At 53.7% G+C, this 110,421-nt stretch overlaps 9 protein-coding genes and 1 long non-coding RNA gene across 25 annotated transcripts; 5 read left to right on the top strand and 5 right to left on the bottom strand.

The window, feature by feature from the left end:
* Window positions 1–26,347: 26,347 nt before the first annotated feature.
* Window positions 26,348–47,655, bottom strand: PPCDC (phosphopantothenoylcysteine decarboxylase). 4 transcript variants are annotated; one of them, XR_005932467.1, is made up of 8 exons: window positions 47,119–47,655; window positions 45,598–45,660; window positions 45,070–45,236; window positions 39,516–39,611; window positions 35,746–35,874; window positions 33,518–33,686; window positions 31,109–31,185; window positions 27,560–27,643 (listed from the first exon to the last, which is right to left on the bottom strand). XR_005932467.1 is itself a non-coding variant. In XM_041123745.1 (7 exons), the coding sequence occupies exons 1-7, from the start codon at window positions 47,339–47,341 to the stop codon at window positions 27,558–27,560; spliced, it is 933 nt and encodes a 310-aa protein (XP_040979679.1). In that variant the 5' UTR covers window positions 47,342–47,655; the 3' UTR covers window positions 26,348–27,557. The 4 variants fall into 4 exon arrangements, 3 of the variants coding, with proteins under 3 accessions (XP_040979679.1, XP_029871906.1, XP_029871907.1); XM_041123745.1 differs by lacking the exon at window positions 31,109–31,185 and having other exon boundaries at window positions 26,348–27,643; XM_030016046.2 differs by lacking the exons at window positions 31,109–31,185; window positions 45,598–45,660 and having other exon boundaries at window positions 27,004–27,643.
* Window positions 47,656–48,090: 435 nt separating this feature from the next.
* SCAMP5 (secretory carrier membrane protein 5) lies at window positions 48,091–56,498 on the bottom strand. 5 transcript variants are annotated; one of them, XM_030015485.1, is made up of 7 exons: window positions 56,372–56,498; window positions 54,396–54,473; window positions 53,958–54,086; window positions 51,691–51,847; window positions 50,827–50,928; window positions 50,488–50,605; window positions 48,091–50,368 (listed from the first exon to the last, which is right to left on the bottom strand). In XM_030015485.1, the coding sequence occupies exons 2-7, from the start codon at window positions 54,400–54,402 to the stop codon at window positions 50,174–50,176; spliced, it is 708 nt and encodes a 235-aa protein (XP_029871345.1). In that variant the 5' UTR covers window positions 54,403–54,473; window positions 56,372–56,498; the 3' UTR covers window positions 48,091–50,173. The 5 variants fall into 5 exon arrangements, with proteins under 5 accessions (XP_029871345.1, XP_029871346.1, XP_029871347.1 ...); XM_030015486.1 differs by having other exon boundaries at window positions 54,396–54,474; window positions 56,378–56,434; XM_030015487.2 differs by having other exon boundaries at window positions 54,396–54,474; window positions 56,383–56,402.
* A 6,061-nt stretch (window positions 56,499–62,559) lies between these two features.
* Window positions 62,560–64,363, top strand: RPP25 (ribonuclease P and MRP subunit p25). The gene has a single exon (XM_030014559.1). The coding sequence runs from the start codon at window positions 62,944–62,946 to the stop codon at window positions 63,592–63,594; it is 651 nt and encodes a 216-aa protein (XP_029870419.1). The 5' UTR covers window positions 62,560–62,943; the 3' UTR covers window positions 63,595–64,363.
* Window positions 64,364–65,700: 1,337 nt separating this feature from the next.
* Window positions 65,701–66,583, bottom strand: LOC115341477. Its single transcript, XR_003923415.2, has 2 exons — window positions 66,354–66,583; window positions 65,701–65,817 (listed from the first exon to the last, which is right to left on the bottom strand). It is a non-coding gene; the product is annotated as an uncharacterized LOC115341477 (long non-coding RNA).
* Window positions 66,584–66,648: 65 nt separating this feature from the next.
* Window positions 66,649–74,778, top strand: LOC115341476 (cytochrome c oxidase subunit 5A, mitochondrial). The gene is made up of 5 exons (XM_030014568.2): window positions 66,649–66,774; window positions 70,468–70,584; window positions 71,669–71,790; window positions 73,164–73,286; window positions 74,616–74,778. The coding sequence occupies exons 1-4, from the start codon at window positions 66,690–66,692 to the stop codon at window positions 73,275–73,277; spliced, it is 438 nt and encodes a 145-aa protein (XP_029870428.1). The 5' UTR covers window positions 66,649–66,689; the 3' UTR covers window positions 73,278–73,286; window positions 74,616–74,778.
* A 635-nt stretch (window positions 74,779–75,413) lies between these two features.
* On the top strand, window positions 75,414–80,360 carry FAM219B (family with sequence similarity 219 member B). 7 transcript variants are annotated; one of them, XM_030014564.2, is made up of 7 exons: window positions 75,423–75,490; window positions 76,759–76,894; window positions 77,195–77,297; window positions 77,591–77,681; window positions 78,068–78,169; window positions 78,447–78,495; window positions 79,047–80,360. In XM_030014564.2, the coding sequence occupies exons 3-7, from the start codon at window positions 77,231–77,233 to the stop codon at window positions 79,200–79,202; spliced, it is 465 nt and encodes a 154-aa protein (XP_029870424.1). In that variant the 5' UTR covers window positions 75,423–75,490; window positions 76,759–76,894; window positions 77,195–77,230; the 3' UTR covers window positions 79,203–80,360. The 7 variants fall into 7 exon arrangements, with proteins under 7 accessions (XP_040979590.1, XP_029870421.1, XP_029870420.1 ...); XM_041123656.1 differs by lacking the exon at window positions 76,759–76,894 and having other exon boundaries at window positions 75,414–75,490; window positions 78,092–78,169; window positions 79,050–80,360; XM_030014561.2 differs by lacking the exon at window positions 76,759–76,894 and having other exon boundaries at window positions 75,414–75,490; window positions 78,092–78,169.
* On the bottom strand, window positions 80,286–84,321 carry MPI (mannose phosphate isomerase). Its single transcript, XM_030014558.2, has 8 exons — window positions 84,195–84,321; window positions 83,758–83,885; window positions 83,218–83,418; window positions 82,988–83,129; window positions 82,626–82,808; window positions 82,322–82,495; window positions 81,960–82,168; window positions 80,286–81,485 (listed from the first exon to the last, which is right to left on the bottom strand). Exons 1-8 carry the CDS (start codon window positions 84,208–84,210, stop codon window positions 81,267–81,269), a joined length of 1,272 nt encoding a protein of 423 aa, XP_029870418.1. The 5' UTR covers window positions 84,211–84,321; the 3' UTR covers window positions 80,286–81,266.
* A 165-nt stretch (window positions 84,322–84,486) lies between these two features.
* SCAMP2 (secretory carrier membrane protein 2) lies at window positions 84,487–97,365 on the top strand. Its single transcript, XM_030015534.2, has 9 exons — window positions 84,487–84,622; window positions 89,606–89,686; window positions 90,361–90,450; window positions 91,454–91,571; window positions 92,313–92,441; window positions 92,975–93,134; window positions 93,657–93,758; window positions 95,513–95,630; window positions 96,690–97,365. The coding sequence occupies exons 1-9, from the start codon at window positions 84,566–84,568 to the stop codon at window positions 96,834–96,836; spliced, it is 1,002 nt and encodes a 333-aa protein (XP_029871394.1). The 5' UTR covers window positions 84,487–84,565; the 3' UTR covers window positions 96,837–97,365.
* Window positions 97,366–98,337: 972 nt separating this feature from the next.
* Window positions 98,338–102,865, top strand: ULK3 (unc-51 like kinase 3). 2 transcript variants are annotated; one of them, XM_030015401.2, is made up of 16 exons: window positions 98,349–98,517; window positions 98,748–98,888; window positions 99,099–99,219; window positions 99,336–99,440; window positions 99,531–99,674; window positions 99,767–99,849; window positions 99,940–100,095; window positions 100,180–100,285; window positions 100,421–100,461; window positions 100,595–100,697; window positions 100,823–100,887; window positions 101,011–101,089; window positions 101,181–101,221; window positions 101,303–101,350; window positions 101,433–101,487; window positions 101,763–102,865. In XM_030015401.2, the coding sequence occupies exons 1-16, from the start codon at window positions 98,416–98,418 to the stop codon at window positions 101,777–101,779; spliced, it is 1,407 nt and encodes a 468-aa protein (XP_029871261.1). In that variant the 5' UTR covers window positions 98,349–98,415; the 3' UTR covers window positions 101,780–102,865. The 2 variants fall into 2 exon arrangements, with proteins under 2 accessions (XP_029871260.1, XP_029871261.1); XM_030015400.2 differs by having other exon boundaries at window positions 98,338–98,517; window positions 101,181–101,350.
* Window positions 102,866–106,487: 3,622 nt separating this feature from the next.
* On the bottom strand, window positions 106,488–110,349 carry CPLX3 (complexin 3). Of its 2 annotated transcripts, XM_030015403.1 has the most exons (4): window positions 109,963–110,349; window positions 109,559–109,802; window positions 109,113–109,200; window positions 106,488–107,716 (listed from the first exon to the last, which is right to left on the bottom strand). In XM_030015403.1, exons 2-4 carry the CDS (start codon window positions 109,717–109,719, stop codon window positions 107,492–107,494), a joined length of 474 nt encoding a protein of 157 aa, XP_029871263.1. In that variant the 5' UTR covers window positions 109,720–109,802; window positions 109,963–110,349; the 3' UTR covers window positions 106,488–107,491. The 2 variants fall into 2 exon arrangements, with proteins under 2 accessions (XP_029871263.1, XP_029871262.1); XM_030015402.1 differs by having other exon boundaries at window positions 109,559–110,348.
* Window positions 110,350–110,421: the final 72 nt, after the last annotated feature.

Raw genomic sequence — 110,421 nt, 5'->3', positions numbered from 1 at the left:
ATTGATGGGGAGTTGGCTATCTGGATTGTTTCGGGAAGGGATCTACCTCAGCCCCAGCTCACCGAGACGTTTGAAGCCGCTCACGGTCTTTTTGGCCCCAGTTCAGCACAGGGCTTAGGAATGTGCCTAATGATTAATGCAGGTGATTAAGGACCGTATTGAACAAAGACCGAGAAGCCAATGTTTGAATTCTCCTCTCCTTGGCCTCACAACCATTCTTTTTCCCTTATGGCATTATTTAATTTATAGCAGTTTTGTGGCAGCAGCAGTTGATTCCTGCAAAGAAAATAAGTAGCTGGGAGGAGCCAGCTCTGAATTTCCAGTCCCTCAGCTCTGATGTTTACACACGATTGCTTTGTCTGGAGTTCATTGATCATGTGCTGCCGTAATATTTTCTTTGGTCAAACTGTAATGCAATTATCTAATAATTATTATATATTTAATTATTAGATATTCTATACTAGTATGTAATATATAACAGTTACTATATATTAAAATGAGCAAATGGGAGGATAGTAAAGCTTATTATTTGGAGTTATGGTCATAAAAAAAATTATCTGTGTTAATTTTTACCTCGCTGCAATTCACTTGACGTGGCAGATAATCCCTTTAAGCTTGAGCTGGTTAATACATTTGCTTAACTTTTCACCAGAAACACTCTTCCTCATCCGTACTTGGACACATCTCTGCTGCCAGTCATTCAGCTGAACTCTTAAAACTAAATCTCACCAAAATGTTCTCCCTGGTTTTCAGTCTCATGGGGCTTTTTTTTTTTTAATCTGTAATTTCTGTAATATCCTTTTCCTCCTAAAAAGCCTTTTAAACTCTGTGACGTGTGGCACGAGGTTCTCAAGGCAGCCTCCTCTAATTTCTAGAGGATGTTTTGGGTTTATGCTGACTTATTCTAAAACACACATTTTTTCCCATAGAATCTCCCTCTTGAAATAACTCAGTCTTACATTTCTCTAGAGCAGAGAGGGGGGTTTCTACCTGTCCTCTAAGCAAATACCTGCTCTGTTTTCTTCTTTTTGCTGTGAATTTCCTTCTCTCTCGACTTCCTGTGTGATTCATCTCTTCATTAGCAACTGAAATCGGCTGAGCAGCAACAAACCTGCTCCTTGCTGAGGCATCAAACCTGCTGGCACCATGAGCACAGTAGACACCAGCCTCAAAATAAACCACTATTTTTTTTTTTTATTTTAATTTTTAAAATTTTTTTAAGACATAAGCACTCGGGAAAATGGCCTTTGGGGCAAGGTGGGTGGTGATTCCCAGCTCCGATGCACCCAGGGAAACTCTTTGCCCCTCCAGCCACCAGCACCCTCCGTGGTGGGCGAGCACCCGGGGGGGGGGGGGGGACCTGGGGGACCCGACTGATGGGGACCAGCACAGGCAGCCCCGCTGGGGTCGATGTGAGCCCGGGGAGGTGAAGTTTGACTGAATTAGTCACATTTTGGCCGTGTGGTTTTCAATTTTCTTTTTGAGGCTTCTCAGACTCGGCAGCGATGGCATCTATCTTCGGGTTCATCGCTTGGGCGATTCGATCTGTGGTTTGCCGTGCTCAGGCTCCCTCCCGGCGCTCAGGAAAGCGGCTGCCTTCAGATTGCCGCTGCCTCCAGCGCACCCGCTCCCGGGATGGGGCCCCTAAATGCTCTGCCCGCGGTGGGGCACCCGCTCCTGGGGTTCACCCCTTGTCGGCACGGGGATGAGGGGGCTCGGGGCGGGAGCTTGGGCATCTACGCTGAGTTCAAGTCATCGCTGCTCCCCAGCCGTGCCAATTCTCCCGTATCCCAAAAAAGGGTCGGTTCTTGTCCCGGCTTGTGCTCCCCAATTTGTCCTGGTGCTAATTAAGCCCCTCAGGGGGGGTTAACGCCTTTTAGGAGGGCAGTACCCAGAGGGATGCAGGCCAGGGGTCCAAGTGATGGGGAAAGGTGGGGGGGGGGTGGCTTTGGGGTACCCAGCTCTCAGACACGGCAAAGACATGGCCAGGGGACAGATCCCTGCCTGTCTCCTCTTCCCATGGCAGATTGGTCCAGGAGTCTCTTGCTTTTATTCCTTTTCCCTCTTCTCTTTGATTTGCTTCCCCATAAGGTTGTGCTTTAGCTTCTGGAGAGCTGGTAGGCTTTAGCTGATCTCTTGGTGACAAGAAGAGGTGAGACTTAAAGGTCATCCACTGCCCGCAAACACCACAGCTACCGAGTTTTTAAATACAGCACCCTTCCGAAAAGGCTTCGGGTTTGCTCCTAGTACCTAAGCAGGCTTGGGAGCGGGACCGGCTGCTTATGCGGTGATGAAAAAATCCCCCTCGCCTCCTCAAATCATCTAGCAACCCCCAAATTATGCAAATGAAGCCCAAGCAGAGAAGAAGAGATGCCTGCTGGACCCGTGTCCCATGGATGCTTCCACGGGGTACACCGAGAAGCAGCCGGGGGGGCTGCAGAGGAGCTCGCCACCATTTTAGGGTCTCGGCAGCAGTTGTCCCCGGTTTCCTCAAGAACCCGAGGAGGTTTCCTGGCAATTTCTTTGATTTCTACTCGGCGTCAACAGAAGCGAGCATGGGAAGGCGGCGGGCGGTTTGGTCCCTGGCGGGGGTCCCTCCCAGCGGCAGCCCCCCCACGCCTGCCCGAGGGCAGCCTGCCTGCCAGGAGCGGGGCTGCGGCAGCCCGGGGAGGGGGCTGCAGGATGAAGTTTTGGGTTGTGCAGCTGCACGGCCTCCCCCGCCATGGGATGCGACGGCTTTTTTGGCTCGGGTGCCGTTTTGGCGATGGGGTCCTTTTCTGCATCTGCAGCAAGTCCTGTGTGGGATGAAGGCAAATCCCCTGGGGAATTTGGGTCACCGGCACCCATCGCTTTGTCCACGAGGACCAGAGGTGGCTTCAACCCCATCCCACCGCACACAGAGCTCCCGCCGGGGACTTCCCAGCCTTGTTAGCAGCTCTCGCCTTGGAGACATCCTTGGAGGCAGCAACGTCCTTGATGAGGCTCTAATTATTGAGCTAATTGGAGTAAGAGAGCTGTACAGACGGTCTTTAATTTCCACTTTGCCCGTTCCCCATGCTCAGCTCGGCTGGAGGAGAGGGGCTGAGTCTCGCATCACGCTGGCGAGCAAAGGAAAGCAGGGATGAAGAGATGGAGCGGTGGCGGGGGAGCCGGAGGGAGGAGGACGGAGGGTTATAAGGGATGGCTCCTGACAGCTTCCAGGGCGCTTGAGTTTAAAATACACTTACCGAGGAGAGAGAGGTCAGGGTTTCCTCCTCCTGCACATTTTCTTTCGGTGCCAAGATGAGGTTGAAGGCTTGAGAGCTGCCAGCTCCCTCCAAGCCCCCGGCAAGCCCCGGCAGTGCGGGGAGGAGACCCGAGCATCCTCCGAGGCACCTGGTCCCGCATCTCTCTCAGTTCTGGAAGTCAGACCCCACGTTTCGAGGGCTGAGGTTTTTTGGAAATGCCCCGGGGGGATTGTTTGGCCGGCAGGTGACAGCTTTACAGCTTCTCCCACCCGTCTTGGCTCTGGAGTTCCTTCCGCCCAGCGTAAGATGACCTTTTAGAATGACTTAGGAGAAAATAAGGCACAGGCAGGTCTGGTCGCTTGCCCAATATGCTGCCAGCTTCGTCTCCTTCAAAACGTTGATTTACATCACATCAGGGCCTACAGTTATTTGTAAATAAATAAAAACCCAACCTGCACAACTCACTGCCCCAGGAAAGCAATAAAGACAAGACCCAGTAAACCATAAATGCAGGTATCTCATTATATCTAGATAATTATCTGAGGATAATGAGATATCCAAACCCCAGCAACAGCGGAGCAGGTATAAATTCCCAAGGGACATAGAACACCACCTTCCCACCCAGAAGACGGGCAACACCTACGTGATGGCAATGGAAGGGCCATTGCTTCTCTGCCCCAGACAAGGTGGGAGCAAACCCAACCGGCCAAGAGGGTTTTTCTCTGCTAAACCGTATCCTCAGCAAGCTGCTCTCAAAGGGACATTGAAAACAAAACGAATCCTGTTCTCCCAGGGGGAAGAAAACAAAAATAACCCTGCGGATGAATGAGCAGCACAAAGCAAACTGCTGAGGCTCGGGTAGAGTTCGGGAGCTGAATGCTCTCCAGCTCCATGTTCCTGCTTGAATTATTGCTTCTGCATTCACATGCCGTTCCTCCACTTGAGAAAAAAAGCCCTGGTGTTTCTTTTCTTTTTTGTTTCCCAGTAAGGGAGCTCCCGCAGGAGGTTTTGCCCTGCAAAACCCTTGGGGAGGACACGGGGACGGAGAAGCCAAGAAGCCCCCGGGGTGCCCGCTCCTGCCGCTGCCACCTTTCCCGGGGTGATAGAGCTTGCAGCGGGATTATTTTACAGTCCTGCAAAACACAGCCTCTCCCCTTCTTTATTCTTTTCTCTCTCGAGTGCCAAAACAAAGCCACCATTTGGCGGTTGGGGAGGCCATGAATTAGGGCTCTTGACAGCTCCCCGCACCCTCGGTGGAGGGGAGGCTTCCTGGAGCGGGGCTGGCAGGAGCCCGCCTGCATCCGTGATGGGCTGAGGCTGCCAAGCGCCCTGCTTCGAGGCCGTGCCCAAAATCCTCCTGCCGAGATGTTCCCAGGCGAGTCCCGGGAGGCGGCCGGGGCAGCCGAGCCGCCGCTCGGAGCGGCTCACAGGCTGATGAAACCCATCCAAAGCCTCATCAGGAGCCCAGGAATATCACTCTTGCAACATGCCGTGGGTTTGAAAGGCTCCGGTGTTGAAGCCTGGCAGCCGGTCTTGCTCAGCCTCGGCATGTTTGGACACTCCGACCGTGGGAAGTCCCGGGACCGGGGCAGCCTCGGGGATGCTCCAGACACTCTCCCTGCTCCTTCGGTGGGCTGGACGCGGGCATTGGGTGGTTTGCCTGCTCCCTGCCTGTGGGAAGGCAACAACCCTAAACTCAGTGACCCATTTAATATCCAAGGCAGCCCCATGGCACAGCTTCTCCCCAGCACCAGGGCATGCACAGGAGTGGAGGAGCCTCCCGGACTGTGAGAAAAGGGCTTTCACAGGAATCCCATGCTTCAGAGCAGACATCTCTAGGCTGGGGCTCCCCTGTGAGCTTCCCCTCCTTTCACCGCCTCTGCGTCCTGCCATTCCAGCCTGGAGACGCAGCGCCCTGCCCGGATTTGTTCCCTGGGCACGCAGCTCCCATCACCTCTGGGGACAGCCCCAGCATTCCCCAAAGCCTGTTTTGGAGGAAGAGGAGGACAGCAGGCAGGGCAGGGAAACTACCTTGCTCAGTGCTTCGCGGTGAGGAATAGACCTGTGGTCTTGAAAAAGGCTTGGATGTGGCAACAAGCGAGCCCAGGGAAGCTGGCAAGCTGCCCTCTGCTCTGGCTAGCAGCGGCCGCGCAGCTCCCGGCCGCAGGAGCACCGGGACGAGGACGCACACGCAGGAGCCGGGGCCACGTCCGAGCACCCCCTCACCTCCCTGGGCTCTAAAATCAAGCCAGGTCCCTCTGCGGGACCCGCTCCCACCGCTCTTCCATGCACCAGCACGGTGTCCCTCCGGGGACGGTACCGGAGCTTGTCTCCCAAAGCCTCCAGAGAGCAGGAGACCTCTCTCCTCCTCCCATAGCAGGGAGCAGCCTGGCCAGCACAGCCTCCCAAAGCCCTGAGCCCCCCAGCCAGGGAGGATGACCCCCTCCAGAGCTCAGTCCATCACCCTGCAAATCAATGGAGCCACCTCCCCATCCTCCTCCAGTGCTGCCCCCAGTACCTCTCCGGTCTTTAATCCCCCTCCGTTTGGCCTCAAATCCTAATATCACGCAGGTGGCACACGGCAGGGCACTCTATCGGCTGGCACGGCATTTGGCCGCTCCCACGCCCAAGCCAGGCTGATTTGGGGCTGCCTGGGATGGGCAGCCAGGGGCTGGGCAAGGACAACGCGTTCCAAGCTTTCCAGCTTCTTGGGAAGCTGGCCCCGTTGGCGTGGCTGTGATGGCTGTTCGCTTGCAGGACCCCGGTGAGATCGGGGTGCCATCCTGCTGGCCAGGGGGTCCCTACATCCCCACGGACAGTGCTTCCCAGCCCCTTCCCGCTACACGGGGAAGCCGGCGGCAAGCTAAGAAACTGCATCCTTTGAAGGTGCAGGTCTTTCAAGGCTCTTCCAGCAGCCATGCCTTACGCCACAGCACTCTCCATGTCGGTGGTTTAGGGTGACAGCGATGCTTGGGAGCTGCCCCAGTGCCAGGTTCTCCACCAGAGAGAGTGGTGCCAAGACCTGCTGCATCCTCCCACAGCAACACCCATCCCCAGGGACCTGCTGTCCCGGTGGGGAACTGGCTCCGTTACCAGTGTGGACCAGTGGCCAGGCTGGGGAGGGGGCCACAAGGTGCTGTGCATGCCTCCCTGGGGTAAAGGAGCCGGGGCGGGGGGGTGTCTCCATGGGATCCCCAAGGGATCAGCGAGGACCGGGAAGGGGAAGCATGAGGGGGGGCAGGGAAAGAACCCCAGGAGGCTGGAGGGGTCCCGGGAGGGTGCTGCCAGAGCCGGCTGGGCTGGGGCTGTGGGCTCCTGCTGCCGGCGCCTAATGAGCACCATGATGTAACTCTGCATAAGCCTTGCAAGGGATCAGCCTGAGGAAGCTGCAGTTTCTTTGTCGGGTTTGTTTACCTCTTTTTTTTTTTTTTTTCCTTTTTTTTCCGCTCTGGTTGAGGTCACCCGGTTTGAACCTCAGCAACACATGGACCTTCCTCCCCTTCTCCTCCCACCCATGGCCGCAGTGTGCCGGCCCGGCTTGCTCCCGAAGAGAAACCCTCGACCACTCTGACGCTTTCCGCACTCTCAAGAGCAACTGGGGGTTGCATTTCTTGCTAAACTTGTGGTTTGGCTGCCTCAGAAATGCCACCTATAGCCACAAATGAACTTGATGCGATGACTAAGGAGGCAGCTCTGGCTTGAACAGCCCCTGAGCTTTTTTTGCTGTCAAAGCAGCTGCGAGAGGATGGGTGGACCGAGGCACTGGCCTCTCCGTGGAGCCGATGGAGCTGAACATCCTCCCTTTACCTGGACCAGACCCCGAGGCAGTGGCATAGCATGGCACAAAATGTTCTCACCGGGAACGAAGGCTCCTTTGTCCCAGGCAGCACTGCTGCTCGGTGCAAGGAGAAATGGGCTCGCAAGGGTTCAGAGCAAGCAGTTGGTTCCTTCCTCTATGGGCTCTGAGATCGTGGAGGATGGAGGTGGCCTCTGCCAGCCGGGCTGGAGGTTTTTCAGCTCCTCGGCTGCCTTCAGGGCACTCGGGATGGTGATACCTCCTCTGGGAAGGCAGGCAGAGAGGCACGGAGGAGGTGGGAGCATCTCTGGCACTTCCCAACCAGCAGCAGGATCACGGGTACCTTCTGCACCCCAACAGCCCGGCTTACACAGCCGGGGCAAACAGGGGGTGGTACCTCGCGTGGAGCCACTGATCGGGAACCATGGGACACGGGGACAGAGGCAGAAGTTGTTCGGGCAGAATATGGCCCCTGGGGGCTGACCAACAGCCTGGGCATTACGGTCCCCAGCCCAGGAGCTGCTACCCAGTAACAACAGACCATCCCAGACCCATCTGCCCTGTTCCCACCTCCAGCCTGCCTTTGCCCATCTGCTCCTGCCCTTTCCCTTCCACCGGCAGTAACTGGTGAGACTAGGGGGTGAAGATGCCCAGGAACTGATCCGGCTGAAAGATCAGATGGCAAGAGGGAAAAAAAAGGGGCTGATTTCCAATTCCGGCTCAGTTTGCAGCCAGCGCAGCAGGCCCGCGAGGTGGGACTCATTCAATGGGTTGGGTTGGGTTGGGTTGGGTTGGGTTGGGTTTGGTTTGGAAGTATGCCATGGGGGTGGCACGTTTTCTGCTGCGTATACCTAAAGCTCAGGAATGGTTAATTTATTTATTTCTATGTGGTTCCCAGTGTGAGAATGGCTCTGAGGGTCTGCAAATCCAGACTCCGTTCTCCATCAGTTATCTCTGACATCCATGTGTTTCGGTGCTCATTCAGGCCAGCCTGCAGCTATCGACCTGTGAGCTGCCTCCCAACCATCCAGCCCACACAGGTCTCTCATGGACACACCGAGATGCTCCCAAAGTCTTTAAACCTTTTTTGGTTCTCTCCTGGCTGGGGTCAGAGGTGGGTTCACCTCTCCAGGGTGTTTGCATGGCATTGCTGCTGTGTCTCCGACCCTCCTTTACCCGGGGTGGGAGGACAGGCAGCCTCACAGCTTCGTGGTGAGGTTGGTCATTTTATTCTCCCCTTCTGCCTGCAGAAAAAGCTGTCTCAGGAGAGCTGGAAACCCTTCGAAGTCTTCTGCAAGGCTTCCTGGCTCTGGGCTGGCTCCGGTCCCGCTCTGGAGGTTGCTCTCTTCCCTCTAGGACGGTCCAGGGTGGTTTCTCCTCTTCCACTGGGAATCCTCAGCATGTGGCACTGATGGGGAAGACGACATCAAGATGGACAAAGGTTTTCTAGAGAAGAACCAAGCTCGGCTGCTGCCAGCGGCACTGAGCCACAGACCTGGAGGCCTCCCGAGAGCTCCTTTGGGAATCCCAAGGACCAGGGTGGAAGGTGTCGGGGTTGTGGCAGAAAGAGACTTAACTGTAAGGTTCAAGCAAATGACTTCAACCTCACTCGCAGACTTAACTGCAAAGTTCAAGCAAATGATTTATTTGAACTTCACTTACAGACTTAACACACCACTACTGCCGGTTTTACAGATACAATGGAGGAATGCACTATCGCAATTTTAAAAGCAAGAGTAGTACACTATTACAACCACAAGCGATTCACAGACAACCACAAGCACACGCGCGTTTACAAACTTAACGCACAAACACTATTCACTTACTCCTCCAGGTAAGGGCTCTCAATCCCAGGGAAGTTACCTCGACCGGTGTCCCGATCAAGGGGGGAATGGTCTCCTTCACAAGCCAACTGTATAGTTGAAGAAGTCACTCCCCCATTTCCAACCCGAATCTTAGGGGTTTTATCCCCTGACTTGTGGAACAGTGTGTATGACTATGTCTGAGTGGATTATGTATACCTGAGCGGATTATGATATATGCCTGAGTGGGTTATGTATATATGATATATGTCTGAGTGGGTTATGTATATCTGAGTGGATTGTGATATATGCCTGAGTGGATTATGTATATATGATATATGCCTGAGTGGGTTATGTGTATCTGAGTGGAGTTTCCCCTTATCTTTCTTTCTTTTGCTGGTCTTTGATTGTTTGAGTACACAAGGTTGTCGTTTGAAACTGAAGCTGAAACCTTCCAGCTTTTCTTTCCCTTGCTTCCTCAGGCAGCTGAATAGTGGTTGGATTGAGACTCAGGGCATACTATCTGGTAAGGGATTTCAAGGCTCAATTCAGGTTTTGGTTCTTTGAACGGTGCAGCCGGCGCCCTGTTTAGTTTGGGGCTTTTCAGACAACCCAGGGCTAAACTGTCTACACAGCTCCCCGTGAGTCATCTCTGCAGAGGGACGGGGCCTCAAGGCAACCCAAGGCTGGGTTGCTTTTGTAACCCCCCCACAAGTCTCCTGTGTGCACTAGACACGGTGAAACTCGTTTGTGAACTGAGAGCCGGACAATCCATACAAGGGGACAGCATCCGATGGGACTCACGGCTGTGGTGGTGGCCACCAAGTCCCTGGAGCTCGGAGGCTTTTACTGTGCTAGTAGGGAGGTCCCTCTCTCGCGGAGATCATCTCTTCTTCTTCGTCTTGGCTGGTGCTGGGTCTCTCGGCTGGGCTCTTACCAGTTTGCTCCACTCCCCCCATGCCACAGGGCAAGTCACGAGCATCACTGCTGCTGAGTGACCCAAACCGAGTGTGATACAGGCAATAAAAACATCAGAAGTGGTGGGAAAGGGCTGCCTTCCTCCCGGTGGGACATCTTCAAGGAGCTCCACGCAGGAGGGGATGTCACAGGAGACTAATTGGAGCTACACGCTTTTCCTCTCCTGGGTGTTTTGGCTCGAGGTCTCACCGGAGGAGAGAGCAAGACCATCGCCTTTATCTGCCAGGGTGGATTAGGACTCGTCTCCTCCAGCCTGCAGAAATGCAGCTTTAATTGCCAAGGTGGGACCAGGAAGAGAAGACTTCTCTGTTTACTCACATAGTTTCAAGGTGAATAACACACACGTAGCCTGGCTCTGGCTTGACTTTGGTGGGGCTGTCAGAGAGCGAGACCTTCCTCTCCCAGCTCACCCAGCCCTTGGGTTGTCAGGATGGGCAGAAGAAGCTCTGAAGTGGAAGGACATGGGGCTTTCAACCCCCTTCTGCACCACCCCAGCTGGGGGCCGCAAAACCCTCCTCGTGCCGCACAGCAGCTCTTTGTCCTCTTTTCCTCTCCCTCCCCCTTCATTCTGGCACACGAGGAGATGCTTTGATGCCCTCACGAGACAGATTTTCCACCGATAACCGATCCTTGTGGTTGCTCCTGTGACTGGCTCCTCCTGAGTCATTCTCCCGTGGGGCGAAATCCCTCTGGCCACCTTGGGAATGGGGATATCTCCTTTCCCTCGTCTCCACCAGCAGCAAATAACCCTCCCCTGCTCCCAACTCCGCTCAGGGCTGCAAGCCCTGACCCAGGGCTTAGCCCACCCTTGGCCAACACGTCCCCAGGGACTAACTGCTGCTCTGGGGCTTGGACCACGGTATCAGCATGGGTGAGCAGATGTGCCACCCACCTCACCGGTGGGTTTTTTTTGCTCCCCAAGTGTCGGCTGGAGCAGATGACCAAGGGAAAACATAAGACCTCAGCGAACAGAAGTTACTTCTACGACCCTTGTAGCACCCAGCGGAGTGAGCCGGTGATGGTCCTTGTGTCCTGGGTGGCCTTCTCTTCCAGGAATTGCTTTTCTGAAGCCATCCTCAGCCTTCTGCGTCATGCTGTCCTACGGCAAAGGGCTCCACAGCTTAACCGTATGCAGAAGCATCTCCTTTGGGTTGCTTTGAACCTGCCAGCTCCTGGACGCATTCGATGGCCCTAGTTTTTACACAACAAGAAGCAGTGAGTAATCATCCCCTCATTTATCTTCTCTGGACTTGTCATTATATTACAGACCTGGGTCACGCCTGCCTCTGGTGTCTCTTTCCCAGCCTGTTTCATCACCCTTTGCACAGGAGCCCGAGTTTTGGCGGAGGAGGGCAGGGGACAGCAGCTCTGCAAGGGCGTTTGCCACGGGGAGCTGCCAGGGGAAGGATGCTCCTGGGATTTGGGAAGGTTCCCTTTGCCGGGGCCACGCAGGGTGTGGGGAGACTTGTCTGGGAACATCTCGTGCTCTCCAGCTGCTGGCAATGGGAGGTGGGGATGGCTCCCGATGGTTATTGCTGTACCGGTGAGGTAAGCTGGATTAGTGCAGGGAGGCTGGGAAACGGTTTGGACCCTCTTGCCCAGGCTGGGGCCATATTGCAGCAGGAGCATGAGCGGCTCCTCGCAGAGCCCCGGGGCCATGGGCAGGCAATTACCACCCCGGCGCGCCGGAACGTCTTATTGCCCTCATAAAAACCTCGTTTCACTCATCGGGCTAATGCGTTTTTTTGGCTGGGGCAATTACAGTCTCATAAAGGGACCGCTCACCACCTCCCTCCCACCGCCGCATCCCCGCTGCCCCCAAGCCTTTGGCTCGCTCGGCTCTCACCACGGCCTTTGGTGGGGCTTGGCTGCGAGAAGAAGAGCCAAGTTTTTTCTTCTCCTTCCCACAGCAGCCTTCGAGCCCATTTGCTCTGCAGCGAGAATGAAGAAGGAAAAAAAAAACAACCTGAAAACCCACAAAAAGGCCATTTTTTTCCCCCTTTTTCGTCTTGCGCCAAACCCGCGGGCGCAGGGAGCCGTCAGAGCAGGAGCACTCGGGGTTTTGGCACGGCGGCTGTCTGGCAAAATGCAGCTGGCCCGTCCCATATATAGCGCAGGGGGTGCCGCAGGATCCGGCCCTAGGGAGCCCGCAGCCCACGCGGAGCTGAGGCAACCAAGCCTGCCAAGCTGCCGGGGAGCTGGAGATGAACCTGAAGCCGTTCCTTGACCTGGGAACCGGCCAAGCTGTATCGGCCAAGTGTCTTCTTTATTCCCTTCCAGGCTTTTTCCGTGCCTGGGTGTATTTCCACAGCGCGGAGTTGGGTGGAAAATTACTGCTGATGCTCCGGTGCCAGGTCCCTGCCCCGGCAGAGGTGAGCTAAGGCTGTCCGTTCAGCTAGGGAACTCCTCGCCACGGGATGCTGCTGGGGCTGAAACTCCTTGAAGAAGCAGCTAGATAATTTAAGAAAAGAAACAGAAAGCTATTAAAACCAAATATATCCATTTTTGCCTAGAAATGCTTCTCTGGAGAGTTCTGTACATCACAGCCCATGGGAGAGGGGTTTTTGCAGCCCAACAGCTGCCTAGGGTTTGCTCCTCAGAAGCATCATGAGAAACTACAAATACATCCCAAATGGCACAAAGAAGCAGATAAGCTGAAATAGATGATATGCACCAACATCAACAACCCAGAAACCCAACCAAAGGCCATGCAAAGAGCAGCGGCAAAGAAACACTTCAAAGCCGAAGAGCAAACAAGCCGTCAAGTTTCAACCTGCGGTCTCAGGTTTTGCAAGAGGCTTTCCAAGCGAGCACATGGCTGGTGTTGCTGCAGGGAAGGGGGTATATAGGCTGGGAAATAAAAGCAAATACCTCACCCAGAGGGAGGAAGGCAGCATCGGTAGAGAACTTGGGGTGACAGGGACCACCCGGGTTTGGTGCAATGGCTCGGGGATGGATGGATAGATGGATGGATGGATGGTTAGAGGAGCAGGAGCAAGCCCTGAAGATCTCTTTTCTGCTAACCAGGGCATGATTCACAGACCGCAAGGCCAGCCAGGCGAGACGCCGCTCCTCCAAGGACGCAGAGGGGAACATGGCAATCCTCCTGTTATGGGAAACCCCTGATTTCAACATGCAAACCACGGAGCCGAGACCTGGGTGCTGCTCTCAGCTCGGGTGCAGCATCCCCACAACCTGGGAGCATCCGTCCCAGTGTGGTTCCCCACAGGACTTGCACCCACGTCCCTTGATGCCTCCCAACACCTCTCTGTGGGCATTTTCCTCATTAGAGGGTGCAGCAGGGAAGGTGTGAGACCCCCTTGGGCTTTTTGCAAGGGCTGAACGGATGCCTCCGGGCTCAGGGATGCTCGCCCGACCCGATTCCTGTGCCGCAGGGCTCTGGGGCAGCTGAGCCAGGACCAGCAGGAGGGATGAAGGGTGTCCTGCTTATATCCAGGTCACTGGAAAATCCCCTTGGCTGGGACAGAAGCAGCACATGGACATCACGTACCTCAGAGGGCCGAGCCCGGCCTCTCCCCTCCGCTCCCATGGCTCTGCACCTCCAACCTTCCTGGTTTTCTTCTGAAACTACCGATTTTGCTAGTATTTGCAAACAGTTTTGGGGAAGTTCACTCTTCCAGCTGGGAAGGGCAAGCCCAGATGTTTGGTGCCCATAAAAAAACCACATCTGTTTGGCAAACACGGCAAAGCCATTCATCACCTCCAAATCCCCTTCTTCCCACGCAGCAATTTTCAGTGCCTGGAAAGGAAAAAAAAAAATAGTAAAAAGAAATGAGTGAAGCTCTTGGCTCTGCTACAGTGTTTCTGGATGGAGGCCCGAAGCTGGGGCTGCAGGACTTTCTCCAGCCTGGCATGGGAGAGGATGTCCCACCAGCCAACTGCTTGGAAGTTCAAGCTCTCCTTTTCCATTCCTCTTTTACCGGGTTGGGGTTGGGGACTTTAAGGCTCACCTGCTGGTCCCCAGGTTCCCTCAGCAGAGCTTTTAGTGTGAAAGCCCTCAGTGAAGATGGTAGAAATGAGGTGGTGGTGGAATAAACCACGCTCCCCGTGCCAGGATGACTTTACCACCCTGGGTACCGGAGAGGGACGGCTGCTTAGGGCTTAGGGCTGAAATGACCCTCTGCCCTGCATCTCCCCATCCTGGTACCCACGTCCTCATCATCTTACAGGTCAAGGAAACCTGTTACAAGGAGGCTTACCGCTGGGGTAAGGAGCGCTCCCTTGGGGATACCTGCTGCCATCTGATTTCCAGCGGCTGGATCAGCCGATGCCTTCAGGGAACCACAGCTTGGCCCCGGCTCAGCATCTCCCCCCAGGCTGGGGGACTCCCCGACCCCAGCTGGCAGCCCGCCTCGATGCCACCAAATTCCCCAGGGACTTCCCAGGGCTGGCCCGGCTGCGCCCAGCACCACCGGGGTCGGGGCTGAGCAAAAGCAGCCAGCCGGGGCTGGGCAGCCTTTGAAAGGGCTCCCATTGCATCGGCCAGGCTTGGAGAAGCTGCCCTGGTGGCACCCAGGGATCTCCTCCTCCTTCTCTTGCTTCCTTACGAGCTTTTCCTGCTTTGCCTATTCTCCTTTAGCCCCATTCAGCAGCCGAAACCGCGGAGACCATCCCAAAGCCATGTCCTCCGAGGTGCAGCTAAGCTGGCCCTGCAGCAGGGCAAGCAACGTGATTACACCTGTAAAAGCTGGAACCTGCCTGTGATGTTCCCACCACCAAGGTGAGATCCACACGTTAAAAGCACCCAAGAACCCCTGATCTCTAACTACCTCCCCGATTTATTTATTCTCTGTCTTTGCCGTTGCGCATCACCCGCAGTCACACATTTCCTTTGATTTTCGCTGCAATATAAATGCACTTACCAGGTATTTTCTTGGTCAAGTTCTTTGATTGCACAATCCCAATGACTAGTGGTATTGAGAAGCTGCTGGAGAGCTGTACTGGAGAGGGCAAGTTTTGACCAGCCCTGGCTCCGCTCTTCATTTCTGCCATTATATTCCTGACACACGGCTGGCGTGCAAGAAGCTCTGGCAGTGGAGCAGCAGCCGCCTCCGCTCTCACCCACGGCTGATGGACAGCAGCTATCAACACCAGGAGCTTCATCCCTATCACCCGTGGGGACTTGGTCAGCCCGGCTGGTGGTTTGAAAGCTGCTGGGGCACACGGATAATATGGCTACAGAGATGCCTTTGACTTAAGAAATCGGGTGAAAAGCCTTGGAGAGATGTGTACACCCAGCCCCTGGTCTCTGGTTGCTAAAACATAAAGCAGAAGCCCTCTCTGCTACCAGAAGGACCCTCCCTGGGGCCACCCGGGATGGGAACCTCCACGGACCAGATGCTAACAAAACCCAAATGCACAAGCTTTGTCCTCAGGCAGGCAATTAGTGGGCTGGGCTTTGCTTGAAGAAGCACTTGAAGAAGCCCGGTGGCTCTTGCAAGACATGGCAGGTCCTGGGTTTTCCAGACCTGTCATCAGTTGGCCGGTGGCATACGTAAATCCCAGTCCAGGGAAATCCTGGGTGAGCAATCCCTGTTCTCCATGGTCACAAAACCCAGCACTTTCCCATCAAAGCTCAGCACCAGCAGAAGAGCTACGCTCAGTGTGTGGTCCCATCTGCTCTCTAGAAGGTGATTCCCATCTCACAAGCCCACCTTGGCCTCCACGGGACCTTCTAGCCCCAAGAGGACCTTTCAACCCCAAGCAATGATGTTTTTTTTGGAGAAGGCTCCACTGCCCAGTGTGGCGGTGGCTGTCCCACCACCACTTCATGATACATTTTTTCCCCAACACCCCGCAGCAAGAAGGCAAAATTCCCCAGAGCCTTTGGTCCTCCCATCCTACCTCTAGGGCAGCACCACCTCAGAGGCTTCCTGGGTGGCTGGTCTGACCTCCTCGCTGCTCCAAACATCGCCTCCGCACGTGCCGAGCCAAGTGGGTCAGCGGGTGGCCTGGAGCTGGGTCACCGTGCCCTGCTGGCTTTGCCTCTGAGGGACTGGAGACAGGCTGGGGAGGCAGCACGGGATGCCCCGTAGCCAACCTCGTGGCCATACGGACCAAAGCTTGGAGACACCATCACGGCCTCCATGCTAGGCATGGGATGGTCATAAGATGATGCCATCCCTAATATCCCCATCGTCTTCCTCCCCATCCCCGAAAAGCGTGGGCAGCACTTGGGGTGGTCCTCCTCCTTGTCACCCGGAAACACATCTTGGTATCACCTGCGAGAAGCAGTTCAGAAGTCCAGGAGAACAAAGAAATCCTAGAGGATAGATCAATAAACTGCTCCCAAACACGGTTTTAATTATCATTATTAATGCAGACTTTGATGGGAGGAAGGAGAGAAGAAGAGCGGGCCACATGTGGTCGGTGAGGCTGGAGAAGCAGAGGCAGCTCTGATTTACCCAGTTAAGCAACGCGCTTTCGTCTCCAGTTGTTTGCAGGGAGCAAAGATTGAGAAATGGATCGATTGCGCAAAAGAGACGTTAACACATTTGTAACCCAAAAAACATGAAAAAAGAAACCCCAAACCCCCACATTCCTGCAGCGACACCCATCAGCTCCTCCCAAACAGACGTGGCCGCTGTCGACATCGGTTCAATGAGTACAGGCAGGAGCTGGCGGAGGAGTGGGCAAGCCGTCCCGCCGGGAAGACGGCCATCAGCCGCAGAAGCTGGGAGGGTTTTTTCGGAGTGAACCTGCCCGCCTTGGGAACACCTGCCTTGGCCTTCCTAATTTCAAGGGGCTCTTGCCAACGCCGGCTCAGCTTGGGCGTCATCCCCCCCCTTTATCTGCGGCTTCCCCATCACCCCGGAGGCTACTCCTTCCAAGCTTGTCCCACTGATCCGGCTGGGTGGCTGCTCCCTATCAGCAGGGGCCAGGGAGCATCGCTTCCCTTCTCCCCTCCTGGGAGGCATGCCGAGCCAAGATAAGGATCCACTGGCTCCATCGCTGCGGTGGGGAGGGAAAGAGGCCTCTCCAAACCACACGAGGACGAGGTGGAGGAGACCATCTGCCATCAGGCACCCGCTCTGCCAAAGGGCCCGAGGGCGCCTCGCACCGCAGCCACCTGCCTCCGTGGCTGTCGGGCGCCCGTTGCCCGGGCATGCCTGCGAAGGCAGTCCCACAGCTCACGGAAAGGTGAAAATTAACATAAAATGAGATAAAACCGAGACAGGAGGTGTGAGAGAAGCGTTGCGCTTCACCAGCCGTTTCCAAAGCCCTTTTCTCTAGAGCCGCGACGGAAGAACACCGATTTTCCTCCAAAGCTTTGTGCAGATTGAGGCCAGCGGAGAACCGAGACCTTCCCGCACGCTTGGGAAAAAACCAAACCCATGCCCATGGTGTTTTGCGCCTCATCCTCTGCTGGGCCCGGCAGGATGCTCGGGAGAGGGGGACCCCCAAAGCCCAGCTGAGGGGGGTCCCTGTCCACCACCTCCGTGGCCAGGAGGGACCCCGCTCCTGTTTTCCATCAGCCTGCCCCACGAGGGAAGGGAAGGGGAGATGTCAGGCTGGTGGATCCGCACCTGGAGCATCCCGCCCGCATCCCTGCGAGGGCGTGATGGGAGAGATGTCGGCTCCGGGGGGATTTGGCGATGCCTGCGAAGCAGGGCTGGGAAGGGCTCACGGGGAAGCACCGGGGCTCACCGGGCGAAGCCGAGGAGCCGGAGCCGAAAGGCAGTCTTCCCCCGGCACGCCGGCCGAGCTGGGACGCGGCCGGCCGGGATTTTCAGCAGCTGAGTGAGCCAGCAAAGCAAACATTAGCAAAGAGCTCCCGAGTCGTGTAAACAAACAACCAATTAAAAGATGAAATAAATCTCCCAGGCACATAACCTTTCTATTTAAACACCGGCCAGACCTGGAAGAGCTCCAGAGCATCTGACCCAGTGACGCCTGTGATCTATCTGCTGAGCTCCCGCGGGATGAAAGCGGTTGAGTTTCAGGGAGTGGCTTTAACTTTTCTGCCATTCCCCCCGCCCCAGATTATATTATTCTTTCTTTCTTGTGTTGGTTTAATTCAGAGGGAAAGCCCCCAGCCCCTTTGCTTCTGCGTCCCCTTCCCTGCGCGAAGCAGGACCTGGCAAGTCGCTGCCTTCCTCCCTGTCTCAGTTCCTCCGCCTCTGGAATAGGACTGACGGTGCTGACCTGTTAATTGTGGAATTTAAGGCTGGTGTCTAGGAAATGTAGGGGCCAAATTAACCCAGCAGCATTAATGGAGGAGCGGGAAGAGAAAAGGAAGGCTTTAAATGGAGGGAGAGCTCAGCGTGAGGTTTTGTGGGGATGAGGATGCTCCTTCCACAGCAGGACAGGCTGTGGGCGTTTTAAAGTCAGAAATCCTGAAGTAGGCTAAAACCGATGGGTACACGTGGGAGGGATGTTGATTTTTTTTTCCCAAGCCCTGTGTTTTGGGAACTCTTATCTTTGCCTTAAAGATTTGGGTGGTTTGGCCTTCACGCCTTACGCTATCAGGACAGAGCGAGCAAGGAGCCTTTGTGTGAAACAGGAGCCAGGAAAAACACCAAGGAAAACCAACGCATTTTGCAAAACTCACCTTCAGGCAGGGCAAGCTGGGAGCACAGCTCCGTGGCTGTGCCGTCCTGGAGCATCCTCACCAGAGCTGCTCACCCCTCACCATCACCACGTCCCCATCTATAACGAGAGGGCTGGTGCAAGCAGCCTGCAAACAGCTCCCATCGCAGCAGGACCAAATAAGCACCGTTCGTTCGTTTAGTTGGTAGCCAAGGGCGATGCTCAGTAGCCACGCGCTGGGAAGATGAGCGGTAGGGTCCAGGCTCGGGGCTTCTGACCCACTCCAAGGTGCTTGTCCTGGTGCTTCCAAGGGTATTTAATAATAAATATATAATAATTCCCCAGCACCCAGGAGAGAAAACAAACCCGACCATCTGGAGGGCTGCATCACCGAGGTGTCGGTCCAGCCCCCTGTGAACTGGTATCGCCCTCAAGATTTCCCCTAAAGATTTTACTATGGTTTCTGTCCCCTACAGCTCAGCTGATGGATGCAAGGGACAAGCTCACTGCTGGCCATCGAGCCCTGCAGCCAGCTCCCTCCTTTCAGCATCCGACACCGCGCTCCCCACGAGCTGCCAGACCCCTCGTCCGCTCTCAGTCTTCCCCGTGCAGCCGCTCTGCTGATTCAGGACAGTGGGGGACTCGCCCCGGCTGGCTTCAACACAGCCGCTAATACCAGGCTTAACTTTAAGCCCAGGTTTGGGTCCCGCAGAGGACAGCAGGCTTCTCCCGGGCAGAAAACAGTCAAACACCCCAGCCGAGGTCACGGCCGAGTTACACTGACCCTTTCTGGGAACCGTGGTGGTGGGGGAATGCACTGTTTTAATTAGGGTGGCTAAATGGGCTTAAATCCATGCACCTGCAGGCTTTTGTTGCCCAAAACTAGGCGTGGAGGCTGCAGCAGTGAGGACCGCTAAGGGGGAGCATCATTGCTTTTCATGGCTGAACACTTATTTTTCCACATCAGCGTGATGCCAGAGCCTCTTCACGCTGCCAGCGCGTCGGGTCTCGGCCATCCCTCGCCTCTTTTTATTTTTGAAGAAAGAAAACACTTGCTCGACACCAGACTGGAAGCTCTTTCAGCTCTTAGTGACCGTGCTTCATCTTTAACAAAAATGGCTTTTACTGAGGTGCTTGATGTACCCGCTAGCAGGCTGCCAGTCCTGCACAAAATATTGGGCGGCAGGGACTGCTGGGAGATGCAGTCTACTTAAACGATTAAGGGGGTGGTGCAGCTTGGACATGTCTGCATCCCTGGCAGGGAGCAGGTACCCCCCGAAGCCCACCGCGGCAGGGATGCTCGGCGGTACCCCCCAAAGCCCACCGCGGCAGGGATGCTCGGCGGTCCCCGGCTTCGGTCCTCTCCGAGCCCCCGCGGCGGATGGGGCAACCACCTCCGGCGGCACCAACCCCACCCGCCCCAGAGAGGAATTTATGAGCAGAGGCAGGGGAGGGGGAAAAATAGACCGAAGCCAAGAAAACCTGCCCAGACAGGGAAGTGAAAGCCCCAAAGATAGCACTCCCACTCTTTCGCATGGGGGCTTTCAGTAATCACAGCTGCTTTCACTTCTCCTTCGCCCCTCCGCCTGTTCCTCCGCCGGTGGGTTTTGGTTCCTCTCTGCTCCCCCACCACCTTCCCCCTTTTGAGGCCGAGCCTTCAAACCGCTTCAGCTTTTATTTCCAGTTTCTAAAACCGCAGGGGTGCTGCCGGTTCCCATGTCCCGTGCTGGTGTCTGCCCGGCTCCTGAGCCAAAGTCTCCTCCGAGGAGCTGGGGACACGGTGGAGATGGGGGATGATGCTGGAGCCATGCCAGGGTCTCTGCCCCCGTGGTGGTCCGGCTCAGATGGATGCTCTGGGGGAGGATGGATGCTGGGTAAGGGAGGAAGAGAGGCTTGAGCAATTAGAAGAAGAGCAGAAGGTGGAGCTCTCTTTCTCCACGGCTTTTCTCAGCTCTTCGACTTCCAATAAAACCCCAATAAATACAACTTTTTTTTTTTAAAGAATCAGTGAACAAAGCCAGTGTTGGAAGGAAGAGCAGGGCTTTGTTCTGCTTTTGGTAATTTTAGTGCCGACGCATGCAAGCGCTGGCAAAGTGTCAATATTGACTTTCTGCTGAAGCAACCGGCAGGGTTCATTGACTGGAGGCATACGGGTGCTCTAGCTGCGCCAACCTCGCTCCGGGCCGCACCCTGCCTGCTTTTGCCCTCGCTGCGAAAATCCTTCCACTTAAGAGCAATTCCTTATCGATGCAAAATTGCTGCTGTGAATACAGGGCATCTGAGAGCCGAACTCGCCCCGGGGGTGTGCAGGATGCAGGGGTTCTCCGGGGATGCTGCAGGCAGGAGCTCCCTGCCCTCGGGCAAAGCCAAGAGGTTATCCCCGAGCGGAGCAAGGGCCAGAGGTCTGCCTGCGCCTCGGCACCCCCATCCCGGAGCTGAAGGTCTCTCCGATACGCAAATCCACTCTGCAAGCCCACGGCCGTTATCAGCCGCCGTTTCCCCTCGCAGTGGGTGAGCAGCCGAATTTCGCCGCCTTTATAATGGCCGCGTTTGCCAGGTCGAGACACGTTTGCGCAGGGGTTGACGTACGCGAGGGCAGCGGGAACCTGCCCGCAGGCAGCCGCCGGGTCAGGGCTTTCCCCGCCACCCCCATCGTCGAAGGAAGCCTCGGCACAGCGTCGGCTTCCCCGTCCACGCGGCCGGCAGGCACGTGGCACTGCCTGGCGGAGCCAGGGGACAAAGGGACGATGCTTCCCTCTCTTGCCACTCATGCAAGAGCTCGCAAGCACCGGGGGCTGCTTCCCTGCCGGCTGGGATTGCTCCCAGACCCCACGCCGGCTCCCGATCCTCGGGGAAGCGGTGCGGTTGTCTGGAGGACGGCTGCAGCCCCAGGAGGGTCTGCGGGGCACAGTCAGCGCTGTGCAAACACAACAGCTCGGGTCGTAAATTATTTCCAGTTACGAAGCTTGGCTGACCTGTGCCCGTGGAGTTTGCCTGGAGCCGTCTCGTGGCCTCAGAGCTGCAGTGGATTTGGGGGACGAGAGCCCAGGCAAAGCGAGCTGTGCTTCCCTGCAGCGGCTGGGGCGGTTTCCAGCTATTTTTTCAGGCACTTGTTACCGTTTTGTCCCTTTTTACGCCTGATCCCCCCTCCCGGGGCTTCTGCCAGGCACAGGCTGGGCTCTCTACCGGCCGCATTCCTTCAGGTTGACGTGGCTTTTCTTTCTTCCCCCATCCTTATCGCGCTCGAGTTTGTGAATCATATTTCTCCAAAGCTATAAACCACCCAAGCGACCCATGTAAATCAAGCGAGACAGAAAGCAGAGCCAGGCACAGGGGTTCGGGCCGCTCCGGGGGCACAGCTCTCCTGGGGTAAGACTCTTCCAGCCAAGCAAGGAGCCATGCAAAAGTAAATCCTTTTTATAAAGCTTTTCTTGCTGCGCTCGGTCCTCCCAAGGCCACGAATTCTGCTTTCCCTTGTTTTGGCAGTGGGAAGACAGGGAGGCACGCTGCCTGTCCCGGCACGCTCGCCCGCCGTGCCAGCGGCGCCGGAGGGAGGATGTGGGGCGATTTTCTGGCTACCTCTGCTGTCGGCAGGGCTGGTGCCGGGGGGGGGGCTGAGCGGGTCCCTGGGATGCTCATCCATCCACAGCCCCGTGCAGGCAGCCCAGAGCTGGCACCGGCCATCGATAACTTGCCGGAGGCTGCACGCCATCGGTCCGGGGGCTAGGAGCACACCGGGCTCTCCCAGCTTTCAGACTGAGGTGTCTGCAGTCGCACTAGATGGAGCCTGATTTTATGAGTCTCCGGGGCAGAGCCCATCTCTCTGTACTCCCTCCAGAGAGCCCAGGAGCCTGTGGTCGGGATCAGATTGATCTTAACTGTGATGACTACACGCCTAAAAGTCGCCTTTATTCTTCATCCCCCTGGCCAGCATGAAGGCTTTCTGCTGGCTCTGTCCCCTTTATCCTCTGTTTTCTCCCCAGAGAGACAGAAAAGTGAGGTACAACGCCAAAGCCAGGATTCTCAGAGAAGCAAATCCCAGTCTCCATCTGAAGGACAGCATGACATCCCACAAACAAAAACCCAAACAGGGTGAGACCCAGCAGGGAACTGCCCTGATCGGATTATTTCTCTCCCCGCTCCGTGCATCTCTGAGCATCTTCAGCCCCTGCATGACTCCCAACAAGTGCAGAAACCCTGAGCAGCACAGCCTCGGGGAATTCAAGCTTCTAATTAAGCTCAATTACTCCTGGAAACAATTTTTAAACTATCCACCGAGGCTGCCGGCCAGGGCAAGAACACTGCACCTGCAAGTTTTAATTGCAAGGTTGTCACCGCCGAAGCCAAGTTATCGGCGTAGCTGGTGCCAAGGAGTCTGTGCCAAGCAATGCCAGGTCCTTCAGCACCGGCCTTATCGCAGGCCGGGGCAGCTCAGCTGCTTTCTAACGTGTCCTGAGCTGGGAAGGTTGGCGAGGCAGAAAAATTGATGCAGATGGAAAGCAAAACCAAGAGGGCAGAGGCCAGGACCACCGTGATGCTTTCGCATCCCTTCCTCCGGCTCTGCTCGCAGCACAAACACCTGACGTCCAAGGGGAAGCAGAGCAGGAGCCTCGATGAGCCAGCAGAAAGGAGTCGGAATCTGAAAATCTCAAACCATCTCCCCGGCAGAGATACAGCGCTGACCCCTCAGAGAGCCCAGGAGATCCTCGGGGCTGCCGATGGCACCCGCGGGGCTATGGGACCTGCTGAACGTGACCGGAGACTCGCAGGGAGCCGGATTTGCGGCTACCCTGGGTTTAGTCTAGGAAGAGAGATGTCAGGGAGGTGGGGGCATCGTTCCCCTGTTCGACGCAAGGAGCCGTCCGTGCGGTACCATCCCGTCGGCGTGAGACAGCGCTGCCACACGTCTGAAGCGAGGGAGGGTTAACGGGGAAGCAAGACGGCGGCTGATGCCGTGAAAGGCTCTGCAAAGGCCCCGACTCACCGACGGGCAGGTTAAAATCAAATATATATGATTTTATAGTGACCTCTCTCACGGCCGGTGCTCACCCTGCATCTTTCTCAGCCCCGTGGCCCTGCCGCAGGCGTAACGCGTGGCTTTGAACGGACACGCTGTGAGCTCGGGGTGGACGGGATAAAACCCAAAGCCAGTCATCTACAATGCAGTGGGTTACAAATAGGTGGATCAGCAGTTCCTTTGCTAATAGCAGCGGTCCGGAGCCTGAGACCTCGGAACCACCTCCTTTTTCCACTCAAAAAGTACTTGCCCGTCACTCAAAGAGCGGTTGTGAGTCGCTGGGCTGAGGATGGGGAGTAGGGCAGGGCGGGGGGGCTGCAGCACCGGCGAACCCGCAGCTCGCCAAGCTCACCAGGGTCCAGCTTTGCAAGAGTAATCCCACGCTGCCGTAGTCTTGCAATCTCTCCATAATCAATAACTACTCTTGCAATCACCGTGTAAACCTTACAGAAGGAAGATTCGCTTCTGAGGGCTTTATTTGGGTATTTTTCATTCTGCCAGAGCAGGGAAAGCCCATCTGTATGAGCACCCCCACGTTCTCGCTTGCCAGCACCAATTCATCACCCCTCGCTTGGCAGCCATCGCCCTCTCCCAGCACCCGCTGTGGTCGGGGAAGAAAAAAAACGCTTCCTGCCGCCCCGCGCTTTCGAAGATACGAAGCAGGCGGCGTCCCCGCTCGCCGGGCGGCCGGCAGCGCCGCGGAGGTGCGAACCCCGCCGCCCGGCTCGCTGCAGGCAGGTGTCAAATCCGGAGCCCCGGGGTGTGAAGCCGCTGCACGCAGGCTCTCGAAACCAGGCGCGTCGCGGAGACGTGACTGCTCGAAAGTCTAAAAAGTGGGGAGGTTTTATCACTTCTTTTATTTGAGTTCGCATGCCTTTAACCTTGCTGCAGGCTCCCGGGACAAAGGCGTGGGATGGGACAAGCACGTGGGATGACGCACCTCCCATGTCAAGTGACAGCGGAGGGACTCGACATCTGGGGAGCCGACTCCTGACCAAAGCACCGCGCTCGGAGCCAGACCATCTGGATGCGAAGCAGCACCACGGCATCTCCATCCTCCTCCAGTGCTTCACGAAGCCAAGCAGCAAAGGGATCACAAGTTTGGGATGGGGGGAAGCAGCCAGAGAAATGGGTGCTCAGATTCACATCCGAGCCCAGGCGAGGCTGGGTCTAAGCGCAGGAAAGGAGGAGGGCTGCTGCCTTAGCTGAGCTTTTGTCCCAGCTGTTTATCGCTCCCAAGCCAGTGCTGAAACAGTTTCAAGCAGCGTGAATGAAAGTGCAACGCAGCAGGTTTCACGGGGATGCTGCCTCGGTCATCAGGGATTTTCACGGAAACAAAAAATCAGCGTGTGGCTTCGAGAGAAGAGCTGAAGGAAAAGAAAAAGCATGCAGGCAGCATCTCGGGCCTCCCCTGCGAACCTGAAACATACACAAAACTGCACGGGATGGAGATGAGCCTGTCTGCCTCGAGGAATTCATCACTCAACATCCCTTGGCGACCTCAGTGGCTAAGTGGATCCCAGCTGTCGTGGTTCGGCAGCAGCAAGGCTGGCACTGCCTATTTACCGAACCTGCACAAAGCCCTAGTTTTGAATCAGGCCCTTTGCCCATCGCCCCAAGCCTTGTCCTAGCACGACGTTGTCCCGAAGCCCCCTCCTAAAGCCGAACTCATGTGACGGCAGACAGGGCTTCCTCCGGTGTCTCTTTCTGCTGCTTTTCCACAGCAAGCAGCCAGCGAAGCGTTCCTGCCCCCAGGCTGCCTGCACCTACCTCGCCATGGGTGGGGATGCGTGCCTGCGCTAGGGGTGGAAGCTCCTCTTGCTTCAGCCCTCTGCCTCCGAAAAGGAACTTAACTGTTTCTTCTATTTGCCCCGAAGCATGGGTTTACCCCAAACTGTAACGCTATCATGACCTGCCTCCAATTAGAAATCACAGCAATTATGCATAGGATCATTTAGCAGCACAATTAGTATCTGTTTCTGCAGCAGAGATGAGACAGAGCGGGAGCGGTGTCCTCTACAGAGGAGTTTTCTTTGTGGGTTTTTCAGCAGCTGTGAAAAGTTCTCCCCTCATTCCCTCAGGTTCTGCTCAGCTATAGATTTATATTGCTGCCCTACATATTTGCAGGACAAAGAATTAGCTCCCTTTATTCAGGGATCTGTAAGTTCGTTGCAAGCCTTAATTTAAGCCTCTCAACAAGCCTGAGAGGCAACTCTGTAGTCTTCACAGTTTTCTTTCTGCCTGACAGATCAGCCCACTAAGACTGGTGTCAGCTCTGTGTGCGATCAGTCGACCTGGCATAAACTCTCTATCTAAAAACGCCACATTACCCCCTTTCTGCTGAATTATCAGAGCTTGCGCTCTGCAGCGTACACTGTACACCACCTTGCCCACTCTCCAGTGCCAGAAGAAGCTAGGCGATACCTGCCAACGTTTCCAGAGTAGCTTAAGCCAGCAAACCAGACTTGTAACAGATGAACACTCTTATCAAGGACATTGTGTTTTGACCTGGTATGAGGAACCTTACTGTCAGATTTTCTGCATTGCCAAGTCACGGACTAGGAGGAAGGATAAGCAACTCCAACCGCACAAGATATCCACGGCAGAGCCAGAGCAGAGCCCCAAGGTCGAGTTACAGCTGCAACTGCCAGAACACATATTTCTCTGTAAGTAGGAGAAACAAAGTTCACTACAAAACTCATGGAAACCAAGAAGCTTCTCTTCTACTGCCTTCAGTAAGCTTAAAGAAAGATCCTCTGATAAGTGGATAGCTTTCATCATGCTCAGAACATGAGCAAACGATGCAGGTCACACCTCAAAGACTTCACTGGCAAAATGCAAAGTTCACAACTACCAAAAGGGTACCACTACAGCCCATCATGTGAGCCACAAGCTCTGCTCACATGAAGATCCTTCTGACTTGATCCCCAGAAGCTCTGAATCCCCTGATCTCTGTCAGTGGAAGAGCCAAAAATGGGAAAGTTCAGAGGTTTTTATTTGTGTGGAATAGATAAGGAAAGCAAACATAGTCCGATAACCTCTTCCCTCATGCGTAGCCGTCTGAAGGTTGCCCCCATAGGCAGGATGCACGTTCTGTACCGAAGGCCTTAAATTTGACTGGGTCTAGTTAAAAATAAACTCTCTGGGTCAGCAGTGCTCTGCTACAGCAACATGTTCAACAGCCCCAGTTTGCTCCCATTACCCTCAGGAGCAGGATCACGTTTCCAAGGAAAGGCTGGACTGGGGGAGCCCTGGCCAGTCTGGCCCAAGAGGTTACAGGATTTCCCAATTTTTACGTGCCAGTCAGTTAATTTTCAAGCCAAAAAGGATCATCATGGGCGAAGTTTGACTTTTCTCCCTTGGGAAACACCCACCCTGGCTTTCCACAAGGGCCCAGCCTGTTCATTTCCTGACTGGAGCACCCAGATGGGCAGGTGTCATTTTGGTTCACAGTTGACGTCTGCATCCCTATCCAGTCAACAGATACAAAAGGGCAAAGGCTAATTCAAGGACTAGATAGCTTCTTTCAGTAAATTTTTTTCCCCATCTCTGACAAAAAACACAGGCAGACGCAACGATTTAGCAATGAGGTTAGGTGCAAACACCCCCCAGAGCAGCTACAAGAGGCAATTCTTCAGGGGCAGAATTAAAAGCTCTCTTTTATTAATTTTCTGGAGGGCAAATGCTTTTTGGACAGTGACTCCTGCTGGAAAGGTGAAGCCAGCACAGCTATGGACCAGGCGTTGGAGAGCAGGGATGTCCCCACACTGCCATGCTGGAAGGGGCTGGCATTATCCCCATCACCAGGATTTGCACAGCACTTTCCTCTCTGGCAGCTCTTGGGGGAACCACTGGACCTGAAATACATTGGCAAATCCTTCTGCAGCCTCCTCGGAAAGGAGCACATGTGAAATACTGGGGGCCGAGTGGCCTAGGGGAACGTTACTCCCTCTCTGTGAGATACCACAGAGTTTTCCCACACTAAAGCAGCATGTTCTTGGCTTTGGTTTCTGAAAGTCTGCAGTGATGTACCACATTTCAGTTTGGCACCAGCTGGAAGACAACCGTTTTGCTCTTTCGGTTGAAGAGCACACTATAGGTACGCATGCCATCTTGACTCAGCTTCCTGTTGGTTTTATCTTCAAATCGTCATGGAGGCACACAAATACAATTTACATGCCAACCCATCAGCTCTGCATTGACAAGTCCCGTTCTTCAAGGATCCTTTTCACGCTCTCCACAATGGTCCACACTTCTGCCATGGCACCTCGACCTGCAGGGTAAGAGCAAAACCACATGGTGAAATCCAGGTCCCCCAGAGACAGCATGAGGCACGTGCTTCCCCGTCCCACCACCTCTCTTCTCCATACGCCATACTGCTGTAGAAAATGAGATGCACAACAGTGGCACAGCACAGCAAAGCTCACCAAGTATCCCCACGTGTTTCCTCGTGACTCGCCCAACAGAAAGCAACTGTGGAGGCCAGAGGATCTGCTCAGTCCACCTGATTCTGCAGGGATTTTGTGGCACAGTTGAATGCCATCAGGGGAGGAGAGCGAGAAGAGTGTTCATGCTAACTTAGTTTGGCTCCTAACTCTGAAGTCTAAGCAGGAGTACAAGCTCCTCAGACAGTCAATGAAGAGAGGCAGGAAACCTCAAAAGGCAACTCATATGACCTTAATAAGTACCTCATGTTCTGAATCATCTCCAGAAGTGTCTGCATCTAACCCTTGACCGCACAGGGACTTACTATCTTAGATCACACTGCCCTGGAGACAAGTGTGCAAAAGTGCCCCCAAAAAGCATGTGGGTAGCAAAATACCCTATTTCACCTCCTTTCTCCACTGTAAACATTGTGTGTGTTCGGTATCTTTTTGAAACGGCCTTTGCCTATAAAAAAGACTTGCCGAATTCATACCATTCCCATGACTCTGCAGTTAGACCCACATTAGAGAAAGCTGTCCTGGATTCACACCAGCTTGAATCTTGGGAGTAATTCTTGGAGAAGACTGAGTGCTGGACAGAACAAAATGTAAAAGCTTTTCCTTTCAGACTGGTTAGTTGCCAGATGAACATCTAATCTACGCTGCGCTGTTGCTTCCCTCTGAAATACTTTTTAAACTTAGGTTCAGAATTTTAAGGCCAGAGATCATTAAATCATCTTGTCCAACCTTGTGTACTGAACTCAGCACTCAGAACTCAGTCCATTCACTCCTGTAATTTGTTTGCGGCGGAGGAAAGATACTTCTCCCACTAGCATTTGTCTCCACTGGAAGATTGAAAAGATGGAGTCTCTGTTGATCTTTTGTTCTGCTGGCTAATTGCTCTAATAATTTAAAATACGTGCCTTATTGGTCATCAGAAATTAGTCCTGGGAGGTTTTGTTTTCCTCTTTTTTTCTGGTCTGCTTCCACAGCTAGGTTAGCGAGCGCACAGATGAACAGCTAAATCAGCAGCCTCCAAAGAACAGTAACAACTTGAGGGCAAGCAAGAGGCAGAGGGGAAGGGGAAAAGCCATCCTGACCAGCAGGGAGAGGTGTTTTCTTCTGGGCAGATTACAGGCCTGAATCTGCCCGGACCCTCAGTTTTCCAGTACAGATGAGCTACCTGAGCCTTGTCTGGGACAGAAGGTATAAGTGGATATAACTGAGGATTTGTGATGAAGAATGATACTTTTGGAAGGTCGAGAAAATTGGGTTTCCCTTGCAAAGTAAGACTCCTTCTCCACTATGCCTTTTTCAGACCTGTAAATCCCAGGAGGTTTGAAGCATCCCATGGATGAGCTGCAGGCAGATTTGGGCCCTTCTCATCTCCTAACCTCAAGGAGAGGAGCTGCAGCTGACAGGTCCTGCTAAGCAGGAGAAATTCCCTGCCTGCCTCTGCACAGTTTGGCAGAGCTACACCCTTGGAGAACATTTCCAAGGCCTGCCTTTGTCCTCCACCACCCACTTCCTCAACATCTTTGGCAATTCACAGCTGGATTTTTAGGTTTAGCAGAGCAAAATCTTGCTAAGCAGCCTGTCTTACAGCACAGCTCATGCCTACAGGTAGAAATCTTCCAGTGTGCCAGGCTTTAGATATGCAGCCAAGGATGATGAAGGTACGAGCAGTTTGGAAATGTTTTTGCAAAGGCAAATTGCTGCAGGCCCATGTGTGGTACAGCACCTCTCAAAGCTCTCTTTATATCATGGCACGTGGATATCATCAAGGCCAACAGCTGGTAACCTACATTTAACTACCCAATCAAGGAAACATTTTAATTACCAACTCAATTTAATTTATTTTAACTCTCTTTTAGCTGGACTCTATGTCTAAAAACACCCATTTACTAAAGAAGAAAAATTAATCAGGTAAAGCTTGTAATGCAGAAACTCAGTGGCAGTCAGAATCTGGCCCATTTCAGGTGAGACCAGCCACATGAGTTGAGGAAGATAAACCTCTTTTACAGCAAGACAAACCACAGTGTCAACAGACAAAACTGATGCAAACTGAATTTCTTTTCTTCTGTACCAGATGTGTGAGCTTTGCTACCTGCTGCTTGGGTGGAAGCTGGGCAAATGCCTTTGTGGATGAAACCCACAAAACCAAAATTAGTGTGGAAGAAGAAGCCTTGGGGTGAAAGGCCCAAAAACAGAGGAGAAGAGAGGAAGAAGTGGTGGAGACTATCTTGGGTCTTCAGAGACCTGGAGTCCATTACTGCTGTGCTGGTTTTGGCTGGGATAGAGTTAATTTTCTTCATAGTAGCTAATACAGGGCTATGTTTTGGAATTGTGCTGGAAACAGTGTTGATAATGCTGAGATGTTTTCATTATTGCTGAGCAGTGCTTACAGAGTCAAGGCCTTTTCTGCTTCTCACACCACCCACCAGTGAGTAGGCTGGGGGGGCACAAGAAGTTGGGAGGGGACGCAGCTGGGACAGCTGGCCCCAACTGACCAAAGGGACATTCCAGACCATATGACATCATGCTCAGCAATAAAACTAGGGGAAAGGTTGGCCGGGGGGCTGCTGCTCGGGGACTGGCTGGGCATTGGTCAGTTGGTAGTGAGCAATTGTTTTCATTTGCATCACTTGTCTTTCTTGGGTTTTATTTCTCTCTCTTTGTTATTTTCCTTTTCATTACAATTTGTTATTATTATTGTTGTTGTTGTTATTATTATTTTATTTCAATTTTTAAACCATCTTTATCTCAGTTCACGAGTTTTCTCACTTTTACCCTTCTGATTCTCTCCCCCCATCCCGCTGAGGGGGAGTGAGCAAGCGGCTGTGTGGTGCTTAGTTGCTGGCTGGGGTTAAACCACAACAACTGCTTTGCCATAATTAGCCTACATACTGCCAGGAAAATCCTGGCATTTGCCAACAGGAAAATCTTGTTGTGAATTGACTCACAAACACAAGCGGAGTCGAGTCAGATGTGGCTACTACTGCCCCAGCTGTCCGTACCATCCCTCTCCTACAAGCTCCTTCAGGAGTTTGTTCTCACAGTAGAGACAGCTGAACCGAGTATGAAGCAGCTCCCAAATGACTGCTGGTGGAATGAGGTAACTGCTGATCAGTGCTGGTTTACTTTGCCATTCTGAGCTACCAACCACAGCAATTCACATGCTGCTTCTCATGTGGCTCACTCATCCCTGTCGCAAGGGCGGCAACCCCCAGCAAAGGGGCAGGGCGGAGCAGCAGAAGGTGGAAATCATGTTCACCATGCAACTCTAATCCATTTGTGCTGGTGAGTCAACTCACATGGCCCTTTTGCATCTCAGGTCCCCATCTATGAAACAGGGATGACAACAACACAGCTCTGCCTCAGGTGCATGAACCTGCAAGAATAAGCATATGACCCATTAGGAGGCACTCAGCTGCTTACTACAAGAATAGAGATCCTATATATGTACTAAAAAAGATGAAGGGAAAAAATAAAGGACAAAGAAGCTATGCCAGATGGCCCTTCCACTTCTGCCAAAACGTCTGCGCAGAATGACCTCTTTTGGGCGTTTTCCCTTAACATTATTACAAGTACGTAAGAAATTTGATGTAATCAGGTCTAAAATCCCAGCGGGGGCATAATTGTCCAGGATATTTCAACTGATGCCTGAGTTACTTGACTACACTTACCTAACTGTAAATATTTCTTAGTCTTCAGCTCCAAAAAAACACTCTCTAGAAGCCCTGCACCTACCGAAGAATTCAGAAACTAAGCCAGCCCTAGAATTTAACCATGAAGAACATTTTAACATCCTGTCTTCGCTACAGACTGTTTATTGAACTATCTGACAGAGCGGTTAAAATCCTGCTGGAGTTGGGGTTGTTAAACAGAAGTACGAGTACACTACTGTGCAGGTAATAGCACATTTGCTATTATGGCTAGAACTGGGTGACGTTTTACAGACAATTTGTCCAAGAAAATTTTGATTAAAAACTGAATCCATTCATCCAAATTGCTTGTATAAAAGCCCTTCTCAAAAACTCCCCAAAGTCAAAATACCTCCATTTAAAGCAGCTCCTAAAATACAAATGAGACCATTTTAGTAGTATTTCTTAGCACTGTAAGTTAAGTCTTTTGAAACTGAGCATGACAGCTTTCCCTACCCCTCTCTTTCACTTCACAGATAAGTCTGATGTCAAAACCCCAAATCAAAACTCAATTGGGAAGCTGAAAAGTAACCCAGGCAACAAACAACAACAAATGTTAAATGCACATCCAGCTACACCCTCAGCCACATCTGCAAAGCGCTTATTCTCACTGTCTGCTCTCAGGGATATTATCCCTATGTTAGAGATGAGGAACTGAGGTGCGATGAAAACAGCCCACAGTCACAGTATACGGCAAGGTCAGGACACCCAAATCCCAGGCTGATAACACTCACCGCAAAGCCTTCCTTCTCTTTGATCTACTCTCTTCTTGAATGAGTATTTCTTTTAAATATCAGGCCTATCTAAGGGCTCATTTGAAAGCCTGGCTTGGATGGTCTCTAAGACTACTTAAAAATTAATGAACAAGAATAATAGATATCAGCTAGCACAGGGCAAAGCTTCAGTTTGTTTGAATAAACCCTGGCCGTAAGTACCTGCTCCCCACAGTTCAACATCTTGAAGGCCTGTGGTGGTGCAGCGCCCCGGGGCCACTCTGAGATCTCGGGATAAGCCATGCATGCTTTGGGAAAACCTCCCATTGTGCTGTTATCTTGATTACAAGGGTGTCAGGCACTCTTTGACCACACCTGGGCCATCTGCTGCCTGAATGGCACATCAGGACCACCCTGATATTTCAGGATAAGCCATGCATGCCTTGAAAACCTCCCATTGTGCTGTTATCTTGGTTGCAAGTGCAGAGACTTATGGGCGCCAGGCACCCCCTGGCCACACCTGGGCTATCTGCTCCTTGAATGGTACATCAGGATGACTCAGCACGAATTGTGGCCAGAATGTAAAACAATGAGCAAAGCCAATCATCTCGAGACCCTATAAATAGCGATCCAAGGAGAGACCCTTTCAGCTCTCTGGGGACTGTAGCAGGCTGTGTGACCCAGTATCTGCCCCTGAGCTGGGACACCTCTCAGGGTAGATTTTGTGAGGATTGAAGATTGTCCGTCAATGATTTCTCTAGGACTTAAAGGCCAGATTTCGTGAAGTTTACTAGCAGTCTGTTGATGAATGTCGGCACGTAAAAGTGAGTAATTTGTGAAACTCACGAGAGGGAAATTTTAATCGAAGGTTAAGCTCTGTGTGTGTGTATCTGTGTATGTGCATTTGCAGTTTGGTTTGGAACTATTTTGCCTGTCTCTGTGATTTGGTTCAGAACTGTTCTATCTGTCCGTGCGTGTGTGTGATTTGATTTAACCTCCAACCCTGCTGTAAGTTTGGGGTGATCCTTGCCATTTTTGAATATTTAACTAAGTCACAAATCTGACTGTAACAAATTCCATTGAATCACTCTGTTAAATTGGCTCAAAATTAGGTACTGTTAAAGTCATACAACCTAATCTTGCAATCTATCTCAAAAATATTAATAAATCCTAAATTGCTGCTAAACCAAAGCTGTGTAACAAAACCTCTTTCACAACAAGGCCACACGGCAAAAGAATGTACATCCCTTCAGGATAAGAGCAGCACTCGTGCAGGAAGAGTCAGAAGACATGCAAAAGGACTGACCTTCGTCTCCACACACTAGTTTCTTCACCACACAGGGGATCTCTGTGTAGCCAAAGCCTTTCAGCTGCTCCACCTGCTGAGCTGTGATGGGATGTTCCCACATGGCTGTGTTCATAGCTGGGCAGAAGAGCAGAGGTTTGCTCAGGTCCCAAGCACGGATGACACAAGTCTGCAAGAGAAGCCAAGAGGTTCAGCTCTGAGATGGGTTGTCTTTCCTCATTCCTTCTCATCACTTTGCTGCACAGAAGCGATTTCCCAGCCTATGTGTCATTAGGGGCCAAAAGCCTCAATCTGTCAGCTGGACTAGCCCACAGGCAGATCCACTGGGCTGATACTAATTTGTATTACATTCCAGCAAAGCTCATCTCTGACAGGCAAGAAAGATGAGGGAAGCAACAAAAAGGATAGATCCCATCCTACTCTGGCGTGGGGCCAAGCAAGCAGCCCAGTTGCTGGAGCAAACCAAGCTGGAACATGATGCGTGCAGACTGCCAGCCCATGGGGGAGACTGAGAGAAGCTGAGGGGTGGCCACAGATCATATCAGCTATAGAGAAATCCCCAGGCAACACTTCAGATAAGCCAGCCGTAGAGCTAAACACAAAAAGTTGGCAAGTGAGCCTTTTTCAAATGATATGCCAACTGGATCTGTAAGTCCTCACAGGGGAAGCACTGCTGCTTCCAGGACACAAACAGAGGTTAACATGAACACATCTGGGCTGTTGCAGAAGATGCTGGCAGATTACAAACCATCTAGCAGCTCCTGCGTGCTACAGGGAATCATATCTGACTCCTCAGCAACACATAACTTCCAGATAACCCAGTATCACCTCATCTCCTTAAAAAGATAAATGCTGGTTGCTCTTAATGCAATGCCCATCAGTTTCCCTAGGCCTAGCAGCATTTAAATCATGCAAAGGGAACTTCCCAGGTAGCAACAGTCCCCGGTACAGGGTCTGTGCTCAGATCACAGAGTACTTATGAGAACCCTGCCCATCCTTTTTTATGCCCTGTGATTTGAACCCTTCCCGGCACAGGAAAGTCTGCTAGAATCTGTTCTAACCTGCCAACCAGCACCTCCAGCACTTGCTTTGCTTTGCTGGAGCTACGTCTTCCTGCCACAAGGCTATCCGAAAAGAGTGGCAGGAGTTTGTGAAGCCATGCATCCCTAACATCCTTCCTGAGCTCTTCCCCCCGCTACCACCATCACATCTACAATACCAAGGGGACCCAGAAGGACAAGACATTGCTTGTCCCTCCCACAGCTCCTTCTGGCTTCTCTCAGATCTCCAGTGATCTACTCACACAAATGAGGGCTGTTGCTCTGGGTGTACTTTTGTTTGTTCATATGCACTTCCTCTTACCTGAACAGCTAAGTTGGTCATGCAGGGCTCCCTGGCCAGACCTGATGCACTACCCTCCGTTCCTAGTTCTAGCCTCCTTGCATTATTGAGGGGTGATGCACCACAGCAACATTTGCGGATCCGCAGCTTTCTGGCAGATCTTTTGGGTGGCTAATGCTTATGACTTCTCCTAATGAAGACCTAATGACTAGACACAAAGCATTCAGCCTGGCTGAAGGTCCCCATCACCCAACAGAGAAGGACACTCTTTTAATACACTTTCTGATCAGCCTTTGAGCCAGAGCACTTTTAATACCAGAAAAACAAGCCTGAACAAGCAAAATCCCCTGTAGCTGAAAATGGATGGTAAGTAAGTGTGAGCATGTTCGAATTTCTGTGCTATGCAGTTAGGTGAGGGAGGAGGTGAGGTAGCAGGAAGTAAACAATTTTATCTGATCTCACAGGTGTCTTTCCAGATTGCATCTAAAAAATGCAGAGAGGAACTCAAAAGTGAGTGCAAGTGTGTATGCGCATGCCTCTGTGTGTACATGCATGACAGAGAGAGGGTGGAGTTAGAAACAAAGAAATAACCACCCATCAGAAAAAGCAGGAAAGGCATAAAGCAGGGACTGGGAAATAATCGAAGAGCCTGATGGAGCCGAGGAGTGGAAAAAGATGTTGGTCAGGGAAGAAAAGAACAACTGTTTGAGAAGGAATAGGGGAACCATACTGTAGGAAGAGAGAGACAAGCATATGAAGTGGGAGCAGAACATGCAAATCTCACTGTTCTTGATGCTGCAGAAACATAAGACTTTCCATGAAAGAAAGGTCAGACAGTCTAACGCTGGGAGGTGAGAGAACTCTCAGGCAGAGCGTCGGTTACTCACCAGCAGGTTGTCACAGATGCCATTCGCAAGCTTTGCCAGCGTGTTTGCATCAAGAGGTGCCACCACCATAAGGTCAGCCCACCGTCTGAGCTCAATGTGCAGGACTGGGTCCGAACGACCTTTCCACAGCTGTGGATGGGACAAGATGCAGATTACGGAACCCTCACAATGAACGCTGTGAGCAACAGTCACTTTATCAATACCACATTAGTAACCACCATGTAAACTTAAGGGGAAAGAATTACTCTCATATCAAGCAGGATCTGAGAGCGTGGGGAACCAGGGACTGCAGCCACAGTGCTCACTTTTCTGATTTTCCCCCCTCCTCCAGTGAAGGCCGTGTTGCAGCTACATTTAGAAAGCACAGTTAACAGACGGCACCGATGTGCTCGGTGCTTTACAAATGGGTATCCTTTCCCCACAAAGACAATTCACACGTCCAACCATGACAGATCTCAACTCACAGGAAAGACCTTTCACCATATACTTCCCATTCACATAATCCCTCAGCTTCAGAATTGTTCATAAGAGCTCCCTCACCACACAGCATATCTGAGCGGAGAAAAGAGCTCCATCCTATCAGCCAACTGAAGCCAGACAGGACAAAACCAGGGGTCACATTTCCTGAGGAACCCATGTGATTTATAAGCTTCAGATCTCTTTGAAGTGAAGCTGTCCACCAGCTTTTAACGAGGTACAGACCCCTAACTGCACAAGTCACTTTAAATTAGGATGCACACCCCTACGCATACTCACAGCCGCAAAGTAAACCCTCGTAAGTACAATAGGGAACAGTCCTGTTGGCTTTCTCTAGGATAGATGAGGTTTAGCCAGCTGGGCACTATCCTCCTCTCTTGGCTCTTAAGTGAATATTTCTATTTTCACTAAAGCTCTGAGTTGCTCGAAAGAGTCCTGGTCTTTTCTTAAGAGCGCAGTTAACTGGGAAAGTGTCAACAGAAGCAGCAAACAGCATCAGGTGCTTAATCCCCAGAGGACACACACAACCACAGGCCAGCAAGAGGTGCATCAGGGCCACAAACTGTTCCTTCTCTGAGTCACTGGAAACCACAACAAAAAGACAGCATCCGGAAAGCTGGTGCTTCCTGACACCTTTCCCAGCTTCTCCACTCACGTCTATTTTTTTCTAGAGGCACTGAAAATTGTAGTTTTATTTTCAGAGTAAAATATCTCACAAACAGATGTGGAGCAGGCTTATTTCTCACCCTTCTGTCAGAACGGCATGTTATAAGGGCTCCCGCGGTGGTGCATTTCTTCCCCCTCACTGGGCTGATCTACGAACTCAGGAAGTCTCACTAGGCCTTAACATAAGTATAATGAGTCAAGCAGTTAAGTGTCCCTTGACCGTACCAGGAACCCTCACATGGCTAAGACAGGGAGTCATGCGGACTGTCTCAAGGACTCCTGCTACCCAGCGAAAACAAAAAAACGAAAGTAGAGATAATTTGTTCTCTCCGAACAACCTTGAGACATCCCAGTCCTCCCCTGACAACCTTGGAGCATCCCGTATCTGAATCTTAAGTCATTCTCTGACAGCCCCAGAGCATTCCTTATCTGAATCGTAACTCATGTGGAACGGTACCAGCACAGCTGGAATCCCAGTAATTTGCTGATGACTAAAGCCAATCACCTCCTGAACCTACAAGCAGTGGTACTGAGACCCTTTGAGCTCTCCTGGACCGCAGTGGGCTACAACCAGCATCTCCCTCTGAGTGGGACGCCTCTCAGAGCTCGCAAACTTTTCTGTTTGCAAAGATCGGAGGTCTGTCGCCAAAAGCCGACGAGACTTGGGCTGATTCTCTCCGCTCCTTGAGGCTCGACCCTTCATCCATTGAGAAAGATGCCGAAGCATTCAACGTAAATATTTTCTCTGAACTCGAGGGGAATTTTTAACTTGCTTATGTACATCTCTTAGTGCCTTTATGGATGTGTGTGTATACTAATCTGAATATTCTATAGCAAGTATATTACAAATTATTGCTTTTCAAATCTATACTTAAATTACTGTCGTGAACTTCATTCAACTGTGAATGAATCTCAGGCTGTTATTATACTCATAATCCCTTTAGATATAAACTGTTGACCAAGTCTGGGACTAGGAGTTGATCCAGCTGCACCTAGACTCCGACAGGAGTTTAGAAAGCAAGGGGGTCTTCTCTGAACCTCATGACTCAGCAGGAGGGTCTCCCTTACCCTTTTTACATTCCCGATCTCAGTACAAATCATGAGACATCAATTCGAACTCGATTTTTCTTTGTATATTTCTCTTTTACCCTATCATGTCTTCGGTCTCTGTATACCTAATTTTAGTCTGATTCTAACTTAATTTTCCTGTGTACATTTCATCCATGTATTAAGTAATAGAGTGAACCTTGCCATTGAATTCTGTGAAGTCGCGCTTTTATATAAATTCCTATTAAATCATATTTACTAATACCACTGGAAGTGATTCTTTAAGCAGACCAAACCACTCCCCAACAGCTCCGTGCCTGCCTTCCAGTGTGCCAGCAAACCTCAAAGCCTGACCTGCACCTCTTCTATCACCCCACCAAGGGTTCCTCAGAAATAACTGCCTGGAGCTGTAGCACCCTGGGACCCAGCAGATCTCCACCACTCTCCTAGGTGAGCCACAAAGCTTCCTGGCCATTGCCATTAGCATGCCTCTCTCCACACAGAAGTGATCCTCACGTGTGAGTGCACTGGCAAGAGTACTGGTAAAGAGTAGATCACCTTGTACTCAGATCGGTACTGCAAAGTAGAGATAAAACGTATAGGAAAAAAAAAAGATGTTTATAAAATGAACCTCTTCATACTCGGGGACTCTCTCAAAGCATGTCAGCAAAACTGTAGTCAGGAGAAAAAGCCCTTCTACAAGGTCTAGAGATGTTCACAGCCCTGACAACTGAGCTATCCCTTACTGGAATGGCTCTCCTATGTATGCGCAGGAGCACAGATGCAGACACCTCTGAGATAAACACTACTTCCACCAGAAGAACCTCTCTAACTTCCAGCCACCTGTCACACTGGTGCCCGCCATCTCCAGGTACTGGCCTTTCTCTCCACTGCTACATCAGGGTGGCCCTACCAGCACAAGGTTATCCAGTCAGACACCAGCCTGAGTTTTAAAGCAATGTAGGTAGTTTTGTGAATGTCAGCGATGCCTGTAGATTCAGAATACGCAGTGTTAAGGAGAATTAAGCTGTTGCCTTCATGACAAGTATGACTCACGACAAGCACCAAACACCCTCACCGCGACTCTGCAGTGGCTTTCTTGACATTTCCTGGTACTCCTCTCAGAGCTGCGGATAGCAGCTGAGCCCAGCGTGGTAAGAGACCACTTCTACCCTCATTGCCTCCTGCAAGTCTGCTAGGGCGGTACAAAATCCTCCGGTACAGTCAGGGCAGCCTTTCTTTTATTCCTCATTTACAGCATGGTTGGAACCACATTCTTTGAAAGCCATATTCCAAAGCATACATTACTAGAACAAAGAAGTGAGTCTTGGCCTGGGATTAAAAAATAAATAAATGCGGTCTCTTGCAGAGAAACTTAGAGGAACGCTTCTATTTGTTGTTCAGCACTTGAACAACTAAGTGAATCTCCCAGGGAGCCTGCTTTTTTTCTGAAGCATGACCCATTGGCCTTCTGGAAGTAGAAGTCACGAGTGCATGACAAAACTACTTGAATTACAAAACATGTGGCTAGTGGGGACAGGACAGAAGCCCTTCCAGTCTCCAAAGGAAGAACAACTCACCTGCCACTCATCTTCATCACTGTAGAGGGTGACAGGAATCTCCTGGGCATTGTAGAAATGCTTTGCTCTCTCAGTAGTGACCACTTTCACTTCGAGCTAATCAGAAAAGAAAGAGAAAGAAAGACCAATGGTTAGACTTGAGGATAATCCTGTAAAGCTGAGTAGAGCAGGAGGGCTCCAGCCGCAAAGATTTTGAAAGCTAAGTAGATTCTCAGAGGAACTTCCCCTATTCACAGCTGAAAGGCCAGGCCACCACAGGTACTCGTGGGCGCCAAAGACTCATTTCATGCCACCCTAAAACGGGCATGTGCTGAGTCACCACCCGCCAAACACGTTCACATGGCCAGTTCACAGTGGGGACAGCAGAGAGGACAGAACAGGTCAGAATGAGATGCAGTTCTGCACAGAACTTCAAAGCGACAGTAAGAAGCAGCAAACCAAAGCTCTGTGAAAGATGCCCTTTAATCTCAAAACACGCCTGCCAAAGGGAGCAGGAGAGCATCTCGCCTCAGTGGATTCCCTTAACCACAGCACAGAGGACTGCCGAGGGGTGGCATGCCTACACGGCATTTGCAGGATCATTCTTCCCACACTCGGAGCCAAGAGGAAGCTCTGTGCCAAGAGAAAGCACAGTGCTGAGTGATCAAAAGAACTGCTGAGGGACAAGTAGGTTAGCTGGGGCTCAGCAGCACCAGCGCAAAGCCAGCCCACCTCTGCTGCACAAGGCTTCACAGGAAAGAGTGGCTTTGGAAGAGAGAGAACAGTTTCTTGGTTGAATGGACAACGTTGTGCACCTCCCTCTGTCTCTTTCTGCCCCTGCCCCTCTCTCTTGATGATCCCCTGGTGCCAAAGGTGGAGAGGTAGCTACAGACTACTGGATGCTACTTTTTAAAACCGTGTTAATCAGACTTGCTCCAGCCAGGGGCAAAAATACCAGAAGCAAGTCAGAGCTGTGTCTTCCAGCTATCCTTCCTACCAAGGTAAGCTGTTAGAAAGAGGAAAACCTCTGGGTAGATATGTTCATAGCACAGGGTTTCTGTGCAGTCAAAACAGTAAACCAGTGGCTTCCACAAAGGAAAGAGAGACTGGGTGAAAGTGTATGAAGGTTCTCTCCAAAATCTTAAACCTGCCTGCTTCGTTGAAAGCCAGTGCAACCTTCAGTTATATGGTATATACTGGGGAAACGCTATTATGTCCCTTGGATGTTTATTTGACATACACGCTTACGAGGTGCTAAGGTGCCCTATGACACGAGATCCTTTCATTTCCTCCCACAGAAATCTTAACAAGTGGAAAAAGGGTTTTTTTGCATGGTATCTACGTGTCGCATGACCTGCTCAAAGCTGTAGCTCTGACAAATGTCACAAACAGCTGCCTGCTGCATGCAGTGAACCGGAGGTGCTCTGCACACACTGGGATCAGCAGCAAAGCAGAGCCAGTGTCGAAGTGGCTCTGCATGTGCTGATCAGCCGTGCGGGACATGCAACTGTACTTCCATCTGCAATTCCTCCCAAGGATGTGCCTTATAACCAGTCAACAGATGGGCCAACACATGGAGGGAGTGCTCCAAAAAGACTGGTAATGTGGAAGATGCACTTCAGGCCATTGATTACAGCAAAAAATAACCCTTTTCTTTGTTATTGGCCACTTTCAACCACTGTTTGCTCCTTCAAGCAGTTCACAGTGCAACCCACTGCATGGTCCTATTAGCCCAACAGAGAGATGGGGAGAAACCAGCCTCACCAACAACTCCTTCCCACTAGAAAACTGTGGCCTGAGGTACAAAACTGATGAAGCACTTAGTCTGCACACTCTTGCTAAAACAGACTGCTGAAAACCTCCAACCTCCAAGAAGCTATCTTCAACAGCAGTGGTTGAAGTGACAAAACATGTTAACCTATCTCCCCAACACTATCTATTTGACTGGGAATGGAGCACTGTTGATTATCTGCACCCTACATGACTAGAATAACAGCTGGGAGCAGTGGAAAATCCCAGCCTTAGCATATCATGGTCAACTTGGTAATTTTTCCCGTTTCCTGAAGAAAAAGCAATGGGAAAATATAGCTGCACATAACACCAGTATTTGGTACTATATGTTTGGTTCTTTGCCTCTTCTAAATGTCTGCTCTTTTTCAAGTGACCCTAACTTGGAATCACAGCTGCATTTCTAGTGCTTTCAAGTGTGAAGATCATATTCACAGCAATCAACCGTATTGTTTCCATATTAACCTCACCTCACAGGAAGGTGTTTGGAGCCATGCAGTGACACCCACAAAGGTGCTAATGCTGCTCTCTGCCATGCCATGGGCTTCAGTGAGGTGTTAACCTCGCAGTCTGCAAGACACTGTTTATTTGGTGATTTTAAAGAGCAATGTGCAGTTTCAAGGGGCATGTCTGCTCTCTGAAATGGTACCAGTAGGCCAGGTCTGCACTACAAGTTTTCAGCAGTGATGTTTGTTAGTGATATTCTTATTTTACAGTTAGCCATAACGGTATAAGGATTTTTAGGTGATACAACTCGATCTACCACGTGACATATTTTGTCACTTGCTACTTCAATTGCATCATTATTCAAAATTTTCTAATCTAGACCAGAAATACCTCTCTAAAGCTAAAGGACACAGAAAAATCCCCAAAAGACACTCTGGTTGTTTTGTGGTTTTGTTTTTTTTTTTAAAGACGGTTATGAAACTGTCTCCGGTCTTAAAAAAAAACATATTTCTTCAAAGCATAAGCCCAGGAATAGGGAATAGCTGGCTATCGAGTACTGCATCCAACCCGCTACAAGCTAGAGCATACCAGAGGGATGTTCAAGGACTCCGAGTGGTGGTGATTCCACCACTCCCCCAAGAAAGTTGCTCTATTAGTTAAATATTCTCCCTAATTAAGGTTTTCTGCTGGGGTGGGCTCCTGGTTCCCTTGTTCTGAGCAAGTCCTTCAAGTCCCTCCAGCTACGTTGGAAAGAGATCAGTGTTCTCAAGATCACTTTAGCCTACATTGTTTTTTCTTTCTATTTACCTGGCACACCCTCTGTTTGCCTGTGGATATATCCCTGCTTAAACAGTAAAGGCAGTCTAGCCACACTTAGAAACTCCTTTACGGGAGACAGTTTAGACTAGTTAGAGCTCTTTTACTTGGACCACTTAAGCCAATTCTCCAGTGTAAATTTTACTGCCAAACTGCTCTCCTGCGTTCAGGCAATATTGTTGGTCTCTGTTAGTCGATTGTCCTGTCACAGCCATTTCTGCTTGGGGTAAGGGTGTGTGTATGATTTTTTTTTTTCATCACTTTCTCAGTATTGACAGCAAAATCTTTACAAACAGACTGAGCTTCAGTAACAGCTGCTGCAGAAGAGAATGAGTAGCTCCCCTGTTAAATGGCACCTACAAGCTGATGTAGAGGTTACCTGGCAGGAGCACAATGAAATGACATGACGTGATTTAAACCTAAAAGTCCAGATGACATCCTGTACTTTCAAGAGCAATACATTTCGCCCGCAGAAAGGTTTGTCGTTGCCTTTATGACTAAGCAATGTCCTGCCAACAGGATTTTTGTCATCATATTCCTGCCAGGCCATTCAAAAATTCTAGGAATCAGCCTGAGACAACGTGTGTGAGTGTAGCACAACCATGAGAGTTACCCACAGTGTCCTGACGAGACACTATGTGCTGTCTCCCCACAGCACCAGGTGCAAGGGTAATAGCCTGAAAGGTGTAAGCTGATGCTATCTAAATTTCCTAGATCTTCAAAGAGGTTAAACAAAAGGCAGTAAGATGTAGTCACATCCATTATCACCCTCAAGGAGATGTTAAAGTTTAATGAGTGCAAAATCATATTGCCAAGTTGTTCACCAAGGATCATTTTAGCCAAAACATCAATTTAAACTAACAACTCTGGTTCAACGCTCTGACCACATCTCCTTTGGTATCAAAGCCTTCCTCTGCTCCTGCCCTGCTTCCATCAATGGCTTTTTAAAGTTCTGTTCCATCAGCAAAGAAATTGATGCAACAGGCTCGTGCAGGACTTAACAAACCCAATGGAAAAGTTACACTGCCTCAGCAGGCTTTAGGTCAGGCCTTGAAATCACATCACAAATGAGTAAATAAATAATTTTAATTAATAAATTAAGTACCAGAAGATCCTGGACTGGATGCTTCACTTTCACTTTTTAAGCAACTAAAGCCTAAAACCAGAGACCACAAAGCCTACAATGGATGTCGCAGAACCTATGGGCCTTCACAGAGAATTTAGGTCCAGCCGTCTGCAGTTTTGAATTATAAATCAAATGTTCAGAGCAAAGGAACACATTTGACCTAGATTCCTACAGTGGATCGTTCGCATTCTTCCTGTCACCTGCAAAGAAGGATGTTCCAAGCACCAAGAGCAAAGGAAAAGAAGCAACAGCAAAGCCAATCTGAGAGACAGAGATGCATATCCCTGGCTCTGGTCTGGTCACCCCCCTTCCTTGGTATCATTTTTCTTTGGCCCACTTACTTCAGGCTAGGACCTTTGGCCTCACTAATCATTTCAGGTCAAGTAATAAATTAACCGAGGCCCCTCTTTGCAACCCACAATGCCAGCCCAGCTGGCAGAACCGGTGCCCAACAGCTCGCCACATCTTCAGTACCCTGTCCAGCTTGGATATCAACATAAACCAGATACGTCAGAGATTGCACCTCTTCTGACTCTATGTTAATGTATCTACAAGGTAAAGCCTCTGAAATCATGCAAAAGAATATTCATTAAGCAATCTAACCAATATATCTGCATATTTAAGTACACCCTCTTGCTCCTGCCACTCTTTCATTTCACTGCTCCAAAACATTCACTCAGTTTCTTAAAAGCTAAAGGTTTTCTACGTTTTCCTCTAACTTTATTCCACAGCAAAAGTTAGCACATCTCCCTCTCTGATTCTAGTCACTAGTGGCCTCTGCTGGACACCTCTGTTACACCAGCAAATACACTCCAGAAAAAAAAAAAAAAAAAAAGCAGCTTGTATTTTCTATTTCTGTTTTTACAAGAGCTGGTTTCCCTTTGTTGGTCAGACAGCAGTGTCCATTTGTGCAAACTCCACACCTCACCTATGGAAAATTGCAATATCCTAATTAGAGATTTCGAGTTCCAGAAAGCATCACCTGTGTCTATAGCCAGATCTCATAATTTGACTGACAAGGACATATTCCAGAAAGAAAAGAAAAACAAAGCAAGGACCTATTCAATAATTTTTGAGAGAATTAAGCAAGCTGAGCTGAACAATAGTACTTTCATATTCCTGAATCTAAATGTCTGCCTATGGAAATATCCAGGAATAGTTACTGCTCTTTAAGCCTGATGTAAAGCTAACTCTTACGTCTAGAGAAGTATGAAATGATAGGGAAAAGTATTAATCGATTTTTAAAAACAGGAGGAATCCTCCCCCAACAAATTTTCTAACTAAAGGGCTCAAAGCCAGAAGGAACTTTTCTTTTCAACAGAAGCCACGTAATCTCTCCTCAAAAAGAGAAACAGGGTAACACCAACTTTACAATACTCTACCAATAGATTTACTCACCCCAGTGATTTTCAGCAATTCAGCAATGAGGAGAGGCAGCTTCAGGGCAGCCACACTTCCAGTCACACCCACCAGGACATGGTATTTTTTCTGTGGCACAGATGAGCTTTTTTCTGCAGGAAACCCTCGTTCTGGTGGGGAGAAGGGCTCCATGCTCCAATCAAACTCTGCAAGCACAGAAAAACAAAGACACTTGACTAATGGTGCCTCCAAGTGAGGCTAGCACAGCAGGGCTCCAACTGTTCCTGAGGGCACGGATCTAAGCCTGGACTATGCAAGACCCAGAGTAATTCAGTCTGAGGATGAATGCTCAGACCCCGATCCGCAACACTTTCAATCATCAGCAGACCTTTAAGCATAGCAGTAGCCTACTCCTGTTTAATTACAATTTTCTCTCCAATATCAGTAAACAGAATGCTAAAACCTGCGCAGGCAGGCCACAAAAGTGTTCTGGTAAAGCCCACGGCCCCCAGAACGAAGATATGCTCTCACACGTGGAACATAGTCCAGATTTTACCATAAACGTAACTTTCACACTGACTGCTGGGAAGACACACAACCCCCAGCCAAGTTGGTTTCCCTCCGCACTCTCTGGTGAGTAATAAATGCAGGGAGACATTTTAATAATTAAAAATTCTGGGGCCCTGAGGCAAGCATTATCATCTTACTTCCCACTGGATCACTACGTATTTACAGCAGCACTAGAAACTACTCCCTAGCAGACGGGGAAAAAAACCAAAACGGTGAGTAAGAGGTAGAACACAACGGCCCACTGAGTGAAAACACCTTCTCAGGGACGTGAAAGTCAGAACTGCTCACTCCTCCACCAGCGCCGAGCAAAGCGATCTGCAGGCCGATGCGGCTGCTTCGGAAGGCAGGCTGAGCAAGCAGCTTTAATTCAGGTCTCCTGCCTCCTTCCCAGCTTCCCTGCACCGCTGCCACACGGATAAATCACAACTGACTGTTCTGGTGAGGAAAACTGTTCCTCCGCAGAATCAACGCGAGCAATCTCTGCTTAATGAGCAATTAGCAAAGGGTAAATTCACTTATTGAAAAAAATCTGAAAAATTAGTTTCTAGCGAAGACATTACACTGGGATTCGGTAAAGTTAATTGAATTTTAGCGACATCCTTGTTATTTGGAGGAAGTTACTTGGAAGCATTTTGGGTAGAACAAAAAGGAAGAGAGACGTTTATGCTGTCCTTATTTTCGGTACCAACTTGGGTGTTGGAGTGAGGGGGCTGGATTCCTGAGAGACAGAAACTTTACCCCTTCGGTCAGCCCCCAGGATAATTCAGCAGCAGTTTTCATTTAGGATCCTTCACAGGGCGATTCAGATCATGTTCCTGCAGCAGTTAGGTGGAAGTCTGACCTCTGCACCCAGCCACCGAGACGCAGGAGCTCAAACATCCTTTCTAACCATCTCGCACCCATCCGCTGCAACACAACAGCAATAACATGTTCTTTTTCCACGCTCTGCTTGGAATTAATGTGTGTAACTTGGGCCCCTGAGGTTTCTCAGTGTGTTTATAAAAAAAATTGCCAGAGTAAGAGCACGATTTCAGCTTGAGCTTCCAGGCACTGATTAGCAAGAGTAGTTAGAGGGAAGGCTAGGCGATTTCAATGCTACTGCAGCACTTTACATGTTTATCTATATCTAATTAAAATTAAGTTAATGCCGTCACAGCAAGGAAAACATCCACTTCCCTTATGATTACTAAGTGACAATTAATTCGCCAAAGCTTCCACATCTTAAAGCCTGGGGAATAAGACATAATTTTTTAATAGGCAGCTTTCTAAAAGGGCTATTAGCGATAAAACAAAAGCGTGACGTGCTGGGCCGCGCTTTCCCCTTACCCAAATCCAGCTCTGGGGAACCAGCCAAGAAGCCATTAGAAAGCAAGCCGCTTACAGTCCTACTTAGTTATTTTATTAGCTTTTTCATGCCGCAGTTACGCTGAAAACAGCTTCATAAAGGCCGCTGAGGCAGAGAACAGAACCGAGGAACCCCGGGGATTTCCCAAACGTAAACAAACAACGTTTATATACCGGCAGAGAGACACGACGGAGCCCGCTCAAGAGGGGCCGGGCCGCGGCCTACTCCCGCCGAAGCCTCGACCCGCCGTCGCCAAGCAACGGGGGCGCGACCCTCCCCGCGCCCCGGAAGGCAAAGGGCACGCTGGGAAATACCGCCCGCCCCCCCCCCCAGCGCTGATTGGTGCCGACTGCGCATGCGCGGCGCGGTGGCGGGCGGCCCCTGAGGTGCTGACATGGCGGCGGCCGCCTTCCCCGGGCCCGGGCAGCCCCTGCTCGGCCCCCGGGGGGACCTGCCCTTCCCTTCCCTTCCCTCCCCTTCCCTCCACCCCGCCGGGGCCCCGGAGCGCTGGGTTTGGGCGGCTCAGGCTCCGTCTGCCGGCGCCTGAAGCACCGAGAGGGGCTTTTAGGTCTCGCGGGGGGGGGGGGGGGGGGGTGCTTACGCCCCTCGGCACCCTAGCAGCGCCGGGGAACCCTGCAGCAGCAGGCAGGCGGTTTGGCGTTCCTCGGAAAGCTGTTTAAGGATCCTAGCTCACGGCAAGGTTTTAGAGAGGAGGGAGGGCAACGGAAAACTCACTGCTTGGGGGGGGGGGAAGCGGAGGAGAACAGGGCAGAGAAAAGGGGTCCTTTTCGGCTACTCCTGGATCCCCCCCCCCCCCGCCCAGGAAGCAGCTCTGGCTGACAGATGAGCCCAGGGAGGCATGAAACCTTTCCCACAGGATTCAGGGCAGCCGCAGAGAGCTGGCAGGGGGAGAGGCGGGTTAAGAGGACCACTCGTTTATTGTCCAAAGGAGAAGCACGACAGGTCGGGGGGCAGCACATGGCGGGTGGTCCCCAGCCCTTTCCGGACACAGCTTAAGAGCAGCCACTCTCTGGGCGTCCCTCTGATGGTGTCAGCAACAACTAAGGAAGGCTGGAGCCGCAGGGGCGAGTCTCAGTGGTCAGCACTCACGCTCGCACGTTTAGGAGACACACCGGAGAGGAGGGTTAGATGCTGAAGCAATGTCTGTTAGTTACAGCTTGTTACAGTTATTATTTATGCATCTTATTGTAAATGCAAAAGGTGAAGTCACTTAATTCATCATTTCTCAGACATGGATGACAGCACGTGATTTGGCATAGTAAGTTTTAGGCTAGCTATCAATGAATTGCACAATATTTAAACCTGATTAAGTACATAATAGGCTCAGCAAAGGATTACTTTTCTCCTTACATTTTATACATATATATATATACACACACGCACACAGACAGGCATTTTATCATTAGTTTCATTTTAGTCTTGTCAAGAGACAACTGCCTACTGCAGAGTGACTGAAGTGATACCCTTAAAAAGGAAACTATTCTTGGTGTGCTTTGCTGGAAAAGAGAAGTTCCTCTTTGGGGTGATTCTCGTGGGCAGGAGTCACAGACAAGCATCACCAGACAGCTAGAGGGGACGGGGGGGCAAGGGGCTGGGGACTCGCACAGCCCTGGCTAGCTGTGGGCATCAGCGGTGGCACACTGAGCTTGTTGTCTGCAGCGGGCAGGAGATATTTGAGCCAAGGGGCTGGATCGGGTTCCGTTTGGGCTGCTTTTCTAGGACTTGGAGAAAAATTTGGCTTATTTAAAGTGCATTTAGAGTCTGAAAAGCATCTCTGAGAAGGAGCTTTCCCTACTCCTGCCCTGCAGCATCCATCAGCTCCCATTTACAAACTGATCTTTTCCATGGTCTGCCAGTCACCTTCCCCAGCTGCCACAGCCCAAGAGGTGTTAGTCAGAGCTCAGCTGCCTCCCACTAAGGTGCAAGATCATTATTTAAAGCCCGACCTCCCCTAACTGGGCAGGGATTCGGGGCTGACAGGAACAGGGATTTCTGCACTGGGAAAATACACGGCCACATTTCACTGCGCTTTTTAGAAGCACAAGTGAGCAGGAATCCTTCCCACCAGCCTGGAGGTTTCCTGAAGAGCCTTAAATTAGTGCATGCCTCAAAAGCTAACAGGGACAAATCTTGGCTTCACTATTTACATAGTCAGTGAGACTGATTGTATGTGCTTGCATACAGGATGGCAAGATTTGACCCAGAGCCTTACCCAAGAATAGGTCCTCTGAGAAACGCTCTGCCAATTTTCTAGCCGCTTTTCAAAATAGAAGCCTTTAAAAAACAGACTCAGGATGCAGAATCTGGAACAGGACGGTTGTATCCTGCAGGGAAAACCTGTCCTCGCTCCTCAACACATACACATGCGCGCGCACGCACACACACACACACAGAGTGCGCCGGGGCTCCTGCCCAGTCACGCACAAATACTGGTCCTCCACGTCAAAATGTAAACTACTCATTTACAACACCACACACTGAGAGAAGTTGTAGATCCTGAGCCAGGGTGTAGATTAGGAATCTCTTGGCTTCCAGCAGATCAACAGCAGGATTGAGGGTTGGGTTGGGGTTTTTTCCCCTTTTTTTTTTTTTTTTTTTTTTTTTTTTTTATAACGCTATATCACCCAGCCACCTGCTAGTTAAAAAGCAAAAGAAAAGGGAGAATTCCCAGGATTGCTTGCCCTTGCTGAGACAGTGGCAAGTGGCTGGACACTACCAACTGAAAGAGAAAACTCGCACACATCGGATACCTGTGGTTCAGGGCTTATTCCAAGAGGGGAGATGGGTGCTGGTTGCTATTTTTATCTTTCCCTTTTGGGGGTGGAGGGGGACTTTTGGCTGATGTGGTTCTAACGTACACCTATCACCACAGTAATTAAAAAACCACCACCATACACTATTTCACAGCGAAAAAGAAGACACGTGAACGTACACTTACTACCACACACAACAAGAGCCCTGCAGGTCAACTCAACGGCCTCTTCAAAATGAAAAATAAAGGAGAAAAGAAGAGCTCAAGACAATAACAGGGGGAAGGAAAAAGGAAGAAAAAAATCCAAAACGATCTCGTTACAAAGAATGGGAAAAGAACCACCGTTATGGTACACTTCGACTCTCTGAAATAGCTGCAGAAACTCGGCTCAGCTTTCCTCTTCCTCCTCCTCCCTTCCCCCCCAGATCTTTTGCCCGAGGACAGAGTCCTGCTGCTCACATCTCATTGGAGTAGGTGTAGTTCGGGGTGGCCGAGTACTGCGTCTCGTGCTGCATCATGGCCCCCTGCGCTGCCCCCATCGCCGCGTTCTGTGCTGCCTGCTGGACGTGGGGGTTCTTCCACGCCCCCGTGGTCCACTCCTCCTGGGCTTTGCTGAAGCTCCCACCGCTCCCCCGGTAAAACTTATGCACCTGTAGCAGGTTGGAAAGAGAAAATCCAGAGGCGCTGAGCGACTGCGGCTCACGCTGACCTTCCAGGGTAGCAGCAAGGGCTCCCCGAAGCAACGCGGCACCCCCTTCTCTTCCCATACCATAGTGAGAGCGATGAAGGAGAAGACTGCCATCCCCGTGAACAGGACGGTGGGGATCAGCATCACCACAGCCGACCCCACGTTGGTCCCGAAGAAGGAAATCGCTGCAATCCAGCCGCTGCAAGGAGATCAAAACAGCCAGTCCGTTCAACAGCCTGGGGCTTTCCCATCTGGCTCTGCACACCGCAGCCTGCCAGCATCCCTCCCAGCTCCTCAAACCATCTGCCCCAAGAAGAGAAGCGACTGAAGCACTGAGGATGTTAAAAACACCAAGAGGCCACAGCACCAGCCCAGCAGTGACTGTCCTTGCACACAACACAAGACCAGCATCTTCCTTACCAGACACCCCAGCCAGGGATTCCCACTGCCTGGATAACGCTGATCACCAGCTGGGCCATGAAGGTGAAGAAGAAGGCCATGAAGCTGAAGGAACTGTCTGTCCTGCAAGAGAAGGCTCGGTCACTCCCTATACCTCCATCCCTGCTGCACTGCAAGGGAAGGGAGATGCTCCCACATCTCAGATCCTTTCGGGGCAGAAGCAGCTGTGGTTTAGTGAGAGTGTGGTGAGAAGCAGAGCTGCCTGCAGACAGCAGGCACCAGAGCAAAACTAAAGGCAAGGGAGAAACTGCGAGAGGCTGAAGGTGGTGAAGGGGCACCTGGGAAAGCCACGGGGCATCAGACCCTCCCCATGGCTCTGCCAGCTCAGTGCATCAGGCAAGAGGGCATCCGTGTTCAGACACAGCTCTCGGCTCACACCGCCCCACCATCAGACTCGACCTTCCTGTACGGGGAAGAAATACACCCCCAGTTTTCTAGATTTGGGGATACTGCACTGGGGATCGACCTCAGCAGCATGGGTAATCAATACAAGCACCTCAAGGACTCACAGAAAAATATAAAATAAGCCTCAAGGATGGGCAGGAGGGGAGGGAAAGTTGGCAACTGCATCCTCACCACTCCCCCTGACGCTGCCCAGAGGCACACGTAGGGTGTCTTTATATTGCAGGGTTGGGGTTTTGGCCCTCATGAAATCCCAAGCACCCTTGCTTTGAAGGTTAGAAAGTAAAGCTAAAGGGCTGGACAGAAAGAGTAGAAATTCCCCCAAATATTCAGGCTATACCCCAAGCTAAGCGCGAACCATTTAGGAAGGAAAACAACAAAAAAAAAGGCGATGAGAAGCCAGGCTCAGGTGTGACCACTTACTTGAAAGCTTTGTAAATAGGTCTAAACCAGCAGACATAGGAGCAGGGTGTAAAGAGAATGAGCCAGAGAATTGCCAGTCCAAAATTAACAGCTCCACCGCCTCCAATCAGCCATGCGAGGCAGCCAACGAGATTCACCGCCAAGGTGATGCTGTTCACTGCAAACACACACACACACACAGAGGGAGCACAGTAGCACGTACGCAAGGACGTCAGTGTGATACGAGAGACCCCAACCCCAGGAATGCCCACGTGGGGCTGACCTCCAGTGGGTTTGGCCAGCAATGTGTTACCCTAACTGGATTTCCCTTAAATTAAGCTGGCTGAGTCCAGGGAGCATCCCCAGGATGGCTCAGCCAAAGGGGGTCTAACCTCAGCTAAGGAGGAGGAGGAAGGAGAGAAAAAAAAAAAAAAAAAAAAGAAAACATCTCTCAGAGTTGTAATGTCTTAAGCAGGTCGTGGGGCTCCGAGGATGAGAAAGAGCCGTATCCTCCCACTGACGGCAAGCCAGGGCACGTTTCCACCAACAGAAGGAAACTGGAGGAATCGAAGTGAAGCTTTTTCCCATGCCTCCAGCTACAGTTTCACTGAAGGAGCTTGTGCAAGAGTTCCCCAAGTTAACACACCCTGAGCTGAGAGCTGAAGTCCTGAACTCCTGACCCCCGCCCCACCAGTTCAGGGGGGTGGCATGTTTGCTTCTCCCACCCCTGCTCGGGGTTAAGCCATACAAGGGCTATTACTATGAAGCCCAGCTTAGCAGACACAGGACAAAGCAGAGAAGGCTCATCTGCATTCTGACGCCTCCGATTTTTGAGAATGATTCATTATTTCGACGAGAATTAAAACCCTCCCACCGCCACCCGCAAGAGAGCTGCAGCTGGCAAGAAAAGGAGCCCAGTTGGCTGGGCTGACGGGGCACTCGCTGCTCCCTAGAGCCCCCAAGGACACCGAGGGAACCTTTCAGCCTCTCTGCGCTTGTGTCTGGCTGGGTGTTTGCGGGGGAGTTGGGGAGAAAATGATCCAGAGAGGAGCTCCAGAGACAGAAACCAACAGACAGGCGATTGGCTCACAGAGCTGGTGCTTGTGCTGTGGGAGAGGCTGGAGCAAGAACCGAGCTCTATTAAATTAAGCAGAGCAAGAACAGCCAGATTGAGATGGGGAGGGGATTTAACACCCCCAAGACAGCTTTTCCAGGGAAGCACAACTTTTTTTTTTTTTTCCTCCCCCTTCATAGAAAAGCTACGCTAACCCCCCTGACACGATGAGGGAAGTTACCCCAGGGTCACCTTCCCAATGGGACGTGGCTCCCAAAAGCCGGAGCGAGGCACCGCCCTGGGGGTGCCAGCCTGGCACCGTGTCAAAAGCAGAAATGCCCAACCTCTCCGGTGCCAGCTCAGCTCCTCGTAACCTGCCTCCAAAGCGCAAAGCACTCCCTGGGCACTGATATGCTTCCAAAGTTCAGGGAAAATGCCTGATTAAGTAACTTAAGTTCTTCTAAAGGAAAAAAACAACAACAAAAAACCCCCAATGGTGTCAGTTTGCTCTGAGCTGCACACAGCAATCGGCATCATCTTCAGTAACATTTCCACGTATGTTGGGGTGCGATCTGTCCCTCCAGCTCTACTCCCCACCCAGGGATGGTAAGGAAGAGAGAGCTGGGCTAGTTCAAAGAGTTAGAAGATAGTGACGGCTCTGTTAGCACAGCACGGCACACAGAGGCATGCAAGAGGAACAGGCAAGACCCAGCTTTCGGGGAAGCCCTGGGCTCCTGTTTCGGGGAGCAGGCACCCTGGCCCTCCAGTCCAAGCGGCATCTCAGCCTCGGGCCACTGCCGAAGGGCTCACAAGGAGCTTGAGGCGACAGAGAAAGCCCTTCCCGAGCCCGGCTGCCAAAGGAAGCCAGCAGAGACTTGGCTGGCAGCTGAGCGAGACGGAAAGGGGAGTAAATCCTTCGGCAGGAGGACGCACGGGTGCTGAGCCGTCTCCTTCTCGCAGTGGGCTCCATCGGGATGTCAAGGTCACCGATGGCCCTCAGATACTGAGCCACCTCCACACCTCCATCCTGGAGGCTGGAAGGGCCGAAGCCCGTGGGATGCTGCAGCCCCCATCCCATCCCCAACAGGTTTTAACAGGAGACACCATGGCCTGGAGGGCCAGAAGGACTTCCCCTGACCTTGCTCTGCTCTTTCAACTGGTAAATTCCAGAGGAGCAGCCTTCGGTAAAGGCAAACGCAAACCCACCCAAGCCCTTCCCCGCCCAGCGACTCACGCATCCAGAGGTAGTAAAGCCGCTTGGCCATAGTACGGTGCTGCGGCGGGATCTCCGCATCAAAGTCCTGGTAGAAACATGGCTTCAAGGGGATGAACTTCGGCAGGGGAGGGAAGTTGTTCACTTTTTCTGCAATAAAAAGTTTCACCAGCATTGGGCACTGGACAGAGCTGAAGATAAATCAAGAGGCTTCCTAATTAGTCTTGTTCAGCCCCAAGAACTGATGAGTTTCGAGCAGGAATTAAGGATTTGCCCTCATAACCACCAACAACCCACCCAAAAGCATCAAGACAAATTTAGCCCTCGCTGGCCACATGGATCCTGCAAGCATGGACACCTGCAACCCCACTGGGGACTAACAAGCTTACATCATGGCCAGTAAAGCCCCAGATGGGCTTCAGAGGCGAGGGGCAACTCCCCCCAGAGACCCCCCCATACCTGCCATGGTGGCACACACTCAGCTTCTCTGTTGCACAGGAAAAGTAGGGGAAAAAAAACCTCGGCGATTTACCAAAGCTGGAGGAAAACGAGAGAAAAAGTGATGTGAAGTGGTCAGGCACCTCCCCGAAGCGCCTTCACCTTCCCCCCACGCCAAAATAGCTCAAGGACAGCGCTGTAGGAAAGCAGTTTGTTTTATTTACGTGGATGCTCTACACTGTTCACACATCCAGGCTTACCGCTGGCACCTGGCTGGCAGCAAAATAAATCCCTGCTCCTACGGCCCGAGGCTTACGCACCAGTTAAGGCAGAAGATTAAGAGAAGATCCAGCGATGTGGGGCAGGGCGTGGGCTTAACCTCCCACTCCCAACTGACCTACATCCAGCCCTGGAAGAGGGGCCAGGCTGGATGGCAGAGGAAGGGACACAGGCCCACAAATGATGAGGCAGCTGTGGGAGGTTTGAAATCCTCAAGTTCATTACCTGGCCCAAAACCAATTTTTTTTTTTTTTAATTTATCTTTTTGCAAAGAGTTTCAGCACAGGGAACTACCTGGCTGCCTCCTGACAGCATCGCAGCTCCCATCTCTGTAAGCCCGAGCCAGAAACCAGGCCAAAAAGGAGCAGGGAAGTCAGCTGAAAATATCAGCTGGAAAAAAAATAAATCAGCGGTGATTGTCACTAATGAGTCACTTGAGTGCTGGCTCAACGATTACTCATGTCATTTGGCACCTTGTGCGGTATCTTGCAGGTGGGAGAGGGGGGTAGCTCAGCATCCCAGGACGGTCCCAGGCCATGCCATGCTCAGCCCCGTCCCAGCAGCAAAAATTAAGCAAAATTAAGGAAAAAATTAAGAGCTGAGGTTTTAAATATAAGCATGAAGACGGCCACTCCACGTATCCCCACCTGCCTGCAAGGCTCTGCCAGGTGCTGCCTGCAGGTTTTGCCCTCTCCCAGGCTATTTCGGTCAGAGGAATGGCAGCAACGAACACATTTCTCATGACATGGGGTCCCAGGGGTCTGCGTTTCAGGCTCTCCGGAGGATTTGGGGGTGTCTGCCAGGGCAGCTCCCCCTGCAACCATCACCCAGCACCAAAGACACCGGATAGGCAAAGCAAACCCCCGTGGCTCGCCGGCGTGCCGTCTCCCGACACCCAACGGCAGCCCACGGACAACTCCATCCCCCCGGCGCTATAAATACGAGCTGCCTGCCTGCCTGCGTGGCTGACGTCTCCCCAGGCAGCGGCTCGACGACGCGGCCCCCACCCACGTGTGCCGGGAGCGGGGACACGCGGCCAGGCGTGCCCCCCCGACCCGACACCTGCCTGGGCGCTGCGAGAGCTTTGCAAAAACAAGGCATTTTTGCAAAATTCGGGGTTTTTTATTTTTTGCAAAATTGGGGCAGGGTTGCAATTTGAGGGGGACTTTTTCAATACGGGGAAGGCTTACAAAATTGGGGGGGGCGTGCAAAAAGGAGGGAGGGGAGGGCGATTTTGCAGCGCAATACACGGGCGATAACACCAAGGAGAAACCCCAACAATCCCCCCCCCCCCCGAGCCGGGTGCCTGGGGTGCCAGCCCCACGGTGCGCTGCTCGGCGTGGGTTTGGGGGAGGGTAAGCGAGGCTCGGCCTCGGCGCGGATTGCTGCCCGTGGGTTTCCACGGGCGAAGGGCTGCGTGCCCCACGCACCCCCCCCCCCCCCCACACACACGCACAGTCGGACGCGGGCCTCTCACCCGCGGCCTGGCTAGGGGAGAACGGCGGCTTGCCCCACGCTCGGTCCCCGGCGGCAGGGGACTGCACCCACGCGGGTGCGAGCGGCCCCGTGGGCGCCTCCACCCCCCCCCCTCAGTGGGCTGCGGGGAGGGGGGGGGGGGGGGTCGGTGCAGAGGGGCCGCCGCCCCCCTCGGGAGGAGCAGCCGACGGCTCTCCCCCAGGCAGCCCCCCCCCCTCTTTCCCCATGGCCCCGGGACTCACCAGCGTGGCGTGGCGTGGCGTGACCCGTCCCGTCCCGCGGCGGGTGGCGGCGGCCGCCCGGCCGCCTGGCGCTGCTCCTGCCGCAGCAGCCGCGCTCTCGCGAGACTACGGCACCGCCGCCGGCCGGGCTTATGGGGCCGCTCCGAGATCTCGCGAGAGCCGCCGCCGCCGCCGCTGTCCAGGGTCCTGCTGCCGCCGGCGGGGAGGGGTGGGGCCGCGGGGCGGGGCCGGCGGAGGGGGCGGGGCCCGATAGGGTTTTGGGGAGCGCTCCGTGGGGTGCAGTTATCCCTACCTGGGGCAGGGCAGACCCTCTGTCGGGCATGGGTATGGCAAGATCCACATGGAGAGAAGACCCAAAGTGGGGCAGGAGCTCTGGGGACAGACCCTGGCAGGGCAGGCAGGCCCGGGTCAGCACGGGCAGGACCAAATTTAGGGGGACCCCCATGTCCACACCCTGCTGCGCTGCAGGCCGGGGTCCCGCAGGCCCACGCTGCCCTGCTCTCAGCTCTGTGTCACAGCTGTCACACTGTCCAGCGTTTTGGGACTATTACTACTTTTTTAAGCTGCCTTACTCGTCCTGCAACCAAGCACAACGGAGCTGCAGCAGCAGGTAACACCCAGACACGGCTCACACGCACACTCTGCGAAACACACAGAAACTTGCTCGCAGGGTGCGGGCTGTTTGCCATCGCCCGCAAGCGAGGTCAGGGAAGTTGGTATTTTCATGAGAAAAGAGTCTAAGAAAATCCAGGCGCTGCAGCGAGCGTGCTGGTGATACAGCAGGAGTTATTTCTCCCTCTGGGTCGCCTCCAGTCCCGCTCCCAGGGCTGCTGGAGGAGCTGCCGTGCTGCTGGTTTTCTCCCATCTCTCAGCCCAGCTGTGCAGCTGCAGGGCTGCTCACTGGGACATCTAAAATCCCACGTCACTTTTTCCAAGAGCAGGAAGTTTCCTGCTGTCCCAGGCAGGTCTGAAGCCACCAGCCCCATTGCCTTGCCTGGGTTCCCACGGTGGTCTGCCTCACACCCAGTGCTGCTCCATGCAGTAATTAATTAATGGCTTGAACAAAGGCCAGAGGATACATTGATTGCTTTTGCCAGCAATGCCGAGGTTGGGATGCAAAGGGCAGCGGAAGGGACTAGATTGACTCACAGGTGGGCTGGGACAGGGACAAAAACCCCAAATCAGCCCGAGGACTCCAACCAACGTGAGGAGGACTCTGTAGGCAGTGTCCTTTGTCCTCAGTGTCATCACAAGGAGCCCCGCGCAGACCACTTGGACTTCCTGCCTCAGTGCTTGTGAGCGTGTCAGTGCAGTGTCATGAAACTCGCTTTATTTGACAACTAAATGATCCTCCCTTCCCTGGGTCCAACCTCAAATGTCGGCACACTATCATGCTTTATTGGGCGCAGAGAGTCAGCGAGGACAATGTCCCACTGTGGCAAGATGTGAAGAGCAGGGCAGGGAAGCAGCTAAATCTCTTTACACCGGCGAGCCCTGGTCACCAAACACCCTCGCCAGATGAACAGCATCGCTCTGTGGGGATGCTAGGAAGGAAAGTTGGCAGAAACGGGGAAAACACCTATTTCACAGATGGTAAAATAGAGGGAAGCAGGAAAATAAGCATGCCACAGATGACCCCATATCTGAGGGCCCAGCTGTCTGCTCTAAGCACCTTCTGGGTCTTGGACCCTGAGCTGTTGTTCCCTGCAGAGAGCGGAACCCCCGTGCATCCAGCTCCATCCCCTGCACGGAGATGCAGGAGAGCAAGGGGAGGAACACGAACAGCAAGCGGAGAAGGGGATGCGGTTGCGGATCCCCACTCTTGCCAAGCGCTGCTGCTCTCCCTTGTGCGAGACCTCACGGGGGTGCTCTGAGACTTGGAGTGCTGCGCTGGCTCTGCCTGTACAGCCCTGCCTGCAGGCATCTGCCTGCCCGCAAACCCCAGCCCTGCTCCCTGGGCAGGATTTCTTAACAGACTCAGGTCAGTCCCAATTTCACCACAGATCAGCTGTGAGATCCCACCCTTGGGCCCAGGACGATGGGAATTGTTTTGTGTCCCTTATTGCTTGTCTCTTGAGCTTTCTCCGATCTGGATTTGCTCCCTACCCTGTTCTTTGCCTGTCTCAGGTCCCCCAGCACCTTCCCATTTCATTGAGACTTTGGGGATGGCCAACTGCAGAGCTGTTCCTTGCCCTTGGCACCACCACACTTCCATCTGCCTGCAGGCTTTACAAGAAGAGATATTCAGAAATCAAAGGGATGTGTGCTCCTCTTGCTCATGGGGGATGTCTGGGGAGCCAAGGGGATAACACAACACCAGGGTAAAAGCCTTGCTGCCCAGTGCCCGTCCCACACTACCTGAGCAGGGCAGGCTGAGGAAGACGGTCAGGTTCAACCAAGAGCCCAGATCAACCACCAAGTCCACAGCAAGCAGACAGGTTCAAAGCCAAGCCACAAAATCAATCTGCAGGTCAGGGCCAGGGCCAATCCGTAGGTTGGGGTCTAGAGCAGCAGCAACCAGGCATGAGAATGGCTGTAGCTGAGCCAGAAACCAGCCACAACACAGCTCAAACTTGGACTAAATGACCTGGGCTGAGCTTTAATAGAGCTCCTGGGCCACAGGCAGGGTGTGGGTGGGGGGTCCCAGGTGGGGCTGGTCGGTACCATTAGGGTTTATTAATGCCCTCAGGGCCCTTACACTGTTCCTCTGTTTGTTGTGCTGCAGCTTTGCAAAGGGACTTGTCTCATAAGAGGGTTCCCACCCCCTTTTTTTTTTTTACTGCCTGCCCACTCAAAATGAAGATTATCTTGAGCTTTGCTGTTTTCTGTTTATGGCAGGGACAAAGGGTTTCTTTTGCAGACTCAGTTAGTAGGGACCTGGTTCCACCCTAGTAGAGTGCTCCTAGGGTTCATGTGGCATCTTGAGACAGCCCCTGCACCCCAGGGAGACTGGGGTCGCATCCTCTGGGGGCTGGTCCCAGGAAGCAGCAGCTCCCAGACCCTGGTTAGGATTGGGGTAGGGGGTCCCTGCAGCCGCAGCACCCTGGGGGTCCATCTGCATCCCTCCCTGGGGCTGCAATCAGCCCAGGCATCAGCCTGCTGCCGAGTGCAACGTGATGAGTGCCTGAGACCTGAGCCGGGCCGATGTGACGCAGAGATGGACGGTGGCGCCGAGACTTTCCTTGTATCAGATGCTTCGACTTTCCGACCCACTCCCATGCAGGGCCACTTTGGATGAAAGAAAAGATGGAGAGGGCAGGTGGAGGACAGGGGCTCGGGTTACTGCTCCTCTCCAGCTGCCCTGCTCTCCATTAGGAATATGTTTCTGGGTTTTTTTCCCCCTTTCCCAGGCTTGGCCGAGGCCACTGTCAGCTCTGGCTTTGTGCTGTCCCCCGTAGCCCTCCTCTCCCTGCTCCTCTGGCAAATGGCCTTTCCAAGCTCGTGCTTCCTGCAGGGTTGGGGCCAGGCAAGAGGGTCCCGTAGGGATGGGGACCCCCCCCACCCCGGGATGGAACCCCCATCCCCGTGGGGTGCTGGCAACCTGTGGCACTGGGACGTGGGATGCTCAGAGAGAAACTAATGGGGAAAAGGAGGAAGAAACCAGTCCCAAGGTCCCAGTGTGACCCGAGTGGATGCTCAGGGAGGACAGACAGACGATATGTACCGTGTAATTGCTTTATTCCTATTTTTTCTCCATTCCTGCCTTCACCATTTGCCGCTTCTCCATTTTAAACGACTCCCCATCCTCTTTCCCAGTGGTTTTTTCCTGGTTCCCCCCCCAGGCTGGGGTTGTCTGTGCCTTTGTCCCCCCATCCCCGCTCTCCTCCCTCTCCCACCCCGCTGTTCACTGCGGCTGAGCTGATTTCAGCTACTCCTTCGCTTGGAATAACCGATCCACTCTGTTGTCCTCCAACAAATAAGCTGACAGGCTAATGAATGGCTTCAGATGGTAATTAGCAATGGAGTTGCTAATAATGAATTTCATTTACATTTTAAGCACTGCAGAGGAAAAGCAAGACCCTGTCATTAATGCCCCCCCACCGCAGCCTTTGCCTTGGGGGGAGCGCACCCTCTGTAGCCTTTTGAGGGATGCAGAAAGGCTTGGCCGTGATTGCACCTCATCTGCCTCCATTTCGGAGGCTGCAATAAGCGGAGTTTGTTAAGCAGCAATTAGAGGCAGGGGGGAGAAGCTGCTGCTGCTTCCATCATCCGATGGGTTGGGAAGGCGCCCTGACACCACGAAAAATGGGCCACAGGAGGCAGGAGCTGGTCCTGGGCCAGGAAAGAAAGGCTGGATGGTTCACCCAGCACCAGGGATTCATCCGGCTGCAGGCTTGGCACCAAGCAGCCCTGGCTCGCCTGGAGCCCTGGTGCTGTTGGCCCTCGGTGGCCACGTAACCCTCCTGTGCTGCCGGCGGCTGTTTGCACACCTGAATAACGACTCGGAGGGATTTCTCAGCTCCCTCGACTGCACACACTCTGCGAATTGTTGCTAAAATCCTTCCCGATTATTTTCCTAGGGTTTTAGCATCTTTTGAAGGCAGCGATTTCCCTGAGAGGCTTAATCCATCCCTGCCTGCCCGAGGAAGGAGCCAAGTGCCTTCTGCAAGGACGCCACAAACAGTCATCAAGCGGAAAGGGGGGAAAATGACGTTGTTTTGTCTCGTACGAGCGAGGGATTCATGGTGGAAGTGCAGCGACTAGGCATGCTCGCTACCGCAGAGCGCCGGGCGGGACTTGGGGGATGCTCAAAGCCCAAATCCACCGCCAATGCTGGGGGTGAGCCTGGGAGCGTCGTGTGCCCTGCCTCAGTTTCCCCCTCTGTGCCAAAGCGGCCTTATAGGTTGTTAGCTGGATCAGGAAAAAGTGCTCTCCATCCCCTTGGGTTTTCCAGCACAGCGGGGCACTGCTCTTAGATGGAGCATCCCATTCCATGTGGGTGAGACACCGGTGCTGTCCTCCCATCACCTGCAGACCACCCTGGATCCCAGTCTGGTGGTCGGATCAGGGGGTGCCCCATACCTGCCCCGCATTTAGGGCAGCAGTACCCACGGAAAGCTGCTTTGGGGACCACAGGGATGCAGGCGCTCACCCCGGCCGGGAGGGGACGGCTGCATCCTGCCTTGCCACAGCCTTCACCTCCGTGGGCATCGGATCGATTTATTTATTTATGTATTTTTTCAAGCCCTGCTCAGAGTGAAAACAATCCAGGGGCCTCCAGAGGCCAATAAGATTTGACTGCAAGTCAATACTTGTCATGTCTTTCCACTGTGCAATGATCCCCCAGCCAGCGGGGTGGGAGGCTGGGGGTGCCGGGGGCGGGCAGGGGACAGGCAGGTGACAGGGGCAGGCAGAGGGCCAGCCTGGCACAGGGACATCGCCTCTGCCCGGGGAAGGGATTGGGGGCAGAAAGGCCAGATCTTCTGGCCTGCGATAGATACCTCCTGGGATGTATTTCCAGGGGCTCAGGCAGTAAATATGATGGTGACCTCACGGCGGGCAGCTCCGTGTCGGGGACACGGAGAAGAGCAAGGGACAGGGTCTGGGAGAGCCGCGGGGAGAGCGAGGGGTGGGGAAGGAGGAGGAGGAGGGAAAGAAATCGCCCGTCAAAACAGGGCCTAGATGCCATCTGCCAGGATTTGTCCTGCCTGCGGGTCCCAGTACCTTCTCTTATGGCTAATAAGGGTTGAGGTCCGGCTCCAAAGTACTCCCCAAAGTACCTCCCGCATCTCCACGCCATCCCCAGGCGCAGCGTGGCCGGCAGTCCTCATCCCCCTGGGGATGCTGTCGGGGAGAGGGTGCAGGGGAGGCAGGCAGGGAGGCAGGCAGGCTAGCTGCCCGCACTCTGCTGACATTTGCAGTTAGCAGTTGGCGTCCTTGAGCGGAGCAAGCACCGAAAGAAGGGACCAGGTTCTCTTTAAGGGGGCAGGACTCAGGGAGCATCATGAAGGCAAGAGTGAGCTTCTCCCTCTGCCTTCCACCTTCCTCTCCTTCCCTTCCCTTCCCTGCCTTCTGCTTCCCTGCCTGCACGCTCCCCGGCCGGGGACCAGGGTTCCCTGCCCACCCCTTCGCCTTCGCTGGCTCTCGGTGCTGGGCAGGGATGAAGGCAGGAGCTGGGTGCTGGGATGGGAGGCTGAGCGAGGGGAGGAGGAGGGGAGGAAGGGGAGGGAGAGGGGGAGGATCTGCTAATTACACAGAACAGCTCTGGGGGCTGCTGAAGTCCAGAATGAAGCAAAGAGCAGCAGAAGCAAGTGCTGCAGTGGGAGCGGAGGAGCCCAAGCATCGCCGAGAGCCGGAGCCAGCCGTCGTCCCCACCGGGAACAACCAGGGGCACGCAGGGGATCCTGCAGCCCCGTCCCCCCCGGGAGACAGCCTCTGGCACGGCTACCGAGCTCGCTGCCATCTCCTCTGCAGCCAGCCCCAGGCGAGGAGAGGGGAAGGGACTGGTGGTCCCGGGGACGCAGGGTTAAACTCAGCCCTCCTGCGGGCTGGGCGGGAGGGCAGCGGAGCCAGCCCTGCCATGGTCCCGGGGGGCTAGGAGCCCGAGCGGATCCACCGGGAAGGCGTGAAGGATGGCTGCCGAAGGAGGGGGAGCCAAGCCCGTCGCCCAGTCCAGGATGGAGAACTTCCGAAAGGTGAGGACCTCGGAGGAGGAAAGCCCCTTGCCCTTCCCCGACCTGCCCCCAGACGTGGTGGAGATGAAGGTGAAGGAAGGCAGCAAGATCAGGAACCTGATGAACTTCGCCATGGCCCAGATGGAGCTGAAGGGCAGCCGTCAGATCGTCTTCAGCGGTTGCGGCAGGGCGGTCACCAAGACCATCACCTGCGTGGAGATCATGAAGCGGAAGCTGGGAGGTCTTCACCAGGTCACCAAGGTACGCTACAAAACCTTGCTGGAGGTCTGGGAGAACCAGGACCCTCTGCCCGGTGGTCCAGCACAGAACCTGACCGTCCATAAGAATGTCCCCTCCATCTGCATCCTGCTCTCCCGAGACCCCCTGGATCCCAACCAGACGGGCTACCAGCCCCCGGAGCCCCGGCACGGGCTGGGGACGCAGCTCGGCGAGGCAGGAGAAGACACGTCGGGCTCCACCGCCAAGGGGCTGAAGCGGCCCCTGCCACCTCCCCGCGAGGAGCTGCTGACCAAGAAGTTGCAGGTACAGGTACCCGACAGCCCGAGGGGCTCGGGGACCACCGACCGCCAGCCGGACCACCACCACTGACCCCACCACCTCCTGCCCCAACCAGCCGTACGCCGGGTATATATAGGCAGGAATCTGCCCTCTATATGGGCAGGAGATTGTACGCTGGAGAAACTCTGAGGGTTTTTTAGCTGCTTTGCTTGGATAAAGGCAGCGCGAAGCCTGTGTCACGCTTGCTCCGGGTTCACTGGCGCGCTGCAGGCTCCCCGCAACGCATCCCCACTCGCTGCCGCTGCTCCAGATGACCCCCGTGCATGGGGGCTTGCTGCTGGGGGGGGGTACCTTGTCCCCAGATTTGGGGTGAGGGCTGAAGGGTTAAACCTGCCAGCTCTCGGTTATGGACTGAGGCAGGGGAGGATGTGTTGGGGGCAGCTGCTGACCCCATATTCAGCCACCGAGGGGCAACGCTACCACCAGCCACGTTTCTGCAGTGACTCCCACGGAGCCGGAGCACCCGTTGCCTTTCATCGAGGGGTGTCCAGACCAGGGAAGGTGGCTGCACATCATCGCTCCCCATTGCTACATCTCAGCCATCAGGAGAGACGGTTTTGCCCCAAGCCCATTGGAGTAATACCTTCATTATCAAAACCGCTGCAATTATGCCCGGCGAGGAGCTGTCAGGTTTATTAATGCTGGGCTCAGCGCCCCACGGCACCGTGATTCATCCCGAATAAAACACACAAACAAGCAGACGGGTCGCTCCCTCTCCGCGCCCGCAGAGCCGAGCGCTGCGCTGCCTGCCTGCGGGACACCAGAAGAAAATAAAACAACCCTTTTTCTTCTCCCTGCATCAGATATTCAGGTCTTTGCTCTCCCGGAGGTGTTTGTAGGGTCTGGAGCTGGGGTGAAGCCCCGATGTCGGGAGCCAGAGGTAGCGGGAGCGTTAGGTGGGTTGTTGTCGTGGCTGAATGTGGTGCCCAGCACAGGACGGGGAGGTTTTGGGGTCGTGGGCTGCAGAGCCCCTGCCGTGGGCTGGCTCCCTGGGAAAGCCCTTTGGAGCAAAATCCCTGCTTCCTCCAGGGGTTAAAGGGAAATGAATGGAAAATAAAAGCTCTTTAGAAATAGTTGAAATATGTCTATGGGAAGACGGGGGGATCATCTTGGCTGCCGACCACGGCACAGATCAGCACAGGGAAGGCTGCTGCCAATCCAGGACAAGGGGATCTCAGCCAAATCCTGTGCCTCGGTGGAACGGGATCGGGACCTCCTACGTACCCTGGCAGCAGCCTGGCCACCGCCGGCACAGCACAGCCTGGCAAAGCCCCTGTGCCAGCCCCCCCGGCCAGCACAGCACGGACGGGGGGCAACGCGGGGAGGGCAGGGGATGGGTTCGGGGAGGCCAAGCAAGCCCCGATCCCCCTGGTTCCCCTTGACCCAGCCCAGGCAGCCCCCGGCAGCACCGCAGGATGAATTAAATCGGTATTAATGAGCGTACCCTTCCCAAAAGCCAGCCGGGAGGGATGCTCTGGCTGCAGCCGCATTATCTCCCTGCCTCGCTCCCGCTCTCCGGGGACGGCGAGCATCCCCTCTTTTGTCAAGGGCTTGCTTGGCAAGCGCTTTGCTTGGCTGGGAGCGGGAATGAAAGGAGACCAGGGGAGCGAGGAGGAGGAGGAAGCAGGGGTCTGTTTTGTTTGGCGATGACCTTGTTATCTCCCTCAGCAGGCAGCTGCTCCTCCGGGCCAGAGGCTCGCGCTTATCTGCCCTGCCACAGATTGATTCACTTCACTTATCTGCCACCGTGTAGTTGAATATTAATTTCCAATTGTTCTTTTTTAATGATTATTTTTTGTGGGTTTGGGGGTTGGGAAAGCTTCAGACTCTATCCAACCCAGCAATCGCTCTTCCCTGCCTCCTCTCTCCGGTGCAGACACCATTCAGGTTCAACCCTCTGCCCTACACGCAAGCCGGAGCACCGGGTATGAGCTCCTACCCCAAATGTATTAAAAATCATGCTAATAAATAAAACCCTCTGTAAACACTCTGATCGGAGCCTAAAGACTGTCACAGCCACGCAGCTGAGAACTAACAGCCCTTCACCTCCCCAACCCTGCCCCACTGCTGCCATCTCACATTGCTCCCAGCAAGGAGAAAGAAAAAAAAATAAATCACTCACTTCTCATTATTGTGTTAATGTGCAAAATTATTTTTAATTGATTTTATATGCAGGCAATTTCCCATCTTGGAGGCAACAAGAGCCCGGGGATTTTGCACTCCTCGCTTTGCTGGCTGTTGACCAAGGATTTCCTGTATGAGAAAATGGTTAAAAAACCCAATGACTATAACCCAAAATACAAAGCATTTAAAATAGCATGATGACATCTGGCTCCGCAGGGTCCTAAGGGGTCACAGTGAGCAAAATTATCACGATGATCTTGTGCCGCACTGCCGAGGGACAGCCCCAGGCACCTGCGAAGAACCATTTTGGGGGCCAGCGGTGGCTGGGTCAGCCCTACCCTCCTGCTAGCACACGGGGCGATGGAAGCGGAGGGCAGCACCCCGCGGTCAGAACCTACGAGGTTTGGGGACAAGGATGTGACGGAGGGTGCCTTTCTGGGGGCCAGCTCTGGCACCGGAGCAGAGCCACGGGAAGCCTCGAAGAGCTGCTGGATACCGCAGCCAGGGCCAGGTCCCATTTTTCCCCTCACTAGGAAGAAGTCAGGACATTTTCCCTTGCCGCAGCTGGCAGCGCACAGCCGTCACCAGCACGGGCAGGGAAAGGCCCCCCTCGCTTCCCTGTGGCCCCCATCCATGATGTGTGGGAGCCCACACTGGGGCCATACCTACATAAGCTCCGTTAACAGGGTCGCCGGGCCACACACGGGCGGCATCACACCGACCACCACACAAAAACGACCCCTAAAACGCACCGAGGAGCCGCAGCCACGTCCTTTTATGAGGCGGGAGAGGCGGACGGCTGCCCCCGACCCACCCCTTCCCCGCTACAAAATGGCGGCCGGCACCGCCCCACGGGCGACGCTCCACGCCCCGCCCCTTGCGGCCTTCCCGCCGTCAAACGCGGCGCCGCCGTGTGTCCCCGCGGCGCCGCCGTAGCCGCCGCCGCCTCCTTCCCTCGCTGCCCGCCCGCCGCCGCTGCCCGGTGCTGCCTCCCCGCCGCCATGCTGGCCGCCGCCGCTGCCATCCTCCGCCGCTGCGCCGTCTCCGGCCTCCACGCCGCCGTCCGCCGGCCCGCCGGCCCCGCAGGTGAGCGGTTCCCTCCCCTCCCCGCGGCGTGCTTTCCCCCCCCCCCCCCCGCCGCCTGCCCCGATGGCCCTACCCCGGTTCGGCTCGCCCCCCCCCCCCCGGAGGCGGCGGGGCCCGGCCGGTGGCGCCGTGTCCTTGCAATGACCCGCCGGCATCACTCGAGGGCGGGCCGCGCCTGCGGCCTAGTGCGCGCCGGCCCCCCCCCCGGGCCGGGCCCGGCCGCTGCCCGGCTCCCGTTGCCCCCGGTGATCCCCCCCCCCCCACACACACACCGTTACCGGCCCCGCCGCCTCCTGAGGGGGCGGCCGCCGGGCCCCGTTCCCGGGGGCTGCAGCGGCGGCGCTTTCCCCGGGCCTCCCACGAAGGTGACATTGACGGAGGTCGGCGGTGACCTCCGCAGCCGAGCACCGAGCCTCCCCCCCCCCGGCCCGGCCCCGGGGGCGATCGGGCCGGCCCCTGCTCCAGCTCCCGGCCTCGCTCTCCTTATTAACACCCAATTAATAGGAAGAGGAAGAAAAGCAGGCGCGGGAGGATGCGGGGTGAATGCTGACCGGGGAACCGGAGCTAAAATGCCGAGACGGCGGAGGAGACAGTGCCTGCGCAGCTCGGTTAATAGCTAATTAACAGCTCATTAAGAGGTGGCGAGCGTGTTTGAAATGCTCGCAGAGCTGTGTGCGTCTCTCCTGTAGCACGTGGGAATTAAACAGTTGCCGTAGGGAGTGTATTGCTGCTTTTTTAAAAAAAATGCGAAGTAATAAGTGGTGGTCGTTCTGTTTGCACGCTGGGATTTCTTGGCTACTTCTTAAAAAACTTCTTCTTTTTTTTTTTAAATAAATCCATTAAAATTCTTCGCTTGCAGTGCCTTTGTGCTCCTGCTGAACCCCGGCTGCTCGTGGCCCTCGCTTCTCTGCGCCTTTGCTAACGAGCACGCTCCATGTTCTTTTCCAAGGTCTTGTATTACAAACACCTCGCTTAACACTTCTGACCCGGTTCGCCTTTGCGGGTGGCCTCAGGGGGTTGTGTTTCGGCAAATCTAATGCGTCGGGTTCATCTCGTGAGCCCGTGGGTTTAGGTCTACATTATATAATGCTGCAAAATGTTCCACACGTAATGCACACGCACCCCTGGGCTTCTTGTTGCCACTCTTGCCTTTTTCAGTAAATTGATGCTTGTCTTGATGCATGTTTGTCTTCCGTGCTCATTAACAGAGAAAGCTGACAAATTCTGGCACTTGGAGAAGCTTTAACACGTGTTTACATAATATTAGATGATTTTAGGCTTCTCAGGCGCTTGAAGCTGGTTGAGTTCTCTTAAAAATGCGCCTCTGCAAACATACTTGCCCTTTGCTTCTTCCTTGAGTTGGAAATCTCCATGTGGATGGGTTGGCGTGATTCGACTGTCATACACGCATCGTGTGTGTGACGGTGACCTTGATGGACCCCGCTGAAATGAGAGGCACCCAGACGGCTCCTGCGGTGCTTCTGCTTTGCCAGAGTGGCTTGTGGAGTCTGCTCTCCAATATATATAGATGTAAGCGTTAGTATGGAAGACAAAGGGTGGTAAAGAAATGTAGCAGCAATTGAAAAATGCATCCTGGAAAACTAGAGTTCAAATTCTGGTGATCTTTTTCATTTTTCTTCAGGATCCTTGTAGTCTAACCACGTTGTTCCTTTGTTTAAGACTAAAGGGAATGGTTTCGTTGAGCGCTCTGTGGAAAGAGACTTTAGTTTTTTGACTTCAAGGAGGCATTTGAGAACTTCAATCTAGGCTTTTCTCAAACTGAGATTTGCTATTTCTCTGTAGGATTTGCTTTGTGTTTAGGAAAAAAAAAAGGTGTTCTCCCCCAAATGGCCAGCATCTGAGGGCTTTTCAGCAGTGTCTTCTCAGTCCCTGCCTGGGTGCAGGAGCATTTACAGAGGAGTGTTCTTGCTCTGAGCTCAGCTGTGCATGTGATTTATTGGAGAAAGCAGGGTCAAAGATCTGGTTTGGAGCTGGGGAGGGGATGGGTAATCTCCCTACAGAACTGCAAAAGAGCATTATAATCCTGGCTTGGCCTGTCACTTACTTTTCCCTTTCCTAGTTATGTAGATAAAACAATGAAAATATTTTCACGGTTTGGGAAGCAGTGCATACACCAGAATTGCAGTGGAAATGTTGGACCATGTTAAATTTTGTTAAAAATCTGGATTGCATTCTGATCTGGCTGTCATTTAATGAGACTAAAGACATTCCTTGAAATTGCTGTGTTCCGTTCATTGTATTTTACGTAGAATTAGGATGCTGCTTCGCAGTAAGCTGTTCACTATGATCTTCAAAGTAGAAAAGTGTATCTGGGAAGGATGCAAAAATGCAACCCAGTTTGGGGGTTTCTTTTAAATAAAACTTTGTAGTTGGTCAGCGTGAGTGGTTCAAGCTAGGTTAAGAAAGAAAAAGGGACTAGCTGTATCTGACTTCCTCTGAAGCGGAGCTTCAGACTGCCAAGGTCATATCTGGTGTACGACCTCTCTGCAAATATTAGTGGAGTGAAATTACCAGCAGGGAAAGGAAGCAGTCTATAACCAGGCTTGTGTTCTGCCCGTAAGGCAGCTTGCAGAGTGCTAGGACTCTGCGGGGAGGACCCAGTACAGCTCTGATGCAGGTGGAGCTGGCTGTACCTTATGTTTTCGTTCCTTTTGGAAGACTGTTCCAACCTTTGTGATAGTCTTGTGCTTTACTAATTGTCAAATATTAATGCAGTTACAACCTTGAGGGCCAGGAGTTTTATCTTGGATAGATGCAGAGGTAGCAGTGATTTTTTTTTTTTTTTTTTTTTATTTCCTCTCCTTCAACCCTTCAGTCGCCTGTTGGAAGAAATAGCTCTTGTCCCTTTGCTTTTGAGAGCCTATATAGTTGAGCTCAGGTCGTTTTGCGCAGGTTCCTAAAACAGTTTTAAAACAAGCCTTCATCAGCTCAGAACTTGTGGTAGAATCAAAGACCTGCAGCTCGTTGCTGTTGAGTCATCCATCAAAGTCAGTCTGTTGGTTGGGAAATCTGCTTTTCCTGGATTACAAAAATCAGTTATGGAGCAATTTCAGGAGTAGGAAGTTACTCCAGAAAAAAAACTAAGTATTCATCTTAAGTGGGTAATGGTATAACTAATAGGGTATAGGGTTTTACTTCTGGAAGGAATGCCACTGAAAAACTGATTCATGTCGCTAAACTCACTGCACAGACAAGTTCTATGGTTTTGAGAAGGGTTGAATGTGGGGAACAGAACAGTTGTACTACTTTGGAGTGTCTGTTGCTGCAGTACGTGTACGTTACGTTTCTCTGGCTTGCTTGGCCCTGGGAAGAAGGAAAATTCCTGTATTTTACAGAAATGGGGGTCTTGGAAAACTTCTCTTAAGGACTGGTTATACAGAATTGTTTTTCTCTTGCATTTCGCCCTCTCATTAAATAATCCTGCTCTGACCAAAGGGTCTGAGAACACTTTGGGAAGTCCAATGTTAGAACAGAAAATATACACTTTGCCACAAAAGAAACAACCAATATTTAATAAGCTATATTCATCCAGTGCTTATCCAGTCTGAGGACTGATCCAGACTGGCTGTAGTGAGTGAAATATGTATTTAATGGCTTTTGGTCCCTTGGTCAGGACTAAAGTACAGTCATTTTCTGTTTGCTTGAAGTCTCTTCCTTTCCTTTTGCATTCAGCTGTACTGCATGCCCGCTGCTACTCTCATGGGTCACAAGAATCAGATGAAGAATTCGATGCTCGCTGGGTGACGTATTTCAACAAGCCAGATATTGATGCCTGGGAGCTCAGGAAAGGTATGTTGAGTGAAAAGGGAGGAGTAACGTGGAGTAAATACAACTGCTTTGTAACAGTTTTATGACCAGAAATAACAACTTACTTTTACTTTGCTATTGGAGAGCAGAAACAGTGAAAACTGGGAGTTTGGTGTAGGAGAGCAATCCTGCAAATACCCAGTCAGGGCATGTGAACCTTATTTGTTCTGAGTTATCTGGCTGCTCCATGTGTACGTGTGGTTGGCGTGCAGCTGTTTGCTCAGCTCTGAGCCTGTTGCAGCAGGTGATGGCACCTCACCGACCAAACAAGCGGGTTGGAAGGAACCACGGCATGCAGAATGAGGGAGAGTGGGGGTACAAGGTGGCAGGAGTCCAAGCTTTGTATGTTTTAGTGTCCCAGAATATGCATTTTAACATCTGGGTGGGAGAGAAATGTTTGTTCTGAGGAAAGTGCATTTGAGCTCAGCTGTTGCTTAGTGTGTAACCACACACATTTTTCTCTGGACTTTGACTTAATGGCTTGGCCATAACTCACTGTAGATGGTTTGTCTGGCTGAGTCCAGTTGTTATTTGCTGTGGAGTTGCCAGCTCCTATTAAACTACCCCAATTAGGGCTTTAAACTGTGTGCGCATAACGGCCAGAGGGATCATTCCAGCATCACCTGCATGACGAGGTGCTGGGCTCTTTCCCTTGCAAAGGAGAGCAAGGGAATAGACAGCAGCTCAAGTTCTAGTTTCGTTACACCTGTAGGAATGAAGTCATTTGGATTTCTTAATGATTCTGTAAGTCATGTGCTGTGGTACAGACACTGACTCCTTTTGGGAACATGGGTGAAACTGGCCCACTGGGATTTCATGAAATCCGCTTCAAATCTATGGTAGTGAGCAACAGTGAGAGGGAGAAGAGAAAAAGAAAAACCTTGGCTCTGTGTGTGTGTGTGTCCCCAAAACAGCAATGAAAATTGTAATCGGCTTCTAATGGTGACTGGTGGTGTGGTAATAGTTAATTTTTTCATGAGGTGGAGCAAATAATGCTCAACAGGTTCCTTCTGATAGTGCGATGAGCTGACACCAAGTTCCTCTTGGTGTTTCCTTGTATTCACAGGCATAAACACACTTGTGGGTTATGACCTGGTTCCGGAACCAAAAATCATCGATGCAGCTCTGAGGGCATGCAGACGGTTAAATGACTTTGCCAGTGCTGTCCGCATCTTAGAAGTTGTAAAGGTGAGTGGAATGGTAGCCTAGGGTGTAACTGCTGTGTTTGCATAGCTTGGAGCCCAGCAGCAGAAGAGGTTTCCTTGGCTTACTGTTAGTGGTGCAAAGGGAAACCACTATTTCCTGCTGCCAGAATCAATAGCTTTGTCATGAGCACATGCTCGGTGGCTTGAAATAATTGTTTTGAGGTATGAGTATTCAACAGCACAGCTTAAAGTATAACATTTACATTCATATTTTCCTTTCCCAATGCTGACTCTGGTGGGAAAGTCTTTAAGGATTTTTTCTTTTTTTTTTTTTTTTTAATAAGCATTACTAGACATAATCTCAAGTGAAGGCAGCTTACTGGCTTCTTAAAGGACTGAATACTGAGCTGGCTGGGAGTAGTAACTCGGAAAGCTGCATAGGCTTGAAAAACAACATAAACCAACACCTTGAAACCTGAGCCCAGTCCTCACTTAACAGGGAGTTAAAGTGGGTGGGGATGGAGGCAGGAGTTCTATTTCAGTTGTAGAAGCCAGCAGCGGTGCTCTTCCAACTGCCTTCTGCCACAAGTGAGCACTGGTGTGGAGGTCTGCTGCTAGCTGTCAAATACACTTGCTTCAAACTTTACTCCACAATCAGTTGCTTCTTAGTTTGCCATTTCTGCTTTCTGCATGCTTCTGTAGGTAAGTGGTTTTAGAGACATCAGACCAATGGAAGAATCTTTGTATTTTTTTTTTTTTTATTCCTTCCTGTCCTTTTGTCCCCACCATCAAGGGACAACTCAGCTTATCACAAGCTGGGGACAAGTATATGCTCTTCCTGGAGCTCCACCTAAATATTACTCAAGGGGTGATGTTTTTCCCCTGATTTCCAAGCAAGTTAAATTTTCTCCCAAGTCTGCCCAAAAGCTGATTTTATTTTTCCTGTTTTACTGATTGGATATAATTTTCATTCCATTTCCTAAAGTGTAAGCAGTGTTTGGGCTGGTTTGCAAAGCATCCCTCGTGGAAGGAGCTTGGCTTGGCCTGTACTTTTGTGTGGTGGTACACACATGTCACAGGTCACATCAGCCTAGTGTTAAGGGAAGAGTGTCAAGTGTTAAGAATAATCTGCAAATCCCCCAAGGGGGAGTTCAGCATTATTCTGGGGTGCTTTGCAGCCACGGTTGATTGGTAGGAGGACTTCACAGTATAGCTGTATACAAGCCTTGTTTACTTGATGCACAGGTAAAGCTGGGCTGTGCTCTCGTGTCCTGCAGGAGCTACCCTCGTGAGCAGTAGGTGGATCAGGCCACGGACCCTTTTGTGAACACAACGTCTTGATTGCAAACCTGACTGGTGTACAGTGGACCTTGACAACAGCTTGCTGTCAAAATAACACCATTCCTTTTCATTTAGGACAAGGCAGGACCTCACAAGGAAATCTATCCTTACGTTATCCAGGAACTTAGACCAACTTTAAGTGAACTGGGAATCTCCACTCCAGAGGAACTGGGCCTAGACAAAGCATAAACCTTACCGGTAAGGGCTGCCGTTGCTTCCGAGACTCTTGGCATGGGACTTCTGTACCCTGAAACTCTCCTGGCAAAGACAGAGTCCTCTTCCTTTCCTTCATGGGTCTGTGAAAAAGTTCAAGCTTGTAACGTGATTCTCCAAATATTTCTATGGCTACAGGTCTCCTTGAAAAGGTGCTAACCCTTTTCAAAGAAGGCTTGGAAAGAGAACAATGCAGTTGCTTGAGAAGGGATAGGGTGGTTGGCAACCATACCCAACCTCCCCAAAATTTCTAGATGGCGGTTGCCGAGACAATGGGTATTGCAGCACTTTGTTGGCAGCATGTCGACCTTTGCTCCTGTTCAGCTTGTCCCACAGAAGCATTTTTAGCAAATGGCAGGATCATTTACACTGGAAATGCACAAACTTTCATTTTATTGTCACAGTCTAGCCAATTTAGAAAACTGGGAGACACTAATTACTAGCTTATGCTAGAAAATGAGCCCCACTGATGGTAGTCACCCAACAACACTGAAGTTTCTGCATGTTATAGTTAAAAGAGCATCTTTCTCTGTAATTAAACACTACTTTGGAGGGCCCCTTGCTTACAGAATGAACAGATCAGCTGTAGCAAGCTGGAGTTTAACTGATCTGTGTGCAGAATATCCTTTAGCCCCAATAGATAATTTCGGGAGCAGTGCATGTAGTATTTCATATTGATTGCAGTGGCCTCAAGTCTCGGAAACCCACTTGTTTTACCGGCTTTCTAGAGCTGAACTTCTGAGTACTTCCTAAACTTGAAAACAACTATAAGTAAGACATTTAGATCTCCATCATAAATACCAGCCTCTTAGACGAGCTGCAATGTATGAAGGTGTTGTTACTAAACGGCAGCTTTTCTGGTTAATGAGGATCTCTCATTAAGTATAGGCAACACCTAACGCGCTCTAATCCCAGACTAAAATTGAGCCCTAAATAAAAAAAACCTCATGGAAGTGAAGTTATGTAAAGGCAGTCTCTTAACTCAGTTTCTTTAGGAGATGGCCAGTGTCATATTCTTTTTTTAATATTGTGCTTAGAATAGAGGTATTGGGTGTCAGACTGCAAATAGCACTTAATTCTGGATCTTTAACTCCCTGCCCTCCTCCCTGCCCTGGGATACCATGTCTTGGTGCAACAGGGTACTGAGACAGCTGTGCTGGGAATGCAGTAGCTGCATTTGGGGGCCGAGTATGATTAAACTGGGCTTTGAGTGTAAAAGCGAGCAATGGAAATAACTCATTTGAGACCCCATGGAGGCTTTGTGGAGATATTGGGCTGCTTCTTTAATGGCTTCTCTGTTCTTTTCTGTTCCAGGTGCGTTACTCGAGCATTTTACTGATGCTACCTGATTGTACACAGTCGCCTGGAGACACAAATGTTAAAATATTACCTTATTTGAAATAACTTCTTCCTTTATTGAGTCACAATGTATGTGATGTGAAGTTGGACCTAATAAAGGAAAGACTGGTTTGACTGATGCGGTGGGCTTGTGATTCTTCTTGCTTTTATGGGGAAAAGGAAGAAACAAGCTGTAAATGTGCTTTCCCGAGCAGAGTTCCTGACAGAGCTTATAAATCATTATTTGCTTGGCAAAGCCTGTGTCCGTGGCCTTGCCCAAGCACCTAGCTTCACCTTCGGGAAGGGACAGGTAAGGCAGGGACCTGCCCGGAGGTCACAAGAGGTGACCCTCTTGTACACGCAGCTTTGGGGAGGAGGAGAAGGAAGAAGAAGAAGAAGGGCTTGCAAAATCCTCCCTGCCCTTGGAGCAGCCTCTTTGCCGGGGGAGCTGCCTGCTGCCAGGGTCGCTGCTGCTCTGAAGACCCCGTTTTCCACCTCGGTTCCGGCGCGGGCAAGGCTTTTGGCAAAAAGAAAAGAGGGCAAAAAAGGGAAATTCCTATGTCTTATTACTCCGCCCGCCCCGAAAAAGGGAATTTTTGGGGAAAACGGGCGCTGGTGCGGAGAACCGCTTCCCCATCGCCCAGCGGGCCCGGGGCGGAGCCTCCCGCTATCGCATGCGCGGCGGGGGTGTGGTGAGGGGAGGGCGCGATCTCGCCGCCTCCCATTGGCTGGGCCGCGCCGCCGCGCGTCGCCATTGGCGGAGGGGGTGGGCGGGGCGGCGGGCGGCCATGGCGACGGGCGGCGGTTCCGCTCCCGCTGGGAGCAGAGGCGGCGGGCGGCGGGCAGCGGGGGTACGTGCGGGGCCGGGGGGTGTATGTGGGGGGTATAGGGCCGGGGGGTGTGCCTGGGGCAGCATGGGGGATATATGTAGAGGGGGTATAGGGCTGGGGTGTGTGCCTGGGGCTGTATGGGGGATATATGTAGAGGGGGTATGTATAGGGCTGGGGTGTGTGCCTGGGGCTGTATGGGGGACATATGTAGAGGGGGTATGTATAGGGCTGGGGTGTGTGCCTGGGGCTGTATGGGGGATATATGTAGAGGGGGTATGTATAGGGCTGGGGTGTGTGCCTGGGGCTGTATGGGGGACATATGTAGAGGGGGTATGTATAGGGCTGGGGTGTGTGCCTGGGGCTGTATGGGGGATATATGTAGAGGGGGTATAGGGCTGGGGTGTGTGCCTGGGGCTGTATGGGGGATATATGTAGAGGGGGTATAGGGCTGGGGTGTGTGCCTGGGGCTGTATGGGGGATATATGTAGAGGGGGTATGTATAGGGCTGGGGTGTGTGCCTGGGGCTGTATGGGGGATATATGTATAGGGGGTATGTATAGGGCTGGTGTGTGTGCATGGGAAAGTATGGGGGATATATGTATAGGGGGCATAGGGCTGGGGTGTGTGCCTGGGGCTGTATGGGGTATATATGTATAGGGCGTATGTATAGGGCTGCGGTGTGTGCATGGTGGACTGGGGTATGTGCATAGGGGCCACTATGGGGTACGTGCCTTATGGGTATAGGGCTGGGGGGGGGTGTGGGCAGCGTAGGGCTGGGGCATAGGCACAGAGGAGCAATATAGAGGTAGAGCGCCCGCGTTTGGCTGTAAGGGTATAGGCGTGGAGGCACGGTGTAGGGTAGGGGCAGGGTAGAAGCAGAGCACAGGTAGGGGGGCTGTATAGGGAGGGGTATAGCACATACTGGGGGATACGGGGGTGTGGGCAGAAGTTTGCCGCCTGCCCAGTTAATCCCACTGGCTCGGGTGGCCCCGAATCCCTGCGCACGGAGTTATTCCCACGTGTGAGGCTCTGCCCTGCTAATTCCGGCTTAAGACACTGACGCGAATCCTGGTTTGTTGTGCTCTCCGATCACTACCCCAGGTCCTCTGCGTTGTTTCACTGTTTCGTTGTTAACTGCTCCCTCTCATTCCCCATCCCTCCTGCACTGACTCTCTCCCCATTTTCTGATTTTTCCTCTATTTTCTTCATTAGTTACTATTTTTGTAGAAGCTTCCCGCCCCGTTGTCATTTAGCAGTGTTGGCTCTCCTTGATGATAAATGCCTTACAGATGGGGGAGGCTTTTCCTTGAAGCATGAGGAGAAGCTTGAAAGGCTCAAAACCTGCAGAGAAATTAAACTGAAGTATCCTTATATTTTATTTGATGAACCTGCTAGTTAAATTGCTTCCATCACGTATTACTGGAGGTAGGCTTGCAAAGAAACTGCTGGTCACCACGTGCGCTTTTAATTTAGCATCACCATTCCCAAATAATCCCTTCATCTGCTAATAGATCTGCTTATTCCTTTTCCTCTCCCTCCTCCGGCCGCAGCACAGGGCTGGGGAGGAGGAGCCGTCCCCCCCCCCAGCTCTCCCCAGCCGACGTGCTGGCAGATTTCCCCGCCGACGTTGAGTTCCCAAGGATGACCAGATGCTCTGAGATGACTCCGGTTTACTTCATCCCCATAGAGAGATGCTCCTAAATGTGCTGCTTTCCCTTTTTTTAGCTCATTTGGGCTGAAAACAAGAGGCCGAACAAGGCGATGGATGCGGTGGAGAAAAGGGGACCGTACATCATGAGCAAGCCTCCCTCCATTCATTCCAAGCTCCGTAAGTGATTCTCGGTGTCACCCCAGGGACTCTGCTGGGATTTGGGGAGTCATTTGCACCTCTTGCCTAGGGTGGGAGTGACCAAAAGCCCTTTTATTCCTTGGTGGGATAAAACCATAAAAAAACCCCAACATTAAAAAAAAACCATAAAAACCCATAGGCTCTGCATATGGAAAGCACTGCAATGCCGTCATGCTCTCCTTAGGACTGACCTGCAATGCCTCCCCCGCAAAAAAAAGACTCTTGGGGAGCGCTTGGGTATTTTTAGCTCTGCCCCTGTGCTTGGCTTTCAGAGAGGCAACGCGAGCTGGCAAAGGCAGCGCTGCGAAGGCAGGGGCTGCTGGGGGGACCCACGCCACACCAGCCGAAGCCGGCGGCTAAAAGGTCTGATCCCGTTTTTCTTCTCCCGGGATATATTTTCACATTTCTTGGGGAGATTGGGGAACTCAGAGGATTAAAAAATTAGTTTGGGACCTTAGCCTGCTGGCTCCGTCGTGGCCAGCAAGCATCCGATATAATAAAACTTTTCCTGCAAAACTTGGGAGTTGCTCTAGCGGGGGCCGTGCTCCTCCTCCTCTTTGTTTTGGGGATGGTTTGGTGCTAAGGATTTAATCGGGGAGCCTAGAGCTTAGATGGAGTTTAATCTTAGCTGGTGGTGGCCCTGGACAATGCCTGGGTGGGAAGGGACATTCAGGACCAGGATTCCTGCCCTGGCTCTTCAGTCCGTCAGCTCTGTGGCTGCATTTCCACACCCAAAACGTCTGTTACAGGCTCGCTCCTCTGCTTTCCTGCAGATCGGTGAAGTTTAACAAGGGCTACACGGCGCTCAGCCAGACGGCGGATGAAAACCTGGTCTCCCTCGATTCGGACAGGTGGGGACTGGGTGAATATCCCAGGATTTTGGGGGGGGGGGGTGTTGCAGGCTCAGAGCTGGCTTTTTGGGGGGATTGATTTTCCTTGTCACTTGTAGAGCATCCCCGATGGCACTGGACACCTCTCAGGAGCAAAACACCCCTGTGGTCCCAGATTTAACAAATCCCTTGGGGTTATGCTGCCGGCTCTCTTTTTCCCCCCCGAGATTCCCTTGTCTGCATCCGAAGCAAAGATGCCGATTCCTGGCTGGCTCTGACTGTTTCCTTCTTCTCTTAGTGACGGGGAGCTGGGATCCAGATGTTCCTCAGGCTACTCCTCTGCCGAGGCAAGTCCAGGGGTTTGACCCTGACGGCACGGTCCCCGTGGGTTCCCTCGTCCCCGTTACACCTTGGGGTCTGTATAGGGGCTGAAATGAAGCATCACCCTATGGGGTGTGTATGTGTGTCCATCTTGCAGAGCTTTGCTTTGCAAACTGCTGCCTCTGCTGCCCAACAGGTTTAAGCCATACATAAATGTCCCTTTTGCAAGCCCCGGCTGGCTATCGCTGCTTTGCCCTTTGCACCTAAAGCATCATCTGCCCCCAGACCGTGCAGCAGGGCAGCTGAAGCGCTCCAACATACAAGGGTGTCACAGCCCGCGGGGTGTTTTGGGGTGCACGGGGCGTGCGTTGGGGTGCTGCAACCCAGGAAAAGCTCTTTGGTCTTTTGCTTTCGTCTTCTCTGCTCTGGTTGTGCTGCTTCTCCCCACGCAAAGGCACTGGAGGGAGGACGCGATGCCCTTCTTGTTCACAACCCTATTCTTTGCAAGCCCTAGGACCTAAATTTTAACTAAACTGGGAGTAACCAGCTCTTCTAACCTCCTTTGTTCCCCCCGCAGCAGGTGAACCAGGACCTGAGCCGGCAGCTGCTGCAGGATGGGTACCACCTCGATGAGGTCCCCGATGACGAAGATCTGGATCTCATCCCCCCAAAACCCATCGCCTCCTCTTCTTGCCCCTGTTTCGGAGAAAATCTCTCCTGCGTGATCCAGTAGACGCCGCTCGGCCGGGGCCGTGCAAGAACAGGTCAAAAGCCAGCACTTTCTTTGTCCCGCGGGATGGCTGTCGGTGTCCGTGTCCCACACCAGGACGGCGACACGAGGACTGAATGATGCTGCGATGCCGCTCGTGGTGAGCAGCAGCAACCAACCAACCCCAGAGGACTTTTCCTTACACTCAGCAATATCAGGGAGAGGTGGCATGGTGACGTTCAGGTGGCCTGGATGGGACCTGTTGCCTGGCTGGGGTGGGGAGGGAGGAGAAGCAGAGCCCAGGCACCTCAATGGGGGTGTAAAGGGAAGGAATTGGGAGGTGCAGCAGCAAACGCTCTTTTGTTTGCCTGACCTCCTCTTTTCCTCCTTTAATTGGCCACATGGAGGATTAGGACCTGGCCCTGGACACGGGTTACCCTTCCCAGCCCTCCCTAATGAAGACGTGGTTGATGGTGGGGTCAAACTGCCGTGGTGTGGGACCAGGCTGGGAAGCCCTGAGACCCCTTTTCTATTTATTTTCATTTTAGTCACCCCTCCTCCCTGGCAGGCTGAGGCCAGGCCAGCGAGGCTGGGGTCAGCACAGGCTGGCAGAGAGCTGTTTCATTTACCTATCTCATGCTGCTTGCAATTAATTGCTGCTGGCTTCCCTCCTCCCAAAGCCTGGGCTGACCTGAACCAAAGACCGCAGCTTCAACGAAGAGAAGATGGGTGGAACCCAGCGGAGCAGATTGGGGCAGGCTGCTGAGCATTAAGCGTCTGCGTTTCTTACATCCACCAGCAGCTACTGCTCAGGCTGGGACCTCTCCGCTTTCCATCTCTCGAGGGACCCGTTAAGTTCTGGGTTTGAAGCTAATGGCTTCTTCCAGTTCTCCCCAAAGCTGCTTTGATGCAGGCGAGGGGCAGCCCAGACCCCCCGTGCCAGCTCTGCACGGCTCCTTTTGGGTGCAGATTTGGGGTGGCTGGGGAGTCTACCTGCTGTGAACCTTAAAAGCTGCCTTAAATCATGGTCCTGCTCTACTACATAGAGGACAATCAGCTGCTTATAAAGAAACCTTATTTAAATATTTCATGTCTAGAGATGTGAGCTGGTTTTTTTTGTTGTTTTTTTTTATTATTTTACTTGTTAAAGGGAGCACTCAATAAACTGGATCTCATTACTCAGAGGGTGTGTTGGTGCTGTGGCGGGGGGCTGAGCCGCACTCCCCCCCAGCAGCACTGCTTGGGAGGGCTCCTTCCCTGACCTGGCGCATTTTTGGAGCGATCTGTTTTCCCTCGTCACATTTTACCCCGGTGACCTGTTTCCCTGCGGAGCTGCCGTGTCGCCCGGACTGATGCTGCTGTTGGGGCGATGCGGTGAAGGTCGCAGCCAGCGCCGGGGGTGGGGAATGCCAGAGCTGCCCCCAGCCTCCCCCGGTCCCCGAGCCCTGCAAAAACCAGTGCTTGTCCCCGTCTTCCTCCTCCTGCTCCCTACGCCACGCTGTCCTGCGCCGAGGACAAAGTCACCACTTTATTCACAGCACCAGAGGCTCTCCAGCTGTGTCACCCTGCCAAGCAGCCCCCTTTTACAGCTGGGGAAGGGGTGACACGGCTCAGAGGACTGCCTGCCATCGGCCAGGCTTGGGAAGAGCCCACCAGGCACCCAGGAGCAGCAGAAAACCTCAACATCACATTCGCAGGGGGGAAGCAGCAGGTCCTAGAAGCCAGGCAGAGATGCTCGAGACCCGGGGTGCAGAGCTCAGGCCCCCCTGCTGCTTCTCGGTGAGAAGGAAGGGGGGAAAAAAACTAATAAAAGGAGTTGTTGTATGGCATTAGGAGCACCCGGAGGGGATGATGCTACAGGGACACGGCTAACGAGCTGTGAGGGGAGATGCTCTTCCTCTGCCCGCTGTGCTCCGCACCACATCCAAGGAGTCGATTCGTGGAATTGCTCTTTCTACACATCGGGTGCGGGCTGGTTCGGGGGTTTAATAGATGCAGGGGAAACTTCCAAGCGAGATGACTTTGCCCAGGCCAGTTTCTATCTACTCAAATGTGGAGTGATGTGGGGGGAAGCGTCCCAGGTCCCGCTCAGAGGAGGCAGCAGGCTCGGAAGAGCAGCATCCCATCCGGCGAGGAGAGGTGGAGGGAGATGCTCTCGTTAGCAGAGATGAAGAGCACGGAGCCACGACGCAGAGTCATTTCGGAGGCTGCGGCTGTGGAGGTGCCCATGGCTGTCCCTTGGATCACCAGCAAGATGCTGGCAGAGTCCATGGCAGAGACGAGGTACAGCTTGATGGAGGGGGGGATCTGCAATGGAAAGGGTCACCGCGGCTTGAGTCCGCTGCAGATTTTCTTCTCTTCGGAGAGCTGGAAGGGGGTGATCCCCGTTCCCTGCTGCAGCCTTTGCTGTGCCCAGGCCACCCTGCACCCGCAGCAGCCCAAGCCCAGGGACCTCGGCTTAGCTGAGGACACCCAAGCTGCACCCCCGAGACCTATTCCTGGTTCTCCCTCTGCCCGGAGCTGCTGGAGAAGGTGAGCGAGCTCCAGGCAGGGGAAACAGAGGAGGGAGAGGAGCCTGCAGCACTGCCCGGGGGTGACACAAGCATCCCCAGCGGCCCCAGGCATCCCTCCATCCTCGCTGGGGCACAAGCTACAAGGGTGAGCAAACCCGTGCCAAGAAAACCCCAGCCAACACCGAGATGTCCTACCAAGAGCACAGCCGAGACGGGAGACAGCCGGTGTTCCCCGCCGTGTCCCCAAAGCAGACCCGTCGCCGCTCACCTCTATCCTCATGATGGCGAAATCTGGCACGGGCGGGTCGTAGAGGTAGACGCTGGGGTCGAGCTGGCTCTGCGCGGCCGGGAAGATCTTGGAGCTGCTGGGTGCTGGCGTGTAGTTGAGCATCTCGCACAAGGTGAGGACGTCGATGAATTTGGGGGTGAGCCCGGCGCGCACTGTGTTATCCGAGCACGCCATGCACTCCACGCAGTCTGCGGGGATGAGGCAGCGCCGTCAGCCCACCGCAGCCCTCCCGCACGTCCCGGGGCGGGGGCGGGATCCAACCTTTCGCAGGAGGCCATGGCCACCCTGGGGGGACAGTCCTTGCGGGGTCTCGGGTTAGGAAAGCCCACCACCACGCTCACCTCCGTGCAGGTAGGCGTGGGGCTCGTTGGCTCCCAGGAACATGGCCTCTCCCGGCTCCAGCCTCACCAGGTTGAGGAAATAAATGGTGAAGCAGCCGATGTCCCCCGGGTACTGCGAGTGCAGCCGCAGCAGCAGGTCCCCGTTGCTCCCCGACGTGTCCTTCCCTTCCGCCGCTGTGTGGGTAGAGAAACCAGGCGCGACACTGGGGAGGTGGGTGGGCGGTGCCCCGTCCCCTCCCCTAAACACAGCCACCCCCCCCCCAAAACCATTCTTGGGGGGCCACGGCGGGCAGAGAGGACCCACCTTCCTGGGAGATCCTCTTCACCAGCATGTTCAGCTGGTCGACGAAGAACTTCTTCTCGCTCTTCATCAGGCGGGTGAAGCAGACGCGGAGGGCGGCCGAGACGCCGCGGGGGTCGTCGCTCCCGCTGCGCTCCAGCTGCTCCGCCGCCACCTCCCCGATCAGCGCCCGCAGCTCGGGGACGCCTGCCAGGGTGGCCAGCCCAAGTCATCCCTGGTGGCTTGCCATTACGGGGGAGCCCAGCATCCCCCCCCCCCATCCCAAGGTGGTAGCACAGCCACCGTCCCCATCCCGAACCCGCCACAGGGAGGGAAGGCGGCACCGGGGGTCCGACCTCGCGACCGCCCTCCCTCGCCATCCTTACTCTGGAGGAAGGAGACGATCTCCTCCACCGGCCGAAAGCCGCACAAGCCCTCGAAGGGGGTGAGAGCGATGGCCATTTCGGGCTTGTGGTTGGCGTCGGGGTAGTGCTCGGGGAACTGGGCGTGCAGCTTCGCCGCCAGCTCCTGGAGAGGGGGGGCAGAGGAGCTGGGTGACCTCCCCGGGGACACGAGGTCCGGCCGGGGCTGTCCCCCTCCCCGGGGCTCTCCCTACCTTGTTGGGGTGCGCCTGGATGGAGAGGGCGGTGTTGACCGACAGCACCTTGAAGAGGAAGGGCAGGCGACCCTGGAAGGCGTCCTTCACCTTTGCCCCCAGGCAGGCGGGATTGTCGGCGATCCACCGGCCCAGGGTCTTTTGGGGGATGCGGTTATCCCGGATGATGGCGTCGCCCCGGGGGTGCGCACCCATCCACAGCTGCGGGAGACAGACGGACGGACAGACGGACGGACCCCTGAGACGGGCAGCCAACGGGGATGACTTGGGCTTTTCTCGAGGCCGCTTGGCCCCGGACTCAATCGATGCGGCCAAGGCGGCTCCCTCGGGGGCTGAGTCACGCCGGGCTTCTCCTCTCCTCCTCCCCGGGCAGCCCCCCCCCGGGGCTCCAGGGGACCGGGGACGACCAGGGGGATCCGCGTCCCTCCCCGAGCCGGCTGGACCCACGACGGCGAGAGCCGCGGCCGGTTGGGACGGACGCGCCGATGGGACGGACGCAGGGCCGGGACGGACATACGGACGCGGGGGCAAAGCGCTCACCTCCGCGTAGCGCCGATCGGGCTGGATCTGGACCAGGGGGTCACTGCTGGCCAGCAGCTTGGCCACCTCGCTCTCCGGCCCCAGCTTCCCCCAGGAGTAGCTCTGCACGGCGCAGGAGAGGGGAAACACTGCGGGAATGGGAAGCCAGACATTGGGGGGGGGGGGCAGAAATAACTCTCTGCCCCCCCCCCCCCAAAACCCCCCCAAGCCAGGGGGTGAGAGGGGGCCAGGGCAGGGTGGGGGACCCAGGGGGTGTATTTCGGGGGGGGGGGGGAGTAATTTAATCTCTTTCATCATATAAGGGGTCCCTCTGCCCCACCGCCCTGGGGGTCCCCGGTGGTGGGGGGGGGGTGTCTCCATCCCCGTGGGCCTGCCCTGCCCACCCGAGGCTCTCCCCCCCCCCCAGGGAGCTGCCCTGCCCGCCGGGCCCCTCTCACCGCGGATCTCCGCCATGGTTCCACCGGCAACGGGAGGGCACGGCGGGGCAGGGCAAGCCGGGAACCGTAGTCCCTATAGCGGCCATAGGAGACACCCCCCCCCCCCCCGCACCGCCCCGCGTTGTAGCGCACGGCCCCGCCTATAGGGTTAGCCCCGCCCATAGGGTTAGCCCCGCCCCGCCCTCCCCGCCGCGCCCTATAGGCGGTGGCCGCCGCTGTGACGTCTCGCGGCCCCGCCCCGCGGGGGGTCACCGGTACCTGCGCGGTGGGTGGGTCGGGTCACGTGGTTGGCGGCGCAGGCGCCCTGGCTGCCCCGGAAGTGCCTGGAGCGGCGGCGGAGCGGGGAGAGCGGAGCAGCGGGGGCCGCGCTCATGTCGGGCTTCGACACCAACCCGTTCGCCGACCCGGTGGACATCAACCCCTTCCAGGTGGGCGCGGGGACCGGGCGACCCCTTTTTCCCTCCTCCTTCTCCGCTGCCGCTGCTGACCGAAGCGTCGCTGGCTTAATGGCGCCTGTCCCTCCTCGGGGGGAGCCGGGGTTCAGCGCCAGCAGGCCGCCCCTGCCTCAGGAGGACGCTGAAGCGGTTGCGGGTGCCCGATTTGTAGCGGTGTTAAAAATAATCGGGCGTGGGACCCCTCTTGGCTGTGCTGCCCGGCTGCCGGAGGGACTGCTGGGTCTCTCCGGGGTCTTGTTTTTAACGTGCTGTAGCGTCGGCTCCTAAAACGGAGCCTGGAATGCAAAAAGCATCCTTCGGCTGTCGTTTTCAGGGGCCAAAGCCTTTGAGGTTCCTGGGGACTTAGTCCTGGGTTGGTTAACCTCCGTGCCCTTGCTTTCACTGGGTTTCTCCTCTGTGGGTTTCTCCTCCGTGTCCCGAAACGTGGGGTTTCTCCTCCGTGCCCCGAAACGTGGGGTCATTTACGGAGCGAGTTGGCTGGGAACGGCCTCTCGGACCCGACTGGTGTGGCGGTGGTGTGAAAGTGAGCGTCTGGGCTTTGGCTTTTGTCAGCGAGCGGCTGCGGGCGCTGCCTCACCTTTGCTGTTTGGCTGGGATGTAATCTGCAGGAAGGGGCGATTTCCTGACCTCTGATTTCGTGGCCAAGCCAAAGTGGAACTGTTTGTTGATGGGGGCCGAGTGTTTTGAGGAATCAAACTGAAATCGGAAGGAAAAAAAAAAATCCCTTCTCTCCCTCACCTCTATTTTAACGCACTCTCGTGTGTCTCGGGAACAGGAAGGGTTTGGCTGACCATGTTCCTGTAATATTCCTCCAGTGGGGGGGAATATAGGGTGGCTCACACGTACAGTTGCTGTTCACGTAGGGATTTATCGCTTCAGCACTGAGGAAGTAAATATTCTGCTGCTTTACGCACATTAAGACTGTCCCGGTATCTGACCAAACAGGGCTGTGCTCGCGCTTTACTCACTGTTTAAACAAAAAAGATTGAATGCAATTTACAACAGGTAACTCCGGTGTCAGGCTTACTTTTTAATGAGGACAAACTACGTCGCACCGTGGATGCCCCTGCGGTTGTCTGACGGCTCTTTGCAGCTACAGCTGGTCTTTGTGGCAGGTTTTATATCCTCCTTTCGGGAGCGTGAGGTTTTGCATTTGCTTTTGTCCCTTGTTTTAAAGAAAAATTCCGCCAGTCATCAGCAGCTGGACTTGAGGAACCTCTGACTGCTGCTGCCTGGAGCTTTGAAGCCCTGTCTCTCCAATTTGAAAATAACATCTCGAATGCAGGACAGCACTGCCCCAGTCTAGTAAATGTGGGGAAATGAGCCCATTCCCTGCTGGGGTTTGGATCCACGTGCTGGCTCGGTGCCGTGCGGGGCTGGGGGGACGGTTTGCCCACCCGGCAGGCGCTGATATCCCCTTCCACGCACTCTGGAGATCTTGCCAAAAGACTAGAATTGTCTTCACCCTCCCAGCCTTGTTGCACTGATAAATATCTCTTGGGCAGAGCACCAGGGTTGTCTTTCCTCGTTGTGGATCCCAGTATAGCATTTTGTGCGGTGCGAATCCTGACATAACTGGGTATCTTTGCCTTTTAAGGAGACTTTGTTCATGATGTTCAGTAAGCTTGGTATAAAATAAGCTGGTTTGGTCCTATTGAAAATATCTCTGGCTCTTCTTTCTGTTTCTTATTGTAACCAGTTAATGAGAGATGATTAACTGCCTTCGTTTATTCAGTAACCTGCTGTAAGTGGCAGCTACCTCTGAAACTTTGATGCAAGTTTCAGACAGGGCTGGAAACTTCCATCCTCTTTGGAGATACCAACAATAAAATCCTTGAGATTTCTCTCAATGCATCTTCCAGGCAGTTGCAGTGCTCTGAGGTCCTGTGCTGGTGGCTGGCTGCGGGACTGGCGATGTTTGGGGCAGTCACTGTGATGTTTAGACAACCATGTTAAGTTCCAAGTGATTCTCATTTGAGTGGTCTTGCCTTGATCTCATCTAGAGAGGCATCTCGTTTTGGTTTTTTAACCTGTGGGAACAGAAAGAAATGGAAGAATATAATTTCTTGCACAAACTGTTGTATCAAAATCTTTTAGCAGCTCTGTCAGCTGGTGCAGTGCGACAGCAACTTTGTCTTTGCATTAGACGCTGCATTTGAAAACAGTTTTGATCTTCACATCAGTGCAATTTGGTTGAAACACAAAATTACTCTGCGCTGGGGAATTTGAAGTCATGAAAAATGACATCACACATTGCTGCTGCTTGAGAAAGTGATGGTAGGAAGGGCAACAAAAGGGGATCTGCTCGCTGGCATTCTGCAGATCAATATAATAATTGATTTGTGAGCACAAGGTTTGTGGCTGGATGTACTTATTAAATCAAGCGGAATAGCTGGAGAAGTAAGAGAGCCTTCAGGTGCTCAGGCTTTTCCGTAGCTCTGAGGCAGGAAAGAAGTTGCAAAGAATTGCTTGAGTTTAACTGGGGGTTCTAACAACTGAACCCTTTGAAAGGAAAGGTACGTGGGACCTTTGGAGCAGCGGAGAGTGCCTTTACTTTCCTGGAGGAGGGATAGCTGGGTAGGTGGCTTCAAGTGGTTCAGCGGCTGAATTAAGTCCCTGTTTCCGTGTTTCACAGCGTAAAGGTTCAGGCCTGTGCTTGTTTCAAGAGGGTCAACTGCCTTTTGCTTTGTAGCTTGCAGAAAATAACTGTACAACGTGCAGTTTGTGGGCAACTTCTCATCCATCTCCTCTGAGTTTCTCGTGCTTACTCATCCTTCACACTGTGCAGTCCAGGCTTGCGGAAGCTGGTGCCTCTATATCACCCTCTGTTTCACAGCTGCTGTTTTCCTTCCTGCCCTATCCAGGGCACGGAGGCACATGTCCAAACACACTTCAGCTTTGTTGCAAATTCCCTGCTCTTTGTATATCTATTTTAGACACGGTTGCACAACAGCAAGCAAGTTAAGCTGAGCTGCCTTGCCTTGGCTGTACCGCCTAATTAAGTAATTTTTTATTTTTTGAAGCTATGCAATAAGATGAGAGGTCGCCTCCCTTTGAAATCAAACTGTTCTGCAGCTGGACAGTGAAACAGTGGTGCTGCTCTCCCTGCCCTGCACAGGCCACTGGCAGCCTGCCCTTTCAATAGCAGTTCTGCACTGGTGAGCCTCTGGTTAATTTAGGAGCTTTCTTTTTGAATGGAGGTGAGCAAAGGGAAGAAAAATGTGTGTTTTGCCTTAATATTCTAGTGTTTCTCCTTATTTCCGAGCACTTTCCTCCCAGCCTGACCATTCAAGCTCTTCAGATGGTTGTTTTGTTGTTGCAGCCTTTGCTTTCCTCTTCCCCCTGCCTCTAAGGGAGTTTCTCTCCTGTGTGCAGTTGCCTTCTGCTGGACTTTAGTCAGGCTGGGACCTTGCCTGGTCTGGATTGAAGGGTATCGTGCTATCATGCAGTAGCTATCGTGCATGAACTGACTTGTAAGCTTGTGTCGATAGCCCGTGCATCTGCAAAACTGGTTAAGCTAAAGGCACCAGAGGAGTAAGTAGTGAAACCTGTGCCTTGAGTCCTTGCAGCCCTTATTTCCAGCGTGACAGTTCTGCTGGTGCTCCCCATTTTTTACAGCCCTGCCTGGCCAGGAAGTTGTACTTCATCGAGCGGCATCCAAAACCTCCTTGTCTGAGATCCCTCAGCCCAGGGTGATTCATAAACTAGCGCAACCTGTTGCATAGGGAGTGCCTGCTATGGAGGAGATGTGTGAAGTTACTCATTAACTGTTCCGTACGCATCTTGCTCAGCAGAAGGCTGCGTTAAAACCCCAGGGAAGGGCTCCAGTGGGTTTCAGACAAGCCAAATGACTTTTCTGGAGCGCATGGACTCGGTCAGCCCCTGCATGCCTCGATTACTCACTCTTACCTTGTCGCAGCCTCAATTGCTTCTCACCCCATTAACCACAAAATTAAAATGACTGATGTTGAGACATGAGTTGCTAGGGAAGGGAGGGAAGGATAAAAAGCCACTTTTTAAATTTTTTTACCCACACCTAGCTATCCGGTTGCCAGGCTGTTCTCCCAGTAGGATTTCAGCGTTCAAAAAGTACATTGTTTCTCTAACGACTGGGGAGAGAAACACTCCAGAGGTCCAAGTCTGGCTATTAGGGAGGGATCTTTTATGGAAAGTAGTGTGTATAAAGAAGAAACAAAAATCGCTAAGTGCATTGCAGGTGAGGGAGGAAAGGTATTTTTGGCAGAGGTGCTGAGAGCCTTTTTTTAAACAGTCAGACTATTTGATGGAGACAAGTAGGAGATGCTGTGAGTACAGGTGAATGCAGCTGTTATGCTGGCAGAATTAAAACCTTCAAAAGTAATTGGTGTCACACCTCCAGCTCAACTTTCCTGGGTGTTTTGCCTTTTCAGAGCAGTCATTGGCATTTTAGCTTGCTGGTCCAAGTGCCCTGGGTGGCAGCTGACACCTATCAGCCAGGACCAGTTGTACCTGGGAACTGATTTTGTGAGGCTCTGTTGTGCTTTGTGGGTCCTCGCTCACTTTGTGGTGCAAGTGAGGTTTGGGAGGTGGTCCTGGGTGTCCAGCAACATTCTGACCGTGGGTGAATGAATCCATGTCCTGCTTTGAGTCCCTGGAAATTAGGAATAACTCTCTGTAGGCAAGCAGTAGTAATCTGCAGAAAGGGCTCCTGTGCCAAAAGCATGTTGTAGTTCTTCAAATGTACCTCTTGGCTGAACGGGAGATTACTTCTGCCGGCGAATCTTGCCTTGCTGATAGTCATCTCCTTGTTTATTTAAATTCATTGCCAGCCAAGGCCATCTGCCTGTGGCGAGCGTGTGTTTCGCCCCATCCTGTTCCCAGTTAGCAAGTGGATGGAAGGCAGGCGGCGTGGGTAACGTATAATCTAACGATGACCTATGTCTGATGCCGCTTTGTCTTCACTCTCTCTCCTTTCAGGATCCCTCGGTGACACAGCTCACAAACGCTAGCCAAAGTGGCTTGGATGAATTCAACCCCTTTTCTGAGAGCTCCCAGCTGGTACGTGCCACGCGTCTCTGCGCTAGGTATCTTGGTAGTGGTTTTAGCAGTGTGGAAGGTCCCTTGGTAGGTGCAGCTTAAAAGAAAAAGAGAGAGGCATTTGCAGCTGATTTCCCCGTGGACAGTGTAGCTCATTGCGTGCGTGGTAAGCTGCAAGCAACTGCTCCTGCACTGGAGCACTAATAAACTCCCAGCTGGAGCTCTCCACTCGCATGGAACAGCTTCTCTCAAACTTGCTGCTGGCTCACAGTAAAGCCATATGAAGTGTGAAGGGGAAGATGTTTTGTGGCAGGACACATCAATATTTATTTGGTCTCTGGGTTGGGAGCTGAACTGCTGCAGCGATATCGTTGATGGATCGCTGCAAGAACTTCATTCTTATTTCCTGGCTGCTGCAGTGTGTGAGATGGGAAAAGGAGAACACGAAACCAGGATAAAGCAATATTTGCAGTTCAAGCAACTGATAAAAATCCCTTTTTGTTTCTCCTTTGCCTAATACCCGTAATCCTCAGGTGCCACTCCCCCAATGCATTAAGGAACTAACAAATTTTCGAAAATGCAGAATTGCTTCCTGCTAGTGCTTTCTGTTTTAGTAGTGCTAAAACTTGAACTATTCTTTGCTAAAAGAAGCAATATATAATGTTTTTGCCTTGTTGCTTGGGGTTTATATGCAGACAAATGCGTCGCGGACAACGCCAGCCACACAGCCCTCTGGCCACTCACAGCCTGCTGTTCTGCAGACATCCGTGGAGCCCACTCCCCAGGTATGGCGACCCCTCGCTGCTGCCTTCCTGAAGAGCTGGGCTGGAGAGTGTGAAGGAGCTCCCACGGGCCTCTGGAAGCATCTGGGAATAGGAGGGGAACAGGATTTTCTGGGGTGGGGTGTGGGAAACTGCAGGTGATCTTTTAAACTTTTATTTGTACCTGCCCGGCAAAGCAGATCTCTACAGGGAATACACACACACAATTCTCTTTATGCCTTTTCCCTGTCCCGCTGGTGGCAGAGCTCACTTCACCTTGTATCCTGTTTGCTTTGGCTTCCCTCTGCAAACACTGAAACGTATCCTGTTAATGCTTTTAGCTTAGTTCTAGTGACTGGTCAGGCACGCTCGGTTCCAGGAGTGTAAATGCAGTCTAGCTATACGTTGCAGCTGCTGCTTAGACAGGCTAGCAATTACCTGACTACCAGGACCACCTCATCCAAACAGCAGAGAAGCCGAGGCTGCTAGGAGAAAGGCTTAGTTCTCAGAATAGCAAACAGGTAGAAGAGATGCTTAAGAGGTGTGGTAGACGGCTGTCTTGCCTTTCCTGTGAACCTCCTCTCCTAGCTGGGAAAGGGATTGTCGTGGTCAACTTGGGAGTCCTGCTCACTGCTCTGTTGTAAGAGCACTTAGAGCAATGAGGCTAACTGGAAAATAGAAGAAGCTGCAAGGAAAGCATAGCTTTGCTGGAAGGGAAGGGCATGGAGGGTAGGCAACAGACTGATTAGCCTCCTGAGGGCTCTTCCAGTCCCATCTTCCCATGGGATAAGAGAGGAACATCTGGGTGGAGTTCTGCATTGATCTTGATTTCGTCCTCCAGCAGGTAAGACAGAAAGCCTCCAAGATGTTTCAGATCAGCCATGGGTGTTCAGCTTTCAAATTGTCCTCAACCCTTGCTATTGAATTGCCTTTGCTTCCGTTCCAGTTTGGCATCTGGTGTGTTTGCTGGTGGTATTGCCACTGCCTCAGTTAGGAAAGGACTTACCTTTTTCTCCCCCTACTTTAGGCTGTGGCTGCAGCAGCACAGGCTGGGCTTCTTCAGCAACAGGCAGAATTAGAGAGGAAGGCAGCTGAGTTGGAGAAGAAGGAAAGGGAATTGCAGAGTAACGCAGCCAGCATTAACCGTGAGTACTGCTTCCTGCAATGCCCTGCCCGCAATGAGTGTGATGCCCAGGGAAGCCTGAGTCGCTTGGCTTGTCAGGATTTGAAGAAGGCTCAGCCTGTCCAAGTGTATGCAGCTTTTTCAGAAGCCATGTGTCCCTCCTGTAGTCCTTCAGAGCTGCAGCAGCCCTTTTGGGGCTCTACCTGTCATCCCGTAACTGACAAGGTGGGAAACAAGCTCAGAGATAAGATGCTGGAGAACAGCTCTGGTGGGTCTTTGCCCTCGAGCATGCTCTCACCATCGCATTTGGCCACGTTAAGTTCTTTAAACACCAGTTTTATATTTGTATCTGAGCTGTTGTGCGATGCTGACACGTTAAGGCTTTTCACTGAGAGCAGTAAAGCTTTTTTTCAGTCTCTTAATCAGAGCAAAACAGTACTTTCCCCTAACCTTGATTTTTAAATGGCTGAATCTGGACTTGCCGAGTGCTGTTGGTTGTGGTGGCCCTTTGACCATTGCAGGGGAATGCTGCCTCCCACAGAGGAAAGCCCTCAAACCAGGCTGACCTGCCTCATTGCTGCCAGCAGAGTTAACACATCCCTGCTGTGCTGTCTGCTCAAACCTAGATACTTATCAAGACCTAGCCTCTTCCAACATTTTAATGTTGGTATATATGAATGGCTACTTGCAAATTATGGCGTGCGAATGAATCTTTCAATGAGGGAAGAGCAAGTGAAGAACTACTGCTTTCTGCTTTCCACAGCGAGGCAAAACAACTGGCCCCCTCTTCCCAAGAAGTGTCCGATCAAGCCGTGTTTTTATCAGGATTTTTCTGCAGACATCCCAGCTGACTACCAGAGGATATGCAAGATGCTGTATTACTTGTGGATGTGTAAGTGATAGCTTGAACTGCAATAAAAATTATTTCTAAGGCGATTCTGTATCAAATGCTGAGCTTTGACCTACAATAAATTCTGTAGGTGTTGTCTGCAAGGGTAAAAAGATGTCTCCCTTCCTTTTTTATGAAGGCAAATGTAAAGGACTCAGAGTTTATGCTTTGAGAATGGCTCATTCATGACAGAATTTTGACTGTTGTTTAATGGAGACTTTAACAATTCTCCTGGGACTCTGAAAGAGAGCGGGTAGCGCAGTTCAGAGATCGGGTGCAAAACAGTCTCAGCCGTATTTGTCAGTTGTGGTGCTCTGAAAAGATTTAAGATTTGATTGTAAGCAGCAGGATCAGATGAGGTTCTTAGGTTAAGCTCTGTTTTCCTTTCAAGGGAGGCAAGGAAATTAGATGGCCCAAAGGCTCCTTAATTTCTGCAGAGCTCCATGTGTTCAGTGAGAGATTAGGGATGCTTGGAGAGACTTCTGAGTTTTCCAAGAACTTACTGATGTGTTTTCTCTCCTTCCCATCCTGAACAGTGCATTCGATTACCCTGCTCCTAAACCTGCTTGCTTGCCTGGCATGGTTCACAGTCCAGACGGAAAGAGGAGTAGACTTTGGTCTCTCGATCCTGTGGTTTATTTTATTCACCCCTTGTGCCTTTCTCTGTTGGTACCGACCAATTTACAAGGCTTTCAGGCAAGTACTATTTTCTTCTGTAACGGAGATATATCTTTTAGTGGGAGGAGCTCTGGTTTTATCTGTTCCGATCGTATATTGCCTGCAGGGTTTTTCCAGCTCTTTGCACTGTGAAATAGATCAAACCCACTTGTTCCTAAACATATTAGAAGTATCTGATAGAACTTGATTATGGTGGTCTTTTTTTCATCTTGAAATCCAAGCCTAGCCAATCATAGGGTCCTACTTTTTATTAATGTCTGAGAAACTGTTTGGCACGTTAATGTGTTGAGCACGCTGTGTGCGTCAAGGAAGCTGCCTTCATCCCATCTTGCACTGACTGGGCAGAGTGGTGGTTTTGCAATACGCAGTGGACAGGTTGTAAGTTGTATTGCTGCATGAGTTCCTTCTGAAATCACCTCCCCTTAGCAGCTGTGCCCTGGAGGAAAGGGTTTGCTGAATTTGTTTCCCTCCTCTTAGAGGAGGGAGTCTGTACAGGAATCATGTCCCTGGGTTTCACTCCTGCTGCCGTCTCTCCTACAGGTCTGACAGCTCCTTCAGCTTCTTCGTCTTCTTTTTCATCTTCTTCTGCCAAATAGCAATCTACATCATCCAGGCTGTTGGCATTCCTGGCTGGGGAGACAGGTAAGCTTCATTTCATGGGCTGCCATGTCACAGCCCTGCATGGATGCTTTTTCTCACCAGGGTTGTGACTGTCAGAAGCTTTGGGATCTGTTTTTGACAGCTGTCTGTTCTTTCTCCTGTGGTTTTCCTCTCTCACCTGATACATGTCTTTGGCAGGTCCCAGCTGGGCTGCCTCTCTCCTCCACTCTTCCCGTCCTAGTCCCAGCAAAAGCATGTACCTTTGCCGCTGCTGCTGCAGGCCAGCGCCAGAAGGAGTGTGTGAAATCTTCCATGCCTTCTCCGCTGCCTTCCCCCTCACTTAATACATATAATACTTAATCCCTTCTTGATGCTGAGCCTATAGTGTTGATCGCATCTGCCTTGTGTTAAAATGGAGCCTTGCCTGAGAGAGGCTGTAGCGTGGGCGTGAGGGATCTCTGACCTGGGGTCTGGGTACGGCTTAACTCGGGACTGCTGCTAGGAGCCTGATTCTGTTCCCAAACTCTTCCTGAATTTCTCTCGAGTGTGTTGTTGGTGGGCTGTGCTTCAAAAAAATTAAGCAGAGAGTGTTTTACCCTTGCCCTTTCTTAATGGCATTGTACAGAAGGGTGAGACTGGGCTTCTGGAGTGGGTCCAACAGGCCTCTTGTCAGCAATTGCCCCCTGCAGTGAAAGCACAGGCTTTCTTTTTGCCTTGCTGCATTGGCCGCAGATCAGATTCCAGAGTTACTGCGAACAGGGAAAAGGTTAACAGTGTAGTGGTTTTTCTCCCGAGGGGAAGCCTTCAGGTGATGAGTGCAGTGAAACTGCTGTCTATTTTTGCCCGCTGCCTGCAGAACGGCTCATGGGCAGAGCTGTTCTTGTGCTCCCTCCCCTGCTAGCTGGTGCAGCCTTAGTCATGGGGGACTGGGAGGGGGCACTCTGTTTTTAGTCTGACTTTGGAGAGCGTGCGTTGAGCTTTCTGCTACGTTTCCTCAAGCCAGACAGTGCATTTATTTTTGGCTGTAGTGCATGGTGTGCCTTTCCGCTTCCTTGTAATGAGCAAGAAGTTGTGCACCACATCAAATGGGATGGTTTGGCTCCCTTGATTCCCTCTCTCCTGGTGGCACATGGCTTGCTTGGTTTAGCAGTTGGAAAGATTCCTCTCTCCAGCACCCAGGAGGGTGTTTTGAGTGAGGCGTCTCAGTATTTTCACCCACAGCCAAGCACTGATAACTCCCAACATCGTCCCTGCCCCTTCCCTTCAATAACTGCCAGTTTCCTCCTTTCTGTAGCTCTATTCATCCCTTCCTTCCTCTTCCTCCCCCTCCCAACACTTACATCCCTGGCCACGGAGGGGCTATCACGGTGACTTGTAGGTCTAGGCTCCGGATCTGCCAGCTGATCTCTTCTGAGTTAGATGTACCAGCCCATCTTTACACTACTTGGCTGAATTTTGAGGAGGTGCTCGTGGAAGTGACTTGATTTATGACAGTGCCAAGGCTATTGATTTTGCTGCTTAAGGGGGGGTGGCCCAGGGCTGTAACGCGGGTGGAGTGAGCACAATTTTCTTGTGTAGGATTGCTTCTAAAAGTGACAATGGAAACTCTGGCCCCGAAACAAGTGCCTGGATGAGCTCTGGCTCCTTGTTTCCACAGCTCTTACGCTTGGTTTTGCACTTCCCTGTAACCTTCCCCCAAAGGCTCTTGTGCAGCGGTCAATGCCTCTTCTCCCTCTGCTCCATCTCATCCTGTGAATCGAGTGCTCGCCGTGCTCACCCTGTTCTCTCTCTCGCAGCGGATGGATTGCAGCGCTGTCTGAGCTGCACGGGAACCTGGCTGTGGCTGTTATCATGATGGTGGTGGCAGGATTCTTCACGCTGTGCGCGGTTCTCTCGCTCTTCCTCCTGAAGCAGGTGAGTGGCTTGGAGGCAAGGCGAGGTGTTGGCTGACTCGCAGATCCACAGGTCAGGCTGCTCCCAGGGTATCCTGGGGTTGCCACCTCCTCTCATCTGTCTGGGAATTAGCTTGCTTTTGAAGATGTAATCGGGTCACCATCAAGAGCTTTTAACAAAAGTATTTTTGCTTGTGCTTCCTGCATCAATGCCAAGTTGCTTGAATGCTAAGGGGACTTGCAGGTGGGAAAGTAGTCTTTGGGGAGGGAACAAGAGGCACAGATGCTTCAGTAAGGCACACCATTAAGCATGCACGTTAGAATAAAGGAGGGTGTAGTAAGGCTTGCTGCTTTGGCTGCTGTGCAGAGAAGATAGCCAGCGAGGTCCCAAATGTCACCCTCATCAAACACAGACATCAAATTTCTTGCACCTCCCTTTAGCTTGAGTCTGTCCAGAGCTGGCTGAGCAGAGACGGTCAATGCTTTGTTTGGGTATCCAGGGCTTTACAGTCACTGCTACCACAATGTTGTGGGACTCTTCAAAGCCTGGTGGGATCCAAACAAGTGCCTCCCCACTGGCTCCCAAACATGAGCTCCCCTTCCTCCTTATGATCAACCACAGGAGGGTTGCATTTCTGCAATTAACAGCAGAAATGTAGCTTTGGGGAAGGCAACAACAGGCTGAACCGGTCCTGTTTCTATTGCTTCCTCCTTTTCTCCTGAACTGTATTGTGAAGGACATAACCTGATGCTTGTAGTGTCAGGCACCTTCAGTGCAAGTGTCTGTAAATGCAGCAGTTAAGTGTCCGTACCATCACAGTGCGGGGGGAGGAGTTTTTGGTCTTGATACCTGCCATTTTGCTGAGACCTCCACATTTTACAACAAATGAGGGTCTCCCGAAATCTGCAACATCACGTGCTGGGTGAGATGGAGCCAATGGCTCCAGCCCATCCTCTCTAGCTGCCAAGAGAGCTGGTTAGCGGCGGGGCCAAGGAAAGGCAAGCTGGCAAGCGAGGTATGTGCAGCAAGCCCACAACTGCATGCTGATTTTTCTTCCCCCACCCCACTTCTGTTTCTCAGGTGCATTCCCTGTATCGGCGTACAGGAGCCAGTTTCCAAAGGGCCCAGGAAGAGTTTTCCCAAGGCATCCTCACCAACAGGGGCTTCCAGAATGCTGCTGCTGGGGCAGCCTCCACAGCCGCACAGAGTGCTTTCCGGAGAAATTAACCCTTCCTGGGGCAGCGTCCCCCTCGCTTCCTCTGCCATCGTCACCCCAACCTTCTCTTTTTTTTTTTTTTTTTTTTAATTTTTTTTTATTTTTCCTAAAGATGCACTTTTGGGAGTACCATGTTAGCTCTGTGATGCCGACTCCAGATGAGAAGAGGTCTGGTTTTGTTTTGTTTTGGGTTTTTTTTAGCTTCAGCTGGCCTATGTTTATGACAATTAGTTTTCCCTGTCTTATTTTAGGGTGTGGGGAGATACGGGAGACATTCTCTGAAGCAAGTATATTTCTCTATCCAGGACATACTGAGTGTTTGTCTCTCTTCCCCCCCACCTTGCCCTCTCTGTAGCAGGAAGGTGAGGGGAAGCAGGTTTTTGATTTTACTCTCTCTCTTCTATTGGCCTTTGCTATGAAGAATTTGATTATCTGCTGTTGGGGGGGGTGTATGTGTGTTGTAACTTGCATGTAGTTTATGTCATTAATTTGAAGAGCAGATACTGTACTTTTGGTTTATTACACTTACATGATGCTGCATTTTGACCTCTTAACTGCTCGGCTTCCTGAGACTTGGGGTAACGTGGCACAAGGGAAAACCTGGGAGCAAGGGGGGTTAGAGAGGAGGGAAAAGGTCTTTCTCCTTGTCCTCCCCTGTGGCAGATCCCCCCTTCCACGAGGATCCTGCAGACGATGGAGAGAGGGAGAAGGGATCAGTGGGGGCTTGAGAATTCACCGTACCCTTAAACAAGGGGAGGGAGGGGAAAAGGGGTTTTTGACTTGCCAGCTCTGCTGTTTGGGAGCAGCGGCACTGAAGACACCAGCTCAAACACCATGCGGTGCCTGTGATGTCCTTCTCCAGCTAACCTTGAGAGCCTGCCAGCCGAGAGCATGAATGAATCTTTCTCCAGGGTCAACTCCTCCCTGCCTTCGTCCTCCCACGTATTATGTTTTTTTCAGCTGGGAAAGAACTGGTTTGACTTTTTTTAAGCTGGGAAAGAAGTGGTTTGATGTGTGTTTAGCTTCAAAAGCTGTGTCCCGAGATGGCATGTCCCTTTGGACGCGGATGAGGTGCAGGGCTTGACGTGCCGCTTGTGGCAAGATGTGATAGGGGGCGGTTTCCTCTCCCCCTGCTCTCCAGCCTTGTGTGCGTATCGGTGTGGGAGCGGGGGGGGGGGGGGTTTACTTTGCAGACCTGACTTTGTGCTGCCCCTTTCTGTCCCCCCTCTTTGCCCAGGAGGGGGATTGGATTTTGTGCCCCCATCCTTCACTGGCAGAATGTCTGTTGGGGGGCCTGCCCAGTGCCCTCCCAGCCCTCCTCATCCAGAAATTGGCATTGTCACACCCCCTTCCTCCTGTATTATTTTTTTTTTTCCCCGCGTCTGATCTTTTCATGTAAAAAAAAAAAAAAAAATTAATAATAAAATGTATATGTGCTCAAAAGAAAATCCCCGTTCTGCCTTGGGGAGCGGGGGGCGTGGCCAGGGCCGGGAGCGGAGGCGTGGCGGGGGGCGAGGCCAGCGCCGTGGCGCGCCGGGAAGGCGGAAGCGCGGCCGAGGGCCGGGGCCGGGGCCGGGGCCGGGGGGGGCCATGGCCGGGGCCGGCTGGGCCCCGCCGCGCCTGGACGAGTTCATCCTCACCGAGCGCCTCGGCGCCGGCACCTACGCCACCGTCTACAAGGCCTACAGGAAGGTAGTGTCCCCGTCGTGTCCCGTTCCCCCCCCCACCCATGGGACCCCCCCTTTTACAGCCCTCCATACGGGCTACCATCCCTATAGCACCTATATGGGACCTGTCACCCCCTTGCTAGCGATTCCTTCCCCCTCCTCCCCAGTCGGGACCCCCCCGGCAGACTGGGGAAGGACCCCCAGGTTGGCTGTTTGGGGTGGGGGGGGCTCCAGGATTGGCTTCCCCCTTGGCAGAGGGACACGCGTGAGGTGGTGGCCATCAAGTGCGTGAGCAAGAGGAGCCTCAACCGGGCATCGGTGGAGAACCTGCTGACGGAGATCGAGATCCTGAAGACCATCCGCCACCCGCACATCGTGGAGCTCAAGGACTTCCAGGTGGGGCTGGGGGCTTCCCGGGTCGGTGGGGGGGGGGCTGAGCCAGCACTGGTCCAGCTCGGGTCCTGGGGGTCCATCTTGGCTCCCCAAGGGTGTATCCGTGGGGCTCCGTGCCAGCAACTGGGCAAACCAGTCCAGGCGGACCCTGTGTGGGTGGGATACGCGGTGGGACCGGCCGGGGCGGCGTGACGGGGTCCTCTTGCCTCGCAGTGGGACAGCAACCACATCTACCTGATCATGGAGTTCTGCGCCGGGGGGGACCTCTCCCGCTTCATCCGGATGCGCAGGATCCTCCCCGAGAAGGTGGCGCGCATCTTCCTGCAGCAGCTCGGTGAGGGCCCCCTGCCCGGCTCCCCCACTGGCTCCGTTGGGCATCCTTCCCGGGGATTTTGGGGGGGCAGGGCTACGGCGGTGTCCCCCCTGCCACGTGCCCGTCTGCCCACCCAGCCTGCGCCCTGAAGTTCCTCCACGACCGCAACATCTCCCACCTGGACCTCAAGCCGCAGAACATCCTCCTGAGCGCTCCGGAGAACCCCCAGCTGAAGCTGGCAGGTCAGGGCAGGTACCCAAGGAGGGGGTGGAGGTGGCAATTCCTTCTCCCCCTGCCACCGCCACGAGCTCTCCTCACCCTCTCCCCCGCAGATTTCGGGTTTGCGCAGTACATGTCGCCGTGGGACGAGAAACACGTTCTGCGGGGCTCCCCGCTCTACATGGCCCCCGAGATGGTGTGCCGCCAGCAGTACGACGCCCGGGTGGACCTGTGGTCGGTGGGCGTCATCCTTTACGGTGGGCTTTTGCTTTTATCCCCCCTGGGAGTTGGCTCGGGGCCGGTTTCCCCCTCTCCATCTCCCCCCGCCGCTCCCTTTCCCCCCCCGCAGAAGCACTTTTCGGGAGGCCGCCCTTTGCCTCCCGCTCCTTCGCCGAGCTGGAGGAGAAGATCCGCAGCGACCGGGCTGTCGAGGTAACGCGGGATGGGACGGAGCCGGGTGGGTTCTCGCAGCCCGGGGCTGCTGCGGCAGGGCTGGTGGTCTCAGCCCCATTCCCTCCCCAGCTGCCCAGCCGGCCCCTGCTCTCCCCGGAATGCCGGGATCTCTTAGGACAGCTCTTGGAGAGGGACCCTTTGAAACGCATCTCCTTCGAACGCTTCTTTGCCCACCCCTTCGTGGATATGGAGCACGTCCCCGGCCCCGAGAGCCTCTGCAAAGCGGTGAGCTGGGTGCTGGGGTGCCGGTCCCTGGGGATGGAGGGGGGCAGAGCCCTGAGCCCCCCCCCCCCACTTTGTGTCCCCCAGACCGACCTGGTGGTGGAGGCGGTGAAGAAGGATCAGGAGGGGGATGCCTCCGCCGCCCTCTCCCTCTACTGCAAAGCCCTGGAGTATTTTGTGCCGGCTCTGCACTGTGAGTCCACCCCGGGGCGGGGGGCTGCGTGGGTCCCGGGCGGTGCTGGGTGCATTTGCGGGGGCAGACAGCACCCCGGGGGAGGCCGGTTTGCAGCCCACCCACCCCAGCGTTCGGTCGCTCTCCCCCTGCCAGATGAAAGCGATGCTCGCCGGAAAGAAGCCATTCGAGCCAAGGTGAGTCAAAAATCCCTGGGGAGGCGGCGGACAGCATCCCCTCTGGCTTAGTTCAGCGAGATGCCGCCCCATCCTCTGTTCTCCGTGGTGGGGGTCCCCTCATTCCCTGCTCCCCCCCCCCGGCTGTGGGCAGGTGGGGCAATACATCTCCCGAGCAGAGGAGCTGAAGGCGTTGGTCACCTCCAGCAACAAGAGCCTCTTGCAGCAAGGCAACCCGGCCAGAGAGCTCCTTAAAGGTAGCTTTTGTTGGGGACACCCCCGCCCCCCCCCGGCAACGTCGGAGGGGGAAGGGGACACCCAGTGGGGTTTTGGGCTGTAGGGTGTCCCGGGGCTGGCTCCCCACCGCACCGTTTCCTTACAGAGATGGCCAAGGACAAGCCTCGGCTCTGCGCCGCGCTGGAAATGGCTTCTGCTGCCATCGCTAAGGTGAGCGGTGGATTTGGGGGGTCCCTACTCCCCTCGAGTGGAAGGGGAAAGGGCAAACCCAGGTGGGGAGGGACCCGGCGTATCCCCCCCAGCTATAGCCGGGCCCCCCGGGGTCTGTTGCAGGAGGAGGAAGGCAAAGACGACGGTGACACCCTGGAGCTCTACCAGCAGAGCCTGGGGGAGCTGCTGCTCCTCCTGGCCGGTGAGTCGTGACCGTGGCGGGTGCTGCGGGGGCAAGGGACGCATCCTGCGCCCGCGGCCGATCTGATGGCACGTCCCTCTTCCCTCTGCAGCGGAGCCCGCGGGGAGGCGACGGGAGCTGCTCCACGCGGAGGTGAGTGCCAGCCGTGGGACAGCGGCGTGTCCCCGTTGGCGTGGCTTTGAAGGGATTTTCCTCCCTCTCTCTCTCTGCCAGATCCAGACCCTGATGGCCCGAGCCGAGTACCTGAAAGACCAGATGAAGGTAGGGCTGCTTAGTGGGGGGCTCTGGAGCATGCTGGGGCAGGAGGGGTTGCAGGCTGGGAAATGATCTTCTGCCCCGGCAGATGCGGGAGGCACAGTCCATGGGCAAGGAGGCGCTGGCAGAGCCCGTCCGGAGCAGTGAGTCCCTTTTTCTGTCCCCTCTTGTCCCATCGGAGAGGGTTTGGTGAAAAGGTCCTGGGGAAGCGTCCCCCCTCGTGGCTGCGGCTCTTGCGGTGGGGAATATCCCTACAGCTGCCGCAGCCACGGGGATATTCCTGCCTGGGGGTAATCCCGACCCCGCACGCCCTCCTTTCCCCCCAGCCTGGGCTCACCCGTGCCCGGGAGCCCAGCCGGGCTGGGTGACGACGGTGTGTGCAGCCGAGTGAGTGCCCTCTGTGCCCCCCCCGGCACAGCCTGTACCTTGCAGTGATGCCCAGGAGCCGGCCGGCGGGACGCTGCTCGCCGCCCTGGCACTGCCGTGCCGAGAGATGCCGTCGGCAGGGCGGAGGAAAGACGAGGCTTTCGTCCCGACCGCATCGGGGTAGCCGCCTCGGGGGGCTCCCACCCACGGCGGGGGGGTCCGCGGGGCCATCTGCTCCTCTGCCCGGGCGCTGGCGTCATTTCCCGACGGGCAGAGTCCCCTCCCAGCCCTACCTCGACCGTCTGCTGCCGCAGCCTTCCCTGACGGCGGCAGGCAGGTTATTCCACTCTAATTCCCTCCGCTGGCTGTGACGGGCTGCGTATTTTTATCCTGGCACTGGGCTCCGGCAGAATATCCACCCCCCCCCTGCCAGTCGCATACATCTCTTGCCTTTTCGGCTGGGTGTTTCTTCCGCCTCCCAAATTCTTCTGGGGGAGCCCTGAGCGTACGCGCAGCCCAGACCCCAAAAAAAATCCCCGCGGTAGCTCCAGGCCGGCGGTGACGGCAGCAGGCGGGGGGTCGGGGTCGCTGCCTGCGCCTGCCCTCCGCTGTGCCTTTCTCACCCAGCAACTACCTCTGTGTGCCCACCGCCGCTCGTCCGGCCTCGAGCACCCCATTGCACCGTCCCGGGCCAGCCGTACCTCCCTCCCGCTGCTGGAGCGTTGGGATCGGGGCTTTTGCTTCCTAAACCCGCCTGCGCTGGAGTCTGGCGGGGGACTGACGCCTTCGTCGTTTGTGTCACGAGGTGTTGGCAGTGCTCGGAGGGGACTAATCGATTGCGTGGGTATAATCGTCGAGTAAAACAGATGAGCAGAAATCAGTCACCTTCAGGGACAGGGTCACGCGGCTGCAAACGGCAATACCTCCCCGAAGGCAGAGCCTCGGCGTCCTGCCTGCTCTGCTCCTCAGGGCTCTGACAACCCAAATATCCAGATTATGTTCCCAGGAGCACCCCCCCGGCCCTGCAGAAGTCACTTTTCTGGGGTGGTGAGGTCTGCCTGCCCTGCAAAGCAAGGGACTCGTCTCGATATCTACTGTATTTCAAGGGAATGTAATTTATTGTCCTTAATAAACGCTTTTTTTTGGTTTCTCCAACTCCTCCAGTCTCGGGTTTGTGCTTTAAGACCCAAGAGGGGTCTCCAGCCAAGCCCAGGACCGAGAGGCAGCCCGGGGTGCCTGGAGCCATCGGGGAGGGCTGGGGACCCCTCGTCTCTGTCCCCTTGCCCAAGACGGGAGCCACGGGGTCCCCTCCTCTTCTCCAGCCAGCACTGGCTGGGAGTGCCCTACCTCCCCGTGTTCCCTGGGGACACGAGGCAGCCAAGGCACGGTTTGACCTTGTTTTCCATTCAGATCTTTTTTTGTGTGTGTGTGTGTGTGTGTGTGTGTGTAAAACATCGAGCAGAACAACATGAAAGATTACGTAAAATCGTGTTTTCTCCAATAGGTTTTTACGGTGGGTGAGGAACGGTTGGGCTGGGCAGGGAGGTGTGGGGGAAAGGCAGAGGGGCCGGAGCAAATGCTGGGGTGATTTTTGGGGGGTCCCAAGGATGGTCTGAGCTGTGACCCCAGCAAAGCTCCTCCTGAGACTGCTTTCGCCCCAGATGCTGCCCCATAACCTGGTTTCTTCCCGCCCCCCCGCAGCCCCAGCCTTTAGTCCTTTGCCGGCTGCTCCATGCCCAAGCCGTTGGAGAGCTTCCCGGGCGGATGTGGCGAGGCATTTTTATGTCTTTTTTTTTTTTTTTATTATTATTATTCTGAGCAGAGATTATATCCTGAGGCTTTAAAGAGCTTTCAAACCCCCTGCCCTCCCCCGGCCCGTGGCTAGCGCAGAGCCGCCGGGGATGGCTGAACCGGCTGGCTGCGGCAGCCGGCGCGGATAATCGCATCTGCCTTTACGCTCTGCCGAAGACGTGGGCCGAATCCGGAGCCTTTTGAAACTGGGAGAGGCTCCGGCCGTTTCCCCGGGGGGGGACGAGGGTGATGGAGCTCGGGGTGCCCCAGCTTTGCGTCGGGGTGGATGCGAGTCTCTTCCCCGTCACGGCTCGCAAAGCGCTGCCCAAATATCTCTCCCCGGGCAGGCTGAAGGGAAGGAGGCACAAAGCGAGCAGTCGCTGGTCCGGCGGTGGCTTTTCTCGCTCGGCATGGCTTCGGCTGCAGCGGGCAGGAGGGACGGCTGCCGGGCTCCGGCCGCCTTCTCCCATCGGTGTCACGGCAAAGCCCGGCGGGGACGCGTGCCGAAGCGGCGCTGCCTCCTCGCGCCGTCCGGCCCTTGCGAAGGGCTATTCCAACCCGGAGCCTCTCCAGCGTCGCTCGTGGGGTGGCTCTTGGGTCCGGATTGTCACCCAGAGAGGGGCACGGGGGTGGCAGGTGGGTGTATGGCCCTCCTTGTACCAGCCCGTGGGTTACTCGGTGATGGGAGTTCAAATCCTCGATGGGTTTTAAAGAAAGAGAGGGTTGGGGAAAGCTGGGTCAGTGTGTGGAGCCGCTCCTGGGTTCTCCCCCGTGCTCTTCAATCCGGATTAATCCCCGTATCTGGACCAGCAGCACAGCGATGCCGCAGTGGGATGGATGGGGCCGTCCCTTCCCGCGGCAGCTCACAGGGAGATTTAATTGCCTGCGAAAAGAAAAATGAACCATTCAGCGGAGATTCCCCCATCCTTTAATGGCGGTTCATTTGTTTCAGTGCTTTAACGATTGCTCGTTTAATGCTTTGTCCGTTGGGGAAACCGCTCACGTCATCTCGCGCTCACCAGCAGAAAGGAGGCCTGATCCTGCGGCCGTACGATGAGGGGTTGCTCCACATCTGGTGCAGGAGGGTAGGAGCTCTGCCCACCCCCGGGGCATTTATTTATAAGCTCCGCTGCCAGCAGAGATCGTCCAGCACCCAGCAAGAGCTTGCTTGAACAAATCCACCCCAAACCTGGCCCCATAGGTGAGGGAATTGGGTTTATAGCGTAGAAGAGGAAAAAATAGTTTTTTCTGCTTTAATCCACACTAATTCTTTGCTTTAAGTTTTTTCTGCCCCCGTGTTGATGCCCGGAGCGGTCGTATGGCAGGCAGGCAGCCGGGATGCTCGGCTGCAGGGATGCTCGGGGACCCGGCAGCGGGGGACGCTGGCAAACGGGGATGCATCTCTCGAAGGGCAGGGGACAGGCGAGAGGAGGGCTGCCTGTCCCTGCTCCCCCCCATCCCAACCTCTCCTCCCCGGTACGGGCAGCGAGCCAGCGATGGGAGCAGGGCTGCGGGCTCGGAGCATCCCGGGAGCTCACGACGCTTTGCCGGGAACGCTTTGCCTAGGCTTAACACGTCGCCGGAGCCGAGCGGGGAGAGCTCGTGCTGCTTGCTTTTCACATGCCTGGGGGTCATGGTGCCTCCTAAAATAAACCCGCCGAGCTTCACGCGGACTTTGCGTGGCGGCACGTGGGCCCTGGGGGAGCGGGGAAAGGGGGGGGGGGGGGCAAAATAAAAGGTGGGGGAGAGGGTCCAGGCTGTGTTCTGGTGGGGTCATGCTGGTTGCGGGTGGGGATGAACCAAAGGGCCGCATCCCCCAGCCCCATCTCCCTCCCTCTGCGCTGGTGGGGATCCCGCTCACCCGCGGGATGTTTTATTGATTGAGCCTTGCCGTCAGCCGGGGAGTTAAAAGCCAAGTCAGGCTGGAGGGCTTGGCTTGGTCAGTGCCGGCTCTCCGCTATCCCTTTCCTCGTGGGGGATTAGATGAGCTTGGGCTGAGCCTCATCAGGTATGATCTCCTTTCAGAGCTAAAGCTGCTTCTGCCGATCTTCCTTCGCCGTTCTCGCGAAAGGGGCTGGCTTAGGGCTCTGCCTGGGGTCGATGTCCCTGGAGCTGCTGGCGGGTCCCCGCGGGGCTGGAGAGCAGCCTGGTCCCTGGGGCTGGAGGGTTGGGGTGATGTGTGTCCCCATGGGCAGAGCATCCCGCCCGAGTTTCTCAGGACTACCCGGCCCCAGCACGGTATTACCGGGGGGCTGGGGGCAGAAAGCAAACTCCTGGCCGTACCAGAGAGCTTTGCTCAGCCCAGCAGCCCCAGGCGTGGCCTGATCCAGCAACCTTGCTGTAATAATAATAATAATAATAATGATGCTACCAGCTTCCCAGCACCCTCCCCTGCATTTTCCTGGATGACACAACTCCCCCTTCAAAAGCAAATTGCAGTTAATTCACTCCGTTGGGATTTTGGGCAGTGAATTCCTAGCCTGTGCCAAGTTTTTCCAGGAAGCCTCGCTGCAGGAGCCCACCACTCGCTGGGATGCCGGCAGGCCCGAACTGCTCCGGCTTGAAGTCACACCTGTACTTATCACGGTCTCGTCCCCACAGAGACGTGTCCTTGCTCGGAGCAGCGCCGTGGACACCCCGCGGTGCCCATGAGACTGCGGCGGGGAGCTGGTGAGCAATCTGAAGGCTTTTTACTAAAATAGCCAAAAATCTGTGAAATCTGGGGGTTTTGTTTGCTTTTAAACCCGGCTGCTGACAAAGAGCCGCTCATAGCATCCCTTCAGTACGAAACACGGCAAAACAGCCGACGACAACCAGGCGTGATGCTTTCTTCTGGACGATGCTGCAAGAGATTTCTCCCTTGAGCTCCCATCACTGCTCCCCCCTGCCCCGTAAAGGGGATGCACTTAATCTCTCTGCATCCCCCCATAGCTTGGGGCACCCCAAAACCTTTATCAGGAAAGTACTGCTCGAGGAGAGAAACAAATGCATAGACATCTCCTGATATTTATTCCACCGGTTATAACAGTACCATGGCACGGGGACAGCATAGGAGGTGGAGAGACACTCAACTGAGCACAGCGCACAACTACAGCACAACAGAGGAGGAGGAGGAGATTTTTTTTTTTTTTCCCCCCTTATCACTTTGCTCTTCTCCTGGAAGGAACAAGGACATGAGTGGATCCCACCCCGGGAGAGGGAGGGTGTGCCACCACTGCTCCAGGGAAGGGCTGGTGTGGGTTCGGATGAGCACCGAGGAGGGGTTTTATTCCTCTCTGGCATTAACTCAGGCTTTATCCCTCTGGTCCTCAACACCCCCGTTGCTGCTGGGCTAAATGGGATCATATAGCAGGTCCTTCCCGGCTGACTCCTCTGAGAGGGGCCCTCAAGGGCAAAGCGGTTGGTATTTCTTGCACGGACGGGATGTTATTTCTCCTGCGATGGGTATGGGATGCGGGGGGGGGGGGGCATTTCGCATTGTGCCTTGTCCTTGCAAAGCAAATTGGACCCTCCCTGTCATTTCTAGGAGGCTCGGTCGAAATGTGGAGGCAGAGACGCGGTGTACGGCCACCGCTCTGCTGGAAAGCCTTTGCCTTCCCATGCTGATGTGGTTCAATAACACTCCAAGGTCACTCGGGGCTTTCCTTCCCTGCAAACCCCCCCCACCCCACCCCAGCTCTCGCTAAAGACACCCACTGCCACGGGCACAGGAGGAGGCGTTGGGTTACGGCGGGGGGGGGGGGGGCATGCTGGCTCGTTGCTCTAACCTCAGACCGGAGAACAAAACAAAAAAACCACACATCAGGGACATCTGGGTCAGGGACTCGAGGCTTCACACGGCTCAGAAGGAGGACCCGACTCACACAAGGCAAGGGTGACAACATCAGTGGGGGTCCCCGCTGCAGGCGACAGCCACCGCCAGACCCTTCGCCGCATCCCCTCCCTTCTCCCCCACCGTCACGTTGACGGGGAGGGGGGGGTTCAGCCGGGTCACATCACGGCGCATTTCTCAGCCGATTGCTTCAGGTCCTCTAGCGTGGCCGAAGCTTTGTCTTTCAAGGAATCAAGGTCCAGGTTCTGGATGTTGCTGAGCTGGCCGATAACTGAGTTCTTCTCTTCCTCCTCCTCGTTGTCCTGCTCGATCATCTTGGCCAGCTCTTTGGGCAGCTCCACGTCACCTCCCACCAGCTGGATCTGGTTGTCATCCGTTTCATTCTGAAAGGGGCCAGGAGAAAGTCAGTCAGGCGTGGGACGTTGCGGGAGGGCAGGAGGGGGCTTCTGGAGGCACTAAAGGCACACGCGAGGTTCACGGTGGTGCCTGCATGGGCTTTGGGCTGTCTCCCCATTTTAAGGTCCATGCAGATCGGTCCCTGGGGCTCACAGCCGTGCTCGTGCTGTGGGTAGGATGCTGACCCGGAGGGGACACGGCTGAGCAGAGCCTGGGCACACACCAAGGCACACACGAAGGGCTGAGACAAAAACCCGAGTACGCCAACGTCACTATAAATTGGCTTTCAGCTCGCATTGGAGTGGTTGGGGAGGTTTAGGCACCCAATTAAGCCACACGTATGCTTAACGACTGTGCCCACCGGAGATCGGGGTCAGCTCTGCGCCGGAGAGCCACAGGGAGACTTTGCAAAAGGCAGCCCGGCTGCCAAGTGGGATCAGTAATGAGCAGAAGAAACTTGTCGAAAGATTAGAAGGGACATCTCAAGCATGAGAAAGCAGCAAAAGGATCGGGGGGCCAGATCCGAACAAATCCCCATTTCCCCTGGAGAAAAAAAATCTCCATCTCTTCTTTTTCTGCTTTTTCTTGCTTTTGGCAGGGGAAAAAGAAATTCTCCAGCTGTTTATTTCCTGGCAATAAAAGGGGTGTGAGAAGCGGTGGGGTGTGCATCCAGGCTGGTTGAACAGTATCAAACAATCTGAATAATATCACTTGGCTTAGCTGACCTTTCTGAACTAATATTAGCCTGGCTCCAATTTAGAGTATTCACCACTGAGCATCTCCTGCTGAATAAAGGGTGGGTTTGGGGGGGGAAGAGCTTGTGGCGATTCCAAGAATGGCTGAATTATCCCTTGATTAAATTGTTTCTAGTGAATGATTCATCGGGCGGAAATTCCAAAATAGGAGTTTAGGTAGGAAATGTTTGCCAAATAATCCGGGGAGAGGAGCTGGCTAATCTAGCCGGGAAGGTGTAACTCTGGCTCCGCTCCCAGCTACGGGGCTGAGAGTCCAGGGTGAAGGCGGCTTTCCCTCATCCAGCTGGATTTAGGGGGCAAAAGAGAGGAAGAGGGGGATCAAGCAAGGCAGAGGGGGTGCGTCAGCGGTCCCTCTGTTTGGGGCCGGTACCTTACGGTGCCCAGAGTTGATGGGAAGGGGCCGAGATTTGGGTGGAAGGATGCGTTTTAAGGGAACTGATTTGCACTTGGGCTTTGTAGCTCAGAAACGCCGGCCAAGGGAGTCTGGCACCCCTTCCCCTCCCTGCAGATCAGGGGTGTTGTCTGTCCCCCCGTGGCCCCATCCACCAAGCCCCCCATGAGGGCTGCGCTGGGGCTTGGCTCCCTGTGTGCCCCCCCCCTCCCCGTCCCGTGCCCGGCACGGCCGTACCTTGGGGAGCCTGTACTTGTCTCGGAAGTGGGACCTGAACGTGGCCCTCTCCGCCTTGCGCTGGGCAAACTGGGCATCTCTCTCCATCCTGCGAACCAGGCAGGGCAGTTACCGGCACTTGCTGCCCCCGGTCCCTGCGTTTGAGCATCTCTTCCCCAGCCCCCCCAAGCCGGGTACCCCCCATCTCCTCTGCAAAGTCCTGGTTCCCCACAATTTCCTTTCCCCAGCACAGGCTGAGAGGAGAAAACAATCCCATCTCCCGGGTGAGGAAGCGGATTAAGGGATTAGGGGGTTCATCAGACTCCCTCGTGGCCCCGCTGCCCCCAGCTCTGTCTCCCCCCAGCCTCCCATGCATGGGACGGGGGGGTTGCAGAAGGAGCACCCTGTTCCCCGCCGGGACCCCGGGGGTCCAGCCCGCCCCGGTACCCGGGTCCGGTCGTACTTACTTCTCCTCCACCAGCTGCCGCTGATATTCCTCGTACTCCTCGCGTGTCATGCCCTGCGCCTCGGCCGGAGACTTCTCGCCCTCGCTCTTCTCCTCGCCGCCCAGGCCACCCGTCAGGTTTTTCAGCTGTCCCCCCACCATGCTCTTCACCATGAACGCCATGGTCGCGGTCGCAGGGGGCCGGGGACCCCGGGGGCCGGGGGAGCCCGGGTGCTGGGGAGCTGGGGAGCGGAGCTACTGCGGAACTGGGAGAACCGGGGTTAATGGGGAGATGGGGTTCTGGGGTACCGAGGGGTGGGGAAGATGGGGATGCTGAGTTACGGGGGAGCCGGGGGAACGGGGCTAGGAGCGAGCCGGAGTGCCGAGGAGCCGAGGTATGCTCGGTGCTGGGCTGCCGGGAGTTACCGGGAAGCTGGGGTGCTGCGGGTGCGAGTTCCCGGGGAGCCGGAGTACCGGGTTACCGAGGAGCCGGGGTCAACGGAGCCGAGTTCCCGGGCTGCCGGAGTACCGAGTTTCCGCGGGGAGCCGGGATACCGGGACCGTGAGTTCCCGGAGTACCGACTTCCCGGGCTGTAGCGGAGCCGAGTTCCCGGAGTCGACCAACCGGCTTGTCCGGGCTGCCGGGGATCAGCGGCTCCGCGCCGCCGCCCCGCCGCCCATGGCGGGGCCGGGCTCACCGGGGAACCGAACGGCGGCGGCGGCGGCAGCGGGAGCGGGAGCGGGAGCGGGAGCTGCAGCACCGGGGCGCGGACAGCTCCGGTGTGCGCGCGGCGGCACCGCCTCCCGCCAGGGCCCCTCCCCGGCCCCGCCCCGGCCCCGCCCGGCCCCGCCCGAGCCCCGCCCGGGCCCCGCCCGGGCCCCACC

Source organism: Aquila chrysaetos, chromosome 5, assembly GCF_900496995.4.
Source record: "Aquila chrysaetos chrysaetos chromosome 5, bAquChr1.4, whole genome shotgun sequence".
NCBI lineage: Eukaryota > Metazoa > Chordata > Aves > Accipitriformes > Accipitridae > Aquila > Aquila chrysaetos.
Note: the sequence above shows the minus strand (reverse complement) of the source record. Positions and strands in the feature narration are given on the sequence as shown.

Bases quoted from the DNA above. Each gene is read 5' to 3' on its own strand.
- PPCDC (XM_041123745.1), bottom strand. From the start codon at position 47,341: ATGTCAGCACCTCAGGGGCCGCCCGCCACCGCGCCGCGCATGCGCAGT. The intron at 45,661-47,118 runs GTATATAAACGT...ATTACTCACCAG, and splicing joins TCCGTCGTGTCTCTCTGCCG to AGAGTGCGGAGGGAAACCAA. The intron at 39,612-45,069 runs GTGAGTAAATCT...TTTTCTGATTAG, and splicing joins AATTGCTGAAAATCACTGGG to CTCGAAGTGAAAGTGGTCAC.
- RPP25 (XM_030014559.1), top strand. From the start codon at position 62,944: ATGGCTGCCGAAGGAGGGGGAGCCAAGCCCGTCGCCCAGTCCAGGATG.
- LOC115341476 (XM_030014568.2), top strand. From the start codon at position 66,690: ATGCTGGCCGCCGCCGCTGCCATCCTCCGCCGCTGCGCCGTCTCCGGC. The intron at 70,585-71,668 runs GTATGTTGAGTG...TTGTATTCACAG, and splicing joins TGCCTGGGAGCTCAGGAAAG to GCATAAACACACTTGTGGGT. The intron at 71,791-73,163 runs GTGAGTGGAATG...CTTTTCATTTAG, and splicing joins GCATCTTAGAAGTTGTAAAG to GACAAGGCAGGACCTCACAA.
- SCAMP5 (XM_030015485.1), bottom strand. The intron at 51,848-53,957 runs GTGAGTCGCTGG...GTGTGTTTGCAG, and splicing joins GCTTTACTACCTCTGGATGC to TGAACAGCATCACCTTGGCG. The intron at 50,369-50,487 runs GTATGGGAAGAG...AACCTGCTACAG, and splicing joins CCTTCATCGCTCTCACTATG to GTGCATAAGTTTTACCGGGG.
- ULK3 (XM_030015400.2), top strand. From the start codon at position 98,416: ATGGCCGGGGCCGGCTGGGCCCCGCCGCGCCTGGACGAGTTCATCCTC. The intron at 100,286-100,420 runs GTGAGTCCACCC...TCCCCCTGCCAG, and splicing joins TTTTGTGCCGGCTCTGCACT to ATGAAAGCGATGCTCGCCGG. The intron at 100,698-100,822 runs GTAGCTTTTGTT...GTTTCCTTACAG, and splicing joins GGCCAGAGAGCTCCTTAAAG to AGATGGCCAAGGACAAGCCT.
- CPLX3 (XM_030015403.1), bottom strand. From the start codon at position 109,719: ATGGCGTTCATGGTGAAGAGCATGGTGGGGGGACAGCTGAAAAACCTG. The intron at 109,201-109,558 runs GTAAGTACGACC...CCTGGTTCGCAG, and splicing joins CGGCAGCTGGTGGAGGAGAA to GATGGAGAGAGATGCCCAGT. The intron at 107,717-109,112 runs GTACGGCCGTGC...GGCCCCTTTCAG, and splicing joins ACAAGTACAGGCTCCCCAAG to AATGAAACGGATGACAACCA.
- SCAMP2 (XM_030015534.2), top strand. From the start codon at position 84,566: ATGTCGGGCTTCGACACCAACCCGTTCGCCGACCCGGTGGACATCAAC. The intron at 92,442-92,974 runs GTAAGTGATAGC...CATCCTGAACAG, and splicing joins GCTGTATTACTTGTGGATGT to TGCATTCGATTACCCTGCTC. The intron at 95,631-96,689 runs GTGAGTGGCTTG...TCTGTTTCTCAG, and splicing joins CGCTCTTCCTCCTGAAGCAG to GTGCATTCCCTGTATCGGCG.
- MPI (XM_030014558.2), bottom strand. The intron at 82,496-82,625 runs GTGGGTCCTCTC...CTACCCACACAG, and splicing joins GAAGAGGATCTCCCAGGAAG to CGGCGGAAGGGAAGGACACG. The intron at 82,169-82,321 runs GTGAGCGTGGTG...TCATCCCCGCAG, and splicing joins CCACGCCTACCTGCACGGAG to ACTGCGTGGAGTGCATGGCG.
- FAM219B (XM_030014560.2), top strand. From the start codon at position 75,428: ATGGCGACGGGCGGCGGTTCCGCTCCCGCTGGGAGCAGAGGCGGCGGG. The intron at 77,682-78,067 runs GTCTGATCCCGT...CGTCTGTTACAG, and splicing joins CCGAAGCCGGCGGCTAAAAG to GCTCGCTCCTCTGCTTTCCT. The intron at 78,496-79,046 runs GCAAGTCCAGGG...TTCCCCCCGCAG, and splicing joins CAGGCTACTCCTCTGCCGAG to CAGGTGAACCAGGACCTGAG.